We start from the raw sequence: 141,275 nt of genomic DNA on the forward strand, positions 1-141,275 counted from the left end.
CTGAAAATTTTGATAAACAAATAAATGCAAACAATAAAAATACTTCCTTAATTTATACAGAAAAAATTAAACTTATTATGTGAGAAAAAGAAATTATACTATGTGATTTTTATTTTAATAAGTTTAGTCGGAATTCATTGACATAATAATGATCAAATAAAATAAAAACACGTACTATAGAAATACAAGAAATGTGCTGCTTTATCTGTACTTAAAGTTCAGTTTCACCATAAATAATCTTGCTGTATTGGTATTCAATCCATTTTGCATAAAGTTCTACCACTTGGAACACTGGATATTTAATAATTACACTTTTAGTGCATCTGCAGTCCCAATGTATGGAGTGCACTTTTGCACCAATGGCTCTTGAAATATGGATCCTTTTATTCACAGTCTGGATGCACTAACTATTAGGCCATATCCAGTTCACAACCATTCCATAAAATTTGAGAATTCAAGTAATTTATGTGTTTGTGTTCTGTTGACTGCATTAGTCACTCTTAATATATAACATTTCTACATATTAATTATGCAAAGTTTTGTATTTCATGAAACCACGGTTTCTTTACTCATATCTATCAAGACATGTATTTCAACAGAATTTTGAATACCAATCTTTAATAACATAACTGTTGTAGTTTGTTTACATGCTATGCAAATTTAAACTTCACACTGGTATTTATTTTTATTTGCTTTTGTCAACTAAATAAAATCTGCCCTGCTAATGAAATCTGGAATAAGTTAAGATACAAATTTCTGTTTTGATGTACTCAAATCAACATATTTTGGGCAAGTTGAAATCACTTTATTTCTTGACACTTCATATAAAAACAAAAATAATTCCTGACACATACTTTTATCAAAGCACGTGAAACATCTATTACACCCACTGGTGAATGTGAATAACCAAAATATTGGATAATTAAGTGTTTCGATTTACCTGCTTAATCTATGTATAAAGATCACACTTTTATTATTAAAAATTCTACTGTATTGGAATACAATAGGTTTTAGATAAATTTCCTTACTTAGAATATTCTTGTCTGATCAAACAGTGGGATTTAACCATTACACTTGAATCACACAATAAAAAATGTACTGGACAATTTGATGTTTCATCTCTTTTGCCGATTGTAAATGGAGCTGGATTCACAAGATGCAAAATTAACATTACCTGGTATTTCAAAGTTGCAATTATTCATTGAATTAATAAAAAAGTTTGGTTAGTTATTAGAATTTACTCAAAAAATGTTTTCTTTTTTTTTAAAATAAAGTGAAAACTGGGTAGAGCAGAAACCATTCTACTATTTATCACAAGTGAAATGAGTAAATCAAAATAAAATTTACAAAAACAAAACATCATAAAACATATCTTCAAATTTATTTAACATCATTTTATGAAGTTTAAAAACTTTGTATTTCAGTAACTTTATTTACACCAAAGACTTGTAGAAGAGTTATGTTGAACTTGTAACAAGCCATAAAAGCATATTAAAAATTTACATTTAACATTTAAAATAAAATTACCTACTGGTAAAATACTATGGTTCAAATATTCAAAGAAGACGAAACAAATTTTTTTAAATGGCTAAACAGAGAATGGATAGTGATAATCAGAAATGTTCATTATAAAGTGTTTTATTCATGTATGTTTTAAACCATTTCAGTATCACATAAAGACATGGACCCTGCCACTTGAATTGCCTCCAGCTAAGACAGGTTCTGTCGGGTGAAAAGCATTGATGGAGCACACAGACCCAAGGCTTTCTCCCATAAACGTGTAAGCACAGTCTCCATTCACATCAAGAACTTCAATCTGGTGAGGATGGTTCATAGAACCAACAATAAATCCTTCCTCATTGTTAGGTAACCAAATGGCTCGAAATGGTGTCAACCAACGCCCTGTTTGGTTGTTGTGTCTACAAGGAGAGATAAAGCTTCATTTATTTAATAAATTGATTGTCTTTATAACAAAACTGCATGTGGTGTCTGTGGAAACCATAAACTGGATTAAATTATTTATATAGTGAAATACTTAAAAACAATTTTATCTATAAAATTATCCAACATAAATGTTTCATTATTTGTTTTCAAACTTTGAATATTTCATACCAATATTTGTATCTCACTGAAGTCATGGTTAAAGCTGAGACAATTCAATTACCTTTTCATTTATTTAATATAAACTCTTTATTAATATGAGCATGTTCCAAAACAATGTTTCCTCTCTGGAGGAAAGTAAAGATATCAAATTAATGAACAAGTTTATAATACACCCCCCCCAAAAAAAAAATCTTTTTTTTATATTTATCAACTTTTACCTGTATGTCTTTTTCACTTTTATGTCTTCATTTAGCTCAGTAGAATCAAACAACCTGCATGAAAAATATTGAATACAAAAATATACATAAACATATGTCTTTAAACTTAATATTTAAAATATTGAAGTAACACATTTTCTCACTTCTTTTGTGAAACATTAAGTATTTAATACAAACTTGTATCTATCCTCTTAGTGTCACAATCTTCAGCTTGAGTTACACCAATAAATATATGCAAAACAACAATGTCTGTGTGTTTTACATTTCACAAAAAGCTACACAAGGGCTATTTGCACTAGCCATTCATAATTTAGCAGTGAAAGACAAGAGGGAAAGCAGCTAGTCATCACCACCCATTGCCAACTTTTGAGTTTTTTCTTTTACCAACAAATAGTGGAACTGATTGTCACATTATAATTCCCCCATGGCTAAAAGGTGAGCTTGTTTGGTGGGATGGGAATTCCAAACTGCAACGCACAAACTGCGAGTCAAGTACTCTGACCATTTGGCCATATTGTTACAAACTGAGGAACTGGCTATGCCAATTTTGATTAAATATGGTACAGAAACTCGTGGATTTCCAAAGTCTTTATCTAAACAGACAAGCAATCAGACAAACAGCTCAAATTCACAACCTTTACATTGTAAAGAAGGGCTCAATTGACTGGTAATTCAGAAGAAAAATACAAAGATGAAGCAGATGTCATACTAAATCAAAGTTTTATACTCTGCATTGCACAGGTATCTTCCTGTAGAATGACTGCTTTTGTCCCATGGTTCACAATAGAGCTGAATAATTAATGGAATTTTACAGTAAATTAAACATTGAGTTAATTAATTGATTATGTTTGACTAATCAGTTATTTACAAGATAGAGTCAACAGAATCCCCATGGTTGCTGCAATAAATATTGTCACGTTTACTATCTACCTGTACACATAATCAAGCATGTCTAGTAACTTTTAAGCATTTTTCATCCAGAAATATATTCACTTATTTTCAAATAGTTATATAATAGTCTTAAATTAGTGTATTAAGCTATACAGTAACAATGAAAATGTAAATATATTTTTTGTAAATGCTGAGTTTAGTTCTAAATGTCTTCAAGACTGTTGTAATAAGCTGTTGACAATTATGTATCTTTACAATCTCAAGATGTAATACATTTTGGATTTTCCAAGAAAAATTGAAATATTTTAAGACTGAAAAACTGATTAATGACCTACTATGGAAGCTAATCGTTTGAGGTTCAATTTGCAGTATGTCTCAAAAAAAGTCAAAAGACACTAAGATACGAGTGAAAATATGTTAAGTATTCTTGAAACTTCACTGATTCAGATTATTACTTAATTAAATATTATCTTATCTGTTGATAAAATATTAACTCATGAATTGGCCAATTTGTGCTGTCAGCCAGTTGCCTTCCTTCAGGTCTCTGTTAACATTAAAAATTTACAGACAGTAGCAAATAGTCATAGTAAATTCACCAAAAACTGAAAACAACAATAACAGAAAAAAAAAGAAACAAATCTTTCCACTGTTGAAAAGGCTTGTATGTTTTTTGGCAATGGAAATTGAAAACAAGCCTTTTACATCACAAAGTCATGCCCATCCCAAAGCTGGAAAAATTGAATTAATAATAATAATAAAATAATCACAATAAGAATATTTTGATAACTTGGAAAAAACAAAAACAGTAATTATCAGAAAACACTAATTAGTTCATTACTTTTGTGACACCAGTCAAGTTAATAAGTTTGATTAATCAATTATTTTATGTGCCACTAACTGATTAATCCAGTTAATTGCTGAGCTCTACCATTCATAACATTACTATTAAACCCAGCATTGCTAAATGCCTTCCTTGTTCACTAATAATTTCAACCATACCATTTTGAAGCATGACGTTCATATGAACCAAAAAAAGGAAACCACTATTCCTTAAGGTTAGGTTTAAGCTCTATGAATAGTTCTCATGTTTTTATCAACACTCAAAAGGTGTAACATGTATAAGAAAAAAAAAATCATCACAATTTGCTAAGATACAATACTAAAAAGGGCAGGATATGTTTCAGTAAAGTTTATAAGTTTTCTTTTAAATTTATTAGAACTGGGCCAGACAATGGCACAAATGCTTTTCATTGTTTTGTGTTTTGCATAAAATGTGATAACATTTACATTTGTAATGTACCTATGTATTAGTGTCATCTTAGTGTTTTCAAAACTTCACCTGATGCAAATTACTTATTAGCTAAGTCCATTTTTGTAAGAGTCCAATGCATTAAAAACAACAAATAATGAAAAAAGCCTTTAATTTTTATTTCTTAAATATTTATGCCCTTCTCAAATCAATGAAAATTGTCACATAAAGCTTTTGATGAATAAATACCATGTGATAAAAATGAGAAACAGTGAAAACAGATTGGAGTTTGGTAAAAAATAAACTCAACTGAGTTATTTTTATAAGTGGTAAATATAATGATATAATTCTGTACTAATAAAAACAATATAAGAAAAGCATATCACTAAGCAAATCTTTTACATGTATGATTTACGAACAAAAAAAGTCTACCAGTTAAATTAATATGAACAAGACTGGTCTACTGAACTGACCTGTATTGGAGAACAAATGTTGACTAATTCCAAATTTACTGTGTATATGATTATGAAATGAGGCAAGCTTTATGTGAGATTTACGAGTCTGTTATAAAAAAAAAATCAAACGTGTTACAAAGATATTTGTACTCAAAACACATCTGTGAATTTGATAACATCAGTCAGAGTTCAAGATGACCTTTATGTGAAGAATAAAAACACTTTTGTTCATCATACAGTACAGATATTACAGTTTAATAACCTCCAGAAACTCTGAAACACACACACACACACACACACACACACAATTTCATGCAGTATTCCTTTATAATGTTTCTGGTATTTGCTCTTTTGTCACTAAATTAGTGTTGTAGGGTTAAATAAATAGTTGGTAATTCTGACATCAAATACATAATACCATGTTGAATTGAACTCTGTAAAAAGTCACAGCATACACACTTTGGGTTTACATGTGCATGTAGGGTTAAATGTTGTTGTGGCACACTTATTTCTAAGACTAAAAATCAATACACAATTGAGTTTCTATATCTACTTATTAGTAGAAAGACTATACTTAGCAAATTAGCTACTTTGTGAATGGGTATATAAATTTTTAATTATTAAAATTCTTGCAACAGATAAAACTATATTTTTCTTACAATTAAAATTAGTGATATCTCAGTCCTCAAATAAACAAGTGTATATTTGAAACAGTTCAATAAGCTAGGGATTCTTACACATACATACACAAAAAACAAATAAAATGCAATATATATCAAATAACATCAACTTATTACAAATATACAGGAGATTACTCATTACACATGTATAATAACAGGTAAAACATTTCAGCAATCAAACCTTTCTTCTTATTCCAGTGAGGAAACAAAAATTTAATCACATGCAAATTAGTTTATTATTGTTTTATTCCTTTGTTTTGGGGGTTTAGTCACCGATTTGTTCTACTTTTGTATTAGAAACTGTACTGATGAGCATGGAACCTGTTGCAAGATTCAAGTAATCTGAGTACTTGAAACAGAATTATATGCAGTGCACTACAAACATGAAACAAAATAACAAATTGTATCACTTATTTCTGTAAAGTATTAAAAATAAGAATTACCTCCTCATAAAATAAAATTGCAATATGAAAATTAGAGTAAGGAGAAATTTATGGATCACACAAAGAGAAGTTACCAAAGAAATAAGTAGTTGAGGAATAATTTAAACTAGCCTGATCACACAACTATGAAATCAATACAACAACCTAGTCATATTACTAAGTATGTTTACTATTTCTGCAACTCTTCTTCAGATCAATATCAACTGAAGCCAAGCATACCCAAAGTTGACAGATTTCTACAAATCTTTAAGTGAAGAATACCCTACGTTGAGAAAGTTCTATTTCCACATTGATGTATAATGTCAGTAAAGTAAGTTTTATATATAATATATATATATATATATATATATATATAATGTGCCTCATTTAGAAGTCTTTAATATAAAAAAGCTTAAAGTTAACTAGAAAATTAAGGATTGAGAATTAGGAAAAATTTGAAATTTGGAAACTTTAAAATACATAAATGACATGAATTTATCCAAACACTAATATCTCTCATTTCAAATCTCCAATATGATTTATAAAGAACAGTAACTGATAAATAAACTCAAACCTCAATTTATTATCAAAAGAAGTTGTAAGAATGTAATTTCCAGTCACAGGAGAAAAGAAAGCTGAACTCAGAGACTTTTCATGGGCTAAGTCAGCAACAGACTGTGGTTTCCTCTGCATACTCCTGAGGTCCCACAATGAAGCTTTACTAAAAGGAAATTACAAAAAAAAGTTAAATAAACATTTTATTTGTTTAATAAAGCACAGGTAATTTTTATGTTTTTTTTACTATCATTTAAATCTACTTAGATTCCATATATAAATTGATTAATGAATGATTATTTTAAATGGATAACAGTGGAAATTTTGCATAGTATTTTGCAAAACTAAAGTTTATGAAAAGTAGTGAAGATCACTTACAAATGTTATGCTAATATTTCAAAGTAAAGCAGTATAGCACATATAAGCATCTTTAAGAACCTGAAACAATAGTCCTTTCAATATTACATTGGTGCATTGACAACTAACTTTTAATCATGAGCCTTACATTCTAGCCATTCTAAATTTGACACAAAATATTAATGTTCACCAAATTAGTGTTTCTTCACACATTCTTATACACTAGGTAGATAAACTAATATGCTTTCATACATTAAGATGTAGCTGAATTTCTTTATGCAACAAATGCATACAAAATTAGAACTTGCTAAGATAGAAATATTTTTTGCTTGAATATTGTTAGAAATGGCTTTGGGCATGCTTGGAATTTTAAGGAATTTTTTAAAGATAAGTTCAGAGCTAATAAATTATAAAGAGTGAAATTCTTAATTAGGTTTTTTATTGTGACAATCAAGTAATTGAAATAAGGCATAACATACTTAGTTTCTTTAAAGATTCAGCCTCATAGAAAACAAAATTATTTTCAAAATGTACAAATAGACAAAATCATAAAGAATTACAAACATATGCAGTATAAACACTAAAACAATGAGAATATAAAAGTGGAAAATATTACAATTGTCAGATTGATTGTTCATTACTTTTTTCAGCTTTTTTGTTCTTTATAAGTACAATTGTACAATCACTTTGATCACTTGTTTAATAACAAATGATAAAAGTTATCCTCTTCTAAAAATTGGAAAAGCTGTCTGAATTATAACTTGCACAAAGTTACTTTTACTGGTGTTTCTCAAAACATATACAATTAACATTTTGGTAGTTGTTTTACTTCATACTTTTAACTTAAACTGTCTTGCTTATGTTCTTCAATTAAACTATTTTTCACACACACATGCAAAACTGATTAAAGATTAGAAACATAGTTTTTTTTAATTAAACAACACAGCACTATTAAACTGTATTAGTATGTTTGAGTGAAACTAGTTAAAATCAGGACACCCAGAACCTAGTCTGACTAAATTCAGTTAAATAAATGTCTTTAAAACCAAGATAACACTCTAACTAAACTAGGATAATTACTAAATTTTTCTCTCTTTAAAATAAGTTGATGACTAACCCATCATTGGAGGCTGTAACAAAATAGTCCCGTTTTAATGGGTGAACACTGACAGTTTTCATTCTCCGAGAAGATAGCTGGAACAAGTTGTCCGGCTCTTTCCTGAAAGAAATTCAGATTCATATCTGAAATTAAAACTGAAATCAGATTAAGGATTCATTTAACCAAGTATAGATTTTAAAAAAATTTACAACAGATGTGCCTGCTAGTTCATTTAAACAAGTTTCCAAAAATATCACCTCTCATCATACAGACCCATGAGCCACTGAATGTTTCTAACTGTAATGAAGTGTGATCCACAGAGGGTTTTAAAATATCTCTTTTCAAAATTAAAATAGTGTATTCTAGATCTTATATTTCAAGATGCCAAAAGTTGTGGTTAAAACTGTTACTTGCGAGTGGTATATGCACTAGGAAGAAACAATGTATTAAACATCTATTTCGTAAACTATTTATAGTGTAACAGAACATTAAAAAACATGAACAGTTAAAAACAACGAACCGTTTTTTTAACTAGTACCTCCACACTGATAACACTGCACAACAATTTTTTTGAAAAGTTTTTGCTGATTGTGACAGGTACCTGGTGGGTATGCACAAACATAGTTTTGGTTTTGCATCATCACGTAGGAACTCTGAGAAACAGACAGTTAACTGTTTACTGGCAATAATATATTTAATTGCATTTATGTTTCTAATATGCTATTAAGTTCAACATAATTAAAAGTGTTTTGCTCCTGATTTTCGTTTGTATTCAATGTCTGGTGCATCACATTGCAGTGTCCAACAGTAGTCAACAAGCATTGACAAATTCTAGTTGCCCTGATATCATTTTTCCATTGTAGCAAAACTGAAGATTTCGATGAAATGGTATGTTATGGGCAAATTTGGATGTGATTTTCGTGATCAGCAGCCAAAAATCCATTAGGAACACCCAACAGTGTTCAAGAAGCAAAAACTTTGTTGTGCAGTGTAATTTATGCTTGTATTCCTGTATGGAAAGGGTATCTAAATTATCTGTAATGTATAAAAGATTGAAAATAGGTGTATAGGATCTTTTCTTTCAAAATATAATGATCAATTTAAAATCCATCACAGGTCTTTAAATGAGTTTTTTCATAAGTATGACTATAGATAACTTTTGATCCTCTTTCTAACCCTTATCCTCTCTCTAACTCAAAGAACATTTTATTCCATGGGTCATTTCAAGGTCCTTATTTCTGATTCAGCTATGTAAATAATGTTCTTGATGGTGGTAGAAAATATTGGTTATTCAGACTGCAAACTGCAGAATGAGAGTGACAGTCAAAAACCAACAACAAAAAAACCAAAAACTGGCCTATAAAAGATTTCAAACTTCAAAATCCTGAACTTCTTGGACTCTTCCCTCTTAGGTGAAACTCCAATATATCCATTCCTTCTGTTGTTGTTGTTGTTTTTGGAATTTCGCACAAAGCTACTCGAGGGCTATCTGTGCTAGCCGTCCCTAATTTAGCAGTGTAAGACTAGAGGGAAGGCAGCTAGTCATCACCACCCACCGCCAACTCTTGGGCTACTCTTTTACCAATGAATAGTGAGATTGACCGTCACATTATAACGCCCCCACGGCTGAGAGGGCGAGCATGTTTGGCATGACTCGGGCGCGATCTTTCCTTCTGACTCTCCACCCCCTTCAAAATTCCTGGAACTGCTTATATATATTGCAAATACCTTCTTTTATAACTTTGGTCAAAATATGCAAGCTATAACACAAACTTAATAATTACAAATAAACTAGTGTCTTAAACTTCTTAATTGGAAACCTAATTTTGAAAGCACAAATAAATGAAAATAGCCAGAACAAGGAAACCCTTTGCCATACCATATCTTTTTCATTTTTCTTTTAGATAATTTTAGCCAAAATATATAGGCTATAATATAAAACCAGTATATTTTAAACACATTGTAAAAAATACAGTTTACTGAATCAATATTACACTATTACATATATACTGCTTCAATGACTGCATCTTTTACTTCCAAATTTGAACTGTATACTTTTAAAATGACAAACAGCAAACATGTTCTCACTATTTTCAATTTTTCATTATTATATATATTTACTGTTGACCCATTGGACCACTTCTTTGCAAAGTAAAGTACTTAACCTGAAAGCATTGATTTTATAATGAACTCTTACACTTTATGTTATGCAAGTTATGCTGTTGCTCAAAAGCATTTATTAAAACATTTTCTCAAACTAAAAATGTCTTTCCAGTAATACTTAGCTCTTCTCACACTACAGCTACTACTCCAGTCTTTTATTTCCCACTTAATTGCTTTGACATTCTCCACCTGTGTTAATGTGCTCTCTATCCTGGTACCATATACAAGCACCTCTTTCACACAGTATTGACAATTTTTCAGACTGACCTAATTTGCAGTCTCTAACACCAGTTCTCATGTATCCAATTACCAGTGTAGATCATCCACAAAAAAAGGGTAATAGGAGCATCCAATGGATTTTGAGCAAGGATTCATTGGTCACAGAGAGTCTATTGAAGATATCTCAAATTAGCATGACCCTTGGGGATAAGTGCTGCCATAGACCACCACCTCCATAAAAGATAGGACTTCACAAGTAACAACTGAGAGAAAAGTAAAGGGTGTTGAAACTTCCAGCTCTATTGAATGATGTTGAAGATGAGAAGTTTGGGCCCAACTAAGATGAATGTAAACAAAAAACAAAAACACCCAAATGGGTAAGATATTGGATGGGAACATGGAAGGACTTTCCACATTGATTAACCAACCAACACTAACTACCTCAACATAAAGCAAGATGAGCATGCTGGAAGGATTCCAATTTGGAATGAGCCAACAATAGCCAGTCATCCATGTACTGATGTAAGCATAACCCTGGAGCATGCATGTGTCCAACAAAAGCCTTGACCACTTGTCAAAAGACATACAGTGCTTAAGCAAGTCCAAACTGGAAAGCAAGAAATTGATAAACCACCCCAAGATGGACAAATTGAAGACAGCATCTTGACAGATGATATATAATATGTTGATAAGTATTTAAGACATTTACCTTGTTCCTATATAAACATGGATAAAAAACCTACATGAAGGTGAGAAATGCTCCATGATAAAGAGAGATAGCAACAAGAAGCAACTGAGATGGGTCAAATTTATCACAGGCCATCAGTCCGTGTTATTTTTGGGAGGTACCACAAACAGCCTGAAATGAGATCTCAAAGACTGATACATGACAGGCTTGATGACATTCTGAGAAAGATCCCATACAGTCTCAGAGAGATGCTAATGTGTGGAAGGATCCCAAGGCAATGAAAAGAAACTGGATATCCAAGATAATGGGGGGAGAGTAGAGGAAGTTGATAAGTTCCTTGGATAATATCTGAATAACCCAGAGATCCTTGATGAACTCTTGCCATAGAGGAACAGATTCAGATGAGCCCAAACTAGACCAGAATTCATGGGTTAGTCACCAATAATGTTGGAAATGTGACACTGTGTCAAATAAAATTGAGGTAAAAATCTCCTGGAAAAAGGTACAGGCAAAGAATGGGAAATGAAAATATGGAAAATAAGGTTCAGAATGAGAAAAACGACCAACTAATGAGAAAAGAAGTGACTGTTGTCTCCACTGATTCTACTCTGAATTCCAAAGTCACAAGAAGATTTCCAAATACCAACCTTAGGAGAAAAGGTTGGTTGGTTGATTTGGTGTTTTATGGCACAAAACAGCTAGGCTATCTGCACCAAACATCCGGTTAAAAGTTAAAACTAAATTTCATAAAATTAATAAAAGAAAATAAAAGTAAAACAAAACAAAGTTTAAAAAAACAATATAAATAGCATAAAACCAATGTTTACATCTAGTCTACAGCAGTTAAGAGAAAACTACAGTAATACAAGTTGTAAAGGACTTTCTGTAGTATAACTAATTATTATAACTCACAAGGAAGACTGACAGGTAAGTACAAAAACCACCATCAGTCACCTGAAGTTCGCCTTTCCAGTCCTGGTTCTGAGTTATTTGACGTTATGGCCATTTTCAAAAAGTAACGTAAAAAAAGTTTTAAAAGACTTACAGCAAAATTTTAATAATAACTCACCAGGATGACTAACGGGTAGTTCAAACAGCAGCGTTAGTCACCTGAAGATGGCTTTTCCAGTCTTGGTTTCGAGTTATTTGATGTTAAGGTCATTTTCTAATTTCAAATTGAACTAGATGGACTGTGATTCTTAAAAGGGAACATTAAAGAAGGTTTAATGTATAAATTAAAAAAAACTTAAATGGTATTTAACAGATTAATGGCCTTTAAAAAACTAAAAATATTTCCAAGGTGGACAGTGTCACCATCACCAATAACACTGTCTAACGTAATAGACAAACCTTGGAACAGAACATGTTTAAAATAGTGCCGTTGTTGAGAGTCATAACGATGGCAAGAAAATAATATGTGGCTTATTGTGACCTGAGTGTTACACAGACAACATATTGGTGCATCAGTTCCAGATAAAAGAAAATGATGAGTTAAAAAACTGTGACCAATGTATAGTCTAATTAGAACAACTTTCTCTTTCCAATTCCTTACGGAGGCAAGACAGCTAAAGTCCAATATAGGGTTTTATTTGGAAAAGCTTGTTTTCACATTGCTCACTCCAAGTCCACTGCCAGCTGGCACTGAGCCAAGCCTTGAATACAGGACCGTAGTTCATATATGGAAAAGGCACAGCGGTGATAGTGCCAGAGAAGATAGATTTAGATGAGATGTTGATGAGCTTGTTCCCATGACGAATACCAGCGTGGCCCAGTATCCAGAAAAACTGGATAGAAGTAGACGTTAAAGAGAAATGGGCCAGTTGGTGTTAAATGTTGCAGAGAACAGGTTGTGAATTAACGTGAAGCAATTCCAGGACGAGTAGAGAACTAAGCAAGTCAGTATAAATAGTGCAGCAAATAACAGACAGCATTTCCAATCGGGAGTGTCTGCTGTTCTCAGATGACTTAAAGATAGGTCACATTTGGGGACTGTAAAAAACTATGGTGGGATGGGCTGACCAGTGGATACACAGCAATGTTATTCAAGGACAGACTCAATTCATCCAACTGCACCTGGATTCAAAAGCCAAAAGGAGCAATTGCAGATCCTCTGTTCTGAAAAAGTATGATCCACCGAAGGAAAACTCAACCACAGGTGGGATGCTCTGGTAAGGAACAAAGTTTCGAAGCATATAGTAAAGACAGTTGCAAATGGCAAAGGTGCAAAGAAGGTTCATGAGACTCCGTGTATAAACTCTGAACTGGGGAAGTGCAGAAAGCCCCAGTGCAGAACCAAAGTCCTTAATGATGAATGGGGTCCAACATCTTTAAGGCAGAGGGTCTGGCAGAGTCATAGACCAATGATTCATTGTTGAGTTTTGATTGAATAAGAGCACGATATATCTTTAGCAACTGGGTGGGTGAAAGGAAGTCGTTTGATTTCAAGGAACCAAACAAGATGAGAACTAACCATCCTCTCTAAGATCTTATAAAGACAGCTCATCAGAGCAACTGGACAGTAGTTTGAAGGAATCTTGGGTTCCTTCCCTGGCTTAAAGAAAGGTAGAACAATAGCCTGGCACCAGGCATCAGGAAAAACATTCTCTGACAATCAGAAGAATAGGAAGATAAGGAGATAGATGGTGTAGCATTTCATAGTGTACATCATCAGGTCCAATCGATGTACTGCCAGACCAATGAAGGGCCAGTTTGAGTTCCACCAGTGTAAAGGAACGATAATAGTCATAGAGACAATCAGCTCGATAGGAAAGAGGTGATCGCTCTGCCTGAGTCTTGATACCTAAGAAGGTGGAGGAAGAACCAGGAATGCTAGATACCTGACAGAATCTTTCACCTAGAGATCGGTGATGCTCCTGGGCATCAATTACTTCCTGGTCATCAGAGAGCAAGATCGAGAGAGGGACAAAATCATATTGCCCACTGACCCTTTGAATCTTGTCCAATATATGACTTTGGAACTGGTGGTAGAAGATATGCTGGTTGTGAACTTAATCCAAGATTCCTTCTGGCTTTGATGTCTTACCCATTGAGCATGTGCACAGGCCTGCTGGAAAGTATCCCAGGCCCGTTTTTTAGCCTTCCGTGCCACGTGGCAGGCAGGATTCAACGACAGATGAGAATACAGTGGAAAACATGTTGAGATTTTAGGAATACATTGAGCAGCTGCTTGTATAATACAATCAGTTACTGCTACCACACAGTCATCTATTGATGGCAGGATCAAGTTCTGCAAGAGCAGTGAAAAAGGGCCAGTTTGCTTGATCCAGCTTCCACCAGGACACGTGGGTCGAATGGCATCGACCACAGCCACTCTCTCTCAGAATCATAGGAAAATTATCACTGCCTTGTGGGTTACTATCAATCTTCCATGAAAAATGGGAGAATAATGAAGGGGAGCAGATTGAGAGATCAATAGCAGTAAAAGACTGACTCAGTGCATGGAAATAAGTAGAAGAACCAGTATTGATAAGAGAAAGGTTGTGATCAGAGAAAATACACGCTACAAAACGACCCCTCCTATCAATTTCAGCACTTCCCCAAAGGGGATGATGTCCATTAAAGTTCCCTGGATTAAAAAGTGAGACAACTGTTCAACAAGAGCATCAAGGTCTGATTTGTCATAGGTTTCTCCACATGATAGATAAAGAGAACAAACAGTGATTGTATGACCAAAGGAAACACAGATGGCTATGGCCTCCAAGGGTGTGTCGAGTGGCAAAGACAGGGTGGGCACATGCTGATCAACCAACAGTGCCACCACTCCATGCACTTTTCCATCACACATCCTGTTATTTCTGGACAAAGAAAATGCTGAAAGGTGACTGTACTATCAGGTTTCAAAAATATTTCCTATCAGGAAAGACATACAGGATTGTAGGAAACAATCAGTGTTTGATGTCATCCAGATTAGAACGTAAACCTCAACAGTTCCATTATATCAAGGTGGCTATTTTTATTTATGTAAGGGTGAATTGGGTGGAGAACCCTTCTGTTTACAACCATGTCTTTTTCCTTTACTGTCTGTATTAAAGGGAGGTCTATCAACCTCCATGGATCTTGCCCTTGGTTGATTGGGCAGGTTTTTGGTGTTGGAAGGGGATTCCAGTGACTGAGGACGTGAACGAATGATCATTTTGCATTTTGAGGCAGAAGAAGAAGATGTATTCGAAGAAATGTCTGTACCTGGAACCAAAGGATGTGGATCTGGGGGTTTATTGGAATGCATGTAGGGGTCAGAGATAGGTGTTAAAGTTGATTCATTAACTTTTTTAACCAAGGATGTCAAAAGACTTTTCATTTGGTTTGAGAAACATTCTTTTGGAGGCACAGAGAGATCCATCTGCACTCCCACTGTAGTAGTGGTATGAAGTGCAGCAGCAGTTCCTAAGATAAGTGGTGAAAAATGAAATTGAGAAAATACTGCCTCCCCAAAACATCATAACGGCAGGTGAATTACGTGTGCAAAGAAAAAGCTAAGATAAACAAGTATGCCAATGTGGATGTAATTAAGGCAAATATGTCTTCCAAAAAAGCCCTTAGGATCTTGGTGGATTGCCTCAGAAAAGAGGTGAACGGTGGACAAAGATAGATGTGAAGATAAGCCAAAAGCAAGAAAACTGGGTATGGGATAAATGAACAGGATAATCAGGATCTACCTTGGAAATGGGTAAAATTGTCTCTAAGTGCTGAGAATCAAGGAACAGAAATTTGGCCTGATGGGAGGCTAAAGCAAACTGATTCAAAACCTGAAGAGGGTAAGGCATGTTTGTACCCTCACACAACTGAGATACAAAATGCTCAGCATGAACTCCAATATCAAGAGAAGGGGAAAAAACAAAATACTGAGAGGAAGGAGTATCAGGAGAAAAGATAAAAACAGAACACACCTGTGAATCCTATACAAAAACCCTGCATGAGGCCTAGTTGATCCCATGGTAGGAACTTGGGAAGATATGGCAAATTCAGATAAAGGAAATATGCTGTGAAATGTTTCATTATCCCAACCAGGCTCGGTTTGTTCAGGAGTAAAATGTATAACATTAGGAGAAGAAAGGCGATTCAAATAACAGTGAATATCTTGAAGAATAAATACCTAAAATTCCATAGTCAAGATCCCCAACCTGAAGTCTGTATACATGTACTGGTAGAACATAAGTTCCAAAGTGCTAACTGGAATTTTGTAATTCATAATTTAAAATAAATAACCAAACACAAATATATTGGTAAAAAGAAATAAAAATTATAGAAAAGTTTATAATTTATTACTACATTCTTTAACTTAGTAAAAAGTTAATTTAACTTCAGTATAAGTAACAAATTGGTAGAAATGAATAAACTCAATAAGAGTAAATCAATACGAAGATTAAAAAAAAATTGGAGTGTGCAAACTAAATATCTGAACACAAGCACTACCAAATCACAAGTGACAGTCAAGTGGAATAGCACAGAGGGAGTCATGTTGTGGTGAATCTATTGGTGGAGGACTGTCACATGATTTGCATGCAATTGAGGGATAGCATGGGAATGACAGGCTTGTGGTACTGAATGAGAATACCTGTGTGTGGAAGAAGTAAGGTACTTTTCCAGAACCAATTATTAAAATTTTATAACAATCATACCAACATTAAGTGATTCAATTTTCCCAACAACTTGATAATGCAAGCTTATATCACAATTAGATTAGCAAATACAAATAAACGAGGCTTATAAGTTACTACAATGTAAAAGTACAGATTTACTCTACTATAAAAAATATTTATGAATGCACAATTAAAAAACCCTAACATTTATGTGAAATATTAAATTTTAAAATTTCCCAAACACAAAGCATGCTGACAAACAACCCATGTATAGTTAAACACCGAGGAAGATAACAGAAATTATGGAGTTTTAAAGCCATTTTTAACTCATCACATAGTAACCAAAATTAATTTAGTTGTGTGAATAATACTATGGCATTATGTCTAATTTATTATTTAGTATTACATAATGGATTAACTGTGTTTATTATAGATTTATCTTCCTTCATCAAATGCAAAATTGAAAATATTTATGACATAGGCTGTGTGTATCATTTGATTTACTGTTCTATCTGGTGTGGACTATAGCTTCATCTATTCAAAACACATCAGCACAGCTTGGGTCAACAAACCAAGAAATACAGTAAGGCTGATCTTAATGGTGATGTGTATGCAATATTATTGAAAGTTTAAGCCCTTTTCAGACTCATTATACATTAACTTAAATGAGTTTAGGTGTATGAATGCTATAGCATCACAGCAAATCAAAGAAAGCAGTAAGCCTTTACATCAAGAATTATAACTTTAATCATACCTATAGTGAAAAGTAAAGTTTGTAATATAATCTAATAGCAGTTAACACTTTCATAACAGGCTCATTATAAAATGTACAAGTTCATATACACATTTACACACATTAAGTATTCATACAGTATGTGTACCTTCACAAAATTTTGCAGAATTTTAGTAAAGATTACAAATTCTTTGTACACAAAAAATCAGATTTTTTTAATGAAATATCTGTACTTAAGATCTGTTTGTGAAAATATCAAATCTATTTGGTTTTAGTCTGAATGTGAAGTGATTTTATGTTAGGATTAAAATTATTCTTCATCTCAAAAAGTCTCAAATATTATTTGTGTAAATCTCTAAAAACATCCAAAATACATTTTAAACAGTTGTTTTCAGTAAGGCTTTATATTTTATGTTATTTTCTGCATCCTATTGTGGTTTGTCAACTGACCAGCCTTGTAACCATCATAAAAAAATTAGGAAATATAAATCCCCTCCCCATACTAGAATGACTATATATAATAACTCAAAAATACAGATGTTTATTCTAAGTAGCTTAAGTCTCATACATTATATAAGCTGTAATCAGATCTTAAAAAAAAGTATAAAACTTCAAGCAGACTAACGACACAACCTACTTCAAAATCTTGGATTGAAAGAATGTAGTAGCCTTTTCACGTATTAAAATGGCTTAGTAAAACCACTACGAGAACATTGAGCAGTTATTTAGTTATTCGCATTATGTATTGTAGTAAGAGTATATAACAGACTGTTTCTGAAAATGGAAAGAGGTGAACAGGGCCAGTGTTTGATTCAGTACATAAGTCATAATCAGCAAAATAAACAGATATGAGGTTCTTATTTTCCATCATAACTTGTGAATGTTGGTAATTTGAGTTCCTAATTTGTAAAAAACTATAGACTTAGTGTTTTGTCATAGCAAGCATCTAATTTTAAACAGTGCTGCATTCAACATACCACATCACTCAGTAAAATCAAACTTAGGTGGGTTCTTTTAATTTGCATTCATAAATAATTTGTTCAAAGTTCAACTTTAACATTTACAAGATCAGTATTTATAATCAAGATTCAAATACTCTTGTATTCTCAACAATTTTCTTATCCTTTGAGGAGTGACTCAAAATCCTTGCAGCAAATTTTTTTCTTTCATTGATAGAACAAACATTTATAAACTAGTTATTAACCAAGATGTTGTAATTTAACTCTTGTTATTCCAAACATAATGATACATTGAAGTGTGTTTAAATGAAGTTCCTAAAACATATATTAATAAATTGCTTCAAAGTGAATGGAAAGAAAAAGCCCAAGAACTGCCATTTCAGTAACTAGAACCCAACAGCTGCTGTCTAGTCAAGTGGAGCTTCCAGGCACTGGTACAAATTACAGTAAAAGCCCATCAATGTTATTTTTTCTTGAAAATAAAAACATTTTCACAAACATCTGAAGCTCTTTCTCTACACCATATTCCACTGTACTATTTTCTGAAATTTTAATATAATGTTCTTCCATATTTACCATTACTTGGCCCAATCCAATTGTTGGGTATAAGCTTACCATTGCTCCTGTTACAGAGTTTTTTCCACTTGGAACCAGACTCCTTATTCTGTCAACATAAGAGTATATGACAAACATATATATTTACTAATCCAGTTGAAAAAGCAAAATTATTTAAATGATTAAAAAAATATGTACGTCTTGAAAATCATCAAAAAGAAGAATAGATTCTTACTTTCCTGTTCGAGTGTCGACAATACTGAGCCTTCCTGCATCTTGTGTTATGATTAAAACTTGAGGTGACAAAAATTCAAAATAAAAGCATGCATCGTCATTATCCTCTGGTGTGAAATAAACCTAATGAAAAACAAATACAATTTTTTGTGATAATGTTCTACTGGTTTGTTGATATAAAATAAATCCCTATAATAATGTACAGATGATATACAATAACAGTTTCTATAGTTTTCTTGTAAAAGTTAATGATAAAGGAGGCACTGTTTGATCATATATACACTGAAGGAATAGAACAAAATATTTTATTCCAACAAATAACTTGTTTTACAATTTTTGATCAAAAATAACAGGAACAAGTACAAAAATGTCAGTTTTATTTCAATGTAGACTTGCCTAAAATAATCATTTAACACCATAGGTATTATTAGGAATACTTGAAAACAAAAGTAAATGCTTTACTGAAATAAAGTAACATGAAAGAATTATCTACAATTGAAAATTATATACACATCACTTTAACACTGTTTTCTATTTCATAGCTGCACTGCCTGTCTTATCCATAAAATATATAATTTAACTTGAATTTTGTAAATGACCAGACTTTAAAGTTGCACTCAGTTTTACCAAATAATTAATAAACTAAAATAAATGATTCACTATGTCATTAGCTTCACAAGTAAATAAAAACAATTTCACATTTAGGCAAGTATAACAAAAATAATTTTACATGAACAGAAATATTTATAATGAAGTCTTAACACTAATTACAACTTATCACTGATGCTAACTGTAATTTATAACATTTTTTTACCATTATTACTATACTTCCTAAAACTAAAAAAAATTCAATTTCACAAACAATAGGTCTTATGTTTTCTCCTAAAATGTAATTAAATTCTTAGAAATTTTAAATCAGTATTAGTTATAAAAGAAACTAAGTTTATAAAGATTTCTGATAAAATAGTCTGCAGCCATATAAAGCTCATTTTCTTAATTTATTCATGTACAAAACCTTCCCACCTTGGACAATCAGAGAGAAATTCAAAAACAGTGATTATAATTCATTCATACTGTTACAGACAAAACCAAAAATTTGCTTTTACCTCATCAAATACACACTTCACTAAATCTCCACACCTAACAGTTCCATCATAGCTGCTCGAATAAAGCTTTTCTTGATTATCTCCACTAATTTGTATACAGTTCACAGGACGGGAGTGAGGTTCAAATGCAAACACTCCATCACTCTCTGTTTGAGATTTCTTAGTAAAATAAAACAAAGAAAAAGTAGTCTTAACTTTATGTCTTGAGATATGTTTTTTTTAAATTTAACTGTATCTTTAATTTTGCAGCTGAAATTAGATTTAAATATTAAAAATATTATAGTTGGAAATAAAACATCTAATATATGACCATAATACACAGTTACTTGGGATATGATTTCTATTAAATATTTTGATACCTTCTTAAAAATTTTTCAACAAAGCATATATTTACTTGAAATTATTCTAGCTTAATGTAATTGTATACAACAGTTCAGTTAATAGATTTATGAGAGAAAAATCATACAAATTAAATTTCCGGATGTATTTTTGAAACAGTACATTACAATTTTTAAGTGCTTTCCACAGTAAAAAAAGGTTACAATAAAGTACTCTCGTCTCATTATAAGAAATAGTTGTAAAATATAATAGTAGTTTAATGATATAAATTTGTATTCAATTCATACAGTAAGTTAAATGTCTTATTCAAAATAAAATTCTATTGAGTTTGATATAATATGATAAAAAATTAGATTTAAAATTGTATAAACAATAAACAGCACTTGGTTCTTTGTTATTAATTTCTTATAGTGAACTTTTAACAAACAAATGAAATTTTTAAGTTTTTTTTTATTAAACTTATCTTTAATACAAATATGACATTTTTAGTCGCTATTGTTCCTTATAATCTATATCACAAACCCATTATTCTTATTAAATTAATACAATCAGATGTATGTTAAGGTATTAGAATGAAAACAACTTATTACTATAAAACCACTGCACCAATTTAAGTACTTTGATTTATATGTTATTTCACTTCTTTGGCATTAAATAAACAAAGTGAGCAAATGACAATTTAGGCACTGTCTGTAAACTATATATTTTTTGGAAAGTTAAAAAAGCACCTTATATAAAGCACATAATGTGTAAATTATTGTATATTGTATTAAAATCACTAAAAATGTAATTTTTTGAGGGTGTAATGGTGAAAAGTAATAATTTTCATATATAAAAAATTATTAAAATGTGTATTATCTATAAATTATTCAATAATATATATATATACATACAGACATGCATCATTTGACAAAGGTGTAAACTTTCATTAAGCAAATGTAGTTTATCTCCATCTGTGACAAAGACAGACTGATTCCAATAAAGATTACATACATGTTTTACCCGTGGTTTTTATTGAAGTTTATATAAAGCATGTCAATTGGAATACATTTAAGGATTCCTTTTATTATAGAAATTAATTTATTAATCTGTACTTGTAAAATTCATAAATAAGACACTCACCACATCCCAGAAGCCAATATGACCCCACTTACTCCCTGCAATTACAAGGGTCTTTGTTGTCACAGGATGAATGGCAAGAGAAAATATTCTGGTAGGAGTTACTTTTGCTACTTGATCTGAATTTATCTTCATCTTGTTAAACCTCTTTATATATCTAAAACATAATGAAAAGTGAGTGCAAATAACTCTTATTATAAACTTCTGGTAGTAATACTAAAAAACAATATTACAACAATAAAATTAAACCTAAATGTTCTGCATAGCTACAGTTTAGAAACATCAATTAAAACAACAGAAATATACAAGTCATCATAAAATTATGGTACTCAAGCCTATTCAATTTTTACAGGAGGGAAAATAATACATCTAACTACAATAATATAATAAGATCAAAATAATATATATAGAATGGTGCCATCTGTTGTCTTGGAATACAAGATCTAAAAACCAGCAGAGGTGATTGATGTTTATGAAATGTAATGCCATCTAGTGAATGGCACCACAAACAAATATCCAATAAACAATTAATAAATTGGGGTAGTTGGTTGGTTAGTTTGGTGTTTTATGGTGCAAAGCAACTAGGCTCAATTAATAAATTGGGGTAGTTGGTTGGTTAGTTTGATGTTTTATGGTGCAAAGCAACTAGGCTATCTGAGCTTCATAATTTGGGTATTTAAGATTTAGACAATTACAAAAATAACTATGGTGTGTGCAACAATCATTTCTTTATAACAGAACACAATTTTAAACAAAACTACTCTCTTCACAACAGGAACACGATTTTCCTCGGACTGTACGTGAGGGTTTGATTACATCTTTATTAATGTAGTTTTTAAATGTAGTACTAAAAACTGGAGTTCCTAAAAAGAACAAAAACTACTATATTTTCAGTAAATGGTACCACTTTTAATATATAAAAACATTACAGTTCCTGCCACATTGAATCATTTTAATACAAATTACATACAACTAAGGAGAACAATCCAAACACTTTTCCCATGCAGTAATTCCCCCCTCCCCCCCAAAATAGCCTTATAAGAAAATGTTCACTTTTGTACAGTTTCACACGAGATATGAGCATCACAATTAATTATTTATTACTAATTAATAAGAAATTATATTAATTATTTCTGAAAATATCTTTAAACACATCTGTAATGAGTCTATTTTATCGATAAAGTAACTGAAAATATACTGAGCTACCCTGTAAATTCTACAAATATATGTATCTTTGACAACCTATATAAATTGCCTTATATTTTATTCTTCATAAGAAATTCTCTAATATTGCTAAATAATCAAGCCACTTGTGTATTCACTGTTATTAGAAGAATAATTTAATAGAATAAAAGACATACTTATTGTGACATTTAACTTCAGATAATAAATATTTATTGTAAATTACTTTGCATGAATCAATGAACTAATGTCACGTTACTATGTTTGCACCAGTATTTGTTTCATTGTTTTAAAACAATGAGGACTGGAGGTGGATGTTTCATAATTGATTGATATGTGTCCTCTCCAACCTCTGTACAACCAAACAAAAGTGGTTTCTATTTTCTCCTTTTTAAAGTAATGTTTAATCACCCTTGGCTTTATAGGCTAGACTTCTTCTGAAGATTGCAATCTGTGCATTTTGCAATAACACATTTCTGGTCTAAAGAAATATTTTGCTAATTTGAATATTTACTACTTAGTAAATGAATCACTGATAGAAAATAAATAACATCAAGTGGCTGCTATAATGTTTATTTCTCAAATCTACAAATTAAATAAAACATGTTTTGCTATTACCCATAAGGATAGCAATGTTTTATTTTAACTATATCATGATGCAATTAGAAATTATTAAGTACCTAATTAACCAAATGGTTTACATATATTGTTTCAACAGGACAAATGTGAAAGACTTGAGCAACCTCCAGTCGTGACTTCACTTCATACTGTGTATATATATATATATATATATATATATATATATTCCTGTGTCTGGGTGAACTACTTGTACCTAATAACAAAACTTTCTCCAAATATTTTATATTTCTTTTTGTGTTAACCTGTAACAAGGTTTTCTTTGTTACCCATTCACCAAGTCTCTAAACTCTAAAAGCTTACCCTATCTCATGTTATCTGATGTTTTCTTACTGAAGAAAATGTATGTAGCTTTCAAACAGGTACTACTTGAAATAAATACCTTTACAAATCACAAAAGGAAGGAAAGTTTTCAAAAACTGTTAAAAATAAATCTTAAACCCAGTCACTTACACTACATGAGATAGTTTAATACTTCCTGTATCCAATTATATTTAAACTCTCTTTACAGCTGTTTTCAAGGCAGTATTTCATTCGTAGATGATTAAAACACTTGCTATAACACCATAAGTTGTTTTATTTACAGGCAACTATGCAGAAATGTAAAAGCAAATTTTACAAATTTTCTTCATGAATTACATTGAATAAGTATAAAAAATGACAGAATGTTGATTTTAAAATATTTTTTTGAATTTCAATAGTCAAAGGAAACCCTTTTTTCAAACTTCAGGCACAATAACTTAGAATTAACTTACTTTTTAATCCTTAGCTTTCTACATGAAAATGTATCGTCCATGCAACCTAACTGCACTGTTTGACATTGAGAAATTTACTCACTCATCAGTCACTTATTGTAACAGTGCTGTCAACACTTTTCTAGACATACTTATGAATTTATTTTCCTCACCAAAATGTGAATTTCAGTGAAGGAACAATGACACAATGGCCTAACCTATTATTTGATTTAGTACTTGTTATTCCAGATGGTTCAGTACTGTTTAACCTGTTTATAAGTGAGTTTACAAAAATTTTGGCATCTTATGTTTGATATCTACAACTCAAACATTTGCAATAAAACCAAGGTAAATGAATAATCAAAGCTCATTTTATTTATTAGGCAAACACATTCTTAGCAAAAGTAAAAACTTAGATTTTTTTAAAATATTCTTCAGATAGTCTAGACTTAAAGGCAAACATTAAGACAAGAATAACAGCAATTTATTCTGTAAAATAAAACCTTTCATGGCCACCATATTATCTTAGGAAACTTGAAAACCATTAGGGAATAAATAAAAGTAAAATTAGAATACCTATTCAGATAACATTTTATTCTTGTGTTAACAGAAAACAATGTTTAACTACATATTTTAGGATGGCTGATATGGGTATTAACACTTTTACTAACAAAGCAGATAACAAAGTTTCACCCTCTTCAGTTGTCTTAACCTGAAGATGACCTGAGAAAGTCAATACTTTGATCTCTGCTTTATTAATAAAATGTTAATACCCATACCAGCTGTCCTGAAATACATTTTTACTTTGAGTGGGTTTCTGTCACCAATGTTTAACTTCTCCATACAAACAACAGTATTTTTTTAACTTTTACAATGAATATATAATTAAATTTTAAAAGTTAGTTGTTAAAATTGTAACAAAATGTAACATACTAATATTTGCATTTTGGATTAATCAATATTGACAAAATAGTCTTAAAGTAATTGAAATAAAAAAATTAAAATTGAAATAATATTAATATGTACTGTAAATAATTCATTTTGGTAAAAATCTTGTAATTTCAAATTTCATGTCTTTATTTCTAGTAACGTGATTAATATGAACATAAAACAATCATTTCAATTTAAGATTAAATAATTACAATTATTTATAATCACATTTTGAAAACAAAATTATATCATTGGCAAACATGACGTTGGTTCTCAAAATAGTTTTAAAGTTGCTACCTAAGCAGTCATAAAATTTTATTTTCACTTGTTCTACACTATAAATATCAAAAACCTCTTGCTTATGAAAATTCAAACTTTCAAGCAATGAAAATTCAGTTCTCTAACTAGTTTAAGATATAATAACTGCATCAGAGGCTTTTGTAAGAATAAAAAAGTGAAACAACTAACACTTACTCTTTCAGACTTCTGTTGGAAGGGTTTCTGACCTTTTCTTTTAAAATATGTTTCAAATCAATTATGAATTTTTGGAGTCCATTTTCATCACTGTTTTTGCAAACATCCTTGAAATCTAATGTTCCATGAGATTTTCGGTGCTAAAAAGAATTTCAACATTGGAGACATAAAAACAAAACTACTAATCATTTTAATGAATTGAACTGTCATACTGGACTTTCATCATAAATCTATTCAACAAATTGCTAAATTCTAATAGCAAGGTTGAAAGTCTTTGCAACTTTTAAAAGAAGCATATTATTAGTATGTAAAATGTTAAAGTCTAAATGTGCTTGTATGCCATAAATTGAAGTGTAATTCTTTACACATTCAAAATTCATTAACTTCCTCTGGTAATAAATGCCTTCATCTATACTCGATGTATATTGAATTCTTCAAGATAATTCTGCTCATCATGAATTCAGTAGCTGTGAAATAGAAAAGCTTACACAATGATTCAGCATATAATAACATTAATCACTAATTTCTTTAAAAATCAGGATACCAAGTACCAAATGGATTTTTGTCACACAGTGTACATTACGACTACTATAGATTGCTTATTATGTAGTAAAATTGGAATCTAGATAAAAAAAATATAAATATTGCAACAACTAAAAACATGTCATGAGCTAGATGGTGGTCCTTGGTACATCACTAAAATCTTTGAAACAAAAAACATTCAAATTGATATAAAAACAGTTAAAGGTGTCTGATATATTTTTCCAATGTTTTTGTAAAAGTTGATATTTAATAGTTACATAAATAATGTAACACCTATAAACTGATATTTTAGTTTATGATTATCCTAGGAACATGGTGGAAAACTTTCAAAGCAAAAAAATTAACATAACGCGATTATATTTTAGACATCCAGTACTCTTCTTCCTCTGTTAGAAGGTTGATATTTAATGACACTAGATTATCATTAAAAATACCTTACATGTTGTACAACAGAATCTACAGATTGTGGAACTGAAGATTCAGGAATGAGTAATCCTTCTGGATCTCGCTTCTGAAGACGCAGACTTCGAGGTCTTAAAGGAATGGGTTCTTTCACTGCTTTCAATCTAAGATCAGAAGTTAAAGGTGTAGGATTCATCAAAGGAAATGATGCAAAGATAGTTTCTCTTCAATAATTTTGTCTTTTCACCAAAATTGAATTCATCACGTCATTCATTTCATTCAGTTAGATACCTTAAAGAATACAGTTACAAATATTACAGTTAACCATGTTCAAAAAAATTGTTCAAGACTCCTTAGAAATTTGTCACAAACACCCCTTAATGACAAGCTTGACTGAGTCTATCCATACAATTTTGAAAAATACCTGTCAGAATGTTATGAATACCACTGAAATATTCTAACCAGCCTTTCACAATGTTAAATAATGAAGTTGTAAGAAACAAGAAAGAATTCATTTCTGAACAAGTTTATTGGCATAACTAGTTAGATCACATGGCAATGCAAATATATTGTGTATGCATTACAGTTATGCAGATATGGCTGAGTTTAGGATTCATAATATAATAAATACAAAGATAAATCACACAAAAAAATCACAGTGCTACAACAAGGGATAACTGAGAAAGATTATAGTCACACCAAACTGCAATAATCTTGACAATGAAATGTTTCAAAAACTGCTTTGACGATAAATTAGCCTTAACAACATCAAATAAACATTGCTTTGTTCAGACAGCTTGAATAAATTCCTGAAATCTGAGTTTGATTATGTTGAGATCACTTTGAGTTAGAACATAGTGGCAAGCATTACTGCCTTGCATGATGGGTGCATTTATCAGACAAAGAATATGTTGGAAAGGAATCCAGCTTTCATCTTTATGTGACCTTGCAGGCCATGAGAACAGTTTGTTTCTTGATTTCTTCATAAATGACACCAACACATCTGAATGTTCATCTGATCTATCTTTTGTGTTTCCCAGATACCATTTATGATTGTATATGCATGCCACATATTTCCCTGGCTGATAATTGTCATTGCTATCATTAGACCCTATTTGAGCTGCTGCAGCATCACTTTCACCAACAGTTACAACTGTGTACACATCATCATCTGATAGCCTTCTCATATACAGTTTGTTGGTAGAATAAAGTTATGATGTGACCTAATACCTGACACAGTTTTGTGTTTTTCATAGGACTCAAGTAGATCAAACTTTACACAATTCTGCAAATCTTTACACAAATCAGGACTGATTCCTGATTCACAATAAAGAACTGAATGTGTTCCTTTTCCCAATAGTACATGTCAGAGACACTTAATATTTGATAATTTATTATTTTTCACAACCTTGATTTTTTTGAAGATCATGTTCAGAGATGTAAAAATATATAGTAAAGGCTGATTAGAATATATCAATGGGATTCATAAATTATTTCAAAATTGTATGGATATACTTGCAGACAGTAACACACCTGAATTGAAGTTGTTTTTTTTCAAGTAAACAACGTATGGTCAGAGGATACTTTAAAAAATTATAACTCAAAAAGTAGATTGAACAACATCCTGATTTTTTTTTTTTTTTGTAAATCATATTCAGAGATGTAAGAATATATGGTAAAAATCTGAAAAGGCTGAATAACTGGTGACATGGTCAAACTGTGGCCTGAAGTAGGGCTATTTTTAGCTAAATCATAAAATGTTGCATGTAGCTAAAAATTTTTACAGGAGATCTAACAATTGCTGATTTATCAACTGATATGTTATAGGAAGTTAAAAATAAAATTCAGCTTTGTATCATAGTAAGTCTTAGAGCTATGGCTTATTACATAAACCAATGTTTTTTTACGATTTTGGATTTTCAGGTGATTTTACTGCCTCACTATGCAAATCCTAAGACAGATAAACTTGGTTTGAGACCATTTTTTAATTCTGTGAGAGTAATTTAATCAGTGTATAAAATTACAGCCTCCTACCACCATTACTCTTGCAGCTTTAAGCAGCCAAAGTTGCCCAAAAATGAATTCCCCAAAAATAAAACAAAATTAACTAAATTTTGCAGGGCTGTAAATCAGAAACTATTAGAGATATTGATTTAACCTTTGGCAAATTTTCATTATATAGGTAGATGAGCACATGTGAATTTTTTCAAGGCATTCTGAGGGGTCACCTGGACAATTTTCCAAAATCTGGATCATTTGACATGGAATGACCCCATAACGTTTAAAAATTATATATAAAATGAGTTGAACATGTCAAAATTTGACAAAATATATAAAGTTTTGGTATTTTACTCAATTCATGTTTTTATTTATCCATACAAAATCAAATATTTGACTACTGAGGCTCATTCTTTCTAAAAAGTTCTTGTACAACTAAAGCCTTCTACAGCATTGATACCACGAGTCACATTCACCCTACATTCAAAGGTATTAATCAGTCATTCATGTTTTAGCTCTTGTTAACTCTTCAGAATGAAACAAAACATTGAGTGTGAAAAGAATGTAGAAAATTACACAAACCTGTTCAAAACTAAAATAAAACATTTAAATATGCTCACTGCATGTCTGTTTTCTGTTTTCATTAATATAAAATGACAAATATTCTAACACTGGCTTTAAAAAATTATTTTAAAGCAATAGAATTGCATGAAAACTATAATTTAAAAATTGTATATTAGAAAGTTTCTTTGTTAAGTTTTAATACATGCACATAGATATTAACATTTATTTATCATAGGTGTTCTTATACACAAATTTTTACATACTTCTGTTTGTCTTTCTTTTTTATATTCATACACAATGGACAGACAAAAGTTTGTTTTCCAAATCTATATTATTATGCTGGAATAACATGTCACAATTTGACAAAAAATAGTTTTGGTATTTCAAACTACAGTCTAAAACTAAGGGATATTGAAGTAAAAAACATTTTCAATATCTGACAAAATTGTAACTGACCATATAGCCATTTCTTTTGCAACTAAATAGAGGTATTAATGAGAAAAAAATGGTTCAGTTGCATGGAACCCCTAGAGACAGACATCCATTTTCCTATATTATATTATTAAATAATAGTAATATGCAACAAATGCCCAAATTTTACATCAGAGAAACTGAAAGAAAATTTGAAAACAGGTTCACTGAACATAACAAAACTTTTCTCATGTTACAATGATTGCAACTAAAAAAAATACATAGAAAAAAAACTATAACTTTGAATAAAGCCCCAAACAGAAATAAACATAAAATCAAAAAATTCATCTTATTTGAACATCAAAGTTCCACTCTAAACCAGAATTGCCAAGTTATCTTTACTATGTCCTTTACTTTTGTGATCTCTTAGTTTCATAATTCTGTATATTTCCTACATCTATATCAAATTGCTTACACCTGATGATAAAAAAACTGGTCAAAATGTTGTACATTTGTTGCTGTGCTAAACTTACAAATAAAATTTTTTGTTTGTTACCCATTTGAGCCACCTCTAAACTTTAGTTGTCTCAAAGAAGGTTCCACATCATAAAATCAAAATTCATAAGTTTATGAGCCTACAAAATAAATATATACAAAACTGTCAATAAACAACATGTATATGTATGTACACATTAGATATACATATATTTAATAATCACTGAAATGCCTGGCTATTTTTTGTTTCTACACTAAACAGTAAAGCTGATAATGGAGCAAAAAATAAATCTTAAATCAACATTTCCTTCCTCAACAGAAATAAAACCATTTATATTACATGTAAACATGCTTTTTATTATTTCGAAAAATATTTTACTTAGAAATGGTACATACTTGAGTCCTTTTGATGATTTAGTTTTTTTTCTATCAGAAAGTTCTGCTAACTCCTGCTTTGCCTAAAGAACATCAAAATATAAAGTTTTCCTCAAACATGTAGTAATGTCCTGACCTTAATCAATAACTGTTCTTTTATAAATTAATATTGTTTGTTTTAGAATTTTTGTGCAATGCTACAAAATGGCTAACTAAACTTAAATTCTTAGCTTTGACCTAATAGACTAGATGAAAGGAAGCAAATCAACAACACCCACCACCAACTTTTTTGTGAACATGACTTGTAAAGTGTATCTTTTGTCCAAGGGTGCAGGCACCTTTGCAAAAGTTCAAAAGGTGTACATGGACATTTGGATTTATAGTTCAGCCATTTAAACACTGGGTCAGGTTCAGCTCATTAATCTCATACATATAAAAACCAGTTATTTGTTGGCAATACTTCATTCATTTGTGTCAATTAGTAATAAAATTTTGACGTAATATTGTTGTCCCAATTCCATACATAATACTTTAAGTGTTCATAAGGGTTAGTTTAAATTCCACTTTTTTTCACAGTTATGCATATACTTAGCTTGAGAGGCAGATATTTCAAAGTTCTTGATGAGTTTTATTTCACAATTTTATTATTACTTTTTGGGATAAATTTTTTTCTTTTCATTCTCCAAAATAAATTGCTTTTAGTCTTCTAATGATGATACTTGAAATTAATTTTTATGCAATACAATTTTTATCCTAGACCTTAGGCCTATTGGCTTTGGGGCTTAATCTTTTAGAATTAATTTTTTTTTTTTAATGTTACATGACATAATTAGAAAAGATATTGGTCTGGTACGAGCAAAATATTGATGGATTTGTGATATGATCACTTTGTAAACACACATTTGAGGTTCCATTTCCTCTATTTATGTTAAACAAAAACAGCTGCTCCTTTTAGCAAGAACATTAAATACAGAGTAAATTACTTTATACAACAGTATACACAAATTTTACTACCCCTTACTACTCCGTTACACACCAATCACATTTAATAAAGCATTTTGCAAGGTCAATGAACAAGGGGCAGATGCCAGAAGACTGAAAAGCATCACTCCAACTTTAAAAGTGAAAGATGAGCATTAATCCTCTTATATCAAGAAAAATATTGAGTTGTTTAAAGAGGTTTCAGAAGAGGGCTAATAAGTTGACTCTTTGAAATACAGGTTGTCATATGTTGAAATATTTTAACTTGTTCTCTATTGAAAATTGTCAAAATTGGTATAATTTCAGTGTTCAAAATTATTCAGGGAACTAATAAGAAGAAAGCATTTGAATATTTTGTGTTAAATTCTGAGGGCAGTAAGACAAGAAAACAAAGTTAATGTTCTTAGAGGAAAGACAACTATAGTCGATGCAGTTTTATTTTTCCAACACAAACAAATTAGGTCTAGAAGATGCAACTTTAAAGGAGTTTTTAAAAAAGAATTGATGAGTATTTGGGAAATTAAGGTTGTAACTAATGACTAGTTTTCTCTTTGCTTAGAGAGGTTGGTAGTCAGAACATCTTTAGTGGTCCAAAAGGCCTAAATATGCCATACTTTATAAATTTTAAATGCGAAAATTTTATTATAAAACAATTAAACAACAGTCAAAACTGCATCATTAGGTTTTAATAAACCACCTTTTCATAACGAAAAACAAACCTTAAAGATATCCAGTGACTGCAGCAAGGCTATTTTTTCAGCAATATTTTTCTGTCTCATTTTTTCATAGTCATCTATGTTCTGTTTTTCTTCCTAAATTGAGTAAAAAAAATTCCATAAATGAGATTTGTGGCTTAAGTAATATAGTTTATGGAAAGTTTTTAACATATAACAAGGAGTATTGTAGTTAAATTACAGAAATTAAGCTCTACCAACATCATCATTAGGTGATAATTCAGGATTATTTTTTAGTTTAATTATAGTTTCTTATTTGTTATTATATTAAAAACTTTGCTGGTTTAGTTAGTTCTCCGAGTTATATTGCTATTTCACTATAATGCAAGATTCGTCCAAATAAATTTCATATTGTTTATCTAATTATATAAATGTTTTATTTATTAATATAAGGGCAAAAGCTTTCATTTGTGATGATGATAAACCCACTTGAAGTAGAAACGTATTCTCAAAACTGTTTGTTTGGGTATTAGAACGTTAAAATAAGGTACAGAACAACATTTTGACCATCCTAGGTCATTTTCTGAAGAAGGTCAAAATATTGTTCTGTATATTATTTTAATTAAAGTTCTAATACCCATACCAACTATCATGAAAACACAAAAGCTTTAACTGATATGTTTTTGTAGTTATTATTATTTAATATTACTCATTGAATTTTCACATTTCTTAATCTTAAATTTTGGATTTCACATTTTCATATCACACTGAAACAATGTTCTTTAAACATTATATATGCTGACAGAGAAAACTGCAAATAAACATGCAATTTTTTTATTTGTATATAACTACTTTCAATAAATTTCCTTATTATGAAGCAGCTAGGTCTAATAAATGTACATTTTTCAGTTACATTTTTTTGTTAACTTTCTTTGTACATACATTTTAGCACCTTTATATAAAACATTTTTTACATAAAGAAATCTTGTAATTTCATTGAATACATTCATGTTTCTTGTGTTTAGGATATACATTTAAATAGTGTAATTTTCAGCAGAAGGAAATACTTAACATGTTAATTCCATCCTGTACAGCTTTGATAAAATTATCATACAAATTAAAAATAAATAACTGTGCTTAATTTTTTATTTGTTTAAATGTACCCTAGTCACAACAGTTTCTATTTCTTGAAATAAATGTTAGGGCTGATACAATACTATAGTTTGTTTGTTTTAAAATTTTGCACAAAGCTACTTGAGGGCTATCTGTGCTAGCCATCCCTAATTTAGCAGTGTAAGAGTAGAGGGAAGGCAGCTAGTCATCACCACCCACCACCAACTCTTGGTCTACTCTTTTACCAACAAATAGTGGGATTGACCGTCACTATATAATGCCCCCACGGTTGAAAGGGCAACCATGTTTGGCAAGATGGGGATGCAAACCCACGACCCTCAGATTACAAGTCGTATGCCTTAACACGCTTGGCCATGCCGGGCCCAATACTATAGTAACTGATACAATATGTATCTAGTTACGGAAGTTTTACCAATGGTTTGTTACAAGATTTGACAGGCTTGTCTGTAATTTATTATATATATCACTAACTGATTTACTTTACAGTTTATGGTGCTTTTTCAAATTCTTAGCAGCTGGCAAGAGAAGTAAAATAAAATGTTATTGTCTATCTATTTGTTTTTGTCAATTTATGTTACTTTGCATCTAATGTTTTTGATAAAAGAAATGAACATACATGTGATAATCAGTAGTCAATACTCATTTTCTTTTATTGAATCATTTGTAATTTTCACTATTTCTGAATTCAGTTTCTCACTATACTTTATTACTAGACAGATAAAATATTCTAAAGTACCTACTATGCTATCCATGGAAATACAAAAACATGCTAAGGAGTATGGATTTAACCTTTTACTTTACATTATTTGCTGCTTAATGCTTCACAGAACTATAACAACACATCACAGTCTAATAAGCCAAGAAGCCATTATTTATTCTATTAGCTAGCTAACCTTAAGTCTGGAACATGTAGCTGCTAGAAATTGCTCAATTAATTATATAGTAACAGTCATCTGACCCACATAATGGAACAAGAGAGAGAATAATACAATAGTGTAGAGCAGTTGGTACATTTGATTCCTTTAAAACAATAAACACCATTTCAAATTTATTAAGGTTTGTCTTTAAAACAATAAGCTGACAAGCATGTTCTGGTTTTAGAACTGACCTCTTAACACTGATCACATCATCTGCACTGTCAAATACCTATCTCATTTTGGGCAATGTATCAATACAATGTACCACAGCTTCACAGTACGGTACCTGCATGGTGCTGCTGTATCTCACCACCATTTATTAATATTCAGAACATATGTACATTCAGTTTTTAATCAATAGTAGCTTCTTTATTTATGTTGTTGAGTTCATCCTGCCAAAATACAGTTTTTATGTCAGATTTTTACTTTTTCAAATCAACAAGAATTAAGAGATTATTCATCAGACATTTGCTAAAATGTCTCAAATACATATTTGTAAATAAAAATAATGAACAGAATAATCACTAAACATCAATTGTTCTTCCTTTTCTAGACTTAACATTTTACAAAATATATACACCTTAACTTTCTTGACGACAACTGTTACATTGTCAGGAGACCATACTTGACTTCTTTTACCACCTAAACTTTTGAAGTGTGAAGTCTGAGACACCTCTGAGCTCCTAGAATTTGATACTGATATTTGTTTCTGGTATGTAGCCATACTTGGATACTAAATAACAGGAAAAACATGTATAATTTAAACTTTAGACAAAGGGCAATAACTTGTAGTACAGACTACTTCCTTCTTGGAGAAAAATACTCAATATATTAATTTTTTAAACCACTGAACAACATGAAACTTGTTTATATTTTCAGCATTAAAATGAAATAAAAAGATGTATTTATCCCTGAAAAAGTGTTGCTAATTCACTGAATTATCAAACAGATCTTATCTTTTATCCACCTTGTAAGCTGCTATATTTATAATCAAAATATGACAATCAAATGCTGTATATTAGCTACAGAAATATCTTTTGTTTGAGGTATTTAGATAAAATGAGGAAGTTTGAATCTATCCATTTAGAGGTAAATACTTGACTGTCTTATATTTTAATGGCTAAAAATGAAGATTTCTAATACTGTATCTCAAACTTTTTGCAATTTGGATATTTTACTTTGTTTTCAGCCACACTTAAAATTGTAACCAATATAAATGCAACAATAAGATATCATCATGCATACTTCTCAAAGAAGCAATAAACTATCATAGTTATTGTAAACTTTACAAGCAACATTTCAAAATGGAGAAAATGTAGCCCTATTTACAATGTTACATGATACTCTTGATAATTCTTTTATTTTTAGCAACACTATTTACATATGTAAACACGCTCACCCACATTTATCAGGAACACAAGTTCCGTGCACTAATAATTCTTAATCTTATTAACCCATTCCAATATAAAAACTCAAAATGTTACTGCTTGGCACTATAGAGTTGACTACAACTTACACTTATAAATACATGTTTCTTTTTGTCAAATAATAATTCAATAATTTCAAGCTTTAATGTCGTTCATATTGTCATACATCAAACTCAAACATGCTACCTGAACTTGGTATTGGCGTAGATCTTCGACTGCAAAACGTAATTCAAATTTGCGACACTACAGTAATTAGTGCAGACTACACTATGCAAATATTGATTTGGTTAATAAGTATAATTGAATTTCAATTCAAAGAAACTATTGTGAATATAAACTGTGTTTACATTTAATTTGCTATATATTATATTACCCACAATTCTTAAACTTCAAAAACTTAATCATAGAAAATTACGAATTTGTTACTAATAAAATGTAATACCTTATGGTACAAACATGATCTGGCAAGTTTCGCGCCGTAATTATATAATGTTATGACTTTCAGAGACACCTACAAAAATAAATAATAAAGGTAATTTAAAATAATATTTATTGTGCTCCGTCTCATTACCAAACTACGTCAGTTAATTATGGTGTTTCTGAAGATTTTATATTATTATGTTGTGATTACATATTTGAATAGAAATAATACTGACTATTTTAAAAATATCTAATATAAAAGTACATAAAATTACTGTCTGAAGACAAGAGCATTCTATCTTTCTCAGGCTCAACACAGATGCCAATGAATTCTTAAATCCACAAAGAGTATCAGAGTAAGATAATTACGCAAGCTTTTCCAAGTCTTTCACAAGTTTGGATAAGGGCTTTTTCTCCATACCATGTTCCAATATTTTGCTCTCGATAATTCATTCTGGTATATTGTTCCAAATATATCGGAGAAAACAGTTACCATTGTCTTTTTAAATGGTTTGTTTGTGTTTTCCTACAGCAAAGCCACATCTGGCTGTCTGCTAAGTCCACCGAGGGAAATTGAACCCCTGATTTTAGCGTTGTAAATCCGAAGGCTTATCGCTATGCCCTTTTCAACTGGTCTTTTTCTACGTCATAAATTTGTCTCTAAAGCCTTGCTGTATTTCTTTGACCTATTTTTTAACATTCCTTCAAACCTGTTGCAGTCCTTCCATACATCCACATTACTTTTGGAAATTTTGTCTTTAATAATACCTTTTATTATTTTTAATATATCTCGAATTATTTAGTATTTCTTTCAAATATTCTCTTAAATACCTGTCTTCTATCTCTTAGTCATCTTTCATTTTTCTGCAAATGTCTACTTCCCTTATTTTTCTCTCTGCTTGTTCTTGGTCCTCTTTTTAGTCAACGGAAAGCAAGATTATTTATGTCATGACGATAAAAATCTGAAGTCCTACCAACTAAAAATTTCTTTAAAGTAATTTATGCTGCTGCTCTGTTGTTGAATTTTTTTGTCCTGTAAAATGTTGTCTAAATGCTTAAAAAAGTCTGGGAAGTAAGAAAGATGAGTTTCTGGAGCGTCATTTGAGCAATGTGTGGCCGAGCATTATCAAGACAAAAAAATTGGTGATTTTCATTTGACTAGTGTTGACATTTTTTCACACAACTTTCTATGAATTTCTTCCAATTCTTGACAGTAAACCTTCGCAGTTATATTCTGGCCCTGGTTGAGCAAGCTGTAATGAATAATACCAACCGCAGGCCACCATACAGTGACCATTAATCAGTGATGTCGAGAAAACCAACTTGTAGAGAAATAAATATGTAGAAACGACTCGTTTGGGTTGAGAAAATTTTTTACGTAGAGGAGTGAACAATGTTTCGACCTTCTTTGGTCATCGTCATGTTCACAAAGAAAGAAAGAAAGAGTATTTTCGAGTTCGTCACGGTTTAGCCACTGCGCAAATTGCTTTCTTTTGTCGTGAAGGGTCCAGTTTCCATCACAGGTGACAATTCGATCAAGAAATGGATCACTTCTGTTGCACAAGATCAGTATAGAGCACAGTTTAAAACGGCAATTTTTTTCTGATTTAAATTGAGTTTGTATGGAATTTACTTGTCGAGCTTTTTCACTTTTACAATTGACTTGAGATGGTCCGAAATTGTGGAATACAACACCCAGTTCTTCTGCCCTTTCTCAAACAGTTTGGCGAGGGTTTCTTTCCACTAGTGTTCTCTGCCCTCCTTATCTTCAAGACTCACATCTCCATTACGAAACGTTTGGAACCAACACTGTACTGTACATTCAGAGACGGTTCCTTCGCCCCATGCTTGGTTGATATTACGAGCTGTTTGCGATGTATTATGACCAAGTTTGAATTCATGTAAAAAAAATATGTGCGTGCGTATTTCAGTGTTTGTCTTATAGCAAAGCTACATTGGGCTATCTTCTAAGTCCACCGAAAATATTAAGGCCAACTTTCTTTTCCATCATTAATTGTAAGGATCTGAAATGTAGGCCCGGCATGACCAAGCGTGTTAAGGCATGTGACTCATAATCTGAGGTTTGCGGGTTCGCATCCCCGTCGCGCCAAACATGCTCGCCCTTTCAGCCGTGGGGGCGATATAATGTTACGATCAATCCCACTAATCATTGGTAAAGAGTAGTCTACATTTCATATTTGTTTGAATTTCGCACAAAGCTACTCGAGGCCTATCTGTGCAAGCCGTCCCTAATTAGCAGTAGCTTTGTGCGAAATTCAAACAAATATGAAATGTATGAAATAAAGTTTTAGAAAAGAATAAAAGTACTAAGGAGTAGAAAAAAGCTTGAGTTTTATAATGGCATACATGAAATCGTAAAAAAACAAGTTTCTTATCCCTATAAATGACTAAACTTTTGATATAAAAATTTGCCATTATTTTTCGAACAACCTAATAGTTACAATGTCTGTCTGTAGTTGAGCATAAAGTTCGACATAGGGCCATCTGTGTTACATCCATCATATCATGTCTTTCACTATCTTTAGCTTCCCGCTGGTATAGCGGTAAGTCTGCGGATTCACAACGCTAAAATCAGAGGTTTCATTCCTCTCGGTGAACTCAGCAGATATGGCTTTGTTATGAAAAACACAAACACAACACCCTTATTTATATTGGATTGTTTTTAGTTTTTCATTTAATGTGCTTTTATGCAGTTTTGAAAAAAAAACTCTTGCTCTAGAACAGGAGTCACCAAACTACGGCCCTAGAAGTTATTTTGTCCGGTCCGCCAGCAGCTAGCCACTTGGAATAAAAAGTGAAATTTCATCAGATGTCAGACTGTCATAACAAAATAAATCGCACTGATGGTCGCTTTAAACTGGCAAACACAAGACGTTATGATAAAAAGAAACAAGGCTGTCACGCGCATTTTTAATCAGTAGGAAAATTCTTCTTCCGTCCTTGCTGCCCGTTTATTCATATCAGGGCACGTATCTATGAAAGTATTAGGATTTCGAAAACAAGTACAGACTTAACCCTCGTCCTATCGACTCATATTGTAAATTCAACGGCCTAGGGTTACCGCTTCAACAAACTCATTTCTCTTAGTAGTCGCGTTATACGCTTTTCGTAACTCGTTCTTAGATAAGTGTCGTGGCAAACGTACGTTTCAATATATTTTGTGTGTACGTTCTTGGACCAGTACAATACTTTTCTCACAGCGTTCTGTGTTTTTCATTTTCAGATCTTGTTTTTTTTTCACCCATCATTATGGCTGCTTTTAAAAGAAAAAAGTGGACTCTGAGTGTCGTGCTTTCAATGAAGAATGGGAGAAAAGTACTTCTTTGTGGAAACAAAAAACAAGAAAGCTACTTGTGTGATATGCACCGAAAGTGTTGTCGTTTTGAAACAGTACTGCCTTCGGCGTCACTATGAAACAAAAATCTATCAACATATTTGAAATTTTCAGGAAAGTTCCGTTCTGAGAAATTTGAATCCATGAAACGTGTTTTTGAATCTCAAAAGAATCTCTTCACGAGAAAGTTTGCTGAAAATGAATATGTCACTCGTACAGATTACAAAATAGTGCATATTATGGCAGAGCGGGGAAAACCTTTTACTGACGGCAACTTCATCAAAAAGTGTATGATAGAAGCAGCAAATGAGCTGTGTCCTGAAAAAGCCAATTTCTTTGAAAGTATCAGCCTCTCAGCAACTTCAGTTGTAAGGAGAGCAGAAAAACTTGGAGAGAACATCGTGTTACAGATACGCCAAAAAGCTAGAAACTTCCTATGGTATTCTCTGGCACAGATGAGCCTACTGATCTCTCGAATACGTCACAACTTCTCGCGTTCATTCGTGGAGTTAATTTGGACTTTCAGATCACGGAAGAGTTGGCATCAGTTTGCAGCATGCACGGAAGAACAACTGGAGAAGACATTTTCATGGAAGTGCATAAAACATTGCAAGACTATAACCTTCAGTGGAATCAGCTTAGAGGTGTAACAGTTGATGGAGGGAAAAACATGGCTGGAGTAAAGAAGGGTCTGGTAAGGCTGATCAGGAAACAGTTGGAAGATCTTTAACTCCCAAGCGCTCTGTTCATACACTGCATCATACATCAGCAAGCACTCTGTGGAAAAGACCTAGATATTTCTTGCGTACTGAAACCTCATATCTGCAGTGAACTTCATTCGGGGTCATGCACTTAATCATCGCCAGCTCAAGGCGTTTCTTGAAGAAATTGATTCGGATTTCTTTGACTTGCCTTATCACACGGCGGTGAGGTGGCTCAGCTGCGGTAAAGACTTTTCTCGTTTTTATTAGATGAGAAGAGAAATAGATATATTTCTTATCGAGACATATAGAGCCGATCCACTTCTGTTGGATCCAACCTGGTTGTCAAAGTTGTCATTTTTGGTTAACATCAAATCCCACATGAATGAATTGAACTTGAAACTTCAGGGGAAGAGTAAACTTGTCTGGGATCTCTATAGAATCATTAAAGAATTTCGGAGAAAGCTGTCATTGTTTGAAGCACATTTGGAAGGTGGAAACCTCTCTCATTTTCAGTGTTTTAATGAGTTTCATGCTGGAATCACAGAATATATCAACCTGGAGTTTCAGAAAAAGATTACTGGTGATTTAAATAAGCATTTTTAGAGAGATTTTCGGATCTCAACAGAATCGAAAGTGACATTCTCCTTTTTCAGAATCCTTTTGAATGTGTCATTGATGACGTGCCAATGGAACTTCAGATGGAGGTCATCGATTTGCAAGGAAATGACTTGTTGAAAGCAAAACACAGAGACGGGCAACTTATTGAATTTTACAGCTGCATACCTGAAAATGATTTTTCCAAAGCTGAAGCAGTTCGCATCTGGTAAGACATCAGTGTTCTGAACAACTTTATGTCTATGAACAAGCATTTTCAAAAATGAAGTATGTGAAGTTGATACATCGATTAAGGTTGACTGATGAACATTTTAAAACAATTCTAATGATTGGATGCAGCAATTCAAAACCGAACATTGAAGATATTTTCAAAGCCAAATGCCAATTTCATAAATCTCACTAACTTTTTTGCGGCTTAGTGAAATTCAAATACATACTCACTATGTGCGATGTGACAATTGTTTTTGCTAATGTCACCTTCTTTGATAACCTTTTGGTAAATAAAAATGTTGGTTGTATTTCTGTTTGTTTTTTATTATATTATATGTGTGTATTGCATGCTACTCCTATGTGGCTAATGTGGCATTCTAAACTTATTGTTAAGTCTTTACAGAGAGCTTTCGTTCTGGCTTATGAGTATTGAGCATAATGATCATGCGGCCCGCGCTTCTCATTCCCCGAGTAATCTGGCCCTTTGTGAAAAAGTTTGGTGACTCCTGGCGTAGAGGTTATAATAGTTTGTTTAATCATTTCAAGTATCTATATAGGCTTGTTGTAAACACCTAATAATTAGTATTGTAACTTTCGATCTATCTAGTTGAAGCTCAATGTGTTTTGTAAATTGTTATTCCAAATTCATGTTTTATTATGCACAATGTCTTTGAAAATGATTTTAAAAAGAATTTTATATATATATAATTATGTGGTAAATTCATTAACTGACATCAGAGGGTTAGTAACCATAACAACGTATAAACAATAACGAGCATTCAAAAATAGTTAGGCTTAGCTGGGTATATTTAATGCGTGTTGAACTTGGGTTTGGTCGCTGTTTTATCTTAATGTCGTGAGTAAGTGTGTAATGGCTTAAAATATGTAGTGTTGTTAGAGTGAAGTGGCTTAGATTTTTTTGATTATTGCAAAATAAAAAATATGAGAGATCTAATTTTTGCCATCTTAACTACGTTTTTGTCAGGCCCGGATTCAACAGAGTAAGTTCACACTTTATTGATTGAATTTTAAGTTTAACATAGAGTAAAGTAGGTTTCATTGTTTGAATGTGAAGTGATTTTTTTAAAATTAAAATAATTTTAAAAGAAGCCTCATATCTAAAAATTTAATTAAAAGTAATTCACTTTTTAAAATTTTGTCTTATATCGAAAATTAAACCGCATTTAACTACTAAGTTATATATCCCGCAGGTGTTAGGCTTAATAATAATGAAACCATATAGTTTATCTCGAAAAGTAACTTATAGCTTCACTGTCACAGTATAACTTATACTGAAACAGTGAAAACGGCATGGTTTTTTTCTCTTACTTTATCATTGCCATAATGAAAGTATGTAGAATTATTTTATGTATTTATTTCAGTATTTGTGAAGCTATTGTATTATTAGTATTTTCATAAAAATATATTTACTAGCATTTTAAAAAATTAGCCTACAACTATTCATTTCAATATTTGTGAAGCTATTGTATTATTGGTACTTCCATAGAAATGTATTTTGTAGCACTTTTAAAAATTAGCCGATGTTAATGTAATGTATTTTGTAAAGTATTATTTGTGTGATTTGGAAACAGTTATCAGGGTAATTAACTTTCATTTGTTTTACTACCATGTGTGGTTATGTCATTGTTTAAAGGTTAGTATGTTTATCTGTCAGCTGTCAGTGAAGATAACTATGAAGATATGTCATTAAGAATGTACTATTTGTTGGTAGATACTGATTTTATTGTGTATTTTAAGTAAAATGGCAGTTTTAGTATTCTTGGAGATATGTGTTGTCAAAATTGGCCCATTAGTTATTTAAAGAATGTCTGAAACTTATTGAACATGATATTGTCTTTATTGTCTGTTATTTCTCTTTAAAAATAGTGCAATTTTCTGTGGCACATGCTCAGTGATATTTAAGAGATCCATGAGAAAAAAAAAATTGAAAAAAAAATACATTATATAAAATTAATTATAAAAACAAACTATTACTTCATTAAAATGCATGTATACATTTAGTAAAAAATAACATTTATAATAAAAAGTTACAATTTGGTTAATAAATTACTGCCCTTTCAGTGGTTCAGTGATAAGTGAGTATTTACGATGCTAAAAATAGAATTTTGATATTGGTGGTCAGTAAAGTACAAACAAGCAAGTAATTAACTGCATTTATATAAAAAAAAAAACGTTTAAAAGTTATGGACTGTTTTGTGCTCTATAACAAGGACTCTTTCCTTGTAAACAATGTAAAATACTGCTACACCAGTAATACATTAAGATCCTTCTTAAAAGAACTGCATGAGTCATTTTGAACTTTGAATTCAGTAATTACAAATTTGTGCAATTATAGTGAAAATCTTGTAGATTTTTAATGTTTAATAATGGTACAAGAATATGAAACCTTTTGGATCATCTTTCAAAGATAAGTAGTATAATTCATTTTCCTTTTCACCAGTAGTGCAATTTGTATAATACTAATGCTACATTATTAATAGGCTTATCCAATCAAAACATTAATGTCAAAATTGGTGGGTATGCAAGTTAAGAATATATTTAAAAAAAGAAGTAAAACCACTGTAAATCAATCATCATTGCATGCAGGTATATATATTCCATAATATATGTGTATATATATATATATATACACAAAAATATTTTCTGTCCTGTCAGCCTATCTAAAATAAATCTTTGTAAGAACCTGTACTAGAAGCTCATGCCACATTTTCAACAAATTATCTTACATGTTTCCACCTAGAGGGCTAGGTAATTTTATTTTGAAAAAGTTCATTTCTAGGCTTTCAAAGTTTGTAACAATAATCTCTAGGACTAAGGTCACCATTTGTAGCCTTATATTTCAGAAACCACATGGGCTTTCAGCAGGTAGGTTATTTCTGGCTTTGCATTTATTGGAACTATTCTCACATATTTAAAGATAGCAACTGTACATGCTTAGATCTAGTTTCAGAATAAATATCATTCTATTTAGTATTAGATTTCATTTTTAACTTTTAATTTCAAAACAAACAAATTTATTTTTTGTGGCTTGAATTTCAAAGCTGAGTTCTCTGCATCATATTTGAAACATTGGCAGGTGGTAGCTTAGTTGGTTAAGTACTAATGTTGTTGGCTTACTTTGTTAAGTCCATTATCAAAAATGAACTCTTGTGACACACAGTATATGTTACATATATACATTAAGCCAAGAAAAAACAAAACATGTTTATCATCCAGAGTTTTCAAACACAGAAGGAGGAGGTCCTTTGTTTTTAAATGATCTCTTTGAATGAAAGTTTTTATTCTTTTTAATGATTGTTACTTGTTTTAAAAGAGTCCATGTTGAGCAGAAGTCTTTGTTCCAAAATGTACTTATCATCTGCTGACTCTATAGCTATTTCTTGATTTTCAGTGTTTCATCTCTCTGCACATCAATGCACTGAGAACACCAGCTTCAGTCTTTTATATTCTATTTGAATGCCTTAGACAAATTCTAATTTGCAAATTACTCCCCCACCTTCAGTGCACCCTCTATTTAGGTACTGTATATAAGCACCTCATTTCAATAATGTAATCACTTTTTCTCAACAAAGCAATCATCATAGGTTTTCATCAACATGAGTGTCCTGATTATTTACTATTTATGTTGTGAATTTCAATGTGATTGGTATTTCTACAATTTGCAAATTTCTCCCCCAACTTCAGAGCACCCTCTATTTAGGTACTGTATATAAGCACCTAATTTCAATAATGTAATCACTTTTTCTCAACAAAGCAATCATTATAGGTTTTCATCAACATGAGTGTCCTGATTATTTACTATTTATGTTGCGAATTTCAATGTGATTGGTATTTCTACAATTCGTTTATAGTTGTACATTACTTCACAAGAACAGACAAACTTAACAATGGGTATGAGTTACCAAGTTAATATTTCTAATACAGAGGTCAATCAGACTCTTTATCTTCCACCTCTGATATCTGGTGTTTGTCAATAGCAAGGGAAGATGTCACTCTCAGCTGTTTTATAAGTTGGGTATTTTAGAAGGGTCTTGCTTTGTTTATGGTGGCTTTGTATAAGGCATCCTTATCCATTTTCTTTAGCTGTTCTAAATAATGGAAGGTTTTTAAATATCCAGTTCTATCAGGCTATTAAAATTCTTTCATATTATTCAGCCCAATTGATCTTTTCAGTTACTGAATTGGGATTTTACAGTTGTTTTACATGCATTGTCTCATCCTCCTTTTGAGCCCTTACTTTTGTGTTCTTTGTTCCATCTTTTTCTTAAATTGTTTTTGTTTTATTGTTGTTGGCCTGTGAACATCATCAGTTGGAGCTGTTTGCAGTTTATGTGATGGACTCTGTCATTCCACATTTGTCCTGTTTTACCCTCATTGGTCTTTTCTTCCCAAGACTGGCAGGTAGGTAAGGGGAAAGATCCTTTTCACCATTCCATTTGCCAATCATTTCTCATCTTTATGATTTGCCCAATCATGATTGTTTGTTTTGTCCTTTCAGGGCCCTCAAGTGTTATGTGATTTGTACCAACTTGTTCTGAGGTACTAGGAACTGATTGTTCATTCATTGGGATTCTTGACTTTCCCATGACTTTTCTCCCATTACCTTCACAAGGTGGCTTCACAAATAGATTCACATGGCCTATAATGAATTATTGTTATAAAAGAGGAATCTCTTACATGTTACATTTTATCAGGTTTATCATATCTCACCTCATTGAATTACTCTTTGGAAGACATTTTGTAGGCTGATTTGTGAACTAATAGTAGCACGTTTATATCTCATTACTCACATGATTTGGCAGTTTCCTCTTCTGAGGGTTTTGACCACCCCTATAACTATTTTGATCACATCTGTCAGACTTTAACCAGAGGTGAGTATTTTCTTAAATCATATTTCTGTTTTCCTTTCAGGGTATCTTTATTTTTCACTTCCCACTCTGGTGAGTGTTGCATAGGCAGGTGTGCCTTCTCTTCTGAATTCCACACTAGAAACCACTTTTACTATAATTACTACAGGTTGCAACAGACACTGTTGAAATGGGATGTTCCATAAGACCATCTAGGAACCTACCAGATGGTATTATTTTATTGTAAATTATGTGAATTTCCACCCACAGTACATAAATTAAGTTCTGGGTGAAAAGCATACCTGTTCTGGATGTTATTCTTCTATTGACACACCCATGATCTATGCTGGAGCTTTCTGTATGGATAATGTTGTCACCAGCCCCTCCACCTTATCAATGATGGATTATAGCTGTATGTGAGAGAAGAGGTACATTTTGAAGTTAACATTTTCTTAAATTGAAAACATATGTGCAACAATACTTACCTCCATACTCCAAGGGCAGTTAAGTGTGGCATAAAAGACTGAAGCAAGCAAGAAAAAAATCAAACCATGTTTAGATGGGATAAGAAAGAAATTTTTGCAATTAAATAACAGTTGAAATTGTGAGATGTGGTTGATATTATTAGAAATATGTATTTCATTTTAGGAAATGTTAAATTTTACTGCAGAAATATTCTCTTCATCACTGTTCAATTACAATTACAATGTAAAAAAATCATTTTTATATATAATAATAAAAATGCTATTTGGATAAATAAACTGCTTGATATTAACGTTTTTCACTAGTGCAGTGGTAAGTCCATGGATTTGTAACACTAAAATCAGGGGTTCAGTTCTCCTCAGAGGACTCAGCAGATAGCCTGATGTAGCTTTGGTGTAAGAAAACATACACACATACTTTTGATGTTAAACTTTGCATTTCTTATTTCTGTGAATGATATGTTTATGTTAATGTGGTTGCTTTCAATTCTAGGTCAGCATGAAGATTGCAAGGGCAGAAAATTTAACAACAGCTAAATCAAATAGTTGTGTAAGTTATATTTTGTATTGTATTATTTACTTTTTAAGTCACAAGTTATATAAAAAAACACATTTAGTAGTCATAGTACATTTGTAAGTGCAGTGTATCTTTTGGTGTTTACTGTTTTTATTTGCTTTTTTTTGTTTCATTCTGGGACATTATAATATTTATTCTTTTTCCATGTCCAGTACCTTCCCATTATTTACCTGCTTAACTCCTAGGTTTCTTGATTCATTATTTATGATCAAAGTTGATTAGAGTTCTGGATCATTCAGTTCTGCTGCAATCACTTAGATCTTCCTAATTTTAATATGTAGTCTTTCATCACATTTGAGTGGGTTATTTCTGAAGGACTGAGAAAGCCAATTTTTCAGGATGCTGTCTTAGGTTTATTCACCAAGTGATTTGATACCAATTATATGTCTCACCTTTTAGACTTGTTTCAGTTTTATACATATTTTGTTTGGTGGTTTGCAGTTTACCTGACTTCCACCTTTTGGTGTATTTTACTAACATCATTACTTGGATGTCTAGCTTTAGTTAGCTTCTTCCAAACAGGGGTGGTTATAACATTTTCATTTGGTTCTTTCACATTTAGCTTGGGTAGTTGAAATTTCTAGTTTTATAACTTTTACCTGTTACATTCCTCATATTCTAGTCTATTTGGACAGTGTACTTTTGAACAACTTCTCAATTTTAACCATCAATTCTTCTCCTTGAATGCACTTGAAGGAGTTCTGTGTTATCCAACCCATTATGGTTCACTATCTTACTGGTAGTGGGGTTCCAAAGCATTGGAATATTTGGTTTGTACAGGAGCACTTTTCACTTAGGATCTAGTAAAATCACAGTCTTTTCAGGGGATGCTGCATGACCCATGTTCTGTTGTTAGGGTTCCTTTGAATTTTACTCTTAACTTTTATCCTTCTCTCTTTGACTATATACATAGGTGGTTGAATATATCCTCCATGATATTGGGTTTACTGCTCCCTCCCTCATCTGGATTGTTTCTCTTTCCTAATGTCAATCTACAAAGGCAAGGGCATGGTTCAATCAATAAGAGGCTTCAGGACAACAGACTACAAATGAAAAGTCTTATTATGTTAATATCCTGACCCTGCAAGTCTAGTGCCCTTAAGTTCATTTTTTCTTTTGTCTAGATTTAACTAAACATGTTTCATTCTGGCTATTTAATGGTGGTGGCTTATATTACTCACCAAGAGGACACTCTTGCTTATTCCCTTTGTGGTAAGCAGTAGATCTCTCTTTGAACCTACACGTTGACATACATCTCCTGAAGTTTCATGTTTCAGGTGTTTTTGCTCTCATTGCTGATCATCTTTCCAGTCCAAACACTTTTTCTTTGAAGAAAGAACCTCTTAGTTTTCAAATGTTTGGTGGCTCTGCTTCCTCTGGGGCACTCCTCCATGAGAAGCTTTTTATTTTTTTGTTTGAGTTACTCTTTTGTTTTTGGCTTCTGATTCAACATCCATTTACCATGGCTATTGACATTTTCAGACAGGACAAGATCCAGTTTATAACTTTAGTTTTTCTCATTCCATCTGTCTTCTTCCCAAGATGTTTGTTCATCCATTTCACTCTGAGTCGGGTTATTCTGATTTATCCTTCCTGGCTGACACAGATCTAGTTTTCTTGGCTGTTCTGGCTTGATATGTCATTTTTGTTCTGAAATGATTTTACTAACATACACTTTGGGGATTCATGTGACATATTATTTTTTACTTTTTTGTTTTATGCCATCTTCCACCTTTATTCTTGGTTGGATCTGGATGCATTGTATGTCTAATATGTGCTGTAGGTTGCTCTTTTACTTTCAAGGCATTTATTTGTTGAATACATTTCTCACAGTTTCATTCCCTTACAGTATTCCTTTGTCTGTAATTTTTTCCACTTTTCTCCTTTACTCTTTGGGTTTAAATTGTGGTTTGATTGGCCTTTTATTCCTTGTCTTTTTTTTCCCTTCATCAATTACTGGTATTTCCACTTCAATCAGACACATTCACTTTTCCCTGCATGTCAACCCTGTCATCCATTAGGGGTACTTTGTTTCTCAAGCACTGGTTCTATACCTCATTTGTCCATCCCTCATTCTCTAATTTAGGTAGTTACCTCTCCCTTGTTGGGGTACCATCATCCACCTCTTGCCACCCTTCACTCTATGGTGAAACAGTAACTGAGTAAGATTTCTTTCTTTTGTTATACATCTTATCTGTCAGTGGTCTGTTCCATATTTTGACCAGGGTCTTGCTCTGAAGTGAGTGGTATTTTCCAGCTATACTTTAATCCTAAGAATTATACTAAAACTTCCATTTTAAGGCAATTTTAACTTCACTTTTATAATTTCCATAACCACAAAATGCTCACTGTTTATGAGAATTGCATAAACTAGATATGGGGTGTTTTACAAGATTGCTAATCAGTTATTCATTAAGATATATTTGCTTTATAAATATGCCCTTCCCAGATCATACTAACCAATGGACTTCATGGATAAAACAGAAGGGATTATCTGCCCATCCCTGCTATTCCTTAGATTAAATAAATCAGGTTTGGCCTGCTTTTCAAAATAGGGTTTTTTGGTCATCCATTGCACTGTCTCTGGTGTGGATGTTCCTCCTGATTCTACACTACATTTTTTTTCCTCCTTTCTTCGAATGGAGTATTGGAGTCTTTACCACTTTGCAGTTCCAAGCTGCTGGAGTGTTGGACCATGGAGGTATCCTTCTGAATGTGATAGTGATATACAATAAATAAAGATACAACCATTTAGTTGAGAATAGGTCAGTGGTGTTCTGCTGGTGTAGATGATGAAATGTTCTCCAATCTGGTGCTCCATTTTTGTACAGGTTTATCAAAATGGATGTATTAGTTTTGGAGTAAGCAGTCACAATTGCAGTTCACCCCTTTGATTGAGATCCCTCATCCTACTCCACACAAACCTCAGTGGCTGGGTTTTGGATTCAGAGCAGAACCAATCAACATAATTCCTCACACATGTATTATAAGTGTCTCTCTTTTCTCACTTGTTTATACTCTTTACTCCCTCCACCTGTGTTGTTGGTCATGGTGGTGGAACTTGCAGATTTATATGGTTATTCCTCTTGCCCTATCTCTCGGTGATTTTCTTGTTCTAAGATTGTTACTGTGCTTGGAACAGTTCCTGTTTGATTAGTTTTGAGTATGATTTTGTTTGTTTGTTTTTGGAATTTCATGCAAAGCTACACAAGGGAGCTATATGCATTAGCCTTCCATAATTTAGCAGTATAAGACTAGAGGAAAGGCAGATAGTCATTACTGCCCACTGCCAACTCTTGGGCTACACTTTTACCAATAAATAGTGGGGTTTACCATCACATTATAACACCCTCACAACAGAAAGGGCAAGCATGTTTGATGTGATGGGAATCAAACCTACAACCCTCAAATTATGCATCAAGTGCCCTAACCACCTCACCATGCTGGACCTTGAATGTGATAGTTTATATTACAGAGACATTTTAACTCTACCAGTCATCCAGATGTCAAGTTCTTGTATAGGTCGAATACGTTTTCACATTCATAGACTGGGGAACTATGAAATTCTCTCCAGTATGTTGATCTTGAGATGAAGACAGTATGATTCTCTTTCCTACCTGGTAGCTGGGTTTTAGATTGTAGTTGATTTGCTGATGGTATATATTCCTCAACCTTTCTCTCATGTGGATGTCAATTTCCAGTTGTTGGGTTTTGTATGCAGTTGACTTGCTCTATATTGTCCACTGCATCTTAGCCACTGTTCACCTAGCAGTACATCCTTTAACTGACATTGACATTGATGTACACTATGGGATTGAGATTCCAATACTGTATGTTTTGGATCTCTATTCAACCATTTTTCTTTCCCGTTTGAATGTGCTCCTCCCAATTTCTACCCATGTCTGTGGCATCTCTTTCCCACTGGATGAAGAGTGTATCTAGTACAGAAGTGGTGTGGTGTTCTTCAGATGTTTTCAAAGGATGCTTCTTTCCCATGCACCAGTTCCTTCACTCTCCACTTATTCAATGTGAGATTTTAGCTATTTATGTGAGAGGAGGTGCCACATTAAAAGTTATAATTCTAAATATTCTGACCTATATGCTTAATTTTTATATTATTCTGTCTACCAATCTTAATTGGTTTTCAGCTTCTTGTGATGGCATTAGTATTACTATCATTTTGTTTGGTTTTGCCTGTTGGGAGGCATGTTTCAAATTACCTGTACACCTCATACCTCCCCAATGGCATAGTGGTATATTTGCAGACTTAAAATGCTAGAATTCTGGTTTTGATACTCATGGTATGAAATGCAAAGTTAGCCTATTGTATAGCTTTATGATTAACTTCAAACAAACAAATACATCTTACAGGTGCCTTGCATACTGGGACTTTAATGTTATTCCACATACCTTTACTCTACCTACCTTTGAACCTATGACTTCTTATTCCCTATACAATATATTCCTTTAAAATTATTTCCTCTTTCTTACCTATGGTCAGTGCATGTGCCATTGTTTCTTTTCACACTCTGTTCCATTTCTCCTACACTGTATACCCTTTTCTATTTAAATCACACTTTTCTTCTTAAAACATCTGTGGCACTTAAGTATAAGAGTGTATTCACACTCATATCTTTTCTTTTAATTTCTGATCTTTATTTCTAATCAGATTCAGGTTGCCTCCTTTATCTTCTATATGTTATTATATAGCTTGCAGTTTTCCTTTTATGGTTTCTGAGCCTGTGTCTTCATTCCATGGATCCATTCTTGCACTTGTGGTCTTTCTCCTGTTATTCTCATTGGATGACTCTGACATCTCATCCATTTGGTACACACTTCACTGAATGTAGATGTATATTGTTGTTTTCAGATGCCTCCCATCAAATCTGTCACCTTAATCATTTTTTTGCTGCTCACGTCTGTTGTATATTGGGGAGATTGTTTTTGCTGTCATATTGACAACCCTTCATATTTTAGTAATATATTATCTCAAGTCAATTATCTGTTTCTTTTTTGTTGGGCTATGAACTGCCTTTGTTAACTGTTCTTCACATATCATGCAATATCTGATTGGATAAGTTTTCTTCTTTCATACCCTATTTTTAAAGAGTCATCTAGTACCTTACAGGATCATTGGCAAGTATTGCTTGCCGGGGTATACTTAAAATCTGCACAGTTTACAGATGTTCTGGTCCAATATAATGCTTACCTATGGAATGAGGTGTGTCCACAAGACTGTTTGAAGAATACTTGTATTGCTCATTTTTTGAAAAAAAATTCAGTCTATACCCACTCATGGACTATCATAAGTAAAGAAGACAGAGGATTTGAGCCAATCCTCCATGCCTAGTTTAACACCTAGTGCTGGCCTGCTTTTAAAAATAGGGTTTTTATAGTCACCCATTGCACTGGCTAACAGGGATACACTCCTCTAAATTCTTACCACATCTTTGTTCCTTATTGTTATTTAAATAGAGCATGGAATCTTTGCCAGTTACTAATGTACAGTCAGTTTGGTGGTGGACCATGGAAGCTGCTTCCAGAGTGTGACCAGTTACATTCAATAAAGATTTGGGCTGTGATGTTTTTTCCATCTATTACTGTTTAAACCATATATTGGCTTTCCACCATATTGTTGCTACTCAGAAGTAGCATTCCTAGATGGAATGTTGCTGGAGTGGTGCAGAACCAGATAGCATACATTCTTACTCAGTTGTGGAACAAATGTTACTTTTCCATTCTGACTCACTAGGATTGAAGTGAGGATGGTAGAGATCCTTTTTTTATTGAGGTTTGGAAAGCAAAATCCTGGTGCTACTAGTTAAAGACTGGCATGTTATTGCACTTCTGAAAACCTCATGCAGGTGTTGGACTGTGCCTGTATCGTCCAATTATTCTTGCAACACTATTCTTCCCTTCCTTGAGTGTGCCACTATACTTTTTTGAGATATAGTGCATCACACTCTTTAGGTTTCCTTCAGGCAATTTCCAAAGGTGACTTATCCAGGTGAAAGTTTTTAATAGTCTCTCCACTGATTCAGATATGAGAGAAGAGGTTACTTATAATATCAGAAGTTAACATTTTCCAAAGCTGAAAATGTATTTCTGATAAGTACCATTCTGAACATTTCCCATTTTTCCACCCCACTTCTAGTTCATCTTACTTTCATGCTTAATCTCAAAATGATGACTCAACAATCAATATAGAGGGAGTCAGCTGAGCAAGGAGGCTGTTTCATAGTTCTATTGGTGGAGGGTTGTCAGATGATTATATGTATGCAACAATGAGGGTGGAGTTAGGCTAGTGATGAACAAAAACTTTAATATATAGGTGACAGCAATGAATTAGGAAAGCTATATATTAGAGGAGGTAAGTATCTATGAAAAATATGATTTCATTGTTGGAAAATGTTAACTTTGTTATTTCTAAGGGCCTAGTTTTTATAGTGAAACAGGTTATAGTATAGTCACACTTGAACCCTTTATTTTTGTTTAACCTGATCATATGGTTTATGTGCTGTTAATGAAATTTATCTTTATAATTTTTAATAGTTAACGTATATCAAGTGATAATTCTTTACAAATTGAGAATAATGTTTGTATAATAAACTGCCATGAATTATCTAATTTCTTATCCAATGAAGCCTTCAAAAGATGTTATGAAATTCAGGAAAATAATTAGGTCATAATTAAACTATTTATTTACATATTCACCATCAGTGATTAAATAACATTGAAAACAAACTTGTATGTAAGAGTGTATACCATTGTAAAAGTATGCAGTCACACAAAAAAGAAAGTATCAGAATAACAATTCCTGAACCCATACTTATATCATTATATCAGAATAACAATTCCTGAACCCATACTTATATCATTATATCAGAATAACAATTCCTGAACCCATACTTATATCATTAAATGAAATTTTTTTGCAAAGATACTTTCTTATAACTTGTATTTTCCAAAATAATGATTTTCATAACACAGTGGTTTGAGTTTCAAAAATACACTTGAAGGTGAAATATTATACTTTTATGGAAGTTGTGAAATGTATTTCAATTTTTTTTTAAGTAGATATGAATATATTTCAAAAGTTTTTGTGTTGTAAATTCTCAGAACATTTCAGTTAGTACTGTTGGAGATACTGCTGCAATAGTTCCAGCTGAGAAAAGTGACATTTCCATGGATGTTATGCCTTTTAGTAACAGGAAAGATACTGTAATGTATGCCCAGTTAGGATGTCCATACATGTCAGACAGCAGAGGGTCTGATGTTGACCACTATACAAAACTTGGCCATCATACAGCTATGCTTTGGAAAAAAAATAATCTGATAGATGTTACTGTTCAAATAGGAACACACACTTTTCAAGCTCATAAAGCTGTTTTATCATGCTTCTCTCCTGTCTTCAAGCAACATATCTGTGAAAAAGAAATTAACAAAATAAGCAAGGTATTCATAATTTATTCTCATATATGTTAACAGTGCATGTGGCTTATTGAGTGTGTTATTTATCAGTTGAAGAAAATTAATTTTCTTATTTCTGTTTCCAAGCTTGAAAAGAGGTGTATGTCATGTGTGGATACAAACTGTTTTGGTTTTAGATATTTAAACTCAAAAGCCACAATGTTTGAGGATAAAAGTAATGAGCAATTCTGTTTTACATGCTTTACTAAAGTTAATTAGTATCATAATAATTACAAAATACATTTTGGGTTGTGTGAATATTTATTAATCAGTTTAAGTTATGCATTGTAAGTTTTGAATATTTAAATGTCATTAAGTGCTACATCATCATTGTTATTAATTACAGTGTTTGTTTCCATTTCAGTAGATGAAAAGCCTAAAATACAGTAAATTTTTCAAATAAAACTATAAGAATCTGGATTTATGTAAAACATATCACATGTGCAATGATTTACAATTGAAAGTCATTTTAAGTATGAAAATGAAACAAATGGTACAATACTGTAAATGCAGGTGTACATCTATTTAGTATTTCCTAAAATAGATAATGTTAGAAGACAGGATAGAATATTATAACTGTTAATTAATAATCTAAATATAGGTAGTTTCTCCTGATACAAGATTTCCGCTGCTCTATTAATCAGTATATGTATTGCTATACACATGTATCAACATCACACATCAACTCGTACACTAGTAGCATGAAATAGACTTTGGTAGCCTCATGGCTATTTTCTGAAGTTATATCTTGATAATTGCAACCCTATAATGTGCTGCCATCAAATTTAACACTTTTTTCAGGCATCATAAAATAAATAATCAGTGATAGAACTCACCCAATTTAAGGTTTTTTACAAAACTTCTGGTAAGCTAATATTAATATTTGTTTTGTTTTTACATTATATATCAATATACATTTAGATGAACACAACTTCCTTACTGTAAATGGAGAAACTATGATTTTCAGGTGACTTGGGATGATATATCTAAGACCTTGCAATATGCTTTGTAATAACTTCTAACACTCTGCTGCATCAGGTAATTGATTCTTGTGAAACTTTGAAGTACATTTGACCAAATAAAATCACCTGATAGTTTGGCAAGCAAAAGTTGCAACACCATTTCAGTCAAGCTTTGAACTTGGTAGGTATCATGTTCAGTTTTGCAAAGTGTTGATTTTTTAGACATGACATCTACTAGCACCTGCTGTTTTAAACTCTGAAATAAACAAACAATTATCAGACAACATAGTGCAAACATTTGTTGGCTTAGAAAGACACTTCCTTTCAGTTATTGTTTTTTTTCAACCAAACAACTGTTTTAGCTGCTTATCAATTAGTTCAAAACAGTCGTTAGAGCAATTTCTGAATTTGTCACTTCTTCATCTGGTTCATCAGGAACTGCCAGATAAATACTGTCAGTTCTTTTATCTGCACTCTAATGCTTGATGAAGTCAAACACCTAAATGTACAGACTCATCTCAACTTTGCACTGTCTGTCCATAAACATATTCATTCCAGTGAAATGGTTAAAAAAAGTGGTCAAGATATTTCTTGGGTGTATCCCACCAGTGGAGAAATCTTCATAGTCATGTTCACAGGGACTTGTGGGATGGTATAACATTTCATCCAAGTACTCTTGGCCAACACTAGTCTCAAAGTGTTGGTGGTACAGTGTTATAGGTATACTTGTAGACTCCAACCTTTGGTTGAATATTTGACCTCTATTCTATGTAAAAGGGCAACAAGTTTATGTCAGCAGCTTGTCTGTTGGGTTTTTGTGAAATATGTGATCCATGGTTTCCCTGGAAGGATGTCTCCCAGCTTGGAGAGGCTCATGACTGTTCCACAGTTCACTGTTTTTACTATTTGGTGCCTACTACATCACCTGCTATTGAAACCCATAGACACCCATCTCTATGACAACTCTTGGAAAATTATTAGTCAATCTTTTTTTTTTTTTCATTTTAATTAGTATGGTCCCAACAAGAATCTATTCTGCAATCAGTTCTTAAAGCATAATTTAAGACATGTTGGAATATAACAGTTACATCTTAGAAATTTTTGTATTTACTGTATGAAGATCACAGTATTTAACCTGTAAGTACTTTTATGGGGTCCATGTGGATCTCAGTCAAATGATATTAACACCCAATCTATTAGGTTTACATAGAGATTTTTCTTTATTGGAATAGATGAAGAATGAAGTGTTTCTTTGAAAGTTTCTTAATGAATATTTTCCCTATCTGCAATAGCTAGAGCTTATGTAGGTAAGTTATTCCTCCTGTTCTGTTCAAAATTCAAGTACATCTATTTTAGATGAATTGGACAGAATATAATTTTAAACAAATAAAAAAGGGATTGAATTAATAAAATATATTTCTTTTAATAGCTTTTACTATTTTGTGTTGAATATTAAAATTTAATTTGAACTTATAAGAAACTCAAAGATTACTTAATTGTTTCATATCTTTGTGAGAATCATTGTCAAACCCAAAACATAATAGGAGGGCTAAGTGCATGTCAAGACTAAGTGAGTATTTAAGGGTTGAAGTTTATCAGGTGCAGGAAGTATGCCCATTCATTGCCAATTAGAACCTGAATTTCAATTTTTATGTAAGAATATAGAATTTTTCCTATTATAACTTATATTTTTGTCAACCACAACATTAAGATAATTATTCATTTTCAGCTTTGCATTGATGGAATCACACCAGCAGCTTTTGAATTTCTTCTAAAGTTCATGTATACTGGACAAATGAAGCCAGGAATTCAAATAATCGGAGATGTATATCATGCTTCTCGCAAACTTGGGATTAAGGAAATATCTGAAAAATGCATTAAGGTGAGGAAATACTTTACCTACTCTTTACATAAATGATAAATTATAATAAGTTATTTCTGTATTTAAATTAAGGTGATATTCAAATTGTTTGTTCAAATAATGTTCAAAACATCTTGTATTGAAAAAAAATGTGTACTTCCTTTATTCAGGTATTTTACTTGTGGAATTTCTTAAAGATGTAAGATACTTGAGAATGTAAGTATATATAATTCCCCAGGAAGTACATGTATAAGTTGGACAAAAATAACATTTGGAAATCGTAATTTCAGAGTTGATACCTCATCTCTTCACATAGAAGTAGTTACCTTTCTCACATGCATGCCAAAGAGATTTGAATGTCACTAGCCTTGAGGCAACTACTATTTGACTTGATGCAATTTAACATGAATTGAGTTACTGAATAATGATATACCACAAACTTGGGTTACTTTGAACACTTTTTTGATGTGAAAATTTGCCACTTGAAAGATACTACAGTTCACTTGATTTAGGTATTATTAAAATATGGAGCCTAGGTATACTGTTCTTTTCTGTAAGTTATTATAATGTTCATATCCAACTTCTTGAAAATTAAAGAAAAAAGTTATACTATTCAAAGTAACCCAAAAAGTGAGGCTACTTTGAACACTTCTCTAAATTATTGATTCATCGTATCTTGTATTTGGGGCTATTTTGACCAGGCTTACGTGTTTTCTGATGTAATATGAAATACTCAAACTAATAACATGATTGGTTAGTCAGACATAAAAATTTATTATATTATCACAGAACATCTTTTCCATATCTAAAACCCTGTAAATTCACCTTTTCTTGATAGGTTTCACATTTTTTTGAGGTATAATGTTGATGGTATTTCTCCAAACATTCAGTATTTTATCTTTAAATCTTGACTAGCTGCATCTGTGTGCTGTATTCTTGATAAGGACACTGACAATGGCACCTACTTTCCAGGGAATTTGTAACCTTTATAATTAACCATAAACTCTCTCAGTGATATTCTTTTTCCGTACTTTTCTCTGCAGATCCTATTGCTAAGTCTTGCTAACCAGCTTTGTCTGTAGAACTGCATCCTGCACCTAGTTTCCCAGTTTCAATTTTTGATTATTTTTTAGGTTCGTTCTCTGATCCACTATGTGCTTTACTTGCTGTATCACTTTCTCCTTCATCATTCTGGGTTTCACTATTGGACTTCTTTCTTGATGATCCTGGAAATGGATCTTTCAGCTGGATCAGATCATGATGGCCAATACTATTTTCTTAGGGAATATTAATTTTCTTTCATTGTCATAGAGGGTAACTCTCGACACCATCAACTTCCCTTATTGTCTTCAACATGCTTCAAAAAACATCTGATACACTGTTCCTTACACTTTCCAAATCTTCCTGAGTGATGGTTGAATCTGCATTCAGCAGCCTGTTCAAGACCTGTGATAGATGTAGAGGGAAGATGCCCAACTTCTTTAATCCAGCTTACTAGTTTGTACTTGTTTTAGTGTCATTAGGATATACGAGAACATAAGTCTTTTTCAACAGTGATATAAATACATTCTTTTCCTGGGTTTTGGCATTCTTCTAATCATCTATGATTTTTCTCTAATACTATTTCAAGAGTCTGTAAAGTGCAATATCAATGATTGCATCATATGTGTTCCTTTGGGTGACAAACAAAAAGAGATATTGTTCTGCTCAGGAAGTCTCAAAACATCTTCTGTGAAATGGCTATTCAGATTGCCTCCAGTAACTACTTTTCCCAGGAGATAGAAATGAACTTTGGAAAAAGTCTGTGAAACAACAAGCATTAAACCAGCCACACCAGCTCCTGTTATGTTGGATTCATTTAGGTCCTTCATCAGACCATGTTTTCCCAAGGATTTTTGTTTTATAAACCATATAACTTGGTATCATTTCACCTGCTGCATATCTAGAAAATGTCACTGAAAGGGATGAATTAGAACTTTTAATTTTCTCTGCCTACTTTACTACTCATTTGAAAATTCATTTCTTGACCCCAGCATCATCACACAGATTTGTTTCTTCATAGTTCAAGATGTTTTGTGGGGCACTTGCATGGTCACCAAACTTCAGTACCTACTCTGGATGTTCAAAGTACTTTTTAACCTATTTAGCACTCACACTTTCCCATGATCTTTTTATGTTTTGACATGTTCTGCAGACAATATCATCTTTATGCCTGTCTGTGAAAGATATTGCACACTCAAGCAATGGGAAGTTGTTGGAAAACTTCTTTGTAGTACAGACCTATGTGTTTAAATAAGTCTTTGCCAGAATTCTTGCATAAAAAATTGTCATTTGGAAACCCTTAATCTGCCATAACTTTTATATTATCCCCAAATCACTGCTCCTCTGTTTCAAAGAAGACTTGGATGTCCTACTTTTCCCCATATTTTTCTTTAATTTATCACTTAACTTTTCAAGGGGAATCTTGTATTCTTTACTGGTTTTTCTAAGAGACATTTACTTTCTTTTTGTCTTATCTAGGGGTAATTTTAACATCTCTGTCCATGTAGCTCCTATCGTGATGAGAATCAGACCATCATTTGCAGTATCTGGTCATTTTGACGGATGTGACTTCTTTTGCTGAATATAAATAATCACTGATATGAATTATATATAGGGTGACCTGAAATTTAAAACAACACTTCGTATTAGACAACTCTAATACATATGTATTGAAAATGAAAAGCTGTTTAGTCAACTGAACCTCATGGAGAACATTAGATAAATTAGACAAAAGTTGTCTCTCACTGGTACAGCAGTAGGTATTTGGATTTACAAAGATAAAATCAGGGGTTTGATTCCCCTTGGTAGATTCAGCAGATAGCCCAATGTGGCTTTGCTATAAGAAAATACACAGACAAAAGTTTGGAGTTACACTGAATGGGGGGTGTTACTTTGAACTTGCTAAACAATAAAGTCATCTAACAGGTAGGTTCAGCTTTTACTCAGAGGCTGTGTGTGCAGAGTATACTTTACACTTAAGCTAGATTTGGTGACACACCCTAGGAGATTTACACTTAGTCCCGAGTGAGTGATTCTAATTCACACTTAGACCTTATTACTACTATAACTTTGGAAGGCTTGTTAATTGTCATGATCATTGCAATCATTGTTCATCATGCATGGTTACTTAGCTGCCTCCTCCTGTCTTGTAAATCAAATTTCTTTCTCTCAGTCAGGTATAATATGTTGGATAGAAACCTTTACTTGATTTACTTTGAGCAAATTCCTTTTCTTTTATGGTGGCTATTTGGCTGTGGGGGACTTATCCCAAGATTTAAACCCTTTCTCACATCCACTCAGTGTTTGGTACTTTGGGGCATTTCCTTTTAGTCATTTGATTTTGCAATTCTTATACTTTTTCTGCATGAAAAATTGTTTTGCTTTTAGAGCCTTGCTTTGTTGGAACTGCTCATTCCTTTGGGAAATGCACTGCTGCATCTCCTACAGTGGACCTCATTGGCCTAGGATTTTTTTTACAGGGATCCTTTGTACTCTTCTGTGCACCTCTTCCTAAGCAATTATGCTGGTGACAGGACCATTCCTGCACTACTTCCTGTTATCCCTTTGATGCCTCTCAATTTATGTTTATCCCATCTTTAATTGAGGCATATTTTTAGTTGTGAGAAAGACTTCTGACATTTTGTTGAATATGCATCTCTTAGATACAGTTGCCACCATTCTTAGATATAAGCTTTCTCTTTTATGGTTTGCCATTCTTCGACCTTAAGCCCTAGCTGTCAGTATTCTTTGCTGGGCCTGTTCTCTTACTTCATTCTATGTGTCTATTTCCCTAGTTGTCTCCTCCATTTGGATCTTGGCCAAACACATTCCTATTTTCTTGGCACCTATTGTTGGTGACTTTAAGTAGCTCATCCTTGATCCACATGACATTTGGACCCCTCCATTCCTCTCCTCAACTTCTCCTTTCTCTCTTTTACTTCACCCTTGTGCAACCCTTCTTCAGTGATGAATGTCTTTCCTCCATTCTCGCATAGGGACTTTGTTTGATTGATTACTTATCAGGCCAAGCTTTCTACTTTTGTGTCATTGTTCCACTGGTTTTATCTGTCTATGTTTGTGGTAAGATTTTTGCCATTTGTCTTTCTGCTACCCCTTTACTCTTATCATTCATACTGTGTAACACCTTTCTGCCTCTTTACTTCTCTGTTTGTTCATGACTCATCTGGTTCCTCCTTTACTGATTTTTGGATAGCTCTATCATGGTCTCTCTCCTTTCTCAATACCCAATGTTGTTTTTTTTTTCCTGTCCTTTTTACTCTGTTGTGTTATTAGCTCCTTTCCATCCTCCTCACCATATTTTCTTGCCAACTCAGTCCTTAGTGGAGTTTTGCAAAATCTCAAGAATGCTTTGTTCAAGCTGTGGACATCATGCCTTTTGTATTGTCTTTTTCTCCATGCTTGTTTCTTATTCTTATTTCAACTGCAATTACAGTCATTTGTTTGTTTATACTATAGGTGCTTGTCATACTCGCTTCCTCTGCACATATATCCTCCTCTTCAAGGATCAACTTTTCCTTCTTCAGACTTCATAAGATTGAGTAATTAACAGCACTTTTCTCTTGTCTCCCTTCCTTCTGTTTCTCACCTTTTGAACCATTTATACTTAGATCAGTTCCTGTATTCAGTTGGTCTGTTTGCACCTTAAGGTCCCTCTTTTCTTCTACTCTTATTGGATGGGTCTGTTAATTCCTCCTGTTGACATGTTCCTTTCATGGTGTTGATGCTTGCAAAGTTGTCATCATTATCATATTTTCCACTTCTTCTTCACTGGCCCTAGGATGGGGTCTTCCAGAAAAGTATGTGGACATTCTCCACACATTTATCTCCTTTTCTTCACCTTCTGGCTGTTTTTTCCCAGTTTTGGTGAAGTGTGCTGACTATTTCTCCTTCAGTGCCCCATTTTTATTTTATAGCATTCCACCAAGTAGTTGGACTTGTCTGCTAGATTATATTTACTTAAAATTTGCATCAAGCAATGATAATGGAAAACATTCATACCATCTACCCTAGCTTTGCCTGTGCCTAGTGTAGTTTGGGGTGTTCTGCAAAAACCACGAGTACATACATGCACACACAGATATATATGTACACACATACATGTCTTACTGTTTTATCTGACCATATGTATTCCATAAAATATCATGGAAAACATTAGCAGCAGGGACTTCTTTTGCCGACTTCTCTGGCTCTGCTTGTTGGCTTTTAAAAATATGGTTTTATGATTACATATTGCATTGTCTCCAGTAAAATACCAATTTAGACTAAAGTACTGATGAGAATCCAGACACATTCTCCTGATCTCCCCTTCACAATGAGTGGAGCATGGAAGACCCTTGTCACTCACCAGATCCCAACCGTGGGGGTGCTGAACCATGGAGAACTCATACCCATTGGACACAACCACTAGGGCTAGATAAAGGTATACTAATATGTTGAGAAGTGGGGCAGTAATTATGCTATCAGTGTATTGCAATTCACCTCTCACATAACACATATCCTTCACTCATACCTCTTGTACCATTCTCTTCCAGACTGAGTCTATCTACTAGAGTTGAGGTGTATACATATTACATATAGACCAATGCTACATAACTGTGGTACCCTCCTTGTGTAGCTAGGGTTCATCCTACATAGTCTGACACTTAAGGCGAGGCAAACACACATTACACAGGGCTAAAAGGCATAACTAATGTACCTTCCTCTATCAGCAGGAGTCTATCCTACAGAGCCTGATGGTAGAATTGAAGTAAGCAAACAAGGTATGGTCTAAACTTGCTCCAACCACATTACACATGTTGATTATCAGGCTGCTTGTGTAGGAGTCCTAAGATGGTCATGTTTATATTCCACCTGTCTCTGTTAGACGTATGGCTTCACAACCTCTTTTCTCTTCCTATATGAAACACAGACATCCACAGGTGTGCCCCTATGAAACCTTTGTCATTTGGTGTCAAACCCAATGAGCTTCCTTCAGGAATTTTCTGAAGAATGTTCATGTTGGTTAATTTTGCAATGATCCCATCACCTACTTAACATATGATTCTAGCTATATTTGTATAAAGGGGTGAAGTATCTTGTTATAAGTTAACATTTTCTTTACCTGAAGATTTATTTTCATTTGATACTCATTTTCACTCACATTTCTACCCATCCTCCCCACTTCTAGGGCATTTCTGTTTTTCTTGCCAATGAATGAAGTTTACATGAGTGCAAATATATGAGTTATTGCACATTGGTGTGTATCACCCTACTACTGATGGAGGGTTTTGTTGAATGATTACATCACCATGCAGTAGTGCAATTCACATTAAATCACATGAAATTAGGTGGGAGTTGTCTCAAGGCTAATAGCATGCAAATCTTTTTGACATATGCACAAGGAAAATAACTGTATCTGTGGTATTTATTGGAAAAATATTTTCAGGTGAGGAAAATGTTTATTTTACCAACTGTAACTAGTTATCAATCCTTGAAGCATACTGGTAAAAACTTTTTAATATTTAACTGCCTCTCTACTAAATAAGGTAACTGAAAGTGTATATTCTGATAATGAAATACTTGTCATAATCAAAACATGATAAAATTTTAACACTATATTAGTGAAAGTTTGGGTTGTAATTATATTACACACCTCCCTTGCCTATACATATGTTAGTTTGTGGTGTAAAGTGGTAGAACTATTTTATACTAATTATATGTTAAACTTAAATACACATACATAATTATGTATTTAAAATCTATGACTCCTCCATCTGGTCTATTTTAGTTTACCAAGACTGAATATTATAATTTAACCACTGCACTGTCTTCTTTATGATAAACATTTTAGAATCCATTACTCACATCATCGGTGGACACCATTTTTACAAAAGGCTTACTCATATAGTAACTGAAAATTTAAGTGATTGAAAGTACTTAGCTAATATAGTTATTCATTATGCCTAATACGAGGTAGCCTAATGCTGCTTAATTACATAAACTGTATTTAACCAACCAAACACATAACACAAAAAATATAAAAAATGGCCCTGTTAATTTTTTCTTCATTACTGTAGCTAAGACTGTTTGTTAGTTTTCTTCTGAAATGTGTTATGTATTAGGAAAATTGAAAAGAGTTAAAGCAAAGAAAACAACATTGTAATCTTTAATTGTGAATTATAATTTTAGTTACTTAGAGGTCAAGAGGAACTGGTTAGCACCTTGTATATTTATGCAATTTCTAAAAATCTTGGACTACAAAAAACATCTTATCTTGCTTATCAAGTTATTCTTGAGAGATTTGGAGACATTATTACCATACCTGAATTTATGGAGCTAGAGGCTGATCAGCTATGTGAGATTTTGTCAGGAGATGTAATTGGAACCAACAGGTATTATGTAGTGTCAAATTAAGCATAAATATGAACATCAAAACATATATGTATACAGCTTTAGTTAACCTTTGAAAGAGTTGGGTACATTTATTGGTAGAGGTTTTCTTATGTAAATATCTAACTTTATCATATGAACTTAAACATTCATATATGTTGTAACACCATGAATTGTATATTGATAAACTTTTCAAGCTGAATTGTATGAAAAAAATGCAGTATAACACATTTTAATAAAAGCATAAGATAAAAATTGAAAGGTTTATTTATAAACATGGTTAAGACAAAAGAGGTCAAAATTTAAAATTAAGTGTATTAAAAGTGTCTCATGATAATTTTGATATAACTTTAAAATCATGAAACACCTGACAGAATTTGCCATTTTGTGGTGGAAACTTACAATACATAAAATCTGTTAGTCCAGTTTCTCATGTTACAATTTGTGTAAGATTAAGACCCAGTCTCTTGCTTAAAAAAACAGACAGATCTTCCTCCATATTGTTTTGGTGTTGATGAAAATTTTTTCCCAAAGCAAGACCACTTTTGCTTTGGAAAATTCTATTTTAACCTTGATTTGTACTCTAATATGTTTTCAACATATTTGTGTTATCCAGAACACACTGTGCAATTTGCAGAACAAACACTGAATATTCTACAGCTATTTTTTATGACTAATTAAATGAGATCTGACCAGTTGTATCTAAATCTTTCAATCACTGATCCATCTAAGACAGTGAAGGTAGTTTTAATTAGAATAAGAAACTATATTATTGTTACTGTTCCTTCTTCTTTTGATTAGGTTCTAACTACTTTGGGTTACCTCCCTTTCTAATCACCTTAATTTCAACAGGAACACCATCGTGACTGCATCCACAAGATGTAAATTTAATATTTATTGCAAACATCACATCTTCAAACTTTGAGCTTCCAACTAAGACTTGGGTAAACATAATTGTGAGGTATTGCTGCTTAGTATATATCTAGTATTTTCAGATCCAACTGATTTCCCTTAGAGTGACAAGATAAGTCTGCAGAATGACTGGAGTGTTTGAACAAGATATCTGTTATGAAGTAATTTTGAGTACTCTGAGTTTGTGAGAAGAAATAAGCAAACTGGATACAAAAGTACAAAGGACGACCTTTTTTGTATAATGAACAAAGAGCCATAAACTTTAGAATGAGACTGAACTTATTTCACTGTTTTATTTTTGCAAATTAAAAAGTCAGTAAGACATTTTGAGTCTAACAGGATAACTAGCAGCTCTCTCCTGAAAACATTGTAGCGTTTTGACTATTTGTATTTTTGGAAACAACACTTTATCTCCTGTCATATAATAGTTTTTCTGATTCAGTGTTGCTCTCTGTATCCACAGTTTTCTTTGCCACTTGTCTTGAAACTTCCACTTAATTGTTGTTTTGATTTGTTCTTCTTTTTAATACATTATGAACTTCCAAGTTCATATTACTAGTACTTTGTCTAGCATAGATGAACAAGTTCTTATTCAAGCTGGACAAGTATCAACTAGGGCATCAGGTTTATCTTTGTCTGTAAAGAGTTATAGTGTGTCTTAACTGTTTTTATTTTCTGAAATGATACTTTACTTCCTTTCTCATAATAACTTTTCTTGATTCAGTGCTGCCATCTTTCTTTGCAACTAGCATTGAAACTTCCAACTAATTCTTATTTTGGTTGATTATTATGCATTCCACATTATGAACTCTCATGTTCATCTACTGACTACTTTGTCTAGTAGTGATGAACAAGCTCTTATTCATGATGATGAGAAACATACTTGAAGTAAAAATGAATTCTAAAGATGGCTGGCATGAGTTTTAAAACTTTAATTAAAATAAAGTACAAAACACTGTTTTGACCTTCTTAGTTTATCTTCAGGTTAACTCTTGTTTATTATCTGGTTTCATCACTTAGATTGTCCAAGTTAAAACAATTATTAATATGATATTCATATGTTGTTTGATGTTCTTCTTTACTTTTACTCTTAGGTTCTCATAATCATTGATGTACCCCTCCCCATTGCCATTGTTGTCATTGAACTGCTTCAAGAAAAATAAAATTAGCTTCCTGGTTCCTCAATGCTTTTGAATGATAAGTGAAGTTGGTTCATGTAAACTGCATAATAATAATAAATAACTGATGTTAAAATGAACTGCATTGCTTTAGTAATATCTACCCTAATTCTGATTTGTGAATAATTGCAGTTGTTTATGCATTTTGATTATATAAATAGCATCTCACTGCTGTGTCTGTCATATCTCAGTTGGCCTGAAAAGCCATGGAATATGCAGCAAGAAGTGTTTGTTTTGCTGTTATGAGCATGGAATTATGCTTTTCTGTTTTTATTTTGTTATCTGGAGCAAGGATAGTTACAGCATACATGTTATATTATATACTGTTCTCTACAGTCATTTGACTCCTTGGCCATGATTTCACTATATAATGCAATAACTACTAGGAATACCTCTACACAATATAAAGACTCTAAGAACAAACTAGTTACAATCAGCTTCAATACAAAAACCTCTGTGTTTAAGTACTGAAGTATGATCTTTGAGCTCTTACCATTAAAAAACACCTTTCACAAAAATATATTTCATTAAAGTAAAATATTTAAATATACAATATACAGTGTAACCTCACAATTTATAAATGCCAACATACACTTTCATTTTATAAAGCATTCTTTTAATTTTATCATAATTCACTTTCTAATATGTCTAATTGTGTAATATTTGCTGTAAATTTAGTTGTTATTATCAGTACTATCACTCAAGCAAATAAAGTTGTCAAAATGTTCAATATTATAAACATGAAATACCACTAAAGGAAACCAATGGTGAATCACAAACTAGTTCAGCTATTCTTGCTTAAGGAAGTTTAGTGTCTACCTGGTTCCTTCAGGTAGACTGCACCATTCAGTTTAGAAAGGTAAACCATGGCCACCAAGTCTTTTCCCTTTTCCTTGTTTGCTGTTTTTTAAACAGATATTAATAAGCAGTTCACATGGATTGTGAGCTCTCTTAATTATTAGGCACTCACCAACACCAGTCCACCACTCTTACAAGTCTATCAGAGTTATTTAAACTTCATTTTGATTTACGTGAGTAAATTACTAATATTTCACATCCTTTCATATCACAATGCTTCTTTAAACTGGCAGCATTTACAGAAATTAATGTTCACTTATGTTTATAAAGTAACATTTACTCTGAAACATTTGCCACACAGAGTAATGAATTAACATTTGTGATGAAGCAGTGATTTTTATAAAAATATGTTGCTACAAATGTGTGTATGTCATTTGCAGAAGAGACAAGTGAAGAAACAATATGGTGAAGCAGTGATCATTTTATTGTTTCACTGTGTTTCCTCTTCTCTCATCTCTTCTGCATGTGACATACATACACATTTGTAACAATTTACATGATTAATGTGAAGCAGTAAATATCACAAGAAGGTTACACACCATAAGAGTGATAAATCATTCAACCTTGAAAGCTAGTAGTGGTGTTACCTCACATTATCACAAATGTCTTTGAAATATTTTTCCAAATTATTTTTTAAATTGTGCTAAATGGTCTAACATTCTAAGATACAGTTTCTGCTTCTAATTAATTTCAATTATTCTTCACATTTTGAGAGTTTTAAATAAAAAAATGCTCTTTATCTCTTATATTACTTGCTTAACAAGATGTGATTTATACTCTGTATGTCTAGTAATAGGATTAAATTTAATATATATATATATATAACCACTTCCAGGAAGGAATGTGATAGAAACAAAAAGATAGTCAAATTTCAATATTTGGTGTAATAACCCATAAAAACACACTATATTAACACATAAAATCAGACAATAACATTTTATAACTTATTTGTATAAACATGTAATAGCCAGTTTTTGTAAGTCCTGTTTCAGTAAAAACCATTTTCATTTAGTGTCAAAAGTAAAACATAAAACAGTAAAATTTTTCATTTGTTGTCAATATTGTTAAACACTGGGAAACTGAAAATATTTCCTTTTTTTCCTTTTACAAGTGAAATTGTGTTATATTTAGCTGCACTGAAATGGCTAGATTATGACTTTTTGAGAAGAGTGGAGCATATTCATCATGTGATGAGCTGTATACGATTTTCCTCAATGTGTTTGGAAGAAATACTTGCTTGTTATGATCCTCCAATTTTGTCTTGTGTCACACGGTATCCTACGATAAGAGATATGCTATTGAGGGCAACATGGTAAGAGAGTATCAGAATTGATCACCAAAGTTTCTAAGACAATTATGTAGTGACAGAAGATGATAATATAATAATTTTCTATTCATATTATAATACCATGCTGACTTTTAGCTCTAGAATGATTTGATTTAACAGACATTTGTTTTTTTTATTATGATTTAAACATGTAAACGTTTATTTCATGCATACAGAAAGGTTTTATGGAACAGATTGCCATAATTTTGATTCTTATTTGAGACTTATGTGTTTGAAATTTGTAATTTTTTAATTTTCTTTTTTTCTGTCGGTTGTCATCAGAATGCATTGATTCACACAAACCTTATTTTATGATGTTGTTGAATTTGTTTTTCAATATTGAGATATTACATTACTTGAATATCAGAAAATAAAGAAAAAATGCTATTTTGATTATATGTACTGCATGTATGACTAATGAAGTAATTTAATATTCAATATAAAACATTATTAATGTGAGGTATATTATTAATATTGCAAAATACAACATTTTGTTGCCCTGATATACATTATTAATCTGTACTGAGGTAGAAAATGAAATCCTAGTGCAGGACTTTTTAAATGATACACACCTTTTCGTAGCTAGTGGTATCACTGTGCTATGCAGGACCACTGCCACTCATGGATTATCATGAGTAAAACATTGGATTAAATAACTCAGGGTCAGTCTGCTTTTAAAAATTTAGGAAACTTGGTTCACCTATTGTACTATTTCCAGAGCACTGTTCTTCAGAGCTCTCTGGTGCTTATTACCAGTAGAGAAAGGGAGTCATTACCACACCCAGTTTCCAGTCACTGGGGCAGTGGACAAATGCTTTTTCTTCAGAGTGCTAGGGTGAACTCCTCCACTCTTGGAGAATGGGCAAAATTGTTTATTGGCTATTCCACAGCCAAGGGAATGGGCTTAGAGAAATCAGCAGGATTTAATAAATCTGGATGTGTTGTTTTTTTTCTCTCAGATGTTGGTAGGAGAGGCACCAGTCAAAGCAGGAGGCTAGTCATAATACTAATTCATATTTGACACTTGACTATCTTGTTGAATTGAGCGTAGCCCTTCATTTTGATCAATATTGAGTTAATACATTATTTATGGAAGAGGGTCTATGTTTCGATTTTTTTTTAAATTAAGAATGTATTTCCAGTAATTGTCCCTTCCTGTTCTTCCTTCCCACTGAGAGCCAGTATTTGATACTGGAATTCAGTCAGCCTCATAAATAGAGATAACATTATCTGAATGGGATTCTCATATATACAGTATTAAGATAGAGAGTACATTGACATTGGTAGAAAGTGTTGCAAGACAAATATCACCAAGGACATTTAAGTCAGGTATAAAAGACTGAAGCAAGTGAGAACCAATCAGACCAATGCTTAATGAGCAAAGGAAGGAAGTCTGGCAGTTGAGTGATAGCTGTAGTGTGAAGGAAGGTAAGTGTTATTGGAAATACATTTGTGATTTAGAAAAATGTTAACTTGTTTTCCCCTTTTAAAAAACTATGTATTTATAAAATGTCTATCTTTTTAACTGTAAACAAATGTGCAATGTTATTTCCACTTTGTGGTTTTACTGAGTTAAGAATTTGCTGTTTTGTTATTTTCAGTTTCATAGCAGCAAAATCAACTAAACAAGATATGTACTTTAAAGAGTATGCTTCTTGCCCTCGTCAATTTCTGGTAAAATACAAACGGATGCTAGGATGGGTAAGTTGTATTTATGTTGTGATAGTAAAGCATGTTGATAAAGAAATGATCATTACATCTTCATTTTCTCTTAACTACATTTATGTTGAAGTGTAGATTTCATTGAAATCTCTGAATTTAGTCTCAGTAGGTGTGGATAAAAATTGGTTAGAATGACTTTCTTATCTAAAAACATTCAAAGTAAAATGATTAATGTTCTTGAAAAGTTTTATACTGTTAAATGAAGTGGTAATGCTAATTTTCCAGTCAATACCCAATATAAGTTAAAATGTCTGGCATGGAACTGCAATTGTATATAAATTTCTGCTCATGAAAGAACAGTTAATGAAACCATATTATTACATCCTTGTGCAAATTAATTGAAACAAGACGAAAAATTACGATTTTTTCAATTTTTTTGCATTTTATTTCTGAGAATCAAAAAATTGCTCACAAATTAATGCATGATATAACTGCCTTTATTTTTCAGAAGATCATTAATCTGCTTTGGCATCGAGTCCACGAGTTGACTGCAATCTTTACTAATTTTTGGATCGCGGTACCACACCTCAATTATGGCGTCAATTAGCTTATCTTTCGTAGTACAGTCTTTTCCCCAAGTCTTTCTTTACAAATTGCCCAAAGATTTTCAATAGGATTTAAGTTTCCAGGTCAGTCCAGCACCTTTATTCACATTGTAGTCATAAACTTCTTCACAAGTTTTGATGTGTGGCATGAAGCCAGATCTTTCTGAAAAGTGCCAAATCCATCTGGAAATCTCTTTTTTTTCGATTTTGGAATGACTTCTCTGCAAAACTTCAATGTACTGTGGTCTTCACATCATACCTTCTACGATATTTAAGCCTCCGACGCCATAGTAGCTGAAAAAGCCCCAAAACATCTTCTTCAAGGGATGTTTTAGGAACTGATTGATGTGAGATTCTCAAAGTTTCTCACCTGGAAATCTGTGAGCATGCAGACTTCTTTGACCCTGTACGAAGAAATGAGTCTCGTCACTGAATAACACCTTCCTCCATTGTTCTTGTGACTAGTTCTTGTATTTCAGACCCCATTGATACTGTTTTTTCTTCATTGAGTTCGTAAGAAGTTGTTTTTTGACTGATCTCCTTGCCCTTCTAACGCAATTTTGAATGATGTAATATTCCTCAAAATTTCGTCATATATCCCAAAAATAGATCGACTGTACTGCAAAACACAGCTAATGATGCCGTCTGTGTGAAAAAATGACTATTAAAGGAAATCAGCAGGTCTAGTGAGCCTACACCGGCTGCCATGCTGAGAATATGTATTTGTATTTTGAATTTTGCACAAAGCTACTCGAGGGCTATCTGTGCTAGTCATCTCTAATTTAGCAGGGTAAGACTAGAGGGAAGGCAGCTAGTCATCACCACCCACCGCCAACTCTTGGGCTACTCTTTTACCAACGAATAGTGGGATTGACCGTAACATTATAACGCCCCCACGGCTGAAAGGGCGAGCATGTTTGGCGCGACGGGGATGCGAACCCGCGACCCTCAGATTACGAGTCACACGCCTTAACACGCTTGGCCATGCCGGGCCTCTTAGAATATTGTAAAATGACCATTTGTTTCAATTAATTTGCTCAAGGGTGTAGGTTAACTCTTGTATTTTATTTTTATATTTAAAATATGTTTTGTAGTTGAAAAAACTCTCGTTGAGGACTTTATAAAACGAAAAACTTTTTTTTTGTATATTGAAAATAAGGCAATTTTTTGACCAAAAGAATGTATTAGGTATATCGTTCATTATTCATGACAGTTGTTATTAAAATATGTTAATTATTATCACCACAAAACATTTATTATTCCAACATCTGTTGTAAGTTTATTCTTTAAAAATTATGTTGAAAAGCTTAGGCAGAACAAACTTTATTGTTACCAATATATAACTTTGGACATGATTTTCAGATCTAATTGTGGGAGTAATATTAAAGAAATTTCTTGAAAGATATTTGTATCTAACTAGATTTTTATTAAATGTATTATAATAAAATCAGAATGCTAATGAGATAACACTTTTTACTTACAGAACTGTCAGTGGAATAATTCGTAATATTCTGAATTGCTAAGAATCAAATATTGTTTTAAACCTGTTCATAAATTATAATGATATTTCAGTCATTTGGCTGCTACTGCCATCTGTATGTAATTATACTACTTCTCTTAAGATGAATATTTCAACATTTTCTAAATCCACAAGGAAATGCCATTCTCTAATCCATAAATGGATTTGAAGTTGTATTAATATTTTTGGGCAATGGTATTTTTGTGTTAATAACAGTTTGTTATCAAATGTTAAAAAAATCAAATTATTTTAACAACCTTAGAAAATTTACAAACTAAAATTATAAATAACCAAAAACAAACTAAAGACAAATAGAAAAATAAAAAAACCGTTTGAACTTATTATCATTTCTGATTATTATGACACTGTATATATTAATTACTGTGACGTAACTTTTAGTTTTATACTGATTATTATGACACTGTATATATTAATTACTGTAACGTAACTTTTAGTTTTATACTGATTATTATGACACTGTATATATTAATTACTGTGACGTAACTTTTAGTTTTATACTGATTATTATGACACTGTATATATTAATTACTGTGACGTAACTTTTAGTTTTATACTGATGATTATGACACTGTATATATTAATTACTGTGACGTAACTTTTAGTTTTATACTGATTATTATGACACTGTATATATTAATTACTGTAATGTAACTTTTAGTTTTATACTGATTATTATGACACTGTATATATTAATTACTGTGACGTAACTTTTAGTTTTATACTGATTATTATGACACTGTATATATTAATTACTATGATGTAACTTTTAGTTTTATACTGATTATTATGCACTTAGCATTCTTCCTAGATTTTTAAAGCATCTACTTATGCAATTGAGTTGTAAGTTTAATATGATTTAACTTATGCAACAAGACTCTCTACATCTTCACTTTCTTTATTATCTCCAATTTTAGCATTGTGTTGATTGGTATGCAATACGGGAATATAATGATGCAACAATTAAAATTCAGGCATACTTCCGAGCCTATTACATAAGGAATAAGTTTTTAAGAGGCAAAGAAGCTGTAATTAAACTACAAGCACATGTTCGTGGGTATTTTGTCCGAAAAAACTACAGAACAAATAAACCTAAACTCACAGTAAGTTTGTATTTTTTATTTTTAAATTTATGATGAATTGACTAACAAATTAAGTGCACAAAATTATGGTATTTTTTTGTATCCACAGTGATTTAATTTAAAGTAAGATGAGAAAAATGCCTTTATACAATATTGTATTATTAGAAACTTGTATTTGGCCAGTAAGAAATGGTATGATTTAAATTATTTTCAGTTATGAACTAGCATCACACACACAGTAATACTAGAATATTTTATTTTTTCAGAACCTTGTAATAAAATGTTGAAAACACTGAAGTAAAGATTTTTGTTTTTGTTTTTACCTTTGTTAATGAACTGTTTTATTACTGTTGGTTTTGGATTTTGATTTTAAAAAATATGATTCTATATTCAACCTTATCTGTATTAAGCTTTCCAATAACATTCGATTATTTTAATATATTGTAAATTACTTCATAAAAGTACTTATGTAACTTTGTATATTTAGATATTCCTTCCATTAAAAAAAAAAATCAAGGATGTATATTCTTATGGAATGAAATTTTATATTGATGAATATTGGTCATATATAATACTTATAACCCTATAGAGATTATATTTTACTCTACCCATGATTTTTTTTCACTGATGAAAATGTTAAAATCAGTAGTTATGTTTCACAGAAGTAAAATATAATGCACACATTAATATTTAAGGTTCCTGGCATTTTGCCAAAGTTAAATATTAGAACAGTTCAACATGGCCAGGTTGTTAGGGCACTTGACTCACAATGTGAGGATTGCAGGTTTGAATCCCCTTTCATCCGTGTAGTGGTTATAATGTGATGATTACTTCCACTATTTGGTGATAAAATGGTTGCCCAAAAGTTGTTGGTGGGTGGTGATGACCGCTGCTTTCCCTCAAATCTTTCACTGCTAAATTAGGGATGACTAGCACAGATTGCCCTCATGTAGCTTTGAGCAAATTCCAGATGAACAATAGAAATTAGTGCAATGTTTCACTATTATGCCTTTAGTGAATATACAATACACTATATTACCTTTTAGAAAGGTAATATAGCATTGTTTTACAAACTAAAACTGTTTGTTTTATTTTTATATATTGTAAATTACTTCATAAAAGTACTTATGTAACTTTGTATTTAAGTTAATACAAGTTAATGACATAAGAGCAAAATTATGTTTTCCAATAACATATGGAAATTATGTCCTTATTAAATTAAGGATCTTTAATAATAACTTATATTATTAAATGTTTTAATAAATAAACATTTATTCCTGACTTACTTATGTTTTGTGTTGATTTTATTGACAGCTGGGGTTTAAAGGGATTCTTATATAAACTGTTTTCACTGGACAAAGACAAAAAGGATTCCACTTTACTGCAAAAATTTGGGACAAGCTTTAAAAGTGATGTATGACAGCATTAAATTTATATTAACTTATGTTAATATACTCTTGTTATATTAACAAGATTAATAAGGAATCTTGTGTTATTTGTCCATAGCTCACAAGCTATGCCAAAAATTGTACAAATAAATAAAATTATTATGAACTGTAGAGAACCGTATAAAGTTGTTTTATATGGTGAACATTTTTGTTTTATGCTTTCTTCAGAAATATAAATTTTCTATCACACATTAATAATTCCAAAATATATGCAAAATGCAGATTTGTAAAATCTTATGCAGAGAATAAACTTAACACTGCCAGCAAAATAAGAGTCATATGAACAGATAAAAAAAAGTTTTTATTCACAATAATTATGTAAGTCTTACCACTTTTTAACCATTTGATAGTTTTGTGTTGATTTTATTGACAGCTGGGGTTTAAAGGGATTCTTATATAAACTGTTTTCACTGGACAAAGACAAAAAGGATTCCACTTTACTGCAAAAATTTGGGACAAGCTTTAAAAGTGATGTATGACAGCATTAAATACTGGCATGAGCTATCCTGAACTCCATTTGCAAATATTTTGTCCAAAACAAACTACAAAAAATATTAACCTGAGCTCACAGTAGTGTTTGTTTTTTCTCAAATTAATGACAAGGAATAAGTTTTTGAGAGAAGAAGAAACTGTAACTAAACATGTTCATAAATATTTTTTCCTAAAAAAAAAAGAACCTAAACTCACAGTAAGGTTTTTTTTCTCTCATATTAGTGATAAGAAATTGGCTAATAAATTAAGTACCCAAAATTATAACATCTTTATTTCACATCTGTCACTGATTCACAGTGTTATTACTGATGTTTAATTTTTTTCCTGGTTTTTATTAAGGATCTTTATGTCATGCTTTTTTATTTTCTTCAAAGCTTGCTAGGCCTTGTTTGGCTAACTGGTTTGGATGCTTGACTTGCATCAAACCATTTACCACATAACATGTAAGATGATGTTGAAAACATAAAGAACATTTGCATATTTATGTAGTCAGTCTAATAAAATTATGAATTTTAAATGTATTCAACACTTTCAAGTGTGTTAATTGACTTCCAGAATCAATTTGGCCCTGTTGTATTTTGTTTGTTTTTGATACTGTTGGTGATGGTTTTACCTTTGTTCACTCATTTTAACATTTTTTCTTTAAAACTTTATTTTGTTTTTATTTCAAGTCAGTTACTGCTTCACAGTGTTATTAATAAGATTTAATTGTGTTCTTTGTCTTTATTAAGAATCTTTCTGTTTGTTTGTTTTAATTTTCTTCTAAGCTTTCTAGGCTTTGCATGGCCAAATGGTTTGGGTGCTCACCTTGCATGCTATGAGTCACATGTTCAAATTCCCATCACACCAAACATGTTTGCCCTTTCAGCTGTGGGGGTTGTTATATTGTGATAGTTAATCCCACTATTCATTGGTAAAGGAGTAACACAAGAGTTGATGGTAGGTGGTGATGACTAACTGACTTCCCTCGAGTTTTCACTGCTAACTTCGGGACAGCCAACATAGATGGCCCTCATGTAACTTTGCATGAAATTCAAATCAAACAATATTTAGCTTGCCAGTACCATAACTTCAAATACTTCCTGCTCCAAGAAAAAAATTCTGATATTAAACTCCTTATTTCACCCAAATTGTTGCACTCATTTATAAATTTTCTTTACCATCTTATTTTTTACCAGTTTACTTCTGCTCTATTCATTCCTTGGTCAGTAACTCTGCTGGACTACTCTTTCAAAAGCATTAGTCTTACATATCTTTTCATTCTTGATGAGGCCACTATTAAGACACTTTGATCTCACTGACTATATTCCAGTTATTCATTTAGATGTATATCTATATTGAATCAGAGGTCTTATCTCAATGTTCACTAGGTGTAGGCTATCTTTATCAACTACCTGCACTTTATAATTACGTGTTTCATCAATCCTCTTTAAGTTTTTTCCATAATTGTTGAGATTCATCTCATACTTTCCTATTTCCCATCAAAACATTCATCCTCCTGTTACCCAATGTAGGCTGACACTTCAGCTTTCCAGATTTGATGTAAATAATTTTTGTCAGGTACTTTAAATTAGACATTTTATCATTTCCTCAATTCCAGCAAATTAATTGTCTTTGGATTATGTTCTTTAGGTGGATGTATGGGTGCCTCTCAATATGTTTTCATTAATTTTATCTACATTATGTTACTGTCTCATCTATGTTTTGGTTTCAGTGATGTTCTTCCAGTGTCATTAAAAGTTTCATTATGGTAAGAATCTTTCTAATACTTTTGTTTTTATTGGGTCATTTGTTTGTGTTAGTTTTGTAGAAGCCAGATTCTGACTATGCTATTTGGCATTACCTGATTAATAAGTTATTAGACTTATTTATCTGCATCTCGGGATGTATTTTCTGCTAGGGGCAGATTTAGTGTTAACAAATTTCTTTTTTTGTGTGTGTGTCATTTTGAATACAATCTTCTGTTTTTTAGTATTACATATCCCTGTACTTCTTGCAATCTACGTTTGGTTAAAAGAGTCTGTGTTTTGTAGTAAATAATTGAGGTCTTACCTCATTCATTCTCTCCTTGGGACTTTGAATGAGTATGCTCATTAGATCAAATGAGTTATGCATATACAGCTTTAGTAAAATACAGAAAATACTCGCATATTTATAGGTATTTAATTAGCAACCAATAAAAATAGTTTATATCAGCACATATGAAGTTATAGAGGCAACAACTTAGTATGTAAACAATCCTTTTCAATATACATCAATAAATAGATACAAGTTATTGCTACTTGGTTAATACCATATTTTAGTATTCTAGTGGGGGGTTGAGTCTAATGCACAAAAATATGACACCTTAAATAACATCTGAGGATGGACCTTGTTCAAGATAGAGGAACAATGTGTTTGTTTGAGATGGTAAAAATTTATACCTTAATAGCAATAGCTAGTGAAGGTTGAACCTATAGCTAATTCATTTAGTAGAGCACTTGCCTGCTGTGTGAAATACCTTTAGTTTGAATCAATGAAAAAAAAAACTACAGAAGTGGTGGGTTCAAATCTGTGATCTTGAGATTAGACGTCTAATGCTCTGCTGATTTAGCTAGAGGTTAAACCACAAACTACTGCTGTATAAAATACTTTCTTAACACACAAATTTATAAATAAATGTTTAAATACAGCCTAAAAATTAGATTTTATATATGCACAAGAAAAACAACAGCCTTTAAATACACAAAACACATCCAAACCTTCAGTGCAGTACATTTCAGCTATTATAACATTTTAAGGGATTAGGTTGTCATGTTTATTGCACCTCAAGAATTAATTCATTTTTAAACAGGATTTTAAAAGCAGTTATTAATCGACCTGTGTTTATATTATGCTGATGTTAAAACCATAGGCACAAGCCTACTGAAGTGATTAAAGAATTTAGAACTTATTCAGTGACCCCCATTCTCTAGTACTTGGAATATATATATATATCAGATCGTCCCATAAGTAATGTCTGAAAATTTAATAGAGAAAGTGCATCATCATTTCTGTCTTTGTAGAAGATTTTAATGGCTAAGATATGTATCATGATAGTAGGAGGTGTATAAAAATGTTCAGACAAATAAAAGAAACTAATCCGACTCTACTTTTTCAAATCATTAATCAAATAAACCCTTATGAAAATGGATATGTGTGAGGAACACATTAGGCATATAATGTTTTATGAGTTTAAAACAGCAATAGTGCAGCAGAAACTACATGAAACATTCAAGGTGTTTATGATGCAGAGTCTCTCAATGAAAGAAAATGTCGAAGGTGAATTTAGAAGTTCAGATCAGGTGACTACAGCTTAAGTGATGCATCATGTTCAGGTCGTCCTGTTGAGTTTAATGATGACTTGTTGCTGTCTGCACCTGATGAAGACTGTGCTGTAACAGTTGAAGCTTAATTTAATCCATTCAACACTTCACCGTCATCTGCAACAGCTTGGAAAGGTGTCAAAACTTGGAAAATTGGTCCCCCATGATTTGACAGAAGCCAACCTTAGAGCAAGAGTGGACATTGGAGGTAAACTGGCTAAAGCACAGCCCAAAATGGACCTCCACCCTGGGAAAGTCTTGTTAAGCATTTATTGGGATATTGCAGGTGTGATCCTCTTTGATTTGCTGCCACTCAATGTAACGATTACATTAGACTTCTATTGTCAACAGTTAGAACACTTAAATGTTGCACTGAAAGAAAAGAGACCTGCTTTGATCAATCATAAAGGTATTTTGTTATGCCAGGATAATGCACGGCCCCATACAGTAAAGATCACATCTTCAAAGATTAAAGTGTTAGACTGGGAAAAACTTCCACATCCTCCTTATTCTCCAGATCTTGCCCTATCTGATTATCATCTATTTTGAAGCTTGTAGAACTATCTTGATGGAAAAGAAGTTGGAACACATGAAGATGTCAAAACTACCCTCTCTGCATTCTTTTCCTCCAAACTCCAAGAATTTTATAGAAGTGGAATTCAGAAGTTTGTTAATTGTTGGCAGGAAGTAATTAGTAATAATGGAACATGCATTATTGATTAGATAACATTAAAAGCCTTTGAAATCCTTTTTTTTTCTTTTTCTGAACCTAAAATCAAATATTATTTAAGGGATGATCTGATATGTAACTTAAAAAACAAGCCGAAACAAAAATAAATAAAACAAAAAACACTGCACCAATTGAAAAGATCCCAGGATACAAACTATAATGTGGGATCATAAAATGTACCCTAGGTTTTGGAGGTGAATGAAATTGTAGGATCCACCTTGTGGTGGGGATACACCATCTGTCAGTCTTAACTTCCATTTGCCAGTCTCACATAAGAAATAAAAGAGTAGCAATAGATATAAAAATAGAAATTAGGAGAGCGAGATGCTTTTTAATTTATAACAAACTAATATAATTTGTCAGAGGTTTGGATCTGCTTTTTCAATGCAGTTATTTTTTGGGATGTTGTTTACTTAACTTTATCAAAATGTTTTAATTTTCACTAAAATATATATATATGACAGACATTGATCTACAACATCTCAAAACTGTGAGGAAACATTTCAGAACATATTTCACAGTGGTGGTTTAAAAACAGTACCTTACTCAGCTGTGTGTTTGATTCTTTATAAAGATTCACTTCCTGAACAAAGTAACAACTGAGTTATTAATTTATTTAATACAACTTGGAAACCTGCTCACTTTTTAATGAAGAAAGATGGTTGATACACCCCAAAGTAAGCTGAATTTTTAAAACATTGTCTGCTCAAGGTTATCAGCTATCCATTAACCTGGATATGAACTTGTTTATCTAAAGTTGTTACATCACTGATATTGTGATTAATTTTTTTAATCTTAATTAGCCATTAAGGACTTTTTTTTTTCTCTCAGAGCAGTTACTACAGTGTTTGATTTTGAAAGAATAAACTCCAAATAAATTTAAGCCAAAGGAAAAATCTCAGAGATAAATATTGTTTCAAGAGCTAAAAACAAAATTAAAAAAAAACCCTTGAGATTTAGTAATTTTATTTTGTAAAACATCTCATGCAAACAAATAACTACATGAAGAGAACTGAACTTAACTTTAATGTAGGAAAGAAGCACTTTCTATTTAGCACCAGTAAAAGGACTCGTTTGGAAATGTATTGATATGTCAGGTTAATCATCTTTTTATCTTGCTATAAAATGGGCATACAACTTCTGCAGGTTTCATATTTGTGTGACTAAGATTATTTATTTCAATCTTGAATAACTTATTGTGTGTTTCTTTTTCTCTTATCCCATAACCAAGTTGATAATTTGTATCTGGACATTAGCAGTGCTGAGTTCATTATATTAATTCACTCTCTGATCATGAAACTATATATAATATAACATTTAATGTAATTTTCATGATATTTGACAAGCTTTTAGTAAAATTGACAAACGTTTTGTACACAAAAAATCAGATTTTTTTAATTAAGTGTTTTTTTGAAAAATTTGTTTGGAAACTTATGTTGTCAGTTTAACTCACACTGATAGGTATGAGTGCAAGGTTATATTCTGAGGAAAAGTGTTTAAGGCAGCTATAAATCAATCTGTGTTTACATTACGCTTATGTTAAAACCAAAGACACAAGCCTACTGAAGTGATCCAACGATTAAAAACTTATTCAGTGATCCCTATTCCCCAGTACAGATATATGTATAATAGGCACTAACCTCCAAAATATTAAAACTCTGTGAAAAGATTTTAGATCATATCCTATAATGCTTCAAATGAACAATACCTTACTCAGCCCTGTGCTCATTTTTTAAAAGAAATTTTATCTTCTGAACAAAGCAATATTTAACCTCCTGAATCTTCTACATGAGTATCAAAATTTTTTCAGTAAAACTATATTTACAATTTATTTCTCTACACATTTTTGGAAAACAGTATATAATAGGAAGGCATGGCATGTGGGATTGATAAGAGTATATACTTTTTAGATTATGTCTCAGTAATTTCTGTACTATAAATATGTGAACTAAAAACATCATATAACAGCAGTAAAAATATCTACAATGAGCAATTCATTGTGAACAAATTTCACGTGTAGAAGTGAAGACTGAAAATTCATTCTAATTTTTGCTTTTGAAAGTAAGAATTTAAAAGTATATAATATTAAAAATTTAATTTATTACCTATAATTTGATGCCAAGTTTATTGACATACGTTGTTAATGAAGTAGGCCAATTAAATTTTGAACATAACTCTGTAAAAAACTTTTGTGATGTTCACTTTGACCTGACCATATCCACAGAATTAAAATTATTTTGGAACCTCCTCTTGTTGTTACATATCTGCTTTATCTGACACCCATACATCTTGATTATAGTCCTGCAGCATGGTTTCCACTGCGAAAGCTTCATGGTAAAGCTGGCATGTCCAGAGGACATCATTTCTCTGTGCTGGTTTCCATAATCCATCTAGTTTATGAAAACAAGCTTCCCAGTGTCTGTTTCAACATTTTGGTCACACAGTCGTTGGAAGTAAACTTGAACAGTATATCGTTATATGAAATAGCATGAATATCTCTTTAATTCTACAACTTATTTAAGTATATGACTGATGAACAGATAGCTCATAAAAAAGAATTTGTACACGTATGTCTTGTGTGACCTTTCCACATGAAAATCGTTCTTGATTATGTTGTGTACTGTTGCCTGGTGAATATGAATGTCTTTTTCCACTGACTTTTATATTCAAGAGTTCTCACCTGTTAAAACATGTCACATTTTGTTACCACAGTTGGAGTATGACTTGTTCTAGTTTTTTTTTCTGGTACCCCAAGTTGATCCATTTTCTTTTGTCACCTGAGTGTATATTTTATATTGGGAAGGCCTGTTAAAAATCCTTTTCAAAAAATTCCATTGACATAACAGTTCCTTCTTGATTATCTCATGTGGTGTTGTTTGGTAACTATGGATGTCTTTTTGCCACTGCTCTATGTTCAAGGATTCTCACCTGTTACAACATGCTGCTTCACTTTGCGACCACAATTGTAGTATGACTTATTCAAAGTATCTTGCTGGTGCCCCAACTTGATCCTCATATTTCTCTTTGGCTTGATGTATGAATATTTTGTATTGGACAGGTCATATCAGTACCTACAAAGTACAAAACATTGTTAAAAAGTAGTTCTGTTATATGCTGTACTGCTGTGACTTTCTAAAACTCTTTAATATAACATACTCTGTAGAATAACTTGTAGAAACTAGCAAATCAAGATAATGAGTATTTACTAATGTGAATACACAGCTTTGAATGAATACTTGTAGGATTTAGTTTTTGAAATATACTGTAACTTATTTATATACACATACAAAATATACAATATTTATTTTAAAACAGGTTTATAAAAACTACACATAAATAAAAATTTGGTGATTCTAAAACAAGCTTGTGATTTTTTTAAAAATTCAGGATGGATATTGTTCCTAATTTTTTCATGAATTTAACAGGTACAAAGCTAAAGCATTGAAAAAACTTCTGTTGCATGCAAAAAAATGTAGGTTTCCTAAGTTACCTAATATTTGCAATAACAAGAGATACTTAAACCTATATAATTATGACAAGTATAATGATTAGTTGTTAACAGAATGAATGAAACAGGTTTTTTTGTTGAGACTGAAGAAAGCAAACACCTTATTAATTGAAGGTAGAAGGCTAATTGTTAAAAGCCCAGGAATTATTTCATTATATTAAGTTAAAAGTAAAATGAGCTGTATTATGATAAAAATATAAAAAACATTGTTGTTATTGAAAGAAAAATGAGAATAAACTTTAGGTGATATAAACAGACCATTGGTTAATTAAAAACAAGATTAATACATAGTTAAGAGACATGTATACAAAATTTTGTAGCACATTTAACTTTTTGAAGATGAAAAGAAATCTTCTGAAAATACTTAAATTGCTGTCACATTTTATATTCCTCCTGTATTTGACCAGTGAGGAAATTTATATCCCATATTACAATCACATAGAAATTTCACCTATCCAAGGTAAAGTGGAACACACTAAACCAGCTATAAAATATATAGGAATGCACTAGTACACAACTTTAACCAGACTTATTATTTCTATATTAAAACTCTTAAAGAAATGTTTAAGTATGATGTATACACGATAATAAAAAGTTATATATCTAGAATTTGCGTAAAAGTTGAAATGAATGTTTAAGCAATTAAAAGACCAGATATTGTTTACAAAAGTGTATATGATCTAGCTTATATTTTGAAGGACACATTAGAAATACACATAAAAGCTAACTATAAAGTAGAGTAAAGAACCAGCTGTATAAAGAAAAAGTTATTAATTTGCCTCAAACCACAAGTAGAGTGATATATCTTTGTGGCAGTTAAGGGAACAATCATTAACTTAACAGTTGATGCTGTCTGAAACATTTGAGGGAAAGGTTGGGATTAATTTGACTGTATAATTTATGAGCATAATTTGTAGAATCATGGTTATTCATATCCAAAAGGAAAGCACATAGTTTTTAGTACAATATTTTGAAGTGAAGTTCATGATCTTTTGTAAAAATATAAACAACTTTGAACAAAAGAAAATAATTAATTAGAAATGTTGTATCTGTTTATAGTTGGTTCATGTATTGTAGATCTGTCAGTTTAATCTGTGCAAAAGACAAATTCGGATTAAGTAATTATTCTTATTTTTTACATATTTCAGGGCTTTAGCAACAAAGATATCCCTCTTGATGACCCTTCTGTACATGTTTTGGTTCACCATTGTGAATCAGTCCTTTTTGGTCATCATCGCATCAATCAAGTCAAAGATCAGGCAATAAGTTTACCTTCATCTAATGGTGCTTTTCAAGAACCTAGTTCTCCAGTTATACTTTTATTGGGAGGAATAAATCTTAACATTTCAAACATAGAAGAAACAGGTATTAATTACTTTCTGTGTGGATGAAATGCAAAGAAACAGTTGGCACAGGTGTTGTTTCTATTAGAGCTAAATCTTATATTATTCATGGATATTGTATTTTATGGCTAAACAATGTTTATTCACAGCTGTACTGTTGCAAATAATATTTTTGCAAAATCAATAGGAAAGTTATTTATCTAACATAAGGATGGTTTAACTTGGGTAAATTTTAAAAATTAATTGTTAAATGATATAAAATGTTTTATAATAAGAACTAATAACATATTTCTAGAAAATTTCAGGTAAAATAATATTTGTAATAATCTATTTTTTATCAAAATGGAAATGTTTGAGATCTAGATTGCATATCTTAAATTATTTTGCATTTATTATATTCTTCAATTTAGAGGATTTTAGAAGCCAATGAATATAATCTATTTTGAGATCTAGTATTTTTGTGTAACCAGTATTTTGGAGCTAATATATTATAAAAAAAAAAATGTCAACAGGATGAATGAGACAAGTTTTGGTTAAGATAGAATATTATACTTGTTGTATAGCTGATTTTATTTTATAACATCACTGAAATTATTAAATTTTAGAAGGGAATAAAATTTCATTAATCATTTTTTCATGATATTTTATTGTCAGAATTTATATGATGATCTCTAATCACATTTTTTTGTTGTATTATACCATAAATTTGGGCTTACCTTCTGACAAAATATTAAAATCCTTTTAAGCATAAGAATAACTGCTTATTGGATAATTTCAGGAGATAAAATACTTCGATACTTGCCAATGGATGATAAGTGGGAGGAATGTGGACACCTACCTGAAGCTCGACATCATCATGTTGCTGTTCTATTTAATAGATCTGTATATATCATAGGTAAGTTGTGCTACAAGTATTTTGATGCATGTTAGAAGTACACAAAAAATTGTGAAATATAGGAAAGGGCAATAATAGATAATTTCCAATACAGAACCATTGCCTCTTCTCACATAAATAACTGTTTTCGTTTAGTGCTGCTCAATATATGTGTACAAAAATTTTCACATGCCACAAGCTTTCACAATTCTTATAATCAACTCATTCAAATATGTCTTGCATGTAAATCATCATGCGAAAATCTCTTTACCAATAAGAATGTGACATACTCTCTTGATGCATGTGACTTCCACTATTTGATTCTACCAAACTACCACTTTACATTTAGCAGTACTTATGTCAAGATGTTTTTTGGTTGTGCTCTTCAAATTTGTTCAATTTGTGATTATTTTTGTTGTTGTTATTATTCTGAAATGGGTTTTTTTGCTTTTCTTTGCTTTACAACAGTTAACTTTTCAGATATTTTATTTTCCAAGTTTTTCATTTCTTTCCTTTCATTAAACATCAAAGCTTCTACTAGCACATTTATAGAGACTACACATGGAGAGAACTTGTTTTTGGAATTAAAACTTGATAGCAATGAATCCACTTTTTAGAAAATCAAAGTATGAGACAATTTTACAGTTAAACAAAGAAACTAACATCAATAAACACAATATAAAAGAAGCTGTCTTAACTGAAGGAAACTTCTGTACCTTAAATCAACATCTTGGGGTACCAAGATATAAGTATTAGACTGTGAAGCAATATCTAGTCATGTAATCTCTTTGTTCTGTACTGCATATATATGCTTGAATATGTCTGAGTGTAGACATGCCCTTATTACAGTTCCTTATTCAGCTCCTTCTAAGCCCTTACATGTTACTCCCTCTAGGGGTTCCTCATCTCCTGATTTTATTATATGCAGATAGACACAAAACCAATAGTACCATTGATTACCTGCTGGTTTTCAGTTCAGTGGGGGTTTGCTTGTCCGATTTTGTTATAGATTATTTAGGTTTTATCCAATAGATTTGTTTTCCAATTTCTTCCTCTTCTGTTATCTCAGATAACTATTTCCTTTCCATTGCCTCACGATCCTACCATCAGTCAGCATCTGTCCAAGATGGTACACTATCTTCTTTCCCAGCAGGTCATCAACCCTGTCAATCATCCTTCTCTTGGTTCTTAATCCAAGCTGTTTGTCATATCCAATAAAACTGAGGGCTAACAGCTTATGATTGATTTGTCTTGCCTCAATCAGTTTTTGTTTCTGCCCTAATTTTCTGTGTGGGTTTTTTTCTCTGGTTTTGTGGATGACCAAGGTAGTCATCATGAATACTTACCTGCATGTCCCAATATCTTGTCAGTTGAGATGCTGTTTTCACTTCATTCATTACAGGGTAGTGTATCAATTTTGTGCCCTTCTCTTTAGACTTTCTTCAGCCCTGTATGACTTTTTTTCAGGTTTCAGGTGATCAAGGCATTTGGCAAACATTTACATGTTAAATGGTTGTGCTTCCATCATTACATGGACAACTGGCTTCCATTAGCTTGTTCCAAACAGAAGTCTGCCCATCACACTCGTCTACTGCTCCTGGAGGCAGCTTGTGTGGGCTGGTTAATTAGATTTGAGAAGTCATTCTTTATATCTACCTTATATCTTGTTCATTTAGATGTTTTCAACATTAATCTTAGTTGGGCCCAATTTTCTTCTCATTGACTTCATTCAAGGGAACTTTCATGAAGTTCTATCGCTTTAGGGAATGTGGTCTTCCATGGAAGCCCTTATCCCCTAAGATTGAGCACATGTACAGTCTCTTAAATGGACTGTGCTTGACCCATGGAATATTGTGTTAGATCCATTGGAGACTACTGTTTCCTTATAGACAGTCTGCATTGGTGGTTGGACAAGGCTGACACTTTGGCAGATGTTCCTTATATCTTTACAGATGCTTCCATTCATGGCTGGGATGCATGGATCAATCAGCAGGAAGCTCCATGTTGGTGGTCCAGAAGATCTTATCCTATCAACATCCCGTAATTTCTGGATGTATGTCATACCTTGTATCATTTTCTTCATCTTGCCATGAATCATCTGGTCATGAAATATTCTGACAATTCTACAGTGGTTGCTTATCTCAGTTACCAAGGCAGCACCTGTTCTCATTCTCTTTTGTGATCAGACTTTGATCTCATTTTTTTGGACTCATATGAGTGGTATTTTTATAGTTGCATGTCATATTCCAGGTGAATTCAGTCTTGTTGCAGACTGTCTTTCTCATGCAGACAAAGATTATCCAACAGAGTGGTTTCTCATTCCTCTTGTTTGCTAGCAGGGTACTCCTCACCTAGATGCATTTGCCACATTCCTCAAACCTAAATTACCACTGTTCTGATGTCTGATTCCTCATTTTTGTTTTCACTTGCTAGGCCCACTGTTCCTTATATTATGGATTTTCTCACTTGGCTGCTTGATCAGGGGGTCTTCTATCTCCTTGACTGTCAGTTATCAGGCTGCCTTATCCCACACTTTTAATTTTTGAAGGTGCCTTAAAGTTTTTACTTCTCCTACCTTTTCCCTTTTGTTGAATTCCTACTGGGTAATACCTTCTTCTTACCAATTCTCATTCCTTCCATTTCCTACCTTTATCCTTGCTAGGATCCAGAAAGGCTACTATGTCCTGTTCATACCCTTCATTGCTATGTTGCCTGCATGGTTACCTTCTGTGATGCCCATTCCCACCTATACATTCCTAAGCAGACGTACTCTGTTTGTGGCCTCTCTTCTTACACCCTGACAAATGGATTCAGATTTTAATTTGATTAGTTTATTTTTCCTTATTGTCTTCTTCCCATAATTTGTTCCAGGTGTCTTCTCATCAGGTCAGGCACTTTACCTTTTCAATGGGTCTCATCTCTGTCATCCCTTGGGGGAAAATCTTTATTGAGACATGTAGACTACTCGATATACATACATATCTCACTATCTGCATCCATTTGTTATATCTACATTTTCATGTTATTGTCTTCCTCTCGTAGCCAATCTTTAGACTTTGGTGAAACTGTGACTAGGTAAGTTATCTTTTATATATATATGCATATACACATATATATATACACACACAAAATTCCATTTTCAGGAGCTTTTCCTTTTTATTTATTTTTCTGTCTAGATCCTCCTCTGTGGCGAGTGGTGCCTGACCAAATATGATTCTCATAGTCAAACCTGCACTGTCAGGCCATGTTGAGTGCTTATTTCTTATTTCCATGACCATAAAATACTCACTGTTGAGATGGGGTGTTCCATGAGATCAATTGTAGGTTTGCCTCATTAACATTCCCTTTTCAGATTGCACTTACCTGTAGAACCTGCAGACATCATGAGTAAAGCAGAAGGGGATAGTTGTCCATCTCTTCCATCCCTTAGGTTGAATAAGTCAGATATAGTCTGCTTTTCCAAATAGGGTTTTTGTGGTCACCCATTGCACTGTCTCTTGTGTTGTTATTCTTTCAGACTGTCCCTCCTTCTCTTTCAGAGGATTATGTGAGTCCATACCACTTTCCAGTTCCAAGCCACTGGGGTGATGGACCATTGAGGAGTCCTCCTGATGTAATAATGATAAACTATACATATAATGATTAGACCATTCAGTTGAGAGTAGAGTGATGGTGTTCTTCTGGTGTATGTGATGAGATGCCCTTCACTCTGATGCTTCATCTCTGTATGGGGTTATCCAATGGGATATGATAACTTTGGAGTGAGCTGTTAAAATTGCAGTTCGCCTCTTTATTGGGATCTCTCATCCTAACCTCATATTGATGAGTTTTGAATTCAGAACTGAACCAATCAATGTAAGTCCTCACACTTGTATTACAGGTGTTTTTTTCCCCACTCAATTATGCTCTTGTTCCTCCATCCGTGAGTTATGATGGAGGTACTTGCATATTAATTTGGTTCTTCATTTTATGCTGTCCTGGATGATTTTATTATACCAAAGATGTTATTGTACTAGGGGTGATTTGGTGATTTCTGTTGGATTTGTTTAGAATGAGATAGTTTACATTACAGAAACATCTTTACGATACTGATCATCTAGATGTTGGGTTCTTAGATTGGTCAATCAGTTTGCCACATTGCTATCATGTGTACCATTCAAATACTGGGTCTGCTGAACTTGAGGTGATGACAATATGATCCTCTTTCCTATCACTACATGGATGTTGGATCCCAGAGGCTTGGGATTTGGATGCAATTGACATGCCATGTACAGTATATTGCACCCAAGCCATTCAACACCTAGGGACATTTACTTCTACTTTCATCAAATTTCTTGTACTCTGTGGGGTTTAGATTTGTTATATGGTGGTTCAGATCTTTATTTCACCATTGTTCTCTCCCATATAGATGTGCTGCTTTTTGTTTCACCCATGCCTGCAACACCTCATTCCAAATTGGATGAGAAGAATACCTGGTAAAGATGTGGTGCAGTCTCTCATCTACGATCCTTACCTATGAGGGTCAATCTTTTTAGGGTGTTCATTGGATACTCTTTGAAAATGCTCCTTTGTTTTTTCCCATGCACCAGCCTCTCCACCTATTCAATGTGAGATTCTAGCTACTTGTGTGAGAGGAGGTAATGTACCATATTGGAAGTTATAATTTTCCTATATTGAAAATATATTTCCAACAGGTACTTACCTGCTCTCACACTTTCTCCCCGCTGAAAAATGGTGTTTCCATTTGCTGCCAAAACTGGAAGTGATAGTTCAGTGGAATCGAATAGAGAAAGTCACATGCATCAAGAAAGTGTGTTGTACTGTTATTGGTGGAGGATTGTTCCATGATGACATACATTTAAGATGCATTTGAATAAATTAATTATGAGGTATGTGGAGGTTCAAGGCTAATTAAGCTACGTTCTAACATTAGTAAACTCCAGACAAAATGTGAAAAAATTACTTTGCATATCTTAAGTAGCTTACCTGTCACTTAAAATAATTTTCTGATTTAGTACAATGCTTTCTTTTCAAATCTGATTGCAGTTCATAGTTGATAATAAAGCCAAATTTTATACTTTCAATGAAAGCAGAAGTAATGTAGTTTAAAAAAACAAGGAACAAAGATCAGGAAGCTATAGCTCTTTTGACGACTAGTTAAATTTAATTTGCTACTTTTATGGGAAAATGTGATGAAACTCAGCTCATTTTCAAGCTACCCAAGCAATATTTTATGTAATTTAAATCATGTTAAGTTTTGATAAACATTATAGAAATGTCAAGCAAAAAGCAGTTTCATAGACATTCTAGTTTAGTCAAAACGACATCAGTTAAACGAAGAACGTAATGTAACATCTTAAGCTGTACTTCAACAGTAAATACAGAAAAATAGCAATTATGTCAGAGATTTGTAATGGTTCATAAACAAAGATATTTAGACCAGTCAAACATTTACAACATATCTGTAGTTACTGTTTACTCCATATAATTAAATATCACATCTATACAAAGCGAGTTCTGTAAAGAAAAACAAATAAGGATAATAAATATCTTCACAAGAAATGACATACAGATATGAAGTAAAAACATATAAATGATCCACACTATTTAGGCTCTTAATCTTGTCTTCTTCTCCATAAATTATATAATTAAAGAAATAACAAAACATTACCTTTTTTTTGTTCAAGAATTTATTTATTTTATTTTATTATGTTTTCACATAAAGATGTAAGCAATGAATATGTATGAGCTATCTTAGGTCTAAAATAATTTATTTTATCAGTAACTTCATGAAGAAAAAAGAAATTCTAAAATATATATGATATATTTAATGTATTGAAATAGACAACTATTTAACTGCCTAGCAGATACCATATTTCAAATCTCCATCACTAAACGTGCTTGCCCTTTCATCTAGGAAGAGTGTTATAAAGTGATGGTCAATCCTACTATTTGTTGTTAAAGAGCAGTCAAAGAGTTGGCTACGAATGGTGTTGAATAGCTGTTTTTCTCTAGTCTATCACTGCTAAATTAGCTACTGATAATGTAGATAGCTCTTGAGTAACTTTGTGGAAAATTCCAAACAAACAAACCTGTTTATAAGTATATTGAATTAAATAAATTTTAAAATTTAAAACTGCCGAAGTCATGGTAGTATGTATATCCATAAGGAATATGCATATTAGGTTACAAGATGAAATCCATGTAATTATTTTTTTTAAAAATGCAAGTTGCAAATTTGTAAATTATGTAATTAAATAAGGATATCTTGAACATTATACTATAAAACATCTATAGTTTAAATATATCAACAAATTATTTCTGAAAATAAGCCTAATGATTTAGATTTCTAGAAAAACATACACGCTTAAAAATAATATAATTATAATCTATTATTGTTTGAAATTTATGGAAGTCTAAAATATGAATTATCAATTATTTTGGATAAATGAGGTTTGGATAGTTAAGGTTTGTTACAATGGCAGGATATACTATATTATTCTAGTTTAAGAATTTCTATTCATGAATAAAGTATACATTTTTAGGTGGTTATGACCCACAAGAAACAGCAAAAGGAAAGCCATTAGCAAAAAAAACCTGTTTCAGATACAAATTGGATACGTGCAAATGGCAAAAAGTGGCTGACATGAATTATGCCCGTGTTTATCATGGAGCTGTAGCACTAGCAGGATTTCTTTATGTGATAGGAGGAAAAGATGATGAAGCAAGGTAGGAGTCTGTCAAGACACCTTTTTATTTTCATATAAATCACCCTAAATTTTTACATAAAGTACCAGTAGTTGTTGAAAAATTAACATACAATAAATATAAAGTTGACATATTGCAACAAAACATTCTTTTTCATTATTGTACAAAACATGCCACAACAAGTTGTATACATCAAAGCAGAAAACAAGTTAATAAAACTTCTTTTGTGTATATTTGTAGATGACAATCACAGATGTTTTTTTTACCCTGTGAATCAAGAAATAAGTCAGTCAAAGTGCAATATATTCTGTTTTAAAATGAATCAGGTTAATCTAGTAGTTAGCATGCCACACTATGGACCTTCAGCTCCATGATCTTTCTGCCAGAAAGAAAACAAAATTGTGCTCTGTGAGTGTAATACAAGAGTTACAGTCAAATTTCATAGTTTACTCAGAGCAATGCTTTAAGTTGTTCAAAATTAGGAACAGCTAGCAGAGACACCTTGGGTAACCTTATAAAAATGGTTAAAACGAACCAAATTGTTTTAAAAAAACATTTTGCTGGAGAGTGTATATTACTTTAATTTATATTTTTTAATATTATTGGAAGGAATATTTCATGTGTGTGTGTGTGTATATATATTATATTTTTACACACATTTTACCAGTTTCTAATCAATAACATTTTACAATTTCTAAGATACTTGTATTTTGAGACACAAAGTATATAGATTGCACAGATAGTTGACCAGTGTAGTGACAAAACGTTTGGTGCTTTGACTTGTAAAATGGAACATGATTGGCCTATCTCCATGTAACTGAAAGAGGCTAGATTACTCTACACAGAAACAAATACATTTATCTTTATTAACGGTTAATATAAAAATAAACTAGAAAGGCAGTTGAGAAACAATAAACAGAAGACACAGAATTTATCTTTTTTGATTTTCTAGAAGATGAAACAGGTGTTTATAGATGCCAAAACTACTGTCATGATCCACACACTTTCTTTCTTGCAAACACATTTCAAAATTGGGTCATGAGTATCCAGAAGCAACTGATCCATCTGACATTTGTAAAGAAACCCATGCTTATAGAGTAATGTGAGAAAATATACAATGATTCCATGAAATCATTGGTAGATCCTTTTCACATCCAGCTGTAAAAGGTAACATCTATGGTTGAATTGGCTCATGATGTGGATCAAATTGTCCATGTTCTGAATTAGAACTCTAGAATATAATTTAAATCTTATGTTAGGATAGATATATACCATTGGTTCATGATGTGGATCAAATTTCCCATGTTCTGAATTAGAACTCTAGAATATAATTTAAATCTTATGTTAGGATAGATATATACCATTGGTTCATGATGTGGATCAAATTGTCCATATACTAAATTAGAAACTTAGAAAATAATTTAATTCTTACATAAAGATAAACATATACCATGATATCATGAGATATCTGTTATCTTCCAACCATAAATTTGCTGTCTGAATGAGTTCAATGATACAAAACAATTTTTAAAGTTGAATTTATTTCCAGAACTTTTACCTGTAATTCTGTGCCATAGATGAGTCACTTTTCTTCTATTCTTTTGTTTTGTATTAATAGTACATATTCGTATTTAAATTGTACATATTAAAAATTGGATTAGTTCTAAACATAATCAATATTATTCATGAGAATTATGATTTTAAATTTTATTTTAATATCATTCAAAATCAAATAAATATTTTCATATTGTGTTTTTTATTATCTCAGTTTTTAGTTACTAGACCTAGCACTGTATCTTAAAAATAAACACTGTCATTATTTATCTATTTGATTATTTTAATTCTTAGTTCTCTAGATCCAATTCTGTGTTGTCATTATTCTCAAATAAATCTTGTATTTTATAATCTGTAGCTTTAAAAGGATAGTAACTCATTGATTTAGTTTCAGCTTGCTAAATTTTTATTGCTAAAATTTCTTTGCAATGAATACTTTACTTTATAATGGTTGGAAGAACTTATTCCATCTATTAAAACTCTCCTCTCAAAAGGAATAAATATTCATCCATTTTTTTGTTCTTTTTAAGTATGAATTGTAAATCAGGTAGACTTACCTCTGAAATACTAATAGCCTTTTCTTACTGAGTTTTTTCATGTGTGAGCAACTGTATAATTTTGAATTTATAATGTACTTGATGTAATGTAAATTATATTTCAATTTACCCAAAATTATTTTTTACCTTTCATATTGGTGGTTGTACACATACTTTCTTTTCCTGTGAATTCTAATAAAAGTCATTATTAAATATTACTGCTGTTCTTTCTACCAGTAATGGAAATTTTACAACTACTTTGTAGACTACACTCATGTTATTTGCCTCTAACTTACAGGGAAATTGAATAACTGTATTGTTGGACATTTTTGATGGTCATTGTATTCAGGTCATTATTTGTCTTCTGATGGCTAGAATTGGGTTTCATATGCATATTAAACACTCAGTTGCAAAACATTTGACATTTTCTAATGATTGTGTTAAAAAAGTAATCTCTCATTCAGGCCTATGCCTTTTCATTGTGTGAATACCAGAATTTGCTGTAATTCTAAAGAAGCTTCTACTGGTCTGGTTTTTCCTATTCTTCAGGTACATTATATGTTAATTATTAAATTAATTATTTTGCCTGAAGCTTTAGTGTTAATGTCATGTTTGACAAGTCAGTTTTGGAATTTTTAAAATATTTTCCACCTTCTCTTGATATTCTGGTCATTGCTAGTGCTTTTAGAGGTATGTTTACTATTAATAGCCTTTAAATTGGTTTATTTCCTCTACTATTCTTATTTCTCAAGTTTTTAACCAGATATTTCTTTTGGGAGAGAGGTGGGGGTCTGTTTGGCCTTATGTTGATTCATCATCAGTTTTCTGCTCTGTATACTATAAATTTGATTTATTTTAATTTTTCTTCTTAAGGGTAATTATTATATATTAAGTATTCTCATAATCATGAATTTTCATGTCAAGATCAAAGTTTAATCTTGCAGTCTTCCTTTGCTATGAATCTCGCAGACTTAGCTTCTGTTACCCCTGGCCATTATGTTTCTTTGATGCCTTATCTTATTGTACTTTCCTAGAAAGTACTATTTTTACCTCCATATTTTCAATGTACCTTTAAAGGTCTTTTTTCCTGCATCAGTTGTCATTGTAGAATTTTCACCAATATTATTCTCTTGTTCAGAGAAGCATGCCAGCAGAAGTTGAATAGTAGTTTAGCATTTAAATGTACTTCTGACAGTATTTTATCTTTTTTTTCTTAGACAACCATTTTATTATAATTGTCCTCCTATCTTGCTCCCTCATCTTGTCTGTTGAGTAGATGTCAACTACTTGTACATATTGTTTTGTAGGCCAAATGTGGCCATCAACAAGTGGAGTCTCTTTGACTCAGTGACCCTGCTGGTGTGAACAAATTTCCCACCTGGACTATTGTCTCAAATTATTGGTTCTTCAATGGAATCCTTGGTTTTTATAGGTCTTTCAGCCTCGCATTAATGTTTTTCTTCCAGTCCAGTTACTTACACAGTCTGGATCAGGATTTCTCAAATCTTCAGAAATTAGAAATCAAAGTCATTTATCACACTTTTCAGGTTCTCACTGCCTGCTATTTCTGAAGAAAGTTGGAGATTTAAGATATATCATAGACTTGTTTCAACTCATCATTTCCTAGACACCTCATTTTAAACTGAAAAACTTGATGTTCTTATGGAAGCCTCCTTGTCACAGCCTTTGTAGCAATGGATATTTAGAATGTCTTTCGTTTTATCCATATTCATCCATTACCTTATCAACTTCTTTTAGGTTGTACTTTACAATATTATTGCTCTTCTTTTTGGCTTTATACATTTTATGTCAGTTAGCCTTGTTTTGCTGGCCTTACATTAACCAATATTCAGTTTTATTTTTACACTGATGATTGGCTTATTTTGACCATTTCATCCATTTGTTTATTACAAACGTTCATCTGACCACTTAGCTGGATGAAGCATTCATAACTCCATTTTCCAGTTAGTACCACAGAGCATTTGGTACATCTGAGACTTTAGGTCAACACAGTTTGAAGAACACTACAGTATCTCATGTGGCATTTAAAGCCATTGAATTTTGTGCACCTTTCACCAAAGACATCCTTTCCACTTTGAGAACATTGGCTTCAATTAATATTGTCATTTTCTTGGGAGTGTACTTACAAGTAACGCGTGTAAAGTTTAGTGTTACCTACTTCAGACCTGTTTTTGTGAAGAATGACTTTCTTCCATTTTTCTTGTTTTGGTTGGATTGACAGTTTATGTCAACAGGATCATCTTTTCTTTCTCTTTATGTAGATTATAATTTGTTTTCATAGGTTTCTTAACCTGTTCAGTGCCATAGACGAGATAACTCATCAAAGCCGATCAGTAACACAGTGTCGCGGAAGAGTCAATTCGTTCTCAATAATACCTAACTTCAACGCTAGATGTCAACACCATACATGCATTTGACCTACTTACAAATTGTTTCACTTTCGATCCCAAATGGTGTCACGAAAAAAGTTATAAGATGAAGAAGCATTAGAGTTGTATTTTGAACTGGGTTTGGAGTTTGAAGATAGCAGTGGTGATTCAGAAGATTCGGATTTTGAAGATTCTTTGAAAAATACAGAAATACAAGGATCAGATGTTAGTGAAGATGATGATAACTGGCCATCAACCAGCACTGGTAAACAGGCAATAACACCAGGGAATAAACGTAAAATTGCAAGTCGTGGTTAGAACAGTTCCAAGAAAAAGTGCCCTAATGACAATGATTGGAATGTTGAATCCTTTACATTGATTACAATCATTATATGGGAGGGGTTGACTTATGTGACAGTGTGTTGCATGCTTATTTGAGTATGCGCTGGGCTGTCAAGTGTTACAAAAACGTATTTTTTCACATGATGGATATAACAGTGTACAATGCTTTGGTAGTTTACAAATCACTGGGAAACAACCTGTCTCTCCTGGAGTTTAGACTCTGTACCCTGATTGAAGATTATCACACCCAGCACCCAAAATCCACCGGAACCCGGCCTTCCTTGGAAAACCCCCTTCGCCTCACAGAATGCCACTTCCCAACACTTATTCCCCAAACAGAAAAGAAAAAGTACCCCACTAGAAAGTGTAAAGTGTGCTCTGTCAAATCCACGAGGAGGGAGAGCAGATATGAATGTACTGATTGCAAAGTGGCTCTTTGTGTTGACCCCTGCTTCAAAACATTTCACACAAAAGTGAATTATTAAATGTGTCATGTATTTCAATACCCAAAAATGACATTTTGTGCATTTTCATGTTTTGTACATATTTCTTCATTTTTGTGTACTACTATAAGTTTGGCTTAGAGAAAAAATAGTAATTGTTGCTTATTTCCTTTGTTTTAAAAATTACTCAATTTCACTGAAAAAACCCAGCATAGGAGCTGTCGTAGCAGCTGAAATACTTGGCAGTCAACAGGTTAATCTTTGTTGAGATGTTGCCTTGGAAAATCAGCATTATTCTGGATGGAAAGCTAACATTAACCTATTATAACTCTGGGCTGTTTATTATGTTTGTCTCGAGTACTGCTTATTCACACCACTATTCTGTGTTTGTTCATCCAGATAATTCTACCTTTCATGAACAATTTGTACAGTACTCAGTTTCATAGCCATTTCTTCACTGTAGTATCTCTGCCTCTTTAAATTTATTCTTGCTGTGTTTACCTTTAAACCTGTTGTACAAGTGGTATGATGATCATTTTGATAGACTCTTGCTTTTAGGATTACCAATTTCTAAACAAAGAGTGGATTCTTTCTGCTTTATTTTTTCATTGGCTCTGTGAATCTCAAGATTGTCCAGTGATCAGTGCTTTTACAGTGTTGGATGATCATCTTTTTCTACTTTACTGGTCTCCAGTTCCAAATCAAATTTTTTCAGGTAGATGTCATCACTGGAAAAATTCTCTTCTTTTTGCCTATTCTCCTCTCTGATTTATTTCTCGAGTGCTTACCCAGATCAGTAATGCAAAGTGTCAAACTCTTCTCATAACTTTACCAGCTTAATCATGGTTTCCCCTTTTATATCAAGTGTCTCATAGGGAACTGGTCTCATTATCACTTTCGGAACCTATTCTTTGGTCCTCATATATATCTTATTAATGATCATATAAAAGAATGAAGTCTGTGCATAGAAGAAAAATGCATTTCTGAGTGTCTGTAAGTTGGACCATTTTTCTTGAGGGTTTGTACTCCTCTCAATTCTGTAATAATTCCAGATTATGTACCTTATCTCTGATTCTGAATTCTACTGAAACTCTTCCTGATCACCTAATTAATTTTTGTGGTTTAGGTTGTTACTTTCTTGCTTAAGAGCTTTACTATTGGAAAATCAGTGTTCCTTTTGACACTCTCTGATTTCCTCTTCCATTTCATTGTGAGTATTCTAGCTTTTGGTATTTTAGAGATAAGTTTATGTGATTTGAATTTAAAATTTTTAGAATTAGAATCAACTTCAAACAAATATTTGCCTTTGAAATGCATTCCCAGTAACCTCTTTACAACCAAGAGAAATATGTTATATTAATTAATGTGTGGTTATTTAATGAGGTTCTTAGCAATTGTACAAAAGACTGATTCAGTTAATACTTAGTAAATGTCTGATCATTAAAGTGAGATTTCATACAATTGAAAATTTCTGTTATTTGTGTTTCTAATGTCTTAGAAAGATTGTAATTTTATTGGAATAACTGTGTTTTTATTTTTATTTTCATTTTAGATTGCTTTCTTCTGTAGAGTTGTACAACTCTGACATTGATACATGGAGTCAGCTGGACACATTCTTGAATTTTCCACGTATGGCTATGGGAGTAGCTGTCCACAGAAACCAACTGTGGATTTCTGGTGGAATTGCTGAAAAACATGAAAAAAAATGGATATGTGACATTTCTAATGTTGACAGATTTATTCCAAAGCATAATAAGTAAATAATAATAAAAAATTGTCTCATTTTGTTCCACATTATGCTTCTATTTATTCTTTGATCAAAATTTAAGTTTGTTTTGGAAGTTTTCAAAAGATATAACACTAATTTTCTTTCTTATTCCATTAAATAGTTATAATTACTTAACTGGACTGTGTACTGAGTATTCTAGCTGAAATTCATTCTGGTGTATTATATAATACAAATATACTTTTGTTTTATGGTGTGTGATGACAATGTGGTATTCAGATACAAAGATGTCAAATGGGAAAACCCAAAAGTTTCCACAAAAATGCATATTCAGAATTTTTAAGTGGAGAATAAATTGCACAGGGAAAACTAAAAATTGTAGGTAAACAAACAAACAAACTAATTATTCACAAAAGTAACTATAATATACCAAACTGTTGACTTCAAAATAGCTGAAGAAGGTCAAAACATTGTTCTGTACTTTAAGTTTTAATACCCATAACAACCATCTTCAGAATATGTGTTTACTTCAGGTGGGTTTTTCATCATCTTGTGTGACTATTGTTTAACTGCTGGGGCTGAGGATAAGAGAATCAGCTGAAAGGAAACAATAAATAGAAGTTTTCCATTTTCCTATTCAGGCCAAAGCCTTAACACAATACCTCAGAAATCAGTGGTTTACATACATTAATGAATTTCCACAACCAGCTGCTCAGGTTTTTGTATTACCTATTTTAATATCAGTAGGATATGAAGTGTCTTTACTATTTGATGACTTTTCATTTGTTGGTGTCTATTTATGTAGATGGTCATCTGATGTAGCATATCTCCCTTCACCTAGAAGTTTTGTCAGTATGGTTGAGTCAAAAGGCTCCCTGTATGTTATGGGTGGTCGAACATTGAAGGAACAATACACTGACGATAACTATCTAAGTATCACTGCTGAAATTTTTATATACATTGATGCTACTAATCAGTGGATTACTTATACACCTTTCCCATCTCCTCGTCATGGTGTTGCAGTATCAATTCTTGGTGAGCTTAATTTATTTCTTTTATTAACATTTCTTTTTTTAGTTGAAGAAAGTAAATACTTATTTAAAATATAAAAAAGTGTAGACAACATAAATAATTGTATTAATGAAAAATTGGTGATTTTTAAAAGCTGATATATTTTATCAAACTTAAATATAGAAATTGTATTTGTAGTTATATCTTGTATATAGCAGCTTTCTTAAAATATATATAAAACCTTTTCATTAATAAAAGTAAATATCTTATTAAATAAACTTGTTTTGGGGTCATATTTATTGTTGTTTAGATATATGAGAGGTAATGTAATACATTTATTGTATATTCATACTTTTATGTTTGTCTTTAGCAATGTTGATCTACTACACATATTTTATAGTCATATTTAGTTATCAGTTATGGAACTACTTTAATAGTTGTATTTCTTTATTCGTGTCTCATGAATAGGATGCATTTTTCTCATGTTATATTTTTGTGTTTATTTTTATAATGAATAATTTATTATTTCCCTTTCAACACATAACCTTATTTTGCATTTGTTGTTCCTGTTTTAGTGCTGCCCTCTGTATTAGAACTTTTTTTGTTTACCATTAGCTTTGAGGATCCCATCCATTCTGTCATGTTTCCACATGATACTACTGCATTGTTGCTTGCAAATGAGCATGCAACATTTCTCAATCCAGTAAGAGTGTGACACCCCTTTTGTTCCCCCATTGGTACAGTGCCAGACTGCAGACTTACAATGCTGGAAACTGTTTCTTTAACATTTATATTACAGAGTGGACTAGTTTATTAGTCAGTTGTATTTTGAAAAGTAATATTATTATTCTCTTTGTAGGAACCATTATATTTGTTTGTGGAGGATTTGCTAATAATGTAGATGGTGGACTGTCAGAGGTGTTAGTCAAGGGTTTTGACATAAACAAGTGGAATTCGTGTAGACTCTTACCATTTCCTTGTTCAGGCATAGCTGTGGTAACAATACCAAAACTACAGAGAAAATTAGTAGAATTGAAAAAAACAACTGAAACAACTTCTGTTCATTAACAAATAAATTATTTTCAGAAAATTCAAATAAAGCGAAGAAAATAAATGAATATATTGGAGTTATTTATAAATGGATTACTGTTTTGTTTTGTTTAAAAACAATCTGAGAATAAAATAATGTACTTTTATTCATCATATACTGAACAAGTCAGTTATTTTTGCTTGTAAAATAAATTTATATAATTACAGCTTTTATTAGAAAATTTATTTTATGCAGTGTATTGAATATGTTTCCCTTGTTATGTACGGATTTGATGCTATAATGTAATACTTTAGATACACTGTTTCCTTTATTTCATGTTGGTTAAATTAAGTTACACATATTTTCTGTTTAACATATGAATATTTTCTAACGTTTTGATACATTTTTTACTTTTATGATTTTGCTTTCTGTAAATTCAAGACTATAACAAATTACTTTTGAAAATCAATCACAGAATATTTAATATATTACATGTAAAATAAAAAAAAAACTTATCTATAACTCAGTATTTCGTTGCATTCTCCAACTTTGATTTCTTCTTTGTTTAAAGTGAACTGAATTGGACACTCATGATATTCATGCAGAACTGAATGTTTTAAAATTTTATTATACATAAATCTTATAGTATTGTTTTATATTAGCATTTGGTAATTATATCTGTTGTTTGTTTTTTTTATCCAAAATTATTTTAATATCAGTATCCTGTTCTTATCTACTAAGGTTTTGATTTTTTTAAGTATAAAAACAGGGTCTCACTGATCTTACATTTTAGTTTAATTTGTTAACTTGTAAATCTCAATATCTGAAACAAAAATTATAGATTGATTCATAGAATATTTTAACTAAATTTCAAAACAAGTAATATTGTGATCCATAAAACATACTGGCCCATATTAGTCGAGAGACATTTTGTTAGATGTCCAGCAGAGATATACAGTTTCTTCAATGTCACTTCTTTATCACCTCTCAGTGTCAATCATAGAGTACATACTATCATTCAGCAAAGTTCTGGGGGTCTGATGAAGATAACTATGACTGAACATTTATCGATGCTTTCTAGTGCCTCATTAATAAGCTTAGTGGCCTGTAATGCTATAATTTGGAGTTTGATTCCCTGTGGTGCAACAAGGCTTAAACAGTATAAACAAACATATGTAAACTTAGCTGAAAACTGAAAAAAATGTAAAAATTAAGGAGTGGTAAGAGTTTTACCAAATGGCTTCTTTCAGTTCACAATGTATATGTGTATATCATTTATTTTTCAGAATATGCTACAGAATCTATGATATAAAGGTAACAGTTATACAGAAGTTAGAAAATTTTAAAACGTTTAGATAAAGTACTCTTAAATAAATAACTATTCTTGAACCTGAGTTTAAAGATGATGGCTAAGTTTTTGAAAGTTAATTAGTAAATCACACTCTCAGGATGTTATTGAAAAAAAACAGATTTATAATCCATTTCATTAAGATTTCTGTCTCTGTTTTAATTTAATGTATAAAAAAGCAAATTTGGTTACTGTATATGTATACAGAAATATAGCTGAGGTTTTAAACAGCAACAAAAATACAAGTTACAGCATAAGTGGAATATGATATTTCTGATATGGCATTATATCTTCTGTCATGTAATAACTTTTATTGTTCATTGCTGCCCTCTGTATGGAAAATTGTTTACACATGGCATTAACCTTAAAACTTCCACCTTTACCATGATAAATGTGGTTTGTTGCATATTCTCATGTAGATTATCAATTGACAGCTTTCTACCAATAGGAGTGTGACACACCCTCCTAATGCACTTGACTTTTTCTATTTGATTCACCTAACCATTACTTCTCAGTTCAGCTGTTAAATCCATATGTTCTACAATTTTATGTGAATTTATTACTTACATTTTTTCCTTTTTCAAATAATATTTTCATGTTTCTACAGTTCTCTGTTAAATACAGTCCCTTTTCATGTTAACTTACCTTGTGTTTGTTTGCTGTTTGTTCTTTGATTTGACATTTTTTTCACACGTTTTTGTTTAGTTACTTACTCATTCACAATGGAATATGACGTCTGAAGCTAGTGTCATGAATTATTCTATTCAAACCTACTATCTTCAATGTCACGAAACAGGCGTAATTCAGGTATGTGGGTTTTGACTGAGGATATTTAGGCTGTCATTCAGCTATAGATTGAACTTTACAAAGGTTGTTCCTCCACTGCCTACCCTAATCTTGTACTTCCAATGTCATTGATATGACAAAATGTTTATTTTGTTTCCTCTACCCTCTTTGTGAATACCTCTCCTGAGGAATCAGCCAAGCCTCTCCTAGCCTTCTTGGATTTTAATTCTCTGGTATGTAACCTGTTATCTGTTTCCCTGGTTTCCTATCCTACTTTTTCAGTGTTACATTATCCAAGTACCTTGTTTACCCTCCTCTTCCAAATATTAATTGAGTTCCATGCTGATAATTTCCTGTCTCAATTTGAGGTCAGAGCCTCAGATAATTATGACTTGGTTTGCCTTCAGAGTGATTCTCATTTTCTGGACTTTCAGCAGCTTTTTCTTCTGCCTGTTTGGGGAGCTGCCCTTGAGAGTTCTGTGTGCTTCTCCCAGGTCGAGTTTCCCACCTACATCTTACCCTTACTTCTCTCCTCTTTAAGGCTATCCACTGTTTTCCTGAGTGTTTTTTTTTTTAAGATACCTCCACCCTATTTTTTCTCCATGTTAGCACAATTGTCCTCCTCTGCCCTATCCTGTAATACATGGATTTTTTGCTGCTGGCCTCTCTAGGGTGGGGACACTCTCTTGTCTCAGGTGCGCTTACTGTCAACTTATGACCTGCAGATAGCCACTTTTCTGCATGGGTCTGTTTTTGAGGGTATCCATGATTCATTGGTGTCATGTGTGAAGTACATGAGACAGTATTTAACCCTTTTCTTTTGGTTGGTTGGTTGTCTAAACCTGCTCCTATTGTAACTTCCAACTCTAGCCTGTTCCATCCTTTTAATGAAAGGTATTTTACTCACTTTCATACTCAGCACCACCAAATATTCTGGTGACTATCCTGTGGGTACCAGCCTAGTGTGAGCTTTCTGTCCAGTTTTGTCCACCAGTTACATTAATTCAAGTCTATTTCATGGGTGATCTCAGTACAGTCACTTGTACTTATTCTCTGGCTGCCATCCCCATCTCCTTAGTCGACCAATCCAGTGTCCTTCCCTCTTTTTTTAGGATCTCACTACTTGCTAGCATTTTTCTGAGGCATTTAAAACTGACAAAATGTGGTAACATTTTGATACAATTAATTGTAATAAATTAAAAACTTACTGTTTAACTTTACTACAATAGACTCTATTTAAAACACCAATATTTACCATTCACTTTATATTTTATGCATAAAACTTTGGGATAAACCTCTGTCTGATATTAAGACCACTGGTTATTAGGAAGTACAAAGATCTTCATGTGGTCACTCATTCAAATATGGTAAGTTGACATCAAGACAGCTGTTTGTTTGGAAGGACAAAGGTTGTTACATGGTCATGTGTTACTGATGACAAGTTTGGAAAAGTTGACCTTGTGATTGTCTAAACCAAGAAATGCTTTAGTTTGAATGTAGAACACTGTTTGACTCACAGTTTTACTAAAAGAAGACAATAATTAATGTGGCAGAAAAACTTTATGAAAACAAAAGTTGAACAAGTCACTTATAATATATTGCTACTATTTATATATTTACATTATAATTCGTATCAAAAATAAATGGTCCAAACTCTATATAAATTCAAATGCAGTATTTTGTGAATGTAATATTCACCATAATTTAACTTAACTAGAATTTTTGCATGTCATTTAATTTAATGTCATTAAATATAGTTCTTTCAATTTACATAGTGATACAGAACACTAAATGTGTATTCAGGATATTCTGTTCACAATATTTTATGAGATATTTCAGTTAGTGTAAAATTATTGTCACTGCTCTGTACTATGCCCAACATAGATCTACTTGTCAAACATTTTATCTCAGTCAATTTGGAACAATTTAAAAAAACAGATCAATTATATATTTAATATTTATGATTACTTAGACTTTAAACTACATAAACATGCAAAATGCATGAGATAGATTTGTTTACTTTATTATACAATACAAATTATATAATGAAAAAATTAATTTAATATCTACTTAAATGTATGAGTTTTCATTATACCCTAATGATAATATTGAGTCACAAGTTCAATCTAATTATTATTTCATATATCTCATGTTATAATTTTCAAAGTAACATATATTTTGAAACAATGTTGCTGTATATTTGCATGAAATATTGCATAATAGTATTATGGGTCAAGGTTATTCACAGCCATATGACAAAGATCAGTTCTGATTTATCTAGCAGCACTGATGGGTTTGTTTAATGACACTTTTTAAATCAAAGACACAACAAAGGATTTGTTTGTCTAAACATTTCCATCAGGATTTATTACATTGACACTCAATATCATAATAGTTACTCTCAGAATGTACTAATGTCTAAAATATTTTGGGGAACACCAGTTACCTTGTTGGTAGCCCTTTCTGCAAAAACTATTATGCCATGTATTATTTTACAATATTCACGATAATCTATGTTAACACTAATAATACATGTGTCACATATCCTGTTAAGTTTTGGTTTCTTTTTTAAGGAGCTTTTTCAACAAAAAAATTAATAAGTGGTTTGGTTTGTTTTGAATTTTCGCACAAAACTACAAGAAGGCTATCTGCACTAGCCGTCCCTAATTTAGCAGTGTAAGACTAGAGGGAAGGCAGCAAGTCATCACCACCCACTCTTGGGCTACTCTTTTACCAACGAATAGTGAGATTGACCGTAACATTATAACGCCCCCACGGCTGAAAGGGCGAGCATATTTGGTGTGATGGGGATTCGAACCCGCGACCCTCGGTTGACGAGTCAAGTACCTTAACCACCTGGTCATGATGGGCCTTAAGTTAATAATACCCCCTCTATTTTGTTTACGTATTGGTTTGATTAGCACAGTATAACAGTAGCATTTATTAACGTTCTCTTTACTTTATAAAATTCAGAACGACACAATTTATGTGCACAGAATTTTCATGTAATACTTGTTTAAACAATATAGTTCATAATGAAAATAAACTGAATAATCATAATAATTTGATTATTAATAAATAAGCGAAACAAGAGAACTCTATTTTACTAGTACTGAAAATAAAGAGTGTGAAATGGACGATATTAGTCATATTTATTAGTCGCTTAACATAACTCTAATAAGAAATAAATGAAACGGGACTCTCTCATTATTAACCTGGAGATGACTTAAGAAGGTCGAAACGCTGTTCTGTACTTTATTTTAATTAATGTACTAATACCAACATCAGCCGTCTTGAGAATACATATTTACTTCAAATGTTGTTGCCCGGCATGGTCTAGCGCGTTAAGGCGTGCGCTTCGTAATCTGAGGGTCGCGGGTTCGCGCCCGAGTCGCGCCAAACATGCTCGCCCTCCCAGCCGTGGGGGCGTTATAAAGTGACGGTCAATCCCACTATTCGTTGGTAAAAGAGTAGCCCAAGAGTTGGCGGTGGGTGGTGATGACTAGCTACCTTCCCTCTAGTCTTACACTGCTAAATTAGGGACGGCTAGCACAGATAGCCCTCGAGTAGCTTTGTGCGAAATTCCAAACCAATCAAATGTTGTTTTGAATTAAGCACAAAGCTACACAATGGGCTATCTGTGCTCTGCCCACCACGGGTATCGAAACCTGGTTTTTAGCGTTGTAAGTTCACAGACAAACCGCTGAGTCACTGGGGGGCTGCTTCAAGTGAGGTTCTCGTCATCACAAAAAGAAAAGTTTGTTTATCATTACTTCTAAATCGTAGAACTTAATAACAGTTTTCTCGGGACCAGAATTTTACATTATATGAATACAGAATCATTTTAAGTCAAAGAAGTTTACTGTTACGGTGGTAGAATGCCCAACTAAATACTCAGAGTATTTGTAAAGATTAAAAGTCAGTTTTATATTATTTAATATTGTAACTTTAGTGCACGTGCGCTGTGCCTATGGAAGTTTTATAATTTTAGCCAGGCACCACTGGAAGGTCAATATAACAAAAATAATTAATATATATGTATGTAAGTATATAATGTTATGAAATTTAAGCCATTTAGACTAAGCATTTGTATTTTCATGTTCTAATTTCTTGTCATTCAAGAACAAAAAAAAGCAAAATTTTTATTTATTTTTATTGGAAGTTAAGAGGTCGGTCAAATTTACGGACCTCATACAGCTAGGGTAGTTAAAATAACAGACGAAATATAAAGTCTTAATGAAAACAAATGTTTGAAATGTATTTGGGAGGTTTTAGAGATCATACAAATAATATTTGAGATTTTTTAGAAGAAGAATTGTTTTAATCATAACATGAAAATCACTAGTCAATGTCACAATCAATCAGCAAATGATATAGCAATGCCAAACTTTTAAATCCGAATCCTCTGTGCAACTGCAATATAATTTGGGGCAGAAGAAACATCATCTGTTATGGAGAACAAATAAAATGAAGCAAGTAGGGGTAAGCTGAATGATTTTCAGGACCACATGTTGCCTTCATCACAGCACGGACAATAAGTAACTGAAAAATCTAAAACAAATTTTATATAACTAAAGCAAGTAAAAAACAAAGATACATCTACACATCACAGACCTTCCATTATTTGATTGTTAATAACTATAGAATTTATGGAAATGAAGTGTTTTAGTTTTGTTTTGACTTCTACCACGAGACCTGTTTTTTCCGTTTCACCCTCAACAAGTCTCTTCACCTTTCCTTTTGCGTATTGGATCCACGAAATTATTGTTGTTGCAAACTTTGAGTGACTGTGAGTCGGTTACATCAGTGAATTTTACATCAGAAATATTTTTTACAGATATCAAATATCCAGAAGTATTTGTGCAATACGTGTCATTCCTAAATCCTATCTCCGGTCCGGCATGGCCAAGTGAGTTAAGGCGTTCTACTCGTCATCTGAGGGTCGCGGGTTCGAATCCAGGTTGCACCACACATGCTCCCCCTTTCAGCCGTGGGGGCGTTATTGTGTGATGGTCAATCCCACAATTCGTTGGTAAAAGAGTAGCCCAAGAGTTGGCAGTGGGTGGTGATGACTAACTGCCTTCCCTCTAGTCTTGCACTGCTAAATTAGGAACGGCTAGCGCAGATAGCCATCGAGTAGCTTTGCGCGAAATTCAGAACAAACAAACAAACCCTATGTCCACGAACTAAAATAATATACTATCAATAGCTCCTCTGGTAAAATAAAACCATGCTTTGAAACAGTGACGAGTCACCCTAAGGCTAAGTCGTTACCACAAATGGATTTAGTATACTTCTAATAATAACTTGGAAAAAATGCAAAAATTTGGTAGACAGGAAATATATACTTTAAAAAACTATATTTTTTTATGTTGGGTCAACTGTTAGCTAGAGGTCGCTTAACGTTAAGATCATGCAGATTTTTGAATATGGTTTAAGAGTATTATACATTCACGTCAGAAATTCTTGGAGTTTTACAAGATATACTGAATAAAAATTAAACTATAAATACAGTCGAGCCAGTCGATTGGTTAACAAGTTTGCCTTTTTGGATCTGAATTAGTTATCGCGCATATTAAGTTGCTTTGTGCGATTAATTATACTTGCCATAAGATATTAATAAAAGAATATTATATATTTTCAACATTGCATCTTCATCTAGTCCCTCAGGGGCTCTCAAGAATTAGAAGAGGGTATAGTAGCAGTTCCAACTACACCATGTTCGCTCATTGCCCATTGCTGACGGCGCGTTTCGCTCAATCCGTTGTTTCTCACGCCGGTTGTAACGCAACCAACACTGTAATGGGTAGAGAACTATTTATATAATCTATTTGTTACAACAACAGTTGTTGTACTATGAACATATTTTCCAAAATGACGTACAATAGGCCTTGTGGCAAGTATAACTAATTGTGACCATTCTTCGCCAGCTTGGAAAAAGCGTGCACACCATGACAACTGTCCTTGTAACAAGTTGACTTTTACACTAGTTTATTGCATATAAATAGCATGACTGTAAACATGGATCTGTGACAAGTCTCAATAAGAGTGGGCCTGTAAAAATGTTAAGGAGGAAATAAAACCAATACGTTGTTATATGTTGGATTATTTCATCAGATAATTAAGAATCTGTTGAAGAAAGAACAAGGTTACGTTAAAAGTATAGGTCTGTTTGATTGTTGTTAAGCATAAGGCTACATAATACTCACCGAGGGTATCGCAACCTAATTTTTAGAGAAATAAGCCCCAAAATTTTCCACCGAGGGATCATACACTACGAGAAAGTGAGTGCGCTTCAAAGTCTCATGAATGTAATAATCATCGCCTGATTATGTCTGCTGGCTTAGTGTTATATTAATAGTTAGTCGGTTTTCTGAAAGATTTGAATATTTCTGACCAATATAATCTCATTTATTAATACACTAAATATATCTATCAAACTTTGCATATGTACGAGTTATTTGAAATTGATACTACTCTAATTTATTAAGGAAATATAGGAATTAATGATACAATGTAAAACAATTAATTTCAAAATATATATAATTCACAGATTGAAATTAAATCCCACTATATTTGTGTTATATTGCAAGTCAAAATGTTAATCATGAAATACTGCAAGGATAGGCGTTTTTCAGTATGGCTTTGAAAGGCAACTTCGTATAACATGATTTCTAATTAAAACATATATCATTATTAATATCATCTTAAATGAATATGGATAGTTAAAATCGTTATGTGTGTGTTTACATACTGTTTATTACACTGAATTATAAAAAAAAAATCCTTTGTACTACTTTTCAGGACTACTCAATTTCATTAATGCTGCTATAATGTTGTGTGGTGCATCACTTTAAAATCGGCTCTGTGTTTTAAGCTAAAGAGTAAACTCTTCTTTGGTTTTTGCAAATAGTTTTATGATAGTATATGAAAACAAAAACTTAATTTTAAAATAAATTGAGTCAAAACAGTTGCCTACACTTTCTTGGTATGTTGGCCTCGTCGTACGTCAAATTTCATCTGATTTATTTAATATTGATAATCTCGAGCAGTTTGTGCGGTTACTAAGTATGAAAGTCATGAAATATGCGTAGATAAACCGAACATCTCTTTCTTATATATATGCAACTTTAATTGAAAATGAAATAATTTTAGTACTTTGAAACGGTTAATTTTCGGTATATTGTTACATGGCGCTTCATTCCTATCACTGACCTCTGATGGTGTTAATATGAGTTAACGAAGCGCACGTGGATACTTGTGAAAGTTTTGATCGTTGGTATTACTAATAACAGATGAAAGTTTTATGTTTAATAACCAGGTAAAATTGCATGTCTCGTATTTCAGCTTATAACTTTGTTTGTTTTACGCAATTCATATATATACTTATTATATTTATGTATCTATGATTTTAATATTTATTTGTGTATGTATACTATACCCCTTTTGCCAGTATTGAAGCTCAGGCTACATCATTCAGACGTCATATTACGTTGTCTTATTAATGTTAGGATCCAGTTCTAACTTTAAAGCATAAGTTAAAATTTAGATATCAGAGATATATTTAGAGATAAGAGTTGAATCTGAGGAATAATTTTCGTGGTAAACAGGCAACATACTTTGTGCGTAGAACTTCGAAGTACTTTATATACAAAATATATACTATGAATCTTTTCTAATAATAGTAAAAATAATAATACAATTGAAATTGTAGTATGTTAATTTTACATTAATCATAGTGCAATTAGTGAGGTATTTCAATTTGAACATCTTTTGTAAACTTAGGCATAAAAGTTACAGAGGTGTAGAAATGTTATTAAGAAATGAAGTAAACTATTATGTGATTAATTTTCACCAGAAAATTTGAAAGAAGAGTACTGTTGTAATAGTTTTAAAAATTACTTTGTTAGTTTCAAAAGTAAGCATAGTGTAAGTAGATTAATGTGTTATTTGTTGTATAATAATAGCAAAGTTACTCTAGTATTAAAAGACTATGAGAAATGAAATTGATGGGTTCAAAGTTCTACTTGAAGTGAAGACTATGTTATACTGAGACCTGGTTAGATATTGAGATAATTAACAATAGAAATTATTTTGAAATTGTAAAATATAATGAGTTGATGGTTGTTACTAGAAATACTGATGTAACAGTTATGAAGAGTTTTGACTTTATTTTTTGAAAAAATTATTTTGATTATATGGAGTCAAATACTGAAGGAGAAATATCTTTTTTGAGATTTAGTATGTTTTTCTATACTAAATAGTTGGAGAGCCAGTCAGCAGAGATACCATTCTAGATTTACTGTTAACCACTAGTGATACGATTTCAAAAGTTAAAGCAACGTAACATTTAGAGAAGAATGATCTGTGCATAATATAATGTTTGATAAGCATGGTGGTAAAAAAAGAAAGAAAATTTAGTTCCTATCATTTTTCAAAACCACATTTAAAGCCATGGCTTGTGATTTAACATAAGTGAATTGGAACAATGAGTAAAAAGTTTGTATGACAGATTTGGTAATTTCTTAAATATAATCCTTTATATTGAGTATGGGCATACTCCTTAAAAATCAAACTTAATCCAATTTTTCCAGCAGCTATTAAATATTGGCAAGAAACTATTTCTAAAGCTAGTTGACCAGTAGAGATGAAAGCTTCTGTTCAGTGTGAGTGGTTGCAAGATGTTAGTACAAGGCAGCTATCTTAGCGCATGGAAATTAAGTCAGTCTCAGTTGCAAAATTAAATATAAAACAAAAATTGTTATTCATTCTTGTACATCATATGATGTGTCTGAGCAATGATTACTCTACTTCAAAATTCTCTAACATGAAAAATAGGCTTTTGCAGTTTCCCACTAACTAGAAATATAAACAGTACATAATTACAAGCAAGAAGCAAAATATGAATCTCTGCTTTTTGGAGTTGCTGAAATATCAACACATTTTTTCAAGCATATTGAAGAAACCCATATCTCTGATTCTCAGTAACTTTGTGTGGCTATTTGCTTATAACTAATTGAAAGAGCTGGTTCTCCCTCTATAACTCTTACATCATTGTTTAGTAATTCTTGATGAAGAGAAACCCTTTTAAAATAAAAACGTATCTTGGGATGGCTGGTATGGGTATTAACACTTTTATTGATAAGCGGAGAACAACGTTTTGACCTTCCTGTGTCATCCCTCAGACATGTATCTGGCAACAGTCACTTGCAAACTCTCTTTGTTAACCTGAAGATGACTTAGAAAGGTTGAGCATTGTTCTCTGCTTATCCATAAAAGTGTTAATACCCATAACAGCCATTTTGAAATGCATGTCGTTGTTTAGTTTTTGCTGTGTAAACCATTGATCAGTGGAACTGGTTATTATATGGTTATCATATTGTGGTGTTTGTAAAGTTGAAGAATATTTAAAACCTATTTTTTAACTTACTTAAAATATGAATTTTATATATATATATAATTGTGTATAAATTACAGGAGTTTTCAGACATTCTATTTTAGTAAGTGGTATATTGTTTATATTCTAATTCTAAAATGTATATTTTAAAATTACATTAATTCTTTCTTGGACATCCAGATTTGTGAGTTTCAGATATGGCTTACAAAAAGAATAAAATTTTTTTTCTCAATTACAAAAAAGCTTGGATATGTCATGAAGTACTATAAATCTTTGTTTTAATGCATGTGCTTTATCTTTTGTTATTTAAACAAAAGTAAGGTGTTAAAATGATAAATGTCTGAGATTAAGGTGACAAAACTTCATAAAATGCTTAAAGTTTCACAAACTCAAATGCTCTGTGAAGCATTTTGTGGTAAAGCAATTGCATGGTGTTTATGTTAACTTCATAGAAAGAAGCTAATAGGATCCTACTGTGATTTGTTACTTCTGAAAGAAAGATTACTGGTGTAGTGAGTACAAGTACAGTATTAGAACTAAAAGGAAATAAGATTTCAAAAGACACTTCATTTAGAAGGTTCTAGAGATTATGTGAATGAAATGTAAAACTAAGATGAAACAAAGTATTTGTGTTTTTTGCATGAAACATCTATCACTAAGACTGACTCTGAAAACACTTCAAAAATTTGCAAATAAATCTTTATTAAAAAATCTTATTTCTTTTATTTTGTGAAGACATATTAACTTAAGAATCATTGTAGATGTCAGTGTCTATAGCTTCACAGGTACATGATTGGTTGACAGACCACATCCATAAACAGGTAGTTAATTGAAAATAGTGTTACCACCTTAAATGATTGTTTTCTACATTTTTTTTTCATCTATATAATACATGTTTGTTTAATAATTGGACTAACAGCTGTCAAGCAGTGATAAATTTATATTGTTCAGTGAGTGTTGAAGTAGCTTGTAATTGGTCATTGTGACTGTAAGCAGTTATACAAAGAAGAAAATCAAGTATAAGTCCTCTAAGTTGAAAATTAAATTCCTACGTAGGTTGGAAGATTTACGGAACTGTAGGAAGTTAGGGATTTGGTTGGAAAAAAAAAAAAAAAGATGAGGAAATCCACAATAGCTCATGAAAAAGGCTAGCTGATAGTGTTAAAACTATTGAAAAGGTTTTTTTAATGTTTGTTAAAGATAAGCAATATTGTATAATAGGAATTAGATTCTTGAAGGATGCTGATAGCAAGGTTTTGGCTGAAGGTTATGATAAGATGATCTTTTAAGTGTTTTTCAGTTGTTTTCATGAAAGCAATATTCCCAAGAATTCTATGGAAAATATTGGAATTGGCCTGGATTGTGTAGAATTTAATCACTTTATAGTAAAATTGATATCAGAAATTGATGAAGCACCAGGGATTAAACCACATTTTTCTTGCATTTTTAGAATAAACTTAAAATCTTAAATGCAAATATTTTTCATTTTTTTGTTTTCATTTTTAGTAACTCAACATATAGCTTGCAGGATTGGAGAGTTGCTATTGTTATTGCAGTTAAAAGGGATTGATAAAAGTTGCCCTGAATTATTGGCTCATTAGTTTTACTTCTATAGTGAGAAAAAATAAATTCTAGAAACTCCAAGAAAAGAAGCTGTAGAGAACTTTTTTAAAAAATATAAATAAAATAAATAAAATCCAATGTTGATCCATCAGAGGTTAAAGTATAAATAAAATAAATAAAATTCAATGTTGATCCATCAGAGGTTCAAGTATAAATAAAATAAATAAAATTCAATGTTGATCCATCAGAGGTTCAAGTATAAATAAAATCCAATGTTGATTCATCAGAGATTCAAGTATAAATAAAATCCAATGTTGATTCATCAGAGGTTCAAGTATAAATAAAATAAATAAAATCCAATGTTGATCCATCAGAGGTTCAAGTATAAATAAAATCCAATGTTGATTCATCAGAGATTCAAGTATAAATAAAATCCAATGTTGATTCATCAGAGGTTCAAGTATAAATAAAATAAATAAAATCCAATGTTGATCCATCAGAGGTTCAAGTATAAATAAAATCCAATGTTGATCCATCAGAGGTTCAAGTATAAATAAAATCCAATGTTGATCCATCAGAGGTTCAAGTATAAATAAAATCCAATGTTGATTCATCAGTAGTTCAAGTATAAATAAAATAAATAAAATCCAATGTTGATTCATCAGAAGTTCAAGTATAAATAAAATCCAATGTTGATCCATCAGAGGTTCAAGTATAAATAAAATCCAATGTTGATTCATCAGTAGTTCAAGTATAAATAAAATCCAATGTTGATTCGTCAGAGGTTCAAATATAAATAAAATCCAATGTTGATTCATCAGAGGTTCAAGTATAAATAAAATCCAATGTTGATTTATCAGAGGTTCAAGTATAAATAAAATCCATCAGAGGTTCAATCTTGTTTTAATTTTTCTTAAGATGTTATTCATTGTTTGGATGACAGAAAGGGTATACCTAGATTTTCAATATGGTTTTATAAGGTGTCACATAAAAGTTTTTAACCAAGAAACTCGTGTATAAGGAGGTATGGAAGGGCTATTTAATTGGAATGTAAGGTAGTTTGACATGAGAAAGTAGAAAGTTGTCATTAAGAGATCATTCAGACTGGAATCTTATTTGTGGTAGAGTACCTCAAGGTTCAGTGTTTAGGTTTTACTATTTATTCATTACTTTAATTATACTGATAGATGCATAATTAACAAATTAGTAAAGTTAGCTTGTGACATTAAGCTTGTGGGTATTTCAGGCTGTATTGAGGTATTTCAGAATGACTTCGATCAATTAGTAAATCAAACAAATGTTTGTCAAATAACCTTTAATTATAGAAATAGCGACATGATGAATTAGGGTTATCTGAATTTAGATCCCATATTTAGTATAGATAAAAACAAACTCTATAGCATGATTAAATAAAATGATCTTGGCATAATGTTAGATAAGTCACTTAAGCCACTGAAAGTAGTAATCAGTTAACAGTAAAGCTAATAGACAAAAGAAGTAGTTATCTCTGTATTCAAATCATTAGTATGGCCTAACTTGTGAGTTGAATAGAGATAATTCATATAATTCCTTCTGGATCATTAAAATGTTTTTCTGGTCTGGAAGTTGAGCTGATTTAGGTTATCTTGCTGATATAACCATTAACTTTTTTTAAAACTTTACTAAGAAATAGTTGGTATAAATACAAATACAAATGTTACTGCATAAAATATATTAACCAGTTGACAAGTTAGTTCTTCACTTTACACATACAGATGTAGGTAATTCTTTTCATTTTATCTGTTTTATTACATATGAAAAATTTGGGCCTGGCATGGCCAGGTGGGTGTAGGCATTTGACTTGTAATCCAATGGTTGTGGATTTGAATTCTGGTTGCACCAAACATCCTCACCATTTCAGCTGTGGGGGCATTATAATGTGATGGTCAATCCTACTACTTGTTGGTAAAAGAGTAGCTCAAGAATTGGCAGTGGGTGGCGATGACTAGCTTGCCTTCCCTCTATTCTTACACTACTAAATTAGGGATGACTAGCATAGATAGCCCTTGTGTAGCTTTGTGCAAAATTCAAACAAACAAAAACAAAGAACAAATTTATAAATATTTTTCTACTTACAGGTTTCTATTTTGGACTGCTCTCTAAACAAACAACACTGAACTCATAATAACTGAATAAAACAAAATGAGTGTAGGTAAGAAACTGAGTGATAGTCAAACTGAAAAGCATTCTGGAAGAGGTACAGGATTAGTTAAGAAAATGAAACCTCATAAAAGGTTTTCAAAGCAGTTTAAATCAAATCCAAATTACTTTAATTCAAAATCATCTGCAAAAAACTTGGGTAAGAAAGAAAATAGAAACTCCTCATTACTTAACAAAGGAAAGAAAAATAACAGTTTCAAGGGGAAAAAATCAGTTGAGAAAAAAAATACAAATAGAATTTATTTTAAGAAAATAAATACTCTTCATCAACATGTGAGGAAGAAGAACCCATCTGAAGTTGAGGATAAGAAAACCAGTCAAAATTACAAGAAGAAAGGACACTTGAAGGTATTATGCTGCTGTAACTTATTACTAATGTATTAAGTGCTTATATTTAATTGTTTTTCAATGTGAACTATAAATAAATGTCAATCCATTTGAATTAAAAAGTCAGTTTTTTTGTAAAGTGAAAATTAGAAATTTATTTAGGAATAATAAAAGCACATTTTTCATCAAAAAATGTTAGATATTAAAACAAGTCACAAAGAATAAAGTTAACACACACTTTGTATGTTTTGAAAACTTGGTGGCTTAGATTGTATAAAACTGTATTATGTAGTTTAGCTGATGGTAATGATATTAACATTTATTTTGAGAAACAAATGAAGGATGAGAGTGAAATGGGTTTTCAGAATTTTCCGGGGAAAAGCCATGTACAATCAACTGGTAAATTGGGTGATGATGCAAAGGAAACAACTGATACAAGAGGGAAGAAACGTAAATTATCAGGAAGTGATCATTCTTCAGAACCAAAAGATAAGATGATGAAAATGTTGTTAATGAAAAAAAAAGACAGGAAGAGGCTTCGACAAAAGCATGATGCCAAAACAGATATGTATGAAATAGGAGTGAAAATCAAACATATTTGGGAAGAGTTAAGGAGGTAACTCAGTTTGTCTTGTTTCGGGTAAAATATGTTTGAGAACATCATTAAATTTTTTTGTATGTAATTATATTATTTAATTACTGATAATTTGTATTTGACAAATGAAAACCATTTGTTTTTAAATATTTGCTGGTATTCTTTAAACACTGTGCGTAATCTGATAGAAAAAAATTAAAAATGTTTTTTTTTTTATGTTTTAGAATTCATTTACTGTTTATTTTTACTTTGACCAAAATGAACTATCTTAGAAGACTATTTGTAAAAATCTTACTAAAATTTGTGAATTTTCTTTTAGGTTACAACTTCATTGCATTCGAATGATGAAGTGTAAACATTATTTCTTGTTAAGTAATTAACAAACCTTACAGTTTTTAAATTTGTCTTATTTATGGTGAAGAAGGTTGTTTATGTCTGTTAAGGTGAAGAGAAATTAGCCAAACTCTTATGAGGGTTATCATTTGTATAGTAGAGTGAAAATGTAATTTTTTGTAATGTGTAGTTTTTATATTTTAACTGGAACTGCTTTGGTACTTATTAGAAAATGCATTTTGTGACATGTAAACAAACCTTTCATTTATTAATCAGAAATCAGGCAGAAGATTTTTTTTTTTAACCACCATTTACTTTTCACAAAGAGAGGACTGTAAAGTGGAGCGAAAGCACGAGCTGCTGAAGGAACTAGTTGGTCTTGTGAAAGGTCGAACCAGACAAGTAAGAACTTTTCTGGATTGAAATAGAATAAAAGAAACTGTAAAACCTGTATTGCCACTGCTTGGTTAACTGGTAGATATAACCCTAATTAAGTTAATTGATGTGGGATGTGAATAATTTTGTAACCTAATAAAGGGAAAGTAAGAAACAGTGAAGTAACCTTACCACTTCTCTAAAGTCATGTTACAGCTGCTTATGATTGTTGTAGTTGTTGAATCTACTCATTTAATCTTAAAAGTGTAATGTAAAATGTACTGCTTTAAAAGATGTATTTTTATAATTTTTTTTACACTAAATACCATGCAGCCAAATTCTAGAACTGAAATGTTTTAGGATTTCACACTAACAGTACAGAGAAGTCATTCCATTATGTGTGTTGGAGTACATAAAGAATAAGAATAGAGTGTATATTGATTTTGTTTTTTATAATTATTCACCCCATCATATTATGGCTGTTTTATTTGTGCCATTTTGTGCAGACAAAATGAACTTTTAACAATGCTGAGGATTATTTTCTTTTGTAAAGTTAAAGCAGTCATAACCCAGCTAACGAACTCGTGTAGGAAGAAATAAAACAGAAGAAATGCTTTTGAATAAACTAGTTTATATCATATGTATTGATTTTTCTCTCAGCTGATTTTTGCTCACGATACTGTACGTGTTATTGAAACACTTGTGGCACTAGGTTCTGTGAATCATCGAACATAATCTTTGAAGAATTGAAAGGTATGAATGATCATAATTTTTAAAAATCAATTTCATACGGATGTGAGGTATTTAATGTAAGCTTTTACAAAACATTGATTTTTTGTAAATCAAATAATCTAATTATTTTTGTAAATTATATAGTAATAATGTAAAAAAAAAGGCTAGCTTGACTTTTTTCCACTGTTGTAGCATATTATTTAAACATTTAAATATGAACTTGAAAACAATGCTTATTCACGGATATGTGTATGAATTTATAAAAATAGTCAATAACAAATTATAGAAATGCAAATAAATTGGTTTCTTTTAGTTAGTCATGTTATATGCAGGCATTTATCCCCCATATAAAAATAAATGCTTGATCAGACTTATAAAAATATCTCTAGAACATGTTTCATAGATAAAAAAGTGTATGACTGTTTCTTTTTTGTTTTGAAGAAAAAATATTTATATAGCAAGATTAACCTGTGTCTTAAAGACTGGAATTTTATAAGACATAAGTTTATAGTTTACTGTCACTTCTTGAAATCAAAGACTATTTTTATGTGTCAAGAAATGGCAAAAGAAACCTAGATGAGAAATTCAGTTCAAACATACTTGTCGAGTCCCCAAGATATAGGCTCCTCTGAGCTTTTGGTCTGCTTAAATGTGCACTTGGAATTCATAAATATAAAATATTAAATGGTTAGTAGAAAATATATAGGAGATGAAATGACTCATTTTCATGGTTAGTTAATATGTAAATCATTTATATCTAATCTCTCTAACCTTACTATAAGTATCTGATGTGATTGGTTTTGAGGAAGCCTGCTAGTTTAAACGCATCACTGCCAGTCTATTGTTAATGAGAGGGAACAATACAACATGATCACTGAATAAAAATACAATAGTAAGTCAAGCTTTATTATTGTTTTTAAAACAGTAAGTGATCTTCTAAGCACTGTTTTAGAAAATTTCAAAGTTCTGTTAGTTTCCACATTATTTTAAAGCTAATTATAACTTTTCGCATTGAGCCATGTTTGTGAGTTAGTAGCTGACAGTATCATAAACTTAATAAATATATAACAAAGTTTGCTAAAGAATGTGTCGTGGTTAAAATGTAGATAGATGAATGGGTGAAAGGGTAGACAGGCAGAGTTTATTTTTTTATGTGTGTAAAGTTTAATTTAAAACTAGGTAACAAGGAACACACATTTTAAAAGATAAAAGTTTTAAGACAACTTGATAATGAAAACCTGAGGATGATAAGGTCTTGTTGAAACATTGTACATTTATAATAGTATTTCCATCACCCAGTCAAGTTGTTTCCAAACTTTTATGTATAAAGTTTTTTTTTGTTCCAGATCACATCATTGAAATGTCAAAATCCAAGTATGCCAAATTTTTTGTTCTGAAATTCTTAAAATATGGGTATGTAAATTTTTACTATGTTGAAAATGTAAGTTATTATATTTTCATAAAACATTTTTACAACAGACTATTTACATATATGCAGTGTATTTGTATAGATAAGCTTACTTGATAAAAACTGTATTTTGAAATCAACAGTGTTCAACAGGCTTACTGTGTTAATACTCAAACATTTTTGTTCATAAATTCAAATGGGCTTATTGTTGTACATAAGGTAATTTTTTAAATTATTATTTTCACAGAACATTTTTATGACAGACTATTTATATATTATTTTCCAGTATATTTTTGTAGATAAACTTACTTGATAGTAACTATTTTGAAATCACCCAGTGATATTGTTTTAATATTAAAGACAAAAATGTTTTGTTCATATATTCAAGTGGGCTTATTGTTTGTTACTTTAAGTAATTTTGTTAAACAAACAAACAAATAGGTACTATATTTAATCATTTTATGCAACCTTTTTTTACATTTCTCAAGGACAAAAGAGCAGAAGAACTTTATAGTGAAGTCCTTTCATGGTCATGTTGGCAAGTTGATAAAACACACCGTAAGTTTTTCTTACAGTTGGTTTGTGTTTTAGATTTGAAAAGTTTTGTAAATTTATTTTCATTTCCATAAAAAATGAAAAATATGGTGTGTATGTTTATTTTGTATTTCTTTGCAACAAGTGTACAGATATATGTTAGTATTTTCCTGCATTTTGATTTTTTGCAAAGACTCAAAAATACAAATTTAAAAATATTAATTTCACAGAAACTGAGTTTACTATATTTTATTAAAGATTTTGTGTTATGTACATCAATAATTATGAAATTTACTCTTGCATAATTGCAGTTTAATGACATAGTGAATTATCTTTGCAATAAAAGTTAAGTTGTATTGACTGAATTCTACTGTTTTTGAATCAAGTAAATTTGTAGTTGTATTTCAAAGGCAAAGTAAGGTAAGGGGCAAATGTTAGGCATAGTATGTTAATTGTATGAATAAGCAAAACAACAATCAGTAAAATCTTTATATCTACTACAGTAATAATCTCCTTGAAGTTTTTTACATAACATCTTGGCTAAAATTGTGTAATAATTACTCAGTTGTAACTTATAGATAAGAGTAAAATGGTATTCAAGTTTTTAACAAGAAAATAAAACCTCAGTTTCCCTATTTCAAAAGTCAAAGTTGCATAAACACATCTCATATTAGATGAATTTGAAGTAAAACTACTTTATATAATCATTTGTAGAAACCTAGATCCTTTGTCCAGTTTGTGTTTAACTCTTAACTAGTGAATCATATTCAGTTATTATCATAACATCATGTACAAGAGAATCATCTCCATCAGTAGTGCTAACATCAGATGATTCCAGTACAATCAGTATTTGGAAAAGGAATCTTGTGTTTCTGCCTCTTCATTTCATTTTCTACACACATCAGAATAAGAATCATCCTCAACATAAGCATTTAAATCTTCATCACAAACAGAATCAGTTTCATTGTACGTGTCTGATTTCCATTTCTTGACTTCATATTCTGTAGATATGTCACAAGGACTAATATTAAATTTCATTTTCCCTCTTTTACAAAATCATTTGTTTTAACCAGTAGAAGGTTCTTTACTGTTGTATGTTTCAAACTAAGCCTTTGGTCAGTGAGTATGTGGTTAAGATGACTAAACCCTGCCTCAAAAACACCATTACTGAGTTTTCTGCAGAACACTAGTTTCAGCAACATCCAAACATTCTTAAATTCATTACTTCTGTATGGAAGCGCATGCTTCCAGAGGTCCATAGCTTTGACTCCATTCATTTAGTACATAGACATTATCTTGAATTTGTGCCATTTTTAGTTTACCTTAATTTTGTGAAAATTGTTTAGCATCTAAAAAAGTTTCTGTAAGTAAATATAAACATGGTGGTGTTACTCTGGTTTGTTTAATCTGTTCACAACACACTTTGTTAGAGTTCTTCATGAATGAGAAAAGCCTTTCCAAAAGACAATCCTGTACACTAGGAATAACTGTAATTCTCAGTATAGTCTATATTGTTTATTAGATTGTAGTTGATTTTGTTTTTGTTTTTCTAGCACCCTGCTTTTTAAACCTATCCAGATGGGTCATTGGTCAAAGTCCACGTCATCATGTTTGTTGACTTGCATTCAAAATTTTACTGAACTGCTATTTTATAAACTTATCTCCTTAAGGTTGTTATAAAACTGTAATTATAATTCAAATTTTCACATTATGCATTATTTAATTTGTTGATTTAAAAGTGAATATTAAACAAATGCACCTAAACTTAGATTTTTATGTGTGATGTAGTGTGTGTTGAATGCAGCACTGGTTCAAATTAGATGTTTGTGACGTCAACATACAAAGTCTATAGTTTTGTACAAATCAGGAACTCTACCAATACTGATGAGCTAGGATATAAAATAACCTTTTATCTTTTTTACTTGCTGAGCCATCATCATGTTTAGTAAATCAAATACAGTGGCCCCATTCATCTCTTTCCATTTTTGCAAACAGTCCCTCACGTACATGTACTTCAATATATGATTTGAATAGCCAATTGGAAGCTCAGAATGTCCCCTCAGTGATTTTATCTTTAGAGACAAATCTTTAAACTAGTAAGTTGAGTATTTAGTCTGTTTGTGATTTTGTATTTTTTTATACACAAACATTGTTTAATTATTAAACTTGGTAAGTTATAATGGAATTATGTGGTGTTGGTGAAGTAAACAATAAATTGTTGATTATTCATATGTGTATATAAAATCTAAAAAAATTAATTCACTTCACATTTTACATGTGTGAAATTTTGTGAGGTTTGGCAAGCTGAGTAGCAGTGATAAGCAGGTCATAAGCAGCAGTGATAAACAGGTCATAAGTAGCAGTAACAAGCAGGTCATAACTAGAAGAGATGACTGTGTGCTTTATTTCTTTTTATTTACTTTTCTGTGTTTTAAGAAAAACAAGTTTGTTGAAGAAGCCAACAAGGTCACACAAAATTATCTGTGAACTTATCTTGTGCAAGAAAACAATTACATATTGTATGACAGACTTGATAGAGGCTCTAATAAGCTTTTGAAAAATCCATTTTATGGGTGCTTACAAGAATTAATGCAATGGTGCCCATTAATTATGAAGGTCTGCTTTCATGAAAAGATCTGGTGGAAGGTGTGTTAGTCTTAAGTTAATATATCATGAGAAGATCCAGGCAAAGATGTAGCAGTCTAAATTTAATCAGTGATGTCGAGAAACCCACTTGTTGAGAAATTTATATGCAAAAACGGCTCGTTTGGGTTGAGAAAATATAAATACTTGTGTCATAAAATTATTGGCAACCCTCATAGAATTCACCACGATAAAGACAAACTTCATGTTCAATAACCAAAACTATATACAAACAAATGGCCTAAGCATGGGCAACCCAGTATCACCAGTTCTAGCCAATATTTTTATGACACAAGTTGAAACACAAGCAATTAACACAGCATTACATCCACCATTATACTGGTACAGATATGTAGATGACACGGTTATGGATTCAAATCTACAGAACACATACTTAATTTTTTCAATCACATTAACTCTATACATCCCAACATTAACTTCACATGTGAACAGGAAGAAAGCAATCAAATATCAATTCTTAACCTCAAAATTACAAGAACTGACACACAATTCAAAACAGAAATCCACTGAAAAATCACCCATACTGGACTATACATTCCTTGGGACTCAGCACATGAAACAAAACAAAAACTCAACATACTAAGAAACCAAATAAACACAGCCATAAAACTATGTTCACCAGATAAAATTAACGATAAATTAGACAAAATAAAACAATACTTCATCAACATCAATAAGTTTCCTCCACAAACCGTAGAAAACATTATACGCACACACCTAGACAGAAAGCAAAATCAACCAACTAAAGTAAATACAGCTCACGAATCAAAAACCCACGAAACCATATACTGCTGTATACCATATATTCCTGACATCAGCAAACAAATAACCAACATTTGGCAAAAATTAGTAACAAAATATGACATTCCAGTTAATACCAAATTTATTCAAAAACCAGGCACAAAACTGAGGTCTATACTATGTAAAAACTACACTGACAAACACCACACTAACATTATTTATAAAATACAATGTGATAACTGCCACGACTTCTATATTGAGAAACAAGTAGAAAATGGAAACCAGATTCAAAGAACATAAAAGTCACCTTCACACGTTTTCAACACTGCAAGTCAAATAAACACAACATAACCATAGAAAACACTCAAATACTAAATAAAGAAACAAACATAAACAAACATAAAATTAAAGAAGCCTTACTTATACAACAACTTAAACCCAAAATAAACCAATATAAAGGAACGCTTTATACCTATATTAATATAATAAAATAAATAAAATTATATTCAAACATCTATTACCGCCCTCTACATTTCGACACACAGTTACACAACCCCTTTCAAACATGTGGTCAGCTTCTGGTCAGTTACCTCTTTCTTTGTGAACCTGACGATGACCGAAGAAGGTCGAAACGTTGTTCACTCTTCTATGTAAAATATTTTCTCAACCCAAACGAGCCGTTTTTGCATATAAATTTCAGTCTAAATTTAGTTTATCAGTTGTAAGAAGATCTATTCAAAAATATGCAAAGAAGATATTAATATCCAGAAAATGTTTATAGGTTTTTATTGGATCATGTAAATCACATTACAGTAACTTTCATTTTCAGTTTATAATATTTCAAACTCTGTTTAGTTTTCTCTTAATGCTGTTGTATATAGATACTATGCTACTCATTTTTCCATAGAATACATTTTCTAGTTATAATTTAAAAATCCCATCAAATTTGTGTCAAGTTAAAATTGTCAGGTATTTTTTGTTGCAGAAGGCTTTAGTTTTGTATTAGGATGAAAATATTTTAATAGGAGGTAATGTACTTTGGCATTGCTTTCATTGTTAATTTACCTTTGATTCTACTTTGAATACTGAAAATGAACTTACCCATGAATAATTACTATAATTCAAATATAATTATTTATTAACAGAGATACATTTTCTTTAACTGCTGTAGGAAGGAGCTGCTGTTCTTGAATATGCCTACAATGAACATGCAAATGCTACTCAGAGGGCTGAGTTGGTTCAAGAGTTTTATGGTCCAACATTTGCACATTTTAAGGTTAGTAACGTTAGGTGTAGCATTGATGCTAAAAGTTAAAAATGTTTAAAAAGTAGTTACACAACAAATAAAACTAAAAAAAATTAAAATATTATTAATTTTAAGAAGTGATAAATGTTTTGTACTTAGTTAAATTTTTCAGAGATTTTTGCTCATTTAATTTATTGAATTGTTAATTAATGTCTTATCTTGTATTTTCTTCAGTCTAAAGACAACCCATACTTTTCAAATATCTATTTTTATAATGCCAACTTGACCTGGCATGTCTAGGTGGAGAGGGTGCATGACTCATAATCCGAGGGTCATGGGTTCAAATCCCCGTCACGCTAAACATACTTGCCCTTTCAGTTGTGGGGGTGTTATAAAGTGAAGTCAATCCCACTATTCATTGATAAAAGAGTAGCCCAAGAGTTAACAGTGGGTGATGATGGCTAGCTGCTTTCCCTTGTAGTCTTATACTACTAAATTAGGGATGGCTAGTGTAAATAGCCCTTGTGTAGCTTTGCACAAAATTAAAAAATAAGCAACAAACAAATAGAATACTGTTGTTAAAGGTAGAAAGTTGTTTAGAATTTAGGGCAATTATATGAAATATGACTGAAGCTTTGTCGTGCCTGTTTTCATCTGTATTATGTATTTTACTGTTTACCATGTTTTCACTAGAGACTGCAAGACGTTAGCTTAAGGGAGTCAAACTGTACACTTTTATGAAATATGGTTGTAGTATCTATTTTTGTATGTTGTATATTTTACTGATTATCTTGGTTTCAGGATAGTGATTGCAAGACATTAGCCCAACTTCTGGAGAAAGATCCAACACAGAAATCAGGCATCATAAACCATTTGAAAGAACTTTTGATGAAAATCACAGAAAAGTACAGTATTATCTATAAATTATTAGAATAAAGAAAAGAGTGAGAAGTGGACTTATTTTCCATTATGGTACTCTTCCTCTTCTCACAGGATTAGTTTTTCTCATTTTATGATGTCTATTTGCAAACATATCTGAATGCCTGCCACAAGCCTTTAACCATCCATCCGTTGGAATCCAAAGTTTTTCAATAGTCTCTCATGTAAATCACTATGCGTTACTTCTCTACAAAAAGGAGAGTGTTACAGTAATGTGATGCATGCGACTCCCTCTACATGGCACCACCAAACTATCATTTCTTGTTTGTAGATGCTCGAATGCAGATGTCTTTCTTTAGAAAAATTATTACCCTAGAAGTGGAATAATTTTCTTTTGATTCATTCTTATTAACTTATTTCAAATTAACTTTGTTCTATTTTATTTCATTTTTCTTTGAGAACATTTTATTTACTTGTGTTTGCCATACATTTTTTACTAGTTTAATTATTACATATGAATCTCTCAAGTTGCTGTTACTACTTCAGGTGCATTTCACTTGTCTGTTCCCACACTTTTGGCCACAGGTGCAGGCAACCCATCAGGGGTACTTGCAGTCTTTATTCACGGGTGGATGAAGCACTACATGGAACACACATTATCTCCTGTTCATGTTCTTATTCTTCCTGTACTTTTTAAATCATTTACAAGTATATGCTGACTATAATTTTGATCTCCCCTCCCCTGGAGTTTGCCTTGCTTTCCCATGCCTTCCTGATGAGGATTCTGTTCAGCCTTCTTTGGCTTTCTTGGTGCTGCTATCCTGTGTGATATGCCTGTCTATTGCAGGCTTTGGGTCTGTCCACCCTTGTTACTTTTCAGGCGAGCTGCCAGTTCTGGGTTCAGTTTATCTGTTTGGAGATGGTTTCCAAAGATTTCCTGTTCATCCTATCTCTCCCCTATTTTCTAGCATTAGCCTTCTTTTTCCTCTGATATTTTTTTCAGGAACCCCATGTAGTGTAGTCACAGAAGATCTTCATGGTTTGTTTTAACTACTCTCCTGGGTTTTCTTTGTTATTAGGTTGTTTACAACCTAGGTCATTTTGGATTTGTTCATGGTCATGCGGAGTCGAATGCATGTGATGGATTTTCTTTGGAATTAGGATGACTCATTTTCAGATCTCTACAATTAAACCACACTGTGTGTTCCTGCTGTCTTTTGATAGGTTTTCTCAGAACTCAAGGACTCATGGTAAAGATGGTATTGGTTCTCATCCTACCCTTGTGAGGTTGTTGATACCAAGTGAGTGAGATTTTTGGATGTAATTGACTTTTTCAGTGAGGTCCGTCGTGCCTTAGCCACTCTGCACCTTGGGACCCCTCTTCTGTTGTGGGATTGAATGATACAACTTCTTTTATATCTCTTTGTTGCACCATCTTCTTCCACAAGGGTGTGCTTTGTTTTTGTTCCACCATGTCTGGTCTTCCTCTCCTTGTTACTTTTCACAGATACCTGGCTCAAATGTGTTGAGGTGCCATTCCTCAAATCTTCTGATATGTTCCTCTCAATTAAGGGGTTTTCTTTGGGTGCTTTTGAAGGATATGCCTATGTTTCCTTTACACTGGTCCCTCTAATTCAACATGTGATTTAAGCTAATGTTGCGAGAAAAGTATGTGTACTGTATCAAAAGTTATTTCCATAAATGAAAATGTATTTTTAATAAGTACTTTCTGCTACTCACATTTCCCACTATCTTTTGATGCTCATGTCTTCTGCCACATGTCAAAGCGATATATGCACCATGTGATAGTAGTGTTCTCTAACTGGTGGAAATGTGATGCATTGTGACTTACATGAGACACATGTTGGAAATTTGGATTTCAATAGAGGGAAGGTTGAAGGTTTGTGGCATATGTTAAAAAACAATTACAAATAGTTCAGCACAAAACTGGAGGAGCTAATTTTGTGAGTAGAAGTAAGTACCTATCAAAAATACATTTTCATTTAGGAAAATTTAACTTTTGTTAAGTAAGATGCAAGAGTTTAACATTTAATATTTCTGTCTGTAAACATACGTATAAACAACAGTATAGAATGTCTATTTTAAAATTAACAGTAAATGTCTAATAATAATTACTGTAAAATTATGATGGAAGTTCTTCTATAAGAATATTTGGGTTTTTCATTAAAATTAATAGAAACAGAAAGACATTCTTATATCCTTTTGTTTTTTTCCAGTAACATATTATTTCAACACAGTATGTGGAATATATTCAATAAAAATTATAACCAACCAAAATGTCATGACATTGTTTATTGGACATTAGTACATGGATAAGATATAATTGCTTGTAATAAAGTTTTAGTATTTAAAATCTGGTCTACTTTTATTTTATTTCATATGAATTTTATTATAGGACGGTTATTCGGCACAGTATCATCCACTTCGTTTTACGAGAGTTCTTTATGAATGCAGATCCGACCTCTCGCTCTGAAATTATTGAAGCAATTAGGGAGTCTCTAGTGGAAATTTTACACACTAAAGATGGATCTAGAGTAGCCATGAATTGTGTTTGGCATGGAACTGCTAAGGTTAGATTTTTTGGTAGTTTCTTCTTTGAAAAATAATTTTTCTAGAAATATATTCCTGTGTTTCGATACGTACATATGAATATTTTGTGCATCTATTATAGAATTGTTATAGTTTGAACTAAAATTATGTGCCACTACTTTTAAGAATGTATAAAAATTGATATTGGTGTTTCAGAATATGCATAATACTGAAAAAAAAGAGAAAAACTATTTACATTTTTTTAATGCTTTCTAGCATATTCTAGTTTTTAACATTCAAATAATGAAAATATTTAACCAATTTTTATAAAATGTCAAAAGATTTTCTGAATAGCTTAGTTTTGACATGAAAAGATTCATAAAGTTTGATGTAATGTATATTTTATTATTAGGTTGTGACGCTTTTAGAATTTTTTGTGAAATTGCTGACACCATCTTCCTTCACAACATTTTCAGACACTTCTAAAAAATTAGAGTGAAAAGAAACAATAAGCTCCAACACATGCAACACAACCAAATTCTACAGCACCCAGTGTTACACTAACATTCTGCTAATTTCACTGCCTGCAACACAGCCACACATGCCACAATCATGCTATTGCAAGCCACACCTACTAAAACTAACATTGTCAGCACCAGCTTGTATGATCACTGATTCTCCAGCACAATTCCTCTGCAATCCTTGCTTGTACTATTACTGATTCTCCAGCACAATTCCTCTGTAATCCTTGCTTGCATGATAACTGATTCTCCAGCACAATTCCTCTGTAATCCTTGCTTGTACTATTACTGATTCTCCAGCACAATTTCTCTGTAATCCTTGCTTGCATAATAACTGATTCTCCAGCACAATTCCTCTGTAATCCTTGCTGATGAGAAATATTTTTAATCCCTGATTCACATCTAGCATTAAAGTTATGATTTAAAGTATTAAATATATTTACTCACCATGAACATTAAACTTACGTTTTAATCCAGTGGACTCTCAATTTATACCCGGGTAAATAATTATATAGGTTGAATTTTTTTATTTACCTTTTATATTAATTGTGATACAAAAAGTAGCTCAGCCAACATATTTCTGCAAGCCGCACATTATATATCAAAGAGCCCCATGTGACTCACGAGTTACAGTTTGGCCACTCCTGCTTTTTTAACCTCCAAGTTAATATCATATTAATTTGGATGTTTATCAGTTGATGCATTGTATTTGGTGTAATCAAATGATCCCTCATTTTTCAATAAAATTTCAAAGCTGTAGAACAATGATATACTAATGAACGTACTCTTCAGTTTTTGCATGAATGGGGATAGTGTAACCATGACAAGCAGTCTGTCAAACTAGTTGGCCTTTTAGTCATGTAAGCAGCAAATGCTGCTGACTGAACGTTGTCAATGGTTCAAAATTAAATTTTTATTTAAATGATCTGTCTATTTTTTATTACATTGAAGCTCAGTCTAACACCAAGCTTTGTTGGTGCCATCACAAGATTTAATAATTCTGGAAAAGGTAACATGTGATAAAAAGAAAAGGATACAATAGGAATTGCTTTATATTTCTTGACTCAAACTGTAGGTGAGCAACAATGTTGAATAATAAAAAAATGTGGATACATTCTTTAGGTTAGTGGTGTGCAAAGCAAAGGCATTTAAATAACTCTCTTTAACTGCTGAACTCTCCTTTATATGAATATGTGTATATTTCATGAAACTAAGATATATTGTCAACACTTTACACATTTTATATTTAAAAATATTTGGTTTTAATACATACTTTTGAAGTGATTTATGTTTTTGCTTTCTGGAAAAATACTTTTGAAGGAGGTAATGCATTGCACTATATCATTGTCATGTTTATGTATAAATTATTTTTTTTACAGGACCGGAAGGCTATTATAAAATCTATGAAAACCCATGTTAGTAAAATAGCCAAAGAAGAACATGGGCACATGGTTTTATTGGCAATATTTGATGCTGTTGATGACACCAAGTTGGTGGAGAAAGCCATTGTTAAGGTGTGTGTTACATGTTGTTGATTATTCTGTTGTTTAATCAACACGAGAGGGAGTGGTCTCTTGGTGGGACAGCTGTAAATCTTCAGATTTACAATGCTAAAATCAGGGTTTGATTCCTTTTGGTGGACACAGCAGATAGCTCGATATGGCTTTGCTATAAGATAAACACATAAACATCTAAGAGAGAAAGAATCTTTGTTAGTTATTGACTGAAATAGCATTGCTATTAAGGAAACAAACATGGTAGTATCAAGATGGTAATTTTAAAAAAAATTGTGTTCTGACATCGTATTTATAGGTATTAGTGTTTTTAACTTTTCACTGACAATACCAGAAATGTTCATCATGAAAGACTTCATTAGCTGCTTCTGACAGGTTACATATTTGAACAATCATTTGAATGTTACAGCATGTGTAAATAACCCTTAACATCATATGATCTTTAACACATCAGTGCACAGAAAAGTATTTGAGACCTATTTTAAACAAGGCTTGAGATATAAACTACAATTTACTGTTTTGTAAATAAGTTTGTTAAAAGTTTAAATAGAGATTTAGCTCTCTGTATTTGACTTTCCTATGATTCTTCTAGAGCATGAATGTTATAAGTCATGTTACTTCTTACTACTATGTGTTTTTAAGTTTAGTGATAACACGCATTTAAAGAAATGGCAAGTTTTCCTGAAGGCTGTGTTTGTACGATGCAGCAGATAAATGTTTGTTTAAGTTAAATATTAAAATTTGAGTATTTTCTTTATGAAAAACACTTTTTTTTACTTCAGGAATTAAATGCAAACTTAATGGAACTAGTGCAAAACCAAGAAGGCAGGAAGGTCTTACTGTACTTACTGCATCATCGAGACAGTCACTTCTTTCATCCAGATGTAGTGAATATTCTTAAACAAGGAGATGGAAATGCTGCAAGGTAAGAGTATCTTCATGGACAAAAACCAGAAAATTGAAAGAAAGTTTAAAACTCTATACACACAATATTTTCTAATAATAAATGCTGCTTATAAACCAAAAAAATAAAAGATATTAATTGCTAAATAGGTAGGTATAAACCAATATTAATTCTTGCCACATTTTTGTGTTAAATTGAAATTTAGTACATTGAGAAAATAGTTATTGTAACTCAAAGACTAAACCAAACTACACCACTATCTTAGATCACAGTGAAAAGTTTATACAAAAGAATTGAATTTGTTTTCTTTGTAAAAATGAAAGTTTGATATTAAAACACACAAATGATTTATCATTTGATATTTCTGCTGTGGTTTACTTGTACATTTTTTGAATAACTTTCACGCAACCAGATTGGTTCAGATGTCATTAAACTGTCAAAAACTTGCAATGATATAACTTGTATTGCAACTTTGGTGCTGATAATTTGATTGAAAAATAAAAATCTGTAAAAGCTGATTTATCAAGAAAGAGGTTGGTAGTAGAACTTCACAGTTATGTTCTGCAGTGCAGTTAGTTATGTGTAAATCAGTGTTAGAAATGATTATGGAAACAGGGAAAATGGTATGAAAGGTAAATATGAGATTTCTTTATGGTGTGAAAAATTAACTGCACCAGAGCACAGTCAGGTGTTGATAACTTACAAAATAAACTACTTAAGAGACTGTTTAATGTAGCTATCATTATACATGCCAACAGTGAGCATCTTATCAATGTATTAAACATTTTGGAAATTATTTTGTTGAATTTTTCTTACATGTCAATTGTACAAAATTTATTGAAAAAACTTTCTCTCTGGCAGTACACTTAACTAATAGTTCATTTTCATATAAATTTTATCATTGCTAGAACAGTTGCTTCGATCATATTTGCTTCCTTGAACCTTTACTTCATCCTTTTCTGATTTCCACAACATGTCATTGTACATCCCATCCATTATGTTAGTTATACAACGTTTTTTAAATTTTTTGATGATACTTGAATGGTTTTAGTGTAGGTTGTAGTAACAAAATTAAATGAGCAAAATTATATTATGCACAATCAATTTTTCAGTAGATATTTGAAGGACAAAAAGTATTTGTTATATTCGGGCAAGTATGGTTATTCGATTCATTTTGTCATAATATGTCAGTAAAGTTAGTGAGGTTTTTGATTTACAGCAAAAAGGATCCTGAAATTAGGAGAAAAGAACTTTTACAGAGTATCTCAGGACCACTGTTAAATTTGATTAAAACTCACTCATTGGAGCTCATGAAGAACAATGCTGTTTGTCTTCTAGTGTTGTCAGTTTTTCAAACTGCTGTTGGTAAGAATAATATACAGATTTTTTTTATCTTCATGTGATAGATCAGAATAAAAACTTCTGTGTTAAAGATAATATAAAATTATGAAAATGTATTATTTCACTTGTTTCATTTAACCCTATCACAACAGGCTCGTATATATTACATTACTTTGTAACCACCGTGCAACCATGTTGAAATTGGAATACATGCTGTGAATGAAGGTACTTAATGTATCTTCACATAATTTGGCAAGCTCTCAATAATTATTCAAAGTATTTTGTGGAAAAAAATCATAACTTTTAATTGATATTTTTGTTAAAACTTTGTAATTATATGGTGTCAGTATTGACGAGCTCACACAAACATATTTAATTTTATGTTGAGATAGAAATTAATGCAACTTAGGGAGTTGTTCATAATATTACATTAAAGCCAATTAGTTTTAATTTGACATTTTAAATACAATATTCTAGTCATGACTAATATAGCTATTCTTGATAGTCAGTTAAAGTATGAATTTCCATTATTTATGGTTGGTTTTTTTCTCTAATTGTTACATACATTTTAAAATAAAACTGATAAGTTTGGTTTTTATTTATTTAGTTAGTTTGTTTTTAGTTAAGTGCAAAGCTTCACAAAAGGATATCTGTGCACTACCTACCATAGGTACTGAAACTCAATTTCTAACATTGAGATACTGCTGTACTGTTGGGGGCTTTTTATTTAGTATCTCACATTTATGAAAGTTGTTCAAAATATTTAATAAAGAATTGCATATCTAGTTTCATTGTTCATGCCTGCTCCTGTGCTCTTTGACTGAGCACAATAAACGCTCTTTCTTTTTAAAGTTCAGTTAAAGTTTGATTTAGAAGTACATATAATGCTTAAAACCTATTCATTTTAGGTGCGTACATTACAGGATTCTATGACCCAGAATTCTATTCAATAATTATAAAAGAACATGCAAGACAAAAATGTTAGGGTTTGAAAGAAAAGAATATTTGTTGTGTTAAACCACATTTGTGATATAAAAGAAAGTTTGGTTTTAACAGAAAGGAAATGGACTATGTGATGACAAGCTACCGATTGCACACTACAGACAGAAAAGAAAATTAAACACTTTGTTACAAGATACAACTCAAGAACATAGTGATTCATTGCAGCTAAAGTCAGACCTACTCATGGAAATAACAAAATAACTTGAATAAGTTTAGGCCTATAAAAGTTACACAAACTTTGTTCCCAAGCTTCTCCAAGTGATATAATGAAGTGAAAGCTTGACTATCAAAGGCTTTTTTCAGTATCTAGCTTGTTACTTATGAAAGATACCTATTATCATCTTCCTGGTGACACCTTTCAAAGAAATGGGATAGAACACATCATGAAAGATTTTCAGAAGGATTCTTGTTGATTGCTGGTTATAGCTTTTGATAATTAGTTAAACATGTGGGTAATTGAGAGAAAGGTCAAGGAACATTTTGCATACTATGAGGCTAGGATCATTATAAACATCATGAAGAATACTAGCATTGTTGTGATGGATATCAATGAGGTGTGGCTCCAAAACAAAACATCTTGTCTCACACCCAGTAAATATACTCCATTATCCACAAAATTCAAATACAAGAGAGAGGTAATGTCATGCCATCTACAGACATTTCTACAGACTTCTGTATCTTTGAGGTGCTCGAATAGGTTTTGAAAGTTATCTTAGCACTGTTGATGGATTTTTGGAAACATTAACAAAATAGGAACTATATTGATTTCACTGTATTGCAGAAAAGTTTTATACAATTGTTAATGTACTGCAGAGCAGTAGTCTGTAATTAAGAATGTCAAAACACTATGAATGGGAGAATATAATTTGGAGCTTAAACATTTGTCTGTATATTGTTACCATAAGATTATGAATATCTGTCTTAAGCATGTAAAAATATCACCAGTGTTTAAAAGAAAATGAGAAATAAATGTGTGTTGGCGGAACTCTGCAAGATTAACCTTGTTTATAAGTTATGTTGTGTGCTGTCTGAAAAAAAACATTTTTTTTTATGTTGCCAGGCGACCCAACAGATGCCATGACTGCTATTGCTAAATTAGCTGTTGATCCTTACTATGAGCTCAAGGGGGAAAATCAGCATGTTGTTGAACATCCTGGTGTTCATTACATGTTGAAAAAACTTATTCTTGATGACAAACTGAGAAAAAGCCAAAATTCTGGTGAGTCCATATAAACATGAATCATGAAATTACATTCAAGTAGAAAGTAGTTCATGATATTAACATACATATGCCAGTGAATTCATTTTATTTGAACCTGCAAAGGTCATGACACTATGTTTTTTTTTGTGTTTATTTTTATAACACATTACGAGGATGTGGTTGTTTTTCTTTAAATTAACTTTGATTCATTTAGGTTTAGTAAAATATTAAAAATCAAAACTGAAAGAGAAAAGATTGAGTAACAAATGACTGCTTGTTTTAATTCAGTTTTCACTCGTTTATTTAAAAAAGTGTCATAATGTGTGTGTGAAGGAGATTTTTATTTGTATATTTTATTTTAGCCTTTGTTAATGAATTAGTATTCTTCAAAATTCAAAATACCAAATCAACATATGAATTTTAGGGAAAATTTGTATTGAAGAATGTTCTACTTTTTAATTGTTAAATTTTTGTGTTATATAAAATACTCATTTAAAATGAAGATCTGATAATATTTCTTCATAGATGTGCTTGTCATATGAATGTTTCAGCTGTTATTATTTGTAAAAGCTAATTCAAACATTTTACTTTAATTGCAGTACTGTTTAGTAATGTCTTGATCGACACGATACCTGAGGGAATTCTGCAGACATGGATCAACTGCAACAGAGGAGCTTTCCTGTTGCTAAGGTTAGATTACATTTGTTTTTTTAAGCTGGAAGGACTTAACATATGTTTTCTATTTCCTTTTATTAATAATAACATGATGCTTCCCTTATATGGTAGTCTAACTTATTTTGATATCTGAAAATTAAAGACATATGCTTAACACTAACTGGAGGTGTAGATTTCATTAACCATTTCTGACACTTGCCAAACCATCTTCTTATTTTACTCTTATCATTATTCTCTGTACATCACAAATTTATGACTTATTATCCTTAGTTTTAACATAAATACTTTCTATGGGTCTTTGATATTGGAGAATATGTATCAGCTGAGGATACATTTTTTGCATCCTTCTCCCTCAAAAAGTCACTTTGGAACCATTAGTGACAGTCAAGTCACATTACTTGCTTAAATTGAAATAGTCTAAGAGTTAGCAGTGAGTCCCTCTAGTTTTATTATGCAAAGGTATAGTCCTTTACAAAGTTCAGCCTTATAGTTCTAAAACAGTCACAAAACATTATAGGATTTTATCTTTTTTCATGAATTTTGTTGACTATGCTTGCTCAACCATCAATCTGGTGCCAAATAATTTTTTGTTTTTAATTATAAATATTGGATGTTTTAACCTGTTCAGTGCCGTAGACGAGATAACTTGTCCAAGCTGATCGGTAACACGGTGCCACGGACGAGTTATTGTTTCATGTTTTGTACATATTTCTTTATTTTGTGTACTACTACAAGTTTGGCTTAGAGAAAAAATATTATTTGTTGCTTATTTCCTTTGTTTTAAAAATTACTCAATTTTACTGAAAAAAAACAGCATAGGAGCTGCTGTAGCAGCTGAAATACTTGGCATTCAACAGGTTAAATTAATTGATCAAGTGGTTAATAAGTGTGTTAAAAATACTGTACAAAATTGACTTCAACAATAGTGGTAACACAAGCAATGTTATTTTATAAGCAAAAACTAATCAGTTTGAAATAATAGTTTTTGAATTAGGTTATATTGAAAACATCAGGCCAGTTTTATTGTAGTTGTATAAACAATCATCGAACAAATTACATGCATGCTTACTGTTTGTTTTATTTTGTTTGTGTGAACTTCATTTCAATCTTCAGAAATGCTGTCACTGAAATAGCTGATGGAAGCTCCTTCATAGAGTAGCGATAACTAATTTATTGTTTGTCTCAAATTAAAAAATTAAATAAATTCATTTTCCTCACCATTCTCACAACAGAAAACATTATTTAAAACTGTTAGTTTTCAGTGAAGATACAATTTTTTTCTCATTATTTATATGTATAGAAATTGAATTTGTGTCAGACTCTGCGTCATTAATAGTCTGTTTCATGCATTTCAGTCTTTTAGAGACTGGAATTCCTTCTGTGATTTCTCGAATAAATATCGAAATGAAGGGAGCTCACAAAGTACTGGCGAAAAAGAGGTTCAAAGGAGCAGAAATTCTACTTGAAAAATTAGAAGGCTTCTGAGCTGGAAAGTTTTTTGTTTTATTAATTCTTTTCAGTGTTTTTTGCCTTGCTGTAAATAAATTATTAAAACAATTTCTTGAAAGAAGCAGCTTAATTTGTATTTCACCTAACAAAGTAGTTGTGGCTAGTTTCATTTGTCAACTCCATACAAACTCTGTAACATTAATATGTTCGTTTACTAAAATGTGGCAACACTTTCACTTGTTTTTTTTAAATCAAGTCAGGTTTATCTCAAATTATTTAACCACCAATGCTAAATAATTAGTGAGGAATTTTTTTTTACAAATTAAGTATTCAAAAACCATATTGGTATGGGCATTACATAGCCCATTGTGTAGCTTTTTGTTTAACAGCAGATGAGACATTTGTTAGTGTTTTGTAATTTTCACCTTCTTCAAGTTAGAAACTCTGTTGTTGTTTGATTTTTCCAACTGAAGACAAGCTAGTTCAAAAGTTCCAGCGGTAAACATCTTAACTTCCTTTATTTTTTATGCATTTCATTAAAGTTGATAAAAAAAATATAATACAAAATTCATAATTTTTAGAATAATTTAGAAAACTGATAATGGTTGCATTACAGATATGTTTCACATGGTATAAGTAATGTGACATTTTGTTACATTATTCAAATATTCTAACAGACATAGCAAAACTTTAGATTCTTGAAAACATTGCATATAAAAAAAGGATTAAAAAGTCATTATACCTCTACACAGTTACCACACATTAGCTTCCTGAACATTTTGTTTTTTGTGGACGTTTGGTAATGGAGGAGGACACAGTGCAACTAACCCATGAAAAAATACACAGTTTTCATAACCAATCAAGCAGCAAAAAATTGCACATCATTTGGTTTATGTACATTCCAACAGAAGAATGTAGAAAAGATTTAAGAATTTTTTGAGATAAGAAATACATATGTATGTATGTATGTATTATATATTATCATATAAAAATAAGGCTTTTATTTTAGGGTTGACATTGTTTTTGTTTTACACATCGGATAAAACAAAGAAATGAAAAATGTCCGAGTAAGTTGGATCTACGGAATGAAAAAAAAATGCAATTGAATACTAAGGCATATTAAAAATATTGTGTATCTCTCCATGTTATTTAAGTCCACATTGTCATATCTGGTCATGCTCTAATAGCTGTGCATTTTGATCACAGTCCTGCTGTGTAGTTTCTGTTGCAAAAGGCTTTCAAAAGCACTACCCTATTAACATATCTGAATTTGAACAATAAGTCGAATCTTTTGACTTTTGCATATGTGAATAAAATTCTTTGACTTCTGCAGAAATTTTCAGACTCCTCTTAACTTCAGCAACCAGTCAATAAGACCAGGTTGTCTGATAAGTAAACATAATACATAATAATTATGAATAAAGAGTATTTATTTGCTTTTTGTATGATTCTTCTGCTCTCTTTGTTAGATTTATTTTTAGTGTAACATTTCTGGAACCTTTTTTTTTTTAGTAAATACTTTTGAATTTATCAGTTGACCAGAATGTGATATTTTCATATAACCAGTCCTGATTTATTGTTGTGTTCTTGTAACAAAACTACTGACATAAAATTCCAAAACCAATACATATTCCAATAAAATTTGGGTGTGAGATATACAATAAGAGTATTAAACACACTTTGTGTGTTGATTAAATTAACATAGTTCAAATATCAAAATATAGTTTGTAAACAAGAATTGTTAAAAGAAGAATAGGCTGAGGGTGCTTGAAGTTAAGAATCACTGGAAACTATTAAGAGAATTATCATTATTATCTGAAGTTTTGGAAAGTTGAATCTTCCATTTATGATGAAACACACTAAATGGAAAAATGTGAAAAAAAAAAAAGTGTTTTGTTGGAACTGATAAAACTTCTGAGTCAGTATAACGTAACTCTCTAAGCATTTGAACAAGTAATTGTGAACTCCAAGGGATTCAAAACCTCTAGAGCTACTGAATGAGGTGCTTCAGTTACTTTTATCAGCTGAACAACTGTCAGCAATCTGCTTATTATAATGAAGAACATGATCCAGAACATATCTAATAAAGTTAGAAATGTTGGTATGTTCCCAGTAAAGATTGGTTTTACAGAAGATGTCACTACAACTAACCAGCATACTGTACTTGGTGGGAAAATAATTGAAAGGCTACTAGCTGTCGTTTCCTACCACCACAAAAGTTGTATTGGACAAAGTTGTTTGAGCTAGTCAAAAGCATATTTGGAGATTACAAGTTTTTCAACCTGCATAGATGAGGCATATGCTTGACATAGGCAGTACAGTGGCTTTCAGGCAAAGCCTTCTTCCATAGACAGAAATGTATTACATGTGGTGTAATACATATACTCAATTTAGTTGTAATAGACTCATTGAAGGTATTTGTTGCAACAATTTACAGATTTTTTTCAAAAGTTCTTATAAGCAAATGAATGTCTGGAAAAAAAAAGAAATTGAGAACAATTAATGGCAGACAAACTGAAGAGAATTAATGTGATAGGTGAAACAAGTTGTTCAGGAAAACCAATTGCATTACAAGCTGTGTTCAAATTACCCACAGACCACTTTCAAGCTGTTTTCCAAGATCTAATCAAGTGTGGTTATACTGCATCATTAAAACTGACATGATGCTGCCATGGAAACAGAAGCTAGAGGGTTTTATGAGGTATGAAATAATTTTGATCGCTAACGTTCGTGTCCATTTTCTATGATATCACATCTGTATCACAATACCCTCAAACAAGTGGACCTGATTTAGTTCAGGCTTGGAGGCAAATATAAAAGTGTAAAGTACAGCTGAAAGCATTATAGGACGATATGCAAAATGTTGAAGCTAGATGAGACCAACTTGTCAGACAAATGCCGACATTTTAGGCAATGTTGAATGGCCAGATCTGCCAAATGTTGAATATGATGAAGTCTAGTCAGATGACTATATACAGGATTTATATTCTCAACACGATACTTGCTCAGGCAAGTAGGATATGAACTGGAACATTTTGTGTGTATCCAAAGTCGAGCAAAAATTTAAAAGATCGTTAAACTGCCCTGAAAGAGGTGATGGTCGAAGGAGATGATATCACTGATGTATCTGAGACTGACCACAGAGTTGAGTGAGAGGACGTTAGTTCGTGCAAAAGTTTCCAGATTTACAAACGGTGTTTAATACATGTTTTTATTTGTTGGAAAACAAATGCTGCATTTAAAAGTATATGACAACTTATATGTAAAGTGTAACACGTTCTTCTTGTGCTGTGAGACGTGTTTCCAGAAACTAAATATAATAAAAACAAGAGTGAGGAGCCTGTTGACAGTATCTTGAAGTCTTCATGTTTATAAACACTAAAACCAGTATTCTGATGAGGCATCAAACAATGAGTTTACACTTTTTCTGGATGAGGCACCAGTGATACACTAGACATACTCTCAAAACCATCTGATGGATTTAAACGGCTGCTGGAATAATAAACTCAGATTTCCACATACTGTATGTGCATACAAATATTAGATACGTGAATGTATTATTTCATTTGTGTTATGCACATATATAAAAAGAACATATTAATATATGAAGTATACATGTTTCATTTCTATGCACACCAGATCTTTGTGATTAACTATACTTTTTACAAGATTTATATACACCACTGAATATGCTAATATTATAAGTGTTTACTATTTTAAATTAAGAATGAGGGGCTGTCTTTAAAATAAATATAAATTTATAGTAATAATTTTA

The 141,275-nt window shown here is 31.8% G+C and overlaps 3 protein-coding genes across 13 annotated transcripts; 2 read left to right on the plus strand and 1 right to left on the minus strand.

Annotated features, from left to right (window-relative positions):
- Window positions 1-783: 783 nt before the first annotated feature.
- Window positions 784-36,164, minus strand: LOC143245128 (WD repeat-containing protein 76-like). 4 transcript variants are annotated; one of them, XM_076491055.1, is made up of 13 exons: window positions 36,064-36,164; window positions 34,775-34,927; window positions 32,189-32,281; window positions 30,510-30,571; window positions 26,683-26,809; window positions 25,701-25,840; window positions 21,748-21,901; window positions 20,287-20,445; window positions 19,182-19,303; window positions 8,048-8,149; window positions 6,593-6,739; window positions 2,322-2,375; window positions 784-1,919 (listed from the first exon to the last, which is right to left on the minus strand). In XM_076491055.1, exons 2-13 carry the CDS (start codon window positions 34,916-34,918, stop codon window positions 1,670-1,672), a joined length of 1,554 nt encoding a protein of 517 aa, XP_076347170.1. In that variant the 5' UTR covers window positions 34,919-34,927; window positions 36,064-36,164; the 3' UTR covers window positions 784-1,669. The 4 variants fall into 4 exon arrangements, with proteins under 4 accessions (XP_076347170.1, XP_076347169.1, XP_076347171.1 ...); XM_076491054.1 differs by having other exon boundaries at window positions 35,808-36,085; XM_076491056.1 differs by lacking the exons at window positions 34,775-34,927; window positions 36,064-36,164 and adding an exon at window positions 35,808-35,933.
- Window positions 36,165-41,693: 5,529 nt separating this feature from the next.
- Window positions 41,694-101,736, plus strand: LOC143245129 (kelch-like protein 41b). 8 transcript variants are annotated; one of them, XM_076491059.1, is made up of 14 exons: window positions 41,694-41,926; window positions 46,769-46,825; window positions 53,972-54,307; window positions 57,014-57,166; window positions 64,376-64,578; window positions 68,636-68,836; window positions 70,453-70,552; window positions 73,573-73,758; window positions 84,408-84,624; window positions 85,381-85,497; window positions 92,022-92,205; window positions 99,002-99,205; window positions 99,981-100,210; window positions 101,046-101,736. In XM_076491059.1, exons 2-14 carry the CDS (start codon window positions 46,775-46,777, stop codon window positions 101,252-101,254), a joined length of 2,391 nt encoding a protein of 796 aa, XP_076347174.1. In that variant the 5' UTR covers window positions 41,694-41,926; window positions 46,769-46,774; the 3' UTR covers window positions 101,255-101,736. The 8 variants fall into 8 exon arrangements, with proteins under 8 accessions (XP_076347174.1, XP_076347176.1, XP_076347180.1 ...); XM_076491061.1 differs by having other exon boundaries at window positions 53,982-54,307; XM_076491060.1 differs by lacking the exons at window positions 41,694-41,926; window positions 101,046-101,736 and adding exons at window positions 42,118-42,275; window positions 100,802-101,029.
- Window positions 101,737-118,090: 16,354 nt separating this feature from the next.
- On the plus strand, window positions 118,091-137,621 carry peng (Pumilio and CPL domain-containing protein penguin). Its single transcript, XM_076491066.1, has 13 exons — window positions 118,091-118,166; window positions 118,800-118,892; window positions 120,218-120,284; window positions 120,768-120,837; window positions 125,390-125,494; window positions 126,266-126,369; window positions 128,760-128,934; window positions 130,794-130,928; window positions 131,711-131,853; window positions 133,052-133,197; window positions 135,236-135,394; window positions 135,976-136,066; window positions 137,407-137,621. Exons 3-13 carry the CDS (start codon window positions 120,232-120,234, stop codon window positions 137,534-137,536), a joined length of 1,311 nt encoding a protein of 436 aa, XP_076347181.1. The 5' UTR covers window positions 118,091-118,166; window positions 118,800-118,892; window positions 120,218-120,231; the 3' UTR covers window positions 137,537-137,621.
- Window positions 137,622-141,275: the final 3,654 nt, after the last annotated feature.

This window comes from Tachypleus tridentatus, chromosome 2, assembly GCF_004210375.1.
Source record: "Tachypleus tridentatus isolate NWPU-2018 chromosome 2, ASM421037v1, whole genome shotgun sequence".
Lineage (NCBI taxonomy): Eukaryota > Metazoa > Arthropoda > Merostomata > Xiphosura > Limulidae > Tachypleus > Tachypleus tridentatus.

Bases quoted from the DNA above. Each gene is read 5' to 3' on its own strand.
- LOC143245128 (XM_076491055.1), bottom strand. From the start codon at position 34,918: ATGGCTACATACCAGAAACAAATATCAGTATCAAATTCTAGGAGCTCA. The intron at 20,446-21,747 runs GTGAGTGTCTTA...TATTTTACTAAG, and splicing joins ATATTGGCTTCTGGGATGTG to AAATCTCAAACAGAGAGTGA. The intron at 1,920-2,321 runs GTAAAAGTTGAT...CTCTCCTTGTAG, and splicing joins AAAGTGAAAAAGACATACAG to ACACAACAACCAAACAGGGC.
- LOC143245129 (XM_076491058.1), top strand. From the start codon at position 42,237: ATGGTTTTTTTCTCTTACTTTATCATTGCCATAATGAAA. The intron at 42,276-46,768 runs GTATGTAGAATT...TTTCAATTCTAG, and splicing joins TTATCATTGCCATAATGAAA to GTCAGCATGAAGATTGCAAG. The intron at 68,837-70,452 runs GTAAGAGAGTAT...TGTTATTTTCAG, and splicing joins ATGCTATTGAGGGCAACATG to TTTCATAGCAGCAAAATCAA.
- peng (XM_076491066.1), top strand. From the start codon at position 120,232: ATGTCAAAATCCAAGTATGCCAAATTTTTTGTTCTGAAATTCTTAAAA. The intron at 130,929-131,710 runs GTGTGTGTTACA...TTTTTACTTCAG, and splicing joins TGGAGAAAGCCATTGTTAAG to GAATTAAATGCAAACTTAAT. The intron at 133,198-135,235 runs GTAAGAATAATA...TTATGTTGCCAG, and splicing joins AGTTTTTCAAACTGCTGTTG to GCGACCCAACAGATGCCATG.